This window comes from Callithrix jacchus, chromosome 12 (assembly GCF_049354715.1).
Source record: "Callithrix jacchus isolate 240 chromosome 12, calJac240_pri, whole genome shotgun sequence".
NCBI lineage: Eukaryota > Metazoa > Chordata > Mammalia > Primates > Cebidae > Callithrix > Callithrix jacchus.
Genome location: NC_133513.1, coordinates 123,323,442 through 123,445,337, shown reverse-complemented (window position 1 = coordinate 123,445,337; position 121,896 = coordinate 123,323,442). Strand labels below are relative to the sequence as shown.

Here is a 121,896-nt window from a genome sequence, read left to right as displayed (position 1 = left end):
TCGCAGTTCCACGTGGCTGGGGAGGCCTCACAATCATGGCGGAAGTCAAAGGAGGAGCAGTCACATTTTCCATGGTGGCAGGCAAGAGAGCTTATGCAGGGAACGTCCCTTTTTAAAACCATCAGATCTTGTGAGACTTCTCACTATCAGGAGAATAGCACAAGAAAAACCCACCCCCAGGCTGGGCGCATTGGCTCACACCTGTAATCCCAGCACTTTGGGAGGCTGAGGCAGGTGGATCACGAGGTCAACAGATCTAGACCATCCTGGTCAACATGGTGAAACCCTGTCTCTACTAAAAATACAAAAATTTAGCTGGGCATGATGGTGTGTGCCTGTAATCCCAGCTACTCAGGAGGCTGAGGCAGAAGAATTGCTTGAACCCAGGAGGCGGAGGTTGCGGTGAGCTGAGATCGCACCATTGCACTCCAGTCTGGGTAACAAAAGCAAAACTCCATCTCAAAAAAAGAAAAATCCACCCCCATGATTCCCACATGTGGGAATTATAGGAGCTATAATTCAAGAAGAGATTTGGGTGAGGACACAGTGAAATCATGTAGGAGTGAATCACAAATGCATTTTTGACCACCCAGTTTTCTCCCTACTTGAATCAGGTAAGTATATAATTCCTTGCCCAGGACCGATACTGGTCATAACTGTATTTGCCTTAAAGAAAAGAAATATGCCCTTTTGCTGGGCTCAGTAGCTCACAACTGTAATCCCAGCACTTTGGGAGGCCGAGGAGGCAGATCACCTGTGGTCAGGAGTTTGAGACCAGCCTGGCTAACATGGTGAAACTCTGTCTCTACTAAAAACACAAAAATTTGCCAGGCATGGTGGCAGGCACCAAGATCCTGTCACTGCACTCCAGCCTGGGGGACACGAGCGAGACTTTGTCACACACACACACACACACACACACACACACAAGAATATGTCCTTTTATGATGGTATATATTTATTAAATAACAGTATTCTGTGATTTAATGACTACTTGGCCATTAACACAGCTGGATGAAGTTGAATTCCAAATGAATCCCAAGGCCTAATCCTATCCTTAAATAAAATACTATTTTCTTTCTTTGAGGAAGGTCTTGCTCTTTCACCCAGGCTAGAGTGTAGTGGTGTGATCATGGCTCACTGCGGCCTAGACCACCCAGGTTCAAGGGATCCTCTGCCTCAGCCTCCCGAGTGGCTGAGACCACAGGCCCATGCCACCATGCTTGGATCATTTTTAAATTTTTATTTGTCATAGAGATGGGGGTCTCCCTATGTTTCCCAGGCTAGTCTCCAACTCCTGGGCTCCAAAGATCCTCTGCCTCAGTCTCCCAAAGGGGATTATAGGTGAGAACCCCATACCTGGCCTAAAATGTTCTTTTTTAAGGGACGGCTGTAAGAATCTTTAAGTACTTAGCAGTCCTTTTTGGTGGGGAGGTTTGTCTCTTGTTTATCAGCAAATGTTGTATGTGAGTTTATGTGTCTTTGCTTTCATTTTATAATTTCAAATAGTCAGAAAATATTGCATTCACTGGCAATCAATTTATTTTGATTGATAAAAGGGGTTAATAAAAACCCCCTTAGAAATAAAAAGAAGGTGAATAGTAATATATCAGTCATGGTGCCTTCTTTCTGCTATGCATAAAGAAAACAAGCTTTTTTACTTCTCCCCAATAAGTCTTTTCCCCTTATTTTCTACACCTATGGAGTCATTTATAATCTTTATTATTTCCAACCACACACTAACACGGCATCAGTCATATTTCCACATGCTGGTTTTTTTTTCCTTACTATGTTGTGAGAACTGAGAGGCAAAAATGTCCTATAATTTATATGAAAATACATGTCCAAAATGGATTATCAGACATAACCAATGTGACTTCATACACTCGCAAATAAAAAAATTTAGGATGAAATATAAAACATCATGCTAAAATTTCAGTCTATTGTTGAAACAAAGCGTAACACAGAAAGGATGCTGGTGTGTGGCATTCCACAGACATTGCCAAGCTCTTAGAAGCAGGGGCAGGTTAAGATGGGAGACAGTGCTTTCCAAACATAAAGCTATTGACTTTGGAAGGCACATTTGTGGTTCATTAATATGTTTATTTATCCACAGTACCTATGAAGAAAATGCAAAATGACAGACTACGAAATTCTTACCTTCTGTATACAGTGAGAGCTTATGGTTCCATTGTGAGATGGGCTAGGGCATATATGTTATACAGTGTCATATGGATCTCGCCATTGCACTCGTCATAAAGCCTCTTTATTTTATTTCATTTCATTTGAGACAGGGTCTTGCTCTTTCGACCAGGCTGGAGTGTAGTGGTACGATCTTGGCTCACTGCAACCTCTGCCTCCCAGGTTCAAGTGATTCTCATGCCTCAGTCTCCTGAGCAGCTGGGATTACAGGTGCCCAGCATGACACCTGGCTAGAGAGAGGATTTTGCCATGTTGGTCAGGCTGGTCTCGAACTCCTGACCTCAAGTGATCCACCCACCTCAGCCTCCCAAAGTACTGGGATTACAGGTGTGAGCCACTGCATCTGGCCTAAAGTCTTTTGATAGTAAATAATTATCTGTTTCTTTATCATCCTTAAAAAGCACATTTACAATGTCAGAAAATAATTTAGGGAACTGGCTTAGATTACAAAAGTCTACATGTAGAGATATTATTTTGAAAGTTGAAAAATAGTGGATTGTTACTTTCTTTTTTGTTTTAATGAAGTATTCCTGGATTGTTATAAGGATTGCTTTTAGAAATCCTTTCCCTTTTTTTAATCTCATTTTTATGAGCAGGTAGAAAAATCTTAAACAGAGTCTTGTAAAAGAAAATGCAGCCTAAGCTAAAATGATTTTGGAACGAAACCATGACCCTCAAAATACAAACATGTGGCTCCCCCTGTACGGAAACGGGCAACCTTCATGTTCGAATCCTCTTGGGCTAGAAACCTGCCCTGTCCACAGGGAGAGGAGAGGGCTGAAGACCAAGGCTAGACGGGAGAGACCAGAGACAGCAAAGCATGAGACCCTCTGTAGACAGTCCCATCCAGCTCCTCTTTAGTGACGTGATTTGAACACACGAACGTCAGATGTCATTAGAAAGTCAAGAAGTGGCGCCTGGGTGGCTTGTGCATTCTCACCGTCTTGTTTCACAACATGGAGCTGTGTCTGCTTCTCTGGAGTCTCTCCTGCAGAGAGGGCAGGAGGGCAGGGGTACCCCTCCTAGAGGCCCTCCCAGGGCTGAGCCTGAGTGGACACCCCATAGCTAACTGCTAAACTCACCCAGCCCTCGGCCTCGAGCAGGCACCCACTCTGTACCCTGCCTGTGCTGGGCACCAGGACACACCAGGGCGTTTGCACACCTGGACTTGCTCAGGGAGCTCAGTGCTCTGTGTGTGCTTATCTTGTACATGTCAGTAACACGAGCAGACATGGTGCTCTTTAGAAGACGTCATGGGAGTTTGAAAGGCGGAAGATTAGGTGAATGGAAGGAGAGAAGTAATGGCTTTGCAACAGTTGAGTCAGAGCTGCTCCTCGGCCCTGCCTCCCCCCTCCCCAACAGATCCCCCTTGGCATGGCCAAGCTGAGTGTGTTCACTGGCAAATCAGCAGCCACTCTTGGAAGCTCTCACCTCTCTGGAAGGCAGGCGACAGGAGCAGTCTATTTTATTCCGATTTTATAGATGAGGGAACTGAGACTCAGAAACAAACACTCATCAGTTGAGTACAGGAGCCATTACCAAATCAAACCTCTCGGGAAACTTCCTGGATTCTAAGTAGTCCAGGAACGGGAAAGACCGTGTGCTCAGCTGGAGAAATGCCAGTTAGTAACATCAGCTACCTTAGTTGAGAGCTTACCAGACACAGGACTCACCACTCCACAGCCACAGACGGCACCTCACTTAAAACTCAAAAGTATTCCACTGAGGTAGATACCATTAGCATCCCAGTTCTTAATTTTATTTCTTTAGTTTTTAGACAAGGTCCCACTATGTCCTTCAAGCTAGAAAGCAGTGGCCATTCACAAGTCACACCATAGCACACTACAGCCTCAAACCCCTGGGCTCAAGCAACCCTCCTGCCTCAGCCTCTCAAGTAGCTAGGGCTACAGGCATGTGCCACCGTGCCAGGTTTTATTACTCCGATTTTATACACCAAAAAGGGAAGGGGACTTAGAGGTTCAAGCAGCTTTGCCCAGGTGCTGGAAACTGGCAGGGTGGGATTGAACTCAACTTCCACCTGAGAGACACTTCCCTTGAAGGAGGTGTGCAAGATGATAATTAGTGGTACAGAAACAGGTTTTTTTTTTTTGATGCAGGGTCTTGCTATATTGCCCCAGCTGGAGAAGTGACATGATCATGACTCACCGAAGCCTTGACCTCCTGGGCTCAAGCGATCCTCCCGCCTCAGGCTCCTGAGTAGCTGGGACTACAGGTGCATGCCACCATGCCAGGCTAATTTTTATATATTTTTTTGTAGAAACCAGGGTCTCCCTGTGTTGCCCAGACTGGTCTCGAACTCCAGAGCTCAAGTGATCTGCCCACCTATGCCTCTCGAACTGCTGGGATTACAGGTGTGTGTCACCATGCCCAGCCATGAGAAACAATTTTTATTTTTAGAGATGGGGTTTTGCCTTGTTGCCCATGCTGATCTTGAACTCCTGGGCTAGAGCGATCTGTCCTCCTCAGCCTTCCAAAGTGCTGGGATTACAGGCATGAGCCACTGCCCCTGGCTGACAAACAACTTTCATTTTAATAGTTAATGTATTTTGTATTGTGGTAAAATACACATAAGATGAAGTCTGCCACTTTAACTATATTTAGGTGTATGATTTAGTAGTGTTAATTCACAACGTTGTGCAAACATCGCCATCATTTATCTTCAGAACTTTTTCATCTTCCCAAGTGAAAACTCGACCCACTTCACAGCACCTTCCCATTCCTCCTCCCAGGCCCCGACAATCACCAATCGGCTTTCTGTCTCCACACCTTTCTCTACTCTGGGCAGCTCAAATGAGTGGAATCATAGTTTGGACTGTCTGTTATTGGCTTATCTCACTTAGCACTATGTCTTCAAGGTTCATCCATGTTGTAAAATGGGCCACAATTCCCTTCCTTTTTAAGGTTGCATATTGTTCTACCATATTTTTATATGGTAGGATATTATATATATACACATACAAACTACTTTTTTCAATTAATTAATTAATTTATTGAGACAGTCTTCTCTATCCCCTAGGCTGAAGTTCAGTGGTGTGATCTCGGCTCACTGCAACCTCCACCTCCCAGGTTCAAGCGATTCTCCTGCCTCAGCCTCCTGAGTAGCTGGGACTACAGTTGCATGCTGCCATACTGGGCTAATTTTTGTATTTTTAGTAGAGATGGGGTGTCACCATGTTGATCCAGCCACCTCGGCTTCTCAAAGTGCTGGAATTACAGGCGTGAGCCAGCACACACGGTGACCACATTTTGTCTACCCACTGATGAACATTTGGGTTGCTTCCGACTTTTGTCTACTGGAAATAAGGCTGCTATGAACACAGGTGTGCAAATATCTGCTTGAGTCCCTGCCTTCAGTTATTCTGTGTATATTCCCAGAAGTGGAATTGCTGGATTATATGGTAATTTTATTTTTAATTTTTTGAAGAAACACCACACTGTTTTCAACAATGGCTAGAGTATTTTACATTCCCAGCAGCCATGCACAAGAATTCCAGTCATTCTATTTTTTTTTTTTTCATCTGTTGCCCAGGCTGGAGGAATGCAGTGGCACAATTTCAGCTCACTGCAGCCTCAACCTTTCCAGGCTCAAGCAATCCGCCCACCTCTAAGCCTCCTGAGTAGGTGGGTCTACAGGCAGGAACCACGATACCTGGTTAATTTTTGTATTTTAATGAGGTCTTGTCATGTTGCCCAGGCTCATCTCAAACTCCTAGGCTCAAGTGATGTACTCAACTTGGCCCCATGAAGCACTGAGATTTCAGGCATGAGCCACCCACCATGCCCAGCCACCTTTTTTTTGAGACAGAGTCTCACTCTGTCGCCCAGGCTGGAATGGAGTGGCGTGATCTCAGCTTACCGCAACCTCCGCCTCCTTTGAGTTCAAGCAATTCTCCTGCCTCAGTCTCCTAAGTAGCTGGGATTAGAGGTCTTCACCACCACACCTGGCTGATTTTTGTATTTTTAGTAGAAATGGGATTTCACCATGTTGGCCAGGTCTTGAATTCCTGGCCTCAAGTGATCTGCCTGCCTTAGCCTCCCAAAGTGCTGGGATTACAGGCATGAGTCACAGCACCCGACCACCGATTTTTTCCTTTTTGATAATTGCCATCCTAATGAGTGTGAAGTGGTATCTCAGTATGGTTTTGACCAGCATTCCCTAATAACTGATGACATCATCTTCATGTGCTTGTTGGCCATTTGCATATCTTCTTTTGAGAAACGTCTGTTTGTCTATTTTTCTGTTTTGTTTCTTTTTTGAGACATAGTCTTACTCTGTCACTTAGGATAGAGTATAGTGGCGAGATCATGGTTCACTGTAGCCTCAAACTCCTGGTCTCAAGTGGTCCTCCCACCTCAGCCTCTCTAGCACAAGGCTAACTCTTTGCTTTTTGGAGAGACAGGATCCTGCTGTCTTGCTCATGCTGGTATTTGTCTACTTTTCAATCAGGTTTTTTGTTGTTGTTGAGTTGTAGGCATTCTTTATACAATCTGGATATTAACTCCTTATCAGATATGTGATTTGAAAATATTTTCTCTATTTTTTTTTTTTTAAGTCGGGGTTTCGGGCTGGGTGCAGTGGCTCACACCTATACTCCCAGCACTTTGGGAGACCGAGGCGGGTGGATCACGAGGTCAAGAGATGGAGGCCATCCTGGTCAACATGGTGAAACCCTGCCTCTACTAAAAATACAAAAATTAGCTGGGCATGGTGGTGTGCGCCTGTAGTCCCAGCTACTCGGGAGGCTGAGGCAGGAGAATTGCTTGGACCCAGGAGGCAGAGGGTGCAGTGAGCTGAGATCGCGCCATTGCACTCCAGCCTGGGTAACAAGAGTGAAACTCTGTCTCAAAAAAAAAAAAAAAAAAAGTTCGGGTTTCACCATGTTGGTCAGGCTGGTTTTGAACTCCTGACCTCAGGTGATCCACCTGTCTTGACTTCCAACTTTCTCTATTTCATGGCTTGCTTTTTCACTGGATTACTAGTGTCTTTTGATGTATAAAATTTTAAATTTTGATATAGTCCAAATTATTTTTTCCTTTTGTTGACTGTGCTTTTGATGTGATATGCAAGAATCCAATATCATGAAGTTTTCCCATATTTTATTTTTTTAATTTTGAGACAGAGTTTTGTTTTGTCGCCCAGGCTGGAGTGCAGTGGCATGATCTTGACTCACTGCAACCTATGCCTCTGCGGTTCAAGCAATTCTCATGCTTCAGTCTCCCAAAAAGCTAGGATTATAGGCACGTGCCACCATGCCTGGCTAATTTTTGCATTTTTAGTAGAGACAGGGTTTTGCCTTGTTGGCCAACTGGTCTCGAATTACTGGCTTTAGACAATCCACCCATCTTGGCCTTCCAAAGTGCTGGGATTACAGGCATGAGTCACTGTGCCTGGCCTCCCATATTTCCTTCTAATAATTAACCTATTTAACATATTAAAATAATGAGCATTCAAACCATCATTTTATAGATGTTACATATCATTTTTAAAGGTTTTCAACCTTAAGCTATTGAGAACTTAAATACATATGCTATGTAAATAATAGGAGAGATTTGGTGTACATTTTGCAGTTAGTAGTACCCATGTGACTGATGCTGGGTAATCTGTGCTAAGCTAAACCGCATCCTCCTAAATATACCTACTGCTGTATCCCGTTCCCGGGCTAAGTAGCCTCTCTGCATTACCAAATGCTTGTCTCATGCATCCATTTAAGAAACACAGCAGGCCAAAACCGAAACTGGAGTCACGAATGCTAAGGATCCATGCCACCAAAGTGAAACCTGGGTTGCTGACTTGTAAGATCTGATCTTCTGAGAAATCGGGAGGGAAAAGAAAACTAAGTAAGCCACGCTTTCCTTTACACCCCTATAAGGAAAGTAATCTGAAATGACTGATGTGCTATTTGTACATCCTTCCTGCTTTCCTCCCCGTTTCTCTGCTGGTCAAACTCAGCCACTCTGCCCTCACTGGAGCACTTTTCTGTCTTGTCTGCTGCCTGGTGCATGCAATCAGATCCTTGAAACGAAATGTGTTGAAATTTTGTTTTTTGACACATTTGAAAAGCAGCCACAAGTATAAAGGCCAGTGATTTAAAAAATGGGTGACAAGCCAGAAGTGGCCTGTAATCCCAGCACTTTGGGAGGCCGAGGCGGGTGGATCACGAGGTCAAGAGATTGAGACCATCCTGGTCAACATGGTGAAACCCCGTCTCTACTAAAAATACAAAAAAAAATTAGCTGGGCATGGTGGCGCGTGCCTGTAATCCCAGCTACTCGAGAGGCTGAGGCAGGAGAATTGCCTGGACCCGGGAGGCGGAGGTTGCTGTGAGCCGAGATCGCGCCATTGCACTCCAGCCTCGTTAACAAGAGCAAAAACTCCGTCTCAAAAAAAAAAAAAAAAAAATGGGTGACCAAAAAAGTCAACTAAACCGCAAGAAAAACGTTTTTAGACCCACAACAGTACCTTATTTTCAATTCGGAAATGCAGAGTCCTCCAAATCATTATTTTTTCCCCACCTTTGGAGTCAACTCATTTGAACTGATATGAGACTATTTACAACCTTTATGATTTATTTTATTTCAGACAGGGTCTCGCTCTACTGCCCAGGCTGGAGTGCAGTGGTGTGATACAGCTTGATGCAGCCTCAACCTTCCAGGCCCAGGCAATCTTCCCCACCTCAGCCTTCTGAGTAGCTGGGACTACAGGTGGGCGCCACAGTGCCGGCTAATTTTTTGTATTTTTACTCTGTAGAGACGGGGGTCTCACAGTGTGTCCTGGGCTGGTCTCAAAGTCCTAGGTTCAAGCAATCCTCCCGCTCTGGACTCTCAAAGTACTGGTATTACAGGCACTGTGCCTGGCCCTATTTACAACCTTTATATATCCCACTTAGGGTGAATATTTGTGAATACTCACAAATTTCTGCTACAGAAATATTGTTTGACGACCGGAGTACACAATATAGCTCACCTTTTTTTTAGCATTCAAAACGTTCTTAATTCCACAAACACATTTGGCCTGAAAGGTTTTTGATAAGGGACTGTGACTCAGTGGTGGCAATAATTAGTCCTAGCAGTACTAGTAGGAGGAATACAACATTTGTTGAGCACTTCGTTTGTGTTCAGCATTGTTGTAAGCATGTTGCAGGTAAATGCCTCATGTAATCCTCACCATCCCTACACTTTACAATCCTGTCCTTTATAAACGAGGAAACGGAGTGAGATTAACTACGTCACTGGCTGAAGACCCTGTGGCAAGTGGCCCGAGGGGGGAGTCATGCATTTCACCGTAGAGGGCTTTGTGCGAAGGATGCTTCAACTGCGGAATGACGGTAAACTCACAGCGACTCCATCACAGAGCCACGACACGTGACCTGGAGGCCGGCAGTCACGTGTGGGCTGGTTCGGAGGCTCCGGCTGTTCCGGCTCTAGGTGCTTTCCTAGGGTTCCCACCAGCTGCCCTCACGGTGACAAAAGGGCTGCCGCAGCTCCGGGAAACTTACAGTGGGCAACGACAACGGAGGAAGACAGCCCTCACCCGTTCGCCTCCCTTTTTAACTAGAAGAAAAATCGTTCCCAGAACTCCGCGTCACCGGATCTCGCTTACTTCTCCCTGGCCCGTACTGGGTCATATGCCCACTGCCAGCCAATCGCTGGCAACGGACTGGCCCCGTTTTCATTCATCCAAAAAAGGCGCCGGCCTGGGCTGTCTGGAGCAGTCAGGGGAGCTCCATGCTACGGCAGGAGGACAATGCACAAGCGGCTGCAGGAGTCCAGGCCTCCGTGCCCTAAGATGTGGGCTCAGCGCCGCGCCGGGCCGGAGACAGAGCGGCCGCTGGCGCTGGAGGGCTGGCTGGATCCCCGGCAGTGGCCGGGCGGAGCGACCGTGGCTGCGCTTTCCTCCTTCGGTCCTGCCCAAAGGCCCCGGCAGCTCAGCGCCTGCGACCTCACAGTGCCCTCCAGGCAGCCGAGAAGCAAAGTGCTTCCGGGGCCTCCCACCGAGCAGCCACCAGACACAACAGCTGCGCGCCGCGGGGGCTGGCCGGAACGCTCGGCGCCTTCCCACCGCGGCGCCCGCCTCTCTCACCGGAAGCGAGGCGGCCCTGAGGCCCACAACTCCCAGAAACACCCGCTGTCTCGCTCAAGCGTTATTGTCAAAGCTTGGCGGGTTCCTGAAAGAATGATTTCTTCGGAGCCCCACGGCTGGTCCTGTGAACGGAGACGCGACAAGCCGGCCTCTCTGTGAAGCAATGACTTGGGGCAGGCGGACAACGCCCACACCATCCCAATAGCCCCAGAAGACTCTGGTCTCTGCTACTCCTGCCTGAGGTCCTCGCCTAGGCGCTCTCGCGCTTCCAGTGGCGCCCCGCCCCTCCGTCTCCCCATTGGCTCCCTAGGGCCTCGTGCGGAAGGGGGCGTGGCGTGCGGGCCACTGGCGGGCTTGAGAGGCCGGGCGGGCTTGAGCCTGGGGCTGCATGGAGAGCCTGGTGCTCGGCCGCTGGCGACGGCGGAGGGCGGAGGAGCTGCAGGTTCTGGGGGACGTGGTGAGCCCCCGGGGCCTGGGCGTGAGGGACGGAAGGACGGATGGCCCCTGGGCGGGCTCCCACCGCGCCTCCTGTTTCCCGGCGTGACCCTCCCTGTGAGAAGGCCCGGCCGAAGCCCCTCGCGCGCGCGCACCTGCCTGGGAGGGCGTGCGCGAGTGGGCGTGGCCCCTTCGGGAGTGGTTTGACACCGCCCTCCCGGTTTCGCGCCTGCGCGGACTCGCGGAACCGGGCATATTCCTGACCCGCGCGCCCACTGGGGCTCCCGACCCAGGCTCCGCAAAACGTGGGCCGGGACACTTTGCATGAACTCACGTGCCTGGTGTCCGGGTCATGTCTTCTTCTGCCGTCTACACTTTATACTGTTCCTGAGTCTCGTTCACTGAGCGCCTACCACGTGCCAGGCCCGGGGCTGGGTGTTGGGGGACGGGGACGGGGGCAGCGAACAGCGCAGAAAATTACCGGGCATTGAGCGTATTAGTGCTGCTTGCGTTGAGTCCATTAATTGATGAGAAGAGGGTAAGATAAGATGGTAATGGGGGGACCGGCACAGGATCCAGGGTGGGAGGGTAAGTCAGGTGTGTGTGAGCCTTGAAGGATGACCAGGGGTAGGCAGGGTGGGAGCTGGCAAAAAAACCAGTGTTGGAGAAAGGAGCTTAGTGTCTCAGGGGAACTGGAAGAAGTCCTGCAGGATTGGAGCAGGAAGACAGCCGCTTGGCATTACTGTATCTTATCTTTCACTCTGCTTGCAAATTGCTAGTTCTTAACCTCATTTATTTCAAAGTTCCTTTCTAAGGGTAGCAGTGAGCAGCCAGCATACCGAATATTTGCTTTTTTTTTTTTTTCGAGAGTTACACAGGCTTCGTAAGTGCAGGATCCGTCTTCCCAGTTAATGCGGGTAGCATTGTTTTTAGATGGATAGGGAGAGCTTTTACCCTGCACCGTCTGTTTCCCCACCACTCACTGCCTGCCTGTGAAGCCATGCCACTTAGGTTTCTGTCACAGTTGCATCCCCCCTCCAGATACCAATTGTTATCTTACTAGGATGCAGGTTACCCCAGGAATATAGTAATAGTGGTACAGTAATGTATAGTAATAGTATAATACAGTAATATAGCAGGTTAGGGTGCTGTTGTAACCAAGAGCCTTCAAACCACGCTGGCCCTAATCAGATGGAATTTTGATTCTCCTGCACAGAACAGCACAAAGGTGAGCAGTCCAATGGGGTGGAACCCAGGGTCACTAAATCTAGGCGTAGGGCTGGTGGCACCGAGATCAAGGGATATGCAGGGATGTGAATTCCTTCCCCTCATCCCCTGGGTGTTACCCTCCTCTGCGTAGCCAGGCCAGCTCCCCACTACCATGCTACTGGATGGCAGGAAAGCAAATAGGAAGGTGAGGTGATTATGCTGCTGTGTTAAGACCTTACTCCACTGCTCTGGAAAGTGAAAGCGGTGGTGGTCAGAGTGCAGGCAGGGAGGCAAGGCTTGTGGCTACAATAGCATATCTGTCAGAGGAGAAGTGACAGGCTTGCTCAAGAGAGGGCAGTGGGGTGATGACACTAGACAGACGTGACTGTATATCCAGAGGGAGAACATGCAGGTCCAGTGATGGAGTGGCCGTGGCAGGGTAATGTGAAGGGAGGAGTCCAGGGTGATGCCGGGGTTGACTTGAGCCCTGGGAGGGCAGTGCTGCTGTTCCTTGAGAGAAGAGTGGTGTGGCGCTGTGGGAAGCAGTGAAGAGCTCCTGTTAGATTGTGCTGTGTTTTCTAGGACGTTGAGAAATTTAGTGGAGACATGGCAAATACTGCTAGTGATTGAATGGTTATCTGATTTTTTTTTTTTGAGACAGAGTCTCACTCTTTTGCCCAGGCTGGAGTACAGTGGCGTGATCTCGGCTCACTGTAACCTCCTTCTCCTGGGTTCAAGTGATTCTCCTGCCTCACCCTCCTGAGTATCTAGGATTACAGGTGCCTGCCACCACACCCTGCTAATTTTTGTATTTTTAGTAGAAACGGGGTTTCACCGTGTTGGCCAGATTGGTCTCGAACTCCTGACCTCAGATGATCCCCCTGCCTCAGCCTCTTAAAGTGCTGGGATTACAGGCATGAGACACTGTGCCCAGCCTGGATTATCTGAATTTATAGCACAACGCTGCTAAATTATTCCCATGATACAAGTGAGGCAACTGAGACACAGAGGGGGTAATTAACTGTCCTGAGGATACACAGCTAGTAAATGATGGAAGTAGGTTTTAAATCCGAGTCATCTGGCTCCAAAGCCTGCCCTGTTAACCACAAGGCTACACAGCTTCCCATGTGTCATTTGTGGAACTAACATACAAAGCCGGCCCGGTGCAGTGGCTCATGCCTGTAATCCCAGAACTTTGGGAGGCTGAGGCAGGCAGGTCACTTGAGGTCAGGAGCTCCAGACCAGCCTTGTCAACATGTGAAACCCTACCTGTACTAAAAATTGGAACCTTAGCTGGGCTTGGTGGCGGCCTATAATCCCAGCTACTCAGGAGGCTGAGCAGGAGAATTGCTTGAACCCGGGAGGCAGAGGTTGCCGTGAGCTGAGATCACACCACTGCACTCCAGCCTGGATGACAGAGTGACTCTGTATCATATAAATAAAAAATACCCACAAAGCTTCCTAACGAAGTCCTAAATCGGCCATCATAAGTTGATGAAGAGCATGACGCTGTGGGCTGTCAGGGAAGGGGAGCCAGAGGTCGTTATTGATCAGAGAGAACAGGGAAGACTTAATGGAAGATGCCCTGAATGATCTATCAGATTGGAATTGCTGAAATTGAGTGCCAGGCTTGAGGTTGCAATACTTCCTGTTACTGAAGAATAATGAGTATCTTATTGCTGTGGTGTATATTGCCTCTTAATTTGATAAAGTTTTGTTTATATTGTATTGTGTCCTAGTTTTTGATTTAATAATCCAGATTGAGTTCAATAAAGTATCCAAGTTCTTCTACCAGGTTTTCTGTCCTCTCTCTGCCTCTCTCTGTGTTTCTCTCTCACAGATGTTTCCAGAATTTGGTTACTGAAAAACAGTAACTAGTTTCTTACTTCACAGCCTAGGGGCTCTATACTCTGCATATACCACCAGCAAAGTTTGGGAAACACAGCGGCCAGGACCCATCTCTGTAGTGACTTGGCAGGTGATTCTTGGGCAGAGCCGGAGTGAAGCACCTCTCCTGTAATGTGAGTGTCTCATCACTGTGAGTTTCCTTGCAGTCCGGTTAGCTAGTGTGGACACGTGTCAGTTCACTGACGGTAGTGTTTATCGTTTCCATTGGGCAGACACGTTTTGAGCACCTGCTTTGTCTCCAGCCCTGTCCTAGGCACTGGAGAAAAGATGAAGGAAGGCCTTGCTTACATTTACCCTGCATCTCAGGACTAGGCTTACTGTGCAACTCCAGTGCTTGGCTTTTTTTCACAGGAAGTCCCCGTGCTTACCACACACTGACCATACTTGTATGTTTCAGATTGAAAGTTGTCCGCCTAGAACGCCTAAAGCTTCATGTCCACTCAGTCTTTCATATTTGCTGAGACTCTCCTCCCTAAAGAACTCTCTGAAGACCAGATTGCTTGGGTAGAGCCACATCTTAGATGCTTGGGCTGGAAAATCAAGTTGATATTTATTTTCTGCTGTCATAGGAATTGATTCAAGATCCTTCTAACTTTTTTTTTTTTTCCTTTTTGAGACAGGGTCTTGCTCTGTTGCCCAGGTTGCTGTTCAGTCGAGGGATGATGGCTTACTGTAGCCTTGATCTGGGTTCAAGTGATCCTCCTGCCTCAGCCTCCTGAGTGTCTGGGACTACAGGCATGCACCACCATGCCCAGCTAATTTTTGAAAACTATGCTGTAGAGATGGGATCTTGCCATGTTAACCAAGCTGGTCTCAAACTCCTGGGCTCAAGTGATCCACCTGCCTTGGGCTCCCAATGTTCTGGGATTATAGGCATTAGCCACCACATCTGGCCTAATTTACAGGTGATTGATTGAATGATTGATACAGTTTCAGTGTGTCACCCAGGCTGGAGTACAGCAGCACCATCTAGGCTCACTGCAACCTCTGCTTCCTGAGTTCAGGCATTTCTCCTGCCTCAGCCTCCCGAGTAGCTGGGACAACAGGTGTGTGCCAGCTAATTTACGTATTTTTAGTAGAGCTGGGATTTCACCATCTTGGCCAGGCTGGTCTTGAACTCTTGACCTCAAGTGATCTGCCCACCTCAGTTTCCCAAAGTGCTAGGATTAAAGGCATGAGCCACAATGCCGGGCCAAGTACAAGTTTTTATATGGGCATATGTTTTCATTTCTCTTGGGTATATACTTAGCTTTGGAGTTTCTAGATATCATATGGTAACTATGTTTAAGCATTTAAGGAACTGCCAGACTGTGGCACAAAGTGGCTGTGTCATTTTACATTCCCATTAGCCATGGATGAGGGTTCCAGTTTCTCCACATCCTCACCAAAACTTACTTGTCTTTTTAATTATAGCCATTCTAAGTGGATATGAAGCGTTTCCTCCTTGTGGTTTTGATTTACATTTCCTGGATAACTAATGATGTCAAGCATTTTCTCACGTGCATTTTGGCCATTTGCATGTCTTCTTAGGGGAAATGTCTCTCAGATCCTTGCCCATTTTTTAATTGGGTTATTTCTCCTTATTGTTGAGTTGTAATAATTCTTTATATTAGATGCAAGTTCCTTATTGGATCTATTATTTGTGAAAACTTCTCTCATTCTGTACCTCAATGATTTCTTCTAAGAATCTTGTAATTTTACATGTAGATCTATGTTCCATTTTAGTTGATTTTGAATATAGTGTGGCATGGGGTTCCAAGTGCATTTTTTTTAAAACAGTCTAGGTCCGTTGCTCAGGCTGCAGTGCAGTGGTGCGATCATGGCTCACTCCAGCCTCAACAGTGGGGAGACTCAAGGAGTCCTCCCACCTCAGCCTGGCAAGTAGCTGGGACTAGAAATGTGTGCCACTATGCCTGGCTAGTTTTAAATACTTTTCTGTACAGACTAGGTCTCACTGTGTTCTCCAGGCTGGTCTCAAACTCCTGGGCTCAAGTGATCAATCCACCTCAGCTTCCCAAAGTGCTGGGATTATAGGCACAAGCTGCCACGCCCAGCCAGCTGCCTTCTTTTACATGTGAACAGCAAGTTTTGCCAGTACCATTTGTTAAAAGACTATTCTTTCTCTTTGTTAACTGCTTTGGGACCCTTGTTGGAAACTCCAATGTGAATGTAAAGTTTTTTCCCTGGACTGTCGATTCTAGTCTGTTGATCAATATGTTTGTCTTTGTGTTAGTACCCTACTGTCTTGAGTATTGTAGTTTTGTAGTATGTGTTGAAATTTGGAAATGTGAGTCCCTCAACTTTGTTTTTCTTCCAGATTGTTTTAGCTGTTCTGGGTCCTTTGAATTTCTATTTGAATTTTAAGATTGGCTTGGTAATTTCTGCAAAGAAGTCAGCTGGGATTTTTGATAGGGATTACATTGAATCTATAGATTAATTTGGTGACTAGGACTACTTTAACGAAATTAAGTCTTCTAATCCATGAACATGGGATGTCTTTCCATGTTTCATTGGTTCTCTTCTATTGCTTTCCTATGTACTGTCTTATTAATTTTTACTCAGATTTCTTCTATTTACTATGGGTTCAATTGCTTGTTTAAATTTTTAAGATGGAAACTAAGCTTATTGGTTTGAGATCGTTCATATTTTCTAGGGTAGATATTTAGTGCTATAAATTTCCTCCTAAGTACTGATTCAGTAAAAATTTTGATATGATTTGTTTTCTTTTTTTTCAGTTTAGAGTACTTCATAATTTTTCATTTGATTTCTTTTTTGTTGCACTGGTTATTTAAGTCTTTTTTTTTTTTTTTTGAGATGGAGTTTCACTCTTGTTACCCAGGCTGGAGTGCAATGGCGCGATCTCGGCTCACCACAACCTCCGCCTCCTGGGTTCAGGCAATTCTCCTGCCTCAGCCTCCTGAGTAGCTGGGATTACAGGCACGCGCCACCATGCCCAGCTAATTTTTTGTATTTTTAGTAGAGACGGGGTTTCACCATGTTGACCAGGATGGTCTCGATCTCTTGACCTTGTGATCCACCCACCTGGGCCTCCCAAAGTGCTGGGATTACAGGCGTGAGCCAACGCGCCTGGCCTCACTGGTTATTTAAAAGTGTGTTATTTAGTTTCTAAATATTTGAGGATTTTTAGAAATATTTGTTACTGCTTTCTGATCTAATTTCTCTGTGGTCAAAGAACATACTTTGACTTATGTTTATTGCAGCTTCCTTTATGGCTCAAAATATAATCAGTCTTGGGAAATTTTTATTCTATTGTTTCTGAGTGAAGACTTTTTTTTTTGTTTTGAGACAGAGTTTCACTCTTGTTACCCAGACTGGAGTGCAATGGCATGATCTCGGCTCACTGCAACCTCCGCCTCCTGGGTTCAAGTGATTCTCCTGCCTCAGCCTTCCTGAGTAGCTGGGATTACAGGCACGTGCCACCATGCCCAGCTAATTTTTTGTATTTTTAGTAGAGGCGGGGTTTCACCATGTTGACCAGGATGGTCTCGATCTCTTGACCTCGTGATCCACCCGCCTCGGCCTCCCAAAGTGCTGGGATTACAGGCTTGAGCCACTGCACCCGGCCAAGTGAAGACTTTTAATAAGTCAAGTAAGTCAGGTTATTTGATAGTTTATTTAATTTAAATTTTTTTTTTTTTTTGAGACAGTTTCACGCTGCCACCCAGGCTGAAGTGCAATGGTACGATCTCAGGTCACTGCAGCTTCTGCCTCCAGCAATTCTCCCGCCTCAGCCTCCTGAGTAGCTGGGATTACAGGCGCCTGCCACCATACCCAGCTGATTTTTTGTATTTTTAGTAGAGATGGGATTTCACCATGTTGGCCAGGCTGGTCTCAAACTCCTCACTTCACGTGATCTGCTCGCCTTGGCCTCCCAAAGTGCTGGGATTACAGGCGTGAGCCAGTGCACCCAGCCAGTGATTTAGTTTAAATTTTCTATATGCTCAATGATTTTATTCATATAGCTATCAATATCTGTGAGAAAATACTACAGCGAATATAATTGTGGATTTGTCTATTTTTCCTTGCAGTTCTATCATTTTTTGCTTCACATATTTTGAAACTCTGTTATTAGATGTGTAAACGTTGATGAGTTTTATGTCCTCTTGACGAATTGACTTTTTTCATCACTGCGAAATCACCTTTTATATCCCGGGTAATAGTCTTTACTCTGGAATTGACTTGTCTTTTATTAATATGGCAACCCCACCTTTCTGTTGTTCCGTGTTAGCATTGTATGTATTTTTTCATCCTTTCATCTTTGATCTATTGTATCTTTATACTTAAAGTGAGTTTCTTATAGGTGGACTGTAATTGAGTCTCGATATCTTGTATTCAATCTGACAATCTCTGCCTTTTCCTTTAGGTATTTAGTTTTTGACTATGACTATTGATATAGTTAGAATAAAATGTAAGTATTGATGTAGTTAGGATAAAATCTATCATTTTCTTTTTGGTTTTTATTTATTTGTTGTTTGTTTACTTTTTCCCCCTTTGGAGAGAATATTTCATTTTTATTTAGTGGGATTCCATGTTATTTTTTGTTTATTTATTTTTTTGAAAAAAGGTCTAACTCTGTTCCTCAGGCTGGAGTGCTGTGGTGTGATTATGACTCACTACAGCCCTGACCTCCCAGGCTCAGGTGATTCTCCTACATCAACTCCCATGAGTAGCTGGGACTACAAGCATGTACCACCCTGCACGACTAATGTTTTGTATTTTTCGTAGAGTCTGGGGTTTGCTCTGTTGCTCAGGCTGATGTTAAACTCCTAGGCTTGAGTGATTCGCCTGCCTCAGCCTCCCAAAGGTGCTGGGATTACAGGCGTGAACCATCATGCCTGGCTTCCATGTTATTTTCCTTGTTGGCTTGCTGGGTGTAGTTTTATTTGCTTTATGATTTAGAATGCCGTCTTCAGTTGATATTATGCCACTTGACAGGTAAGAGCCTTGGGCTTGTCTCCTCTTAACCTTCCTGCTTTTGTAGTCCTGCACTTATGTTGACATTGGCTTTGCGCGCTCTACTTTATTGTTACTATTTCTGTTGAAACAGTCAGACAGTCGGTTGTGGTTTTTTTTTGAGATGGAGTCTCCCTCTGTGGCCCAGGCTGGAGTACAGTGGTGTGATTTCAGCTCACTGCAACCTGCCTCCTGGCTTAAAGCGATTCTCCTGCGTCAGCCTCCCAAGTAGCTGGGATTACAGGTGCACAGCACCACGCCTGGCTAATTTTTATATTTTTAATAGATATAGGGTTTCACCACATTAGTCAGGCTGGTTTCAAACTCTGGACCTCATGATCTGCCTGCCTCAGTCTCCCAAAGTGCTGGGATTACAGGGGTGAGCCACCACACCCGGCCTGACAGTTAGTCATATTTTAATGAAGTTTCAGTAAGAAGAAAAAAGCCATACCTTTATCTACTGGTAATATATTTAGCATTCCTGGTATGACTCATTCTTCTGTGTAGCTTCATCTTTCCATCTGGTATCATTTTTTTTTTTGAGACAGGGTCTCACTCTGTTGCCCTGGCTGGAGGTCAGTGGCAAGGTCTCGGCTCACTACAGTCTCAAGTGATCCTACCTCAGCTTTCTGAGTACCTGGGAATACAGCCATGCACCACCACATCCCAGCTAATTTTTGTATGTTACTGTAGAGACAGATTTTCACCGTGTCGCCCAGGCTGGTCTCAAACTCCTGGGCTCAAGCAATCTACCTGCCTTCAACCTCCCAAAATGCTGGGATTACAGGCATGAGCCACTGTGCCTGGCCTCAATTGTTTTTCTGCCTGAAAGAAGTCTTCTAACATTTCTTATAGGACAGGTTTGCTGGTGATACATTTTTTTAACTTCCATATTCTGAAAAAGTCTTAATTTTATCCTTATTTTGAAAGATACTTCCACTGTGTATGGAATTCTAAATTGATAGGTTTTATCTTTCAATAGTATGAAAAGGTTGCTCCACTGTCTTGCTACAGTTGCTTCCATTGAGAGACCTGCAGCCCTCCTCTCACTGTTCCTCGGTGTTAAATGCGTCCCTCCTCTCACTGTTCCTCGGTGTTAAATGCGTCCCTCCTCTCACTGTTCCTCGGTGTTAAATGTGTCCCTCTCTCACTGTTCCTCGGTGTTAAATGCATCCCTCCTCTCACTGTTCCTTGGTGTTAAATGCGTCCCTCTCTCACTGTTCCTCGGTGTTAAATGCATCCCTCCTCTCACTGTTCCTCGGTGTTAAATGCATCCCTCCTCTCACTGTTCCTCGGTGTTAAATGCATCCCTCCTCTCACTGTTCCTCGGTGTTAAATGTATCTCTCGTCTCTGGCTGCCTTTAAGGTTTCCCTTTATCAGTGGCTTTAAGCTGCTTGTTCCTCATGTGCTCTTGTATAGTTTTCTTCATGATTTTGTGCTTGGGGTTATTGAGATTCTCGATTCTCTGGATTTATCGTTTGCATCAAATTTAGAATATTTTCAGCCTAGATAGATTTTTTTTCCAGACACAGTCTCACTCCATCACCCAGGCTGGAGTGCAGTGGCGTGATCTCAGCTCTGCCTCTTGAGTTCCGGCAATTCTTCTGCCACAGCCTCCCAAGTAGCTGGGATTACAGGCACGCTCCACCACACCCAGCTACTTTTTTCTATTTTTTTTTTTTTAAAGTCTGCGGCACCTGGTATTCCCAGGCGGTCTCCCATCCAAATACTAACCAGGCCCGACCCTGCTTTGCTTCCGAGATCTGACAAGATCAGGTGTGTTCAGGACTTTTTTGTATTTTTAGTGGGCATGGGATTTCACCGTGTTGGCCAGGCTGGTCTGGAACTCCTAACCTCAGGTGATCCACTTGACTTGGCCTCCCAAAGTGCCGGGATTATAGGCATGAGCCACCACGCCCAGCCTCAGCTATTATATCTTTCATTATTTTTTCTGTCCCTTTTCTCTCCTCCCCTTCTAGATCTCCCATTACACATCTATTAAGCTTGTTGATGGTCATCCCACGGTTCCCTGATGCCATGCCTACTTTTAAAACTCTCTCTTCTGTTTTTGATTTCTGATAGTTTCTACTGCTGTGCCTTCCAATTCATGAATCTTTTTTTCTGCAATGTCTAACTGTACACTAATTACATCCAGTGCATTTTTAATCCCAGACATTATAGCATTTGATTTGGATCCTATAACATTTGATTTTGATCATTTAAAATATGTCTTCCATGTTTCTGTTTGGTATTTTGAAGACTTAGTATATTAAGTCTTTTAATGTTCTTCTCTGCTAAATCTAACATCTGTGTCAGTTCTTCGTTAGTTTTGTTTTGTTTTATTGAGACAGAGTCTCCCTCTGTTGCCCAGGCTAGAGTGCAGTAGCTCACTGAAGTCTCCGCCTCCCAGGTTCAAGCTATTCTCATGCCTCAGCCTCCCAAGTAGCTGGGACTACAGGCGAAGTCCAATAATTTTTGTATTTTTACAGAAATTAGAGATGGGGTTTCATCATGTTGGCCAGGCTGGACTTGAACTTCTGAACTTAGGTGATCCACCTGCCTCAGCCTCCTAAAGTGCTGGGATTACAGGTGTGAGCCACCATACCTGGCCCTGTTTTGTTCATACAGAAGAGTAAATCTTGTTGGTCCAATTTGGCCCAAAGAGGAAGCTGGTTAATACATTTTCGGTCAGAGTTTAAAAGAAAATGAAGGCCGGGTGCTGTGGCTCACACCTGTAATCCCAGTACTTTGGGAGGCTGAGACGGCTGGATCACTTGAGGTCAGGCGTTTGAGACCAGCCTGACTAATTTGGTGAAACCCCGTCTCTATCAAAAATACAAAAATTAGCTGGGCATGGTGGCATGCACCCGTAATCCCAGCTACTCAGGTGGCTGAGGCAGGAGAATCTCTTGGACCCTGGGGGGGAGGTTGCAGTGAGCCAAGATCGCACCACTGCACTCTAGCCTGGGTGACAGAGCAATGCTCCGTCTGAAAAAAAGAGAAAATGAAACACATACATGCATGTGTACATACAATAATGTTAAGTTTGCGAGAAAATGAAACACATACATGCATGTGTACATACAATAATGTTAAGTTTGAGAGAAAATGAAACAGATACATGCATGTGTACATACAGTAATGTTAAGTTTGAGAGAAAATGAAACACATACATGCATGTGTACATACAGTAATGTTAAGTTTGAGAGAAAATGAAACACATACATGCATGTGTACATACAGTAATGTTAAGTTTGAGAGAAAATGAAACACATACATGCATGTGTACATACAGTAATGTTAAGTTTGAGAGAAAATGAAACACATACATGCATGTGTACATACAGTAATGTTAAGTTTGAGAGAAAATGAAACACATACATGCATGTGTACATACAATAATGTTAAGTTTGAGAGAAAATGAAACACATACATGCATGTGTACATACAGTAATGTTAAGTTTGCGAGACTCCTTTAAGAGTTCGAGAATGTTAATGCTAAACGCTTTCTGCCCTGTTTTGGTTTAGAATAATTTTAAGATTGCCTTGGAAAGTGTAGCTTGTGCAGCAGCAGTTTCACTGCTAAGCGAAACCACTAGCAGTGCGAGTTTTCTGCGCCGAGTGCAGCTTGTCGGCTGTGAGTGTGACTTTGTGTAGCTGTGCTGTTGTTCCCTCTGTGGATTCTTTGCAGGTCCGACAGCAGTCTGGTGCTCATTGTTTGGCAATTGTGGTCTTCCTGTCATGTACACCCGCACACAGGCCATGCCTTTAGTCCGGAAACGGGCAAGCTTGAGCCTTTATTTTAATTTCCAGCCTGGAATGTTTTTGACACAACTGTGGAAACTTAGATGTGAGTAAACTGTAAAGTTCCAATCCCACCAATTCCTGGTGTTATGAATAGCCACTTCTGTTCATAAAAAGGCTGAGGATATTTTGTGTTTACTCTGCTCTGTGGTTGTCTTTTAGATCTGACATTGCCAGCAGTTGAGAAATTACCCAGTCAGTTTGACGAGGACAACTCTAAGTCCTTGTCAGCAAAAGCACTTAAGCATATTAATGGCTTTAACTCCATTCAAGTAGCCCTAAGGGGTCTAACTTACAAACTAAGAAGATTCAGGCAGGGCACAGTGATTGAAGCCTGTAATCCCAGGACTTTGGGAGGCCGAGGTGTCGGACCCCTTGAGGTCAGGAGTTTGAGACCAGCCTGGGCAACATGGTGAAACCCCGTCTTCACCAAAAAAATACAAAAACTAGCTGGGCATGGTGTCACACAGCTGTAGTCCCCAGCTACTCGAGAGGCTGAGGCGGGAGAATCGCTTGAACCCACGAGGTGGAGGTTGCAGTGAGCCAAGATCATACCACTGTACTCTAACCTGGGTGACAGAGTGAGACTATCTGAAAAAAAAAAAAAGATTCAGATTTAAATTTGCTTGTTTTACCCCATCAGATGCAGGTTTTATAGCTCCTCTGATCTGCTGAGTGAGATCCCCGCCATGAGAACCTAGAAAATCCCAGCTGTTGATGCGGCCCCTGACAGAAGCCCTTATTTTGCCTTTCTGTGGTCCCTCTTCTCACTCTAAATCATTATAACCCATTCCTTAAGAAACAAGGTGTTGCATTCTGTCACCCATTTTTCATTTTGAAAACAATCTGTTGGGCTATGCTGTACTGTTATATTCAGTATAATGAGATTCCACCGTCATCCCGTCCAGATACAGGAAGTTGATGAATGATGATTCATCTTTACAGCCTGAGTTATGCCTAATCTCAATCATTTCTTCCTTTCTTTAGAGATAGAGTCTCACTCTTTCACCCAGGCTGGAGTGAAGTGGTGCGATCTTGGCTCACTGCAACCTCCACCCTCCGGGTTCAAGCAATTCTCCTGCCTCAACCTCCGAAGTAGCCGGGATTATGGTCGTACAGTACCATGTCCGGCTAATTTTTATATTTTCAGTAGAGATGAGGTTTTGCCACATTGGCCAGGCTGGTCTCGAACTCCTGACCTCAGGTGATCCACCTACCTTGGCCTCCCAAAGTGCTAGAATTATAGACATGAGCCAGCGCACCTGGCCAATCATTTCTGATTTTTGGCAGGTTTCTTTATATATGACATAGAAAAGTCACAGTGTGGTTGGCATCAGCAAGGAGGTCATTTTCTGATGATGGTTCGCCATCTCTTTCAGGTGTCTGTTGTATCCAGCACTGACCCTGGAAGGACTCTGCCTTGGCTTCTATATCTTTGATTACCAAGTGCCCAGAACTGAGTGAGGCACATAGTAGGTATTCAGGAAAGGCTTTTTGGTTGACTGACATGTGAGTGTGTGTGTGTGTTTAACTGAGAATTAATGAAAGGATTAAGCAAATGCATAAAATTGTTGGTATTTTCAAAACATCATTTGTTTAGGGAAAAACATAATTCATTTGGGGAAAATGCCATCAGTGTGCCACATGGTCACCTTTCATTATCATCACCTAGCTATTATCTTTTTAGATTTATCTCTTGCAGTTATCAAGACCATGTTATTTAGGTGTAGAGTTTTTTGGTTTTTGTTTTTTTGAGGTAGAGCCTGCCTCTGTCACCCACGTCGGAGTGCAGTGGTGCAATGTCAGCTCACTGCTACCTCCGCCTCCCAGGCTCAAGTGATTCTCATGTCTCAGCCTCCAGAGTAGCTGGGATTACAGGCATGTACTACCAAGCCCAGTTTAGTTTTGCATTTTTAGTAGATAAAGGGTTTCCCTATGTTAGCCAGGCTTTTCTCGAACTCCTGACGTCAAGTGACACTCCCGCCTCGGCCTCCCGGAGTGTTGGGATTACGGGTGGGAGCCACCTTGCTTGGCCAGGTTTGGAGTTTTAAATTTTTGAAAGTGTGTCATTAAGTGTTTTTTAGTAAATTTACAGCCGTGCAACTATCACTCCTAACCTCAGGTGATCCACCTGCCTTGGCCTCCCAAAGTGCTGGGATTACAGGTGTGAGCCACCGCACCTGGCTGTTGATTCCTACCTTTTTAATGATTGCCATTCTAGCTGGCATGAGATGATATCTCATTATGGTTTGATTTGTATTTCTCTAATGACCAGTGATGATGAGCTTTTTTTTCTTATGTTTGTTGGCTATATAAATGTCTTCTTTGGAGAAGTGTCTGTTCATATCCTTTGCCCACTTTTTGATGGGGTTGTTGGTTTTTTTCTTGTAAATTTGTTTAAGTTCCTTATAGATCCTGGATATTAGCTCTTTGTCAGGTGGATAGATTGCAAAAGTTTTCTCCCATTCTGTAGGCTGCCTCTTCACTCTCATGATAGTTTCTTTTGCTGTGCAGAAGCTCTACAGTTTAATTAGATCCCATTTGTCAATTTTGGCTTTTGTTGCCATTGCTTTTGGTGTTTTTAGTCATGAAGTCTTTGCCCATGCCTGTGTCCTGAATGGTATTGCCTAGGTTTTCTTCTGGGGTTTTTATGGTTAGGTCCTATGTTTAAGTCTTTAATCCATCTTGAGTTAATTTTTTATATAAGGTATAAGGAAGGGGTCCAGTTTCAGTTTTTTGCATATGGCTAGCCACTTTTCTCAACACCATTTATTAAATAGGGAATCCTTTCCCCATTGCTTGTTTGTGTCAGGTTTGTCAAAAATCAGATGGTTGTAGATGTGTGGCGTTATTTCTGAGGCCTCTGTTCTGTTCCATTGGTCTATGTATCTGTTTTGATACCAGTACCATGCTGTTTTGATTACTGTAGCCTTATAGTTTACTTTGAAGTCAGGTAGCATGATGCCTCCAGCTTTGTGCTTTTTGCTTAGGATTGTCTTGGCTATTTGGGCTCTTTTTGGTTCCATATGAAATTTAAAGTACTTTTTTCTAATTCTGTGAAGGAAGTCAGTGGTAGCTTGATGGGGACAGCATGGAATGTGTAAATTGCTTTGGGCAGTATGATATTGATTCTTCCTGTCCATCAGCATGGAATGTTTCTCCATTTGTTTGTATCCTGTCTTACTTCCTTGAGCAGTGGTTTGTAGTTCTCCTTGAAGAGGTCTTTCACATCCCTTGTAAGTTCTATTCCTAGTATTTTATTCTCTTTGTAGCAATTGTGAATGGGAGTTCACTCATGATTTGACTCTCTGTTTGTCTACTATTGGTGTATAGGAATGCTTGTGATTTTTGCACATGGATTTTTTATGCTGAGACTTGGCTGAAGTTGCTTATGAGCTTAAGAGATTTTGGGCCGAGATGATGGAGTTTTCTATGTATACAATCATGTCATCTGCAAATAGAGACAATTTGACTTCCTTTCTTCCCATTTTAATACCCTTTATTTCTTTCTCTTGCCTGATTGTCTTGGCCAGAACTTCCAATACTGTGTTGAATAGGAGTGGTGGGAGAGGGCATCCTTGTCCTGTGCTGGTTTTCAAAGAGAATGCTTCCAGCTTTTGCACATTCAGTATGATATTGGCTGTGGGTTTATCATAAATAGCTCTTATTATTTTGAGATATGTTTCATGAATACCTAGTTTATTGAGATTTTTAGTATGAAGGGGTATTGAATTTTATTGAAGGCCCTTTCTGCATCTATTGAGGTAATCATGCGGTTTTTGTCATTGGTTCTGTTTATGTTTATTCACTTGCATATGTTGAGCCAGCCTTGCCTCCCAGGGAGGAAGCCACCTTGGACATTGTTTCAAGGTAACTGGCTCCCCTAGAATCAAGTTGCCTCTTACTTTGAGTGTTGGTTTGCTCATCTCATAACTTGCCTTCTCTTTGCCAAGCTAAACTTGGTCAAGAGTATGTACTGAAAGCTTGAGCGCAGTAGGCTGAGGAGTCTTTTGAAAAAAGGACACAGTATCAAGATGTCAAATCCAGTTGCTTAAAGCCCCAGCGTGCCCTGGTCAGGCAGGAGTTCAGTGTGAGAACCCTAACTTCTGCCCCTCTTTAGTTGATGCAGTACCAAACATCATAGAAAGAACCCTAAGAGTACAAGGTCGTTCTCCAAATGAAAATGTCACAGAAAAGGAACGTTTACTTGGTGGAAAGCATGCTTTCTTTCCAAGTGGCAGTCTCTGGGGCCTTCTTCTTGCTCCATTCAGCATTACCTGTCTGTGTTCAGACCAGTGGGCATCCATATCCACTGCTCCATCCAGCAGAAGCAGCTTTATCGTGGTAGGACTTGAACGAAACTGAACTGAAGAAACCTCCCTCAGTCCACCGTTCCTGATAGCTGAGGACTCAATTACCGAGCATTACACACATACACTGTAAGTGATCTTCAGCATAAAGTCATTAGTAAAAATTCTCAAAATACCTTCAGAATGAAAGATTAGATTATTTTATTTTATATATAATATATTTTCTATGGACTTACTGTTAATTGTATTCCTGAATTCTAATGATTTCCTTTGGTATTTTAATTAATTAATTAATTACTTTTTTTTGAAATGGAATTTTGCTCTTGTTACCCAGGCTGGAGTGCAATGGCACAATCCTGGTTCACCGCAACCTCCGCCTCCCAGGTTGAAGCGATTCTCCTTCCGTAGCCTCCCCAGCAGCTGGAATTATAGGCACGTGCCATCATGCTCGGCTAATTTTTTATATGTTTAGTAGAGACGGGGTTTCACCCTGTTGGCCAGGCTGATCTTGAACTCCTGCTCTCAAGTGATCCACTCGCCTTGGCCTCCCAGAGTGCTGGGATTACAGGCATGAGCCACTGTGCCTGGCCAGCTCCTTTGGTATTTTAACCTGCTATATATTCCTATGCTAGTTCACGTGTTGACACGTGTAATATGTGTGCTTCATCCAGTGCTTTTGATGTTGAACGCTGCCATTTTCTTTCCTGCAGACTGAAGAAGGTGCATGGTGGTTTTCTGTTGAAGAGGCCGGAGAACCATGCATCTTCTCTGTTCTCCACTCTCCTCTTGAGCCCAGAGTGGAGGCTGCCAGCAAGGCCGAGGCCCTCCCCGCCACCCTGCCCCAGAGGCAGAGCTGGTGCTGGGCTCTGTTCACCGTTCTTGCTGTTCTCTGGCTTTGCTCTGTGTTTCCAGGGACATCAGAGAAACGTCCCCTGTCTGGTTTCTATAAGGGCTGGCTCTTCTCAGCATGGAAACCAAGGCTTTGAATGTCAACTCTGGCAAATTGTTAAGTCTTCCACCCCCTATTCCATACAGACACTTCACTCATTAAGCTCACTTGGGACCATCACCTCCCATAAAGGAAGAAGTCCCCCTCAACTAATGGTTGCCCTCGCTTCCTCAGGACAGGCAGCGAGGTTCCTGAGACCCGTGGCAGCGCCGCACGTTTCCGTCTTTGGGGCAGCGCCATCCCTATCTGCTGTTTTAATTTAGCATCTTTTGAAGCAGCATGTATTTCTCGGCCGTACTCCTGCTTCACCTTTGATGAGGATGCCGGTCACTTGATCTACTCTAGTGATTGTTATGTAGGGTCTCTGGGTACACATAGGACTTCCCTTTTGTTTGTATAGTGCAAGTGTCTTTTTAGTTTGGCATAAGTCTTCATTTGCCTTTGCGAAGGCTGACAGATCTCTCGTTCAACAGCAGCAGCCCCAGATGTCAGTGCCTCTGTGGCAGTCATTTTTCTTTGGTCCAGGCCAATCCATGACAACTGAACTATTTGCCAAGTAAGTGTATAGATCGATATCATATGTGGTCCGCTCTCAATAATCCAAGGGAAGAAAGAGAAAATATGAATAAATTAATTCATTCTGCTGGCTGAGTGCCACTGTGATGTCATCCTCACATTCCCTAGCGGAACCCACCCTCTGCCCACCTTGGTGGCATAGTGTGGCTCCCCTTTCTCCTGCCACAGGCTGTGGGGACCCCGGCCCTTCAGCTCCCTGTGCCCCTCGGAGAATGTGAGCTCATCATTGCAGATAATCACAAGTCTGCTGACCTTAATGTGCCAGTGGTCATTCAACCACACAGAAATGGTGTAGAATATAGTCTGATAAGTGTTGTAAATTTCATCCCGAAAGCACAGGTTCTCATTCATATTCATGCATGCCTGTTTGGTTTCCTTTTGAATAAGTCCCATGTTACTGGGAAAAGAGGAAGGGAAGTAATATTACTGCTGTTAGGCTACTATGATGTTACTGATGGGGGAAAACTGAAACTTGTAAAGTTATGTGGGGAATACTGAATATCTCCACTTTTTCCCTTTAATCCAGATGAGTGAAAGTTGACAGCAAACCAGTTTATCATAACATGCTTCCTTTGCACCATAAGGATTGAGCAGATCCTGAATAACCAGAGATCCAGAGCTTTGACCTTAGTTCTTCAAACTCTCATCCAACTTAGGTGAACACACAGAAGGCTGCATTATTTGCAGAAGTCCTAAGGATGATTAATACAGTTACTGTAATATATGGCATGACAAGGATTGAGTATTTTTTGATATGCCACAAATCAAATACATATTCCGTGGAAATCAGAGTTAACTAGTATACATAGGAGAGCCTGCAGTTACATTAAAAAAAGGAAAAGCGGAAGACAACGACGACTGAGTGAGCCCCAGGAGTTGGAGAGCACGTTTGCGTGGAGAAGCCGAGGGGGCTGCGGGGGAGGTGAGCTTGCGTGGACCTGTGTGTGCTGTGGCTGCTGGGGTTTCTCCTGTGTAACACAGTGGCCAGGTCTTGGCAAGTGGTTCTTCTCTTCTGCTGTTACATGGCATTGAAAGTATTTTGCGTGGTTTATTTTAAGTGGGATATTGGCAATTTCGAAACGCTGGAGGAGGTGTCTAGGCTATGAAGTCTGAGCATCTCTGAAATGGAATGGTGAGAGAGACCAGGGATGTCTGGTTGGAGAGACAAACCTCCAGAGTGTCTGAGAATGATCATCAAATATCTGAAAGGATGTTTCTCTCATACACAGGGGGCTTCTTTGTTTTTGTAATGGAGTCTTACTCTGTCACGCAGGAGTGCAGTGGCGTGATCTCAGCTCACTGCAGCCTCTGCCTCCTGAGTTCAAGTAATTCTCCTGCCTCAACCTCCTGAGTAGCTGAGATTAAGGCATGTACCACACCCAGCTAATTTTTGTATTTTTAGTAGAGACGGGGTTTTGCCATGTTGGTCATCCCGGTGTCAAACTCCTGATCTGCCCACCTCGGCCTCCCAACGTGCTGGGATTACAGGCCTGAGCCATGACACCTGGCCGCTTTGTTGGAGTTACTCAAAGGGGAATAATTAGAATCAGTGGGTCGAGGTTCCGAAAAGGCACTCTGCTTTAGATCAGTATTTCTGTCACATTAGGGATGCAAGGGATTTTTTTCCTTTTCAAAAACTTGTTATTTTGAAATAGTTTTAGACATACAGAAAGGTTGCAAAAACAGTACAGAGAGTTCAAATACATCTTTCACTTAAGCTTGTTAATAATCTTAGTATACTTAGCAAGCTATGAAATTAACGTTGGTGCATTACTGTTAACTATAAACCTTATTCTAATTTTACCAGTTTTTCCACTAGTATCCTTTTTCTGTCACAAGATCTAACCCAGGATTCCACATTGCATTTACTTGTTGAGTTTCCTTACTCTCTTCCCGTCTGTGACACTTTGGCAGTCTTTTTCTTTTTCTTTTTTTTTGAGACGGAGTTTCGCTCTTGTCACCCAGGCTGGAGTGCAATGCGCGATTTCGCCTCACCACAACCTCCGCCTCCTGGGTTCAGGCAGTTCTCCTGCCTCAGCCTCCTGAGTAGCTGGGATTACAGGCACATGCCACCATGCCCAGCTAATTTTTTTTGTATTTTTTATTAGAGATGGGGTTTCACCGTGTTGACCAGGATGGTCTTGATCTCTTGATCTCGTGATCCACCCACCTTGGCCTCCCAAAGTGCTGGGATTACAGGCGTGAGCCACCGCGCCCGGCCTTTACTCTGGCAGTCTTTTAGGACCTCAACATTTAATGATTATTGGTGAGTTACTTAGTTGCCCAGCGTTTTCTTATGGTTAGAGTCAGGGTGTGCATTTTTGGCATGAGTACTGGAGAGGTGGTGTTGTGCCATCTTGGTACATCGTATGGAGGAGGGGTCATGATATCTGTGTCGTATTGCTGCTGTTGTTAACCTTGTCACTTGCTTAAGATGGTTTCATCCACTGAAAAGTTACTATTTTTCTCTTTATAATTAATACAAATCTTGGGGAAGATATTTTGAAACTGCGCAAGTGTCCATTTTCTCCTTAAACTTTTGCCTCCTGCTTTTAGCATCTATTGTTAGATCTTGCCTGCAGTATTTTTTACTGTGGTATTTAATGCATAAGTCCCTCTTTGCTTTTGCATTTATTAATGAAAATTCAACTGTAAGGAAGCCCTGTCCCTTCTCACCCATTTATTTACTCAATCATTTTTGATATGGGTAGACTAGTGGGCATTTACTTTATTCTGTGGATTATAATCCACTGCTATTTTTATTTATTTTATTGCTTAAATCATTCCAGCTTTGGCTAATAGGAAGTCAGTCCTTCAGGTTGGTGCCTCTGTCTTTCTGACATGCCCTCGTTTTGTAAGAACTTTCTAAGTGTTTGGCCCATAAAGTGTTTCAGGCTCATTTTGTATTTTCTCTGCTCCTTCCCTGAATCAGCTGCCTCCCATGGAGTCCAGATTCCTTTTATGGGAAAAAGGTGTTTAGAAACCAGTTTCTAGGTGCTGGGTGTAATCTTGCTGCTAGGATGCCATTGTCCTTAGTGGACACAGCTAGGATGTGTGTGTGTGTGTGTGTGTGTGTGTGTATGTACGGGTGGATTACACCCATACATGCACACACAGTAACCCACACATACATATTTATATATATTTCTATGTCTCTGGATATGGATTAAAAATTCCAATTCAGCACCGCAAGGTTCATTGTAGCCTCTCCCTTTTCTGTGTTTGTAACTTATTTCTCCAACAGTGAAAAACATAGCTCTCATTATTTACAGTTAATTTAATTATTTATCCAATGCCAATAAAGTAGTTTCAAAATTCCTAACCCTGTAATAAGCACATTTACTAGCTAGAGTACAGCATTTCTATACAGTGCTTTTTGTTTTTAGCCTTTGAATTTCTAGTCAAAATAGTGGAGTTTTTTTTTTTGTTGTTTTTTTTTGAGACAGAGTCTTGCTTTGTTGCCCAGGCTGGAGTGCAGTGGCACAATCTTGGCTCACTGCAACCTCCGTCTCCCGGGTTCAAGCGATTCTCCTGCCTCCGCCTCCCGGGTTCAGGCAATTCTCCTGCCTCAACCTCCTGAGTAGCTGGGATTACAGGCATGCGCCACCATGCCCAGCTAATTTTTTGTATCTTTAGTAGAGACGGGGTTTCACCATGTTGACCAGGATGGTCTCGATCTCTTGACCTCGTGATCCACCCGCCTCGGCCTCCCAAAGTGCTGGGATTACAGGCTTGAGCCACCGCGCCCGGCCTATATGCTCCTTTTTCATTTCTGTTCCTATGCCACACTTTCCCCAACCCTTTCCTACCCACTCTCTGTAGGAAAGCAGTCTCTTTCATTTCTCAATATCCTCCCTGTATTTCGTTTGCAGAAATGAACAGATAGTGTCTGTTTTCTTATAACCTCTTCTTTGTTACACAGCAGGTAGCATATTACAGATACTCTTTTACACTTTGGCTTTTGCACTTGACAGTGTATTCTGGAGATCACTCTACACCAGTAGGTGTGGAAATCGGCCTTTTCCTTTTCTCAGTTGCATAGTACTTCATTGCTTGGATGTACCGTAGTTTATCCAACCACTCTCCTGTGTAGGGGTATTTAGGTTGTTTCCACCATATTGCACTATTGAATAGCTGTGCAAATGTGTTTCTTTTCCACATTGTTGGAGGTGTATGTTTAAAGTAGGTTCTAGAGGTCTAATTGCTTGGTTAAAAAATTTGCATGTAACTGTTAGGTATTGCGAAATTTCCCTGCAGGAATTTGTATTCTCACCAGCACAGTGGGAGGTGCCTGTTTTCCTACAGCCTCACCTACAGGGGCTGCATCACACTGGGCATTTTTGCCATTCTGATGGTAAATGCTATCTTGATGTTGTCTTAATTTGTATTTCTCTAAATAGGAGTGTGTTTGAACTTTTTTTTTCATGTTTGTGGACCATTTTAATAGCTTTTGCAAATTCTTGGTGTCTTTTCTCCATTTATATTTCAGAGTTTTGGTCCTTTGTACCTCAGTTTTTGTAATCGTTTCTTTTTTTTTTCTTTTTTTGAGATGGAGTCTTGCTCAGTCACCCAGGCTGGAGTGCAGTGACGCGATCTCGGCTCACTGCAACCTCTGCCTCCTAGCTTCGAGCAGTTCTGCCTCAGCCTCCCAAGGAGCTGGGACTACAGGCATGCACCACCACGCCTGGCTAATTTTTGTATTTTTTTTTAGTAGAGACCATATTGGCCAGCTGGTCTCGAACTCCTGACCTTGTGATCTGCCCACTTCGGCCTCCCAAAGTGCTGGGATTACAGGTGTGAGCCACTGCGCCCAGCCTGTAATAGTTTCTTATATTCAAGTTACTCACCCTTTTTCTGTGGTGTATGTTGCAATCATTTTTCTTTCAATATATCAGTTTTCCTTGGATGTTTGGGATTTATTTGGCCCTACAGAAGTTTTTATTTTCATGTAGTCAAACTTATCAATCTTGACTTTATTGCCTCTGTATTTTGAATCATTGTCAGAAAATCTTTCCCTACACCAGCATTAGAGAATTCACTCGTATTTTCTCCTAGGAATTGCAAAGTTCTTTGTAATTAGATCTTTTACATTCAGTCCCTGATGCATCTGGTTTGGTTTTGTATGTGGTTGTATTAGTCTGTTTTCACACTGCTGATAAAGACATACCAGAGACTGGGTAATTTATAAAGAAAAAGAAATTTAATGGCCTCACAGTTCCATGTGGCTGGAGAGGCCTCACAATCATTGCAGAAGGTAAAAGGTACGTCTTACTTGGCAGTGTGCATGAAAGAGAATGAGAGCCAAGCCAAAGGGGAGCCCCTTATAAAAACATCAGCTCTTGTGAGACTTACTACCACGAGAGCACTGTGGGGGAACCGCCTCCATGATTCAGTTGCCCCCGGTGGGTCCCTCCCACAGCGTGTGGGAATTAAAGAAGCTATAATTCAAGATGAGATTTGGGTGGGGACACAGTCAAACCATGTCATGGTATGAGGTGCAGATCTAAATTTCTTTTCTCCAAATAGCTCTAAGTTGTCCCAACCTCATGTATTAAAAAGTCCATCCTGCTGGGCACAGTGGCTCATGCTTATAATCTTAGCACTTTGGGAAGCCTAGGTGGGAGGATTGCTTGAGTCCAGGAGTTTGAGACCAGCCTGGTCAATATAGTGATTCCTCATCTCTAAAAAAAAAAGAAAATTATATATGTATATATAAAAGTCCATCCTTATCCCGGTGATTTGAAGACAAACTTTCATGTGTATTTCAATTTGTGTCTGGACTTTTAATGCTACCACATTGGTCCGTTTGTCTCCTGTGTACCAGGACCGCCGTGTTTCATTACGGAGTCTCTGTGGTTTATTTTAATGACCAGGAGTTGTTTTATTTTTTTTCTTCAGAGTTTTCCTGGCCCTTGTTGCACATTTTTTTTTTCATTGTGACTGTTAGTATCAACTAGTGTAACTCTATAAAAATAGTTTACTGGGATTATGTTGAATTTACACATTTATTTAGGGAGAACTGTCATCTTTATAATACTGGGTTATCCAGCCAAGAGCTGGGGATGTCTTTTCTCTTCTTGTTCATATCTCCTTTAGAGTCTTTCAAGAAGGTCTTACATTCTCCTTGCATAGACTTTGTGCAATTCTCGTTAAATTTGTTCGTAGGTATTTAACGTTTGTTGCAGTTATTTTAAATGGAGTTTTCTCTGATTATTATTTTGTATTTAAAAGCTATTGATTTTTATATATTAATTCTGTGTTAGTGAATTCCTTTTATCATTGACTCTCTGGGGGTTTCCGGGTATTTGTGGTTATCAAGTGCAAGTTGAAGTGGCTTTACTGCTTTACTCCTTCTTACGCTGCTGATGGATTTCTTTCGTCTCAATATATGGTCAATACCTGTCATACGGTGTTGGACAGAAACGGAGAAAGTAGGCATCTTTGCCCTGTTCTTGATAGTGGAGAAATGCTATTAGTTTTTCCCTATGCGGTAATGAGTTAAGGAATGTGTATTTTATCATGTTTAACAGTATATCCCCTCAACTCCTGTTTTCTTTAAATTTTATCATAAATGGATTTTAAACTTTCTTAAGGGATATTTCAGAATCTATGGAGGTAATCACACTATTTCCTTATGTTTATTAATATAGTACATGATACTAAGAGTTTCCTAATATTTCTGATATCTTAGGCCTCATTTCATATTTTTATATCGATATTGAAGAGCAATTGATTGGTGTGTAGTTTTATTTTCTTGTTCCTTCTGTCTGGTTTATCAGTGTTACATTTGCTTCATAAAAGGAGACAGTGTGCTGGAATCTTTTTCATAGAGCATTGGCATTACCTGGCCTTTGAAGGTTTGGGAGAATTCCCCTGGGAAACTGTCTGGTCCTGGGGCTTCTTGTGGGCTGGTTACTTATAACTCTTTTTGTTTCTTCTGGGAAATCATCCGTTTAAGCTTTGTATTCTAATGGGATCAGTTTTGGTAATCAGACTATCCTTAGGAAGTTATCAGTTTCATCTACATTTTAATATTCCCTTAAGATTTAAAAGTTTCCTGTTTCGTTGTATTTCCCTGTGTCCTTTCTTATTTTCTGTTTTTGTATTCACTCCACCTTCTTCTTGACCAACTTAACTAGTGATTTGTTAGGAAACAGTACTTTTTTCCCTCCAAAAACCAGGATTTATATTTTTACATTAACTCTGTTTTTCTGTTCCCTACCTCATTAATTTTATCTTACGTACTTTTTTTTCTTATTAATTTTAGCTTTTTCCTTTATTTTTTCTTGGTGTATTCCTTTGGTTTGCTTTTTTTCCTTAGTTTTCATGAGCTGGGAATTATTATTGTTATTGTTATTTATTTTTTGAAAGAGGCTCACTCTGTTACCCAGGCTGGAGTGCAGTGGCATGATCTTGGCTCACTGCAGCCTCAGCCTTCTGGGTTCAGTCTTCACACCTCAGCCTCCTGAGTAGCTGGGACTATAGGCACACCACCATGCCTGGCTAATTTTTATATTTTCTGGTAGAGACAGGGTTTCACCATGTTGCCCAGGTTGGTCTCAAACTCTTGGCCTCAAGTGATCTGCCTGCACCAGCCTCCCAAAGTGATGGGATTACAGGCGTGAGCCACTGTGCCTGGCTGGGAATTATTAATTTTCATTTCTCATTTTTATTGATAAAAATGTCAGTGCAATGAATTTTTCTCTGATTACTGCTTTAAATGTATTTCATGGATTCTGATATGTAGTATTTTCATTGTAGTTATTATTTTTCTTAATTTTGTCCTTTCAGTTTGGTGACCGAATAAATAGTAAGACTTAATATTTCCAGGTGGAGCGCCCTTCTGCTTTTTTTGTTTTTGTTAATAATTGGTAGTTTATGCATTGTGATTAGAAGTATTGGTATGTTTCTACCGAGTAGAAATCATTGGCTTTTTTCCCCTTTAATGCAATCAGTTGTGACTGTGCTGTGGGTTCTTGGGAGGAACGTGTATTCTCTATGATCAGGGTGCAGAGTTCAATATCCACGGCCGTAAGGTCAACCTTGGCTGATGATGTTGTTTAGATCTCTCTCCTTGCCCGTCTTCTATGATGTTACTCACTCTGCTTTGTACTGAGAATGGTGTATGAAACCTTCTGTTATTAGTATGTTTCTAATTGTGTTTGCCCACATCTCCCGGAGTCTTTGATAAAGACTATAGTTATATTATTTGGCCCGTAGATGTTTATGAGTATTATGTCTTCACTGTGGACTGTGGCTTTCAGCATTAAAGAAAAGTCCTCGGTTGTATGGAACACTTTGGGGCTTGTGTTCTATGTGCTCTGCTCGTGCTCTGTTTTGGTTTTTATTTCCTTAGTGTACCTTTGTCCGTCCTTCTTATTTTTAGCCCTTCAGAATCACTTGATTTTAAGTGCATCCCTTGTATACAGTGTATAGTTGGGTCTTGTTCTTTTAAAACTTTGGATGTAGAAGGATTTGTATTTTCTAGTGATTATTTGTATTTAATTCTATTTAATATCCTTAGGTATGCCGTTTTATTATTTAACCCTTTATTGTCTGATTATCAGTTTTTTTCAGTATCAGTTAATACTCACCTACTGCTTATATAATAATGAACTATACAATAATGAGAATTCTCCTCTCTTCATTCTTTTTCCTTTATCTCCCATTTTTAATGTATCATTCCTAGTCTGTCATAAGATTTCTATATTGTGTAAATGCATTAAGTGAAAGAGTTCATTAAGAATATATTAAATAATAATAGTACAGATAATAAACACATTTTGCAAAACTCATAAAGGTGCTTTGCCAGTGACTGAAGAAGTCAGGGAGATGCCAGTGTACCATGAAGTGTGTTCTGACATCGGGGTGTCCAGCAGTGGGTCTTCTTAGGCTGGCTGCCAGGGCTCCTGGGGTGGATTGCTGGCCCTGGGCCAAAGTGGCCTCTCACTGTTTACAGAGGTCCTCCTGTCTCTGAAACTCCGAGTCAGTTACAACATGGCTGCCCTAAAAATACACAAACTCTTGGGACGTTGAAACTGAGCACTTTTTTTCTGTAGCATTGGAGCATTTTGATTGTAATTATTTTCTTTAGTTCACATAGTAGTAAAAATCAAATGCTAACTTTCCCAAAGGTTATCAGTTATAGACTGTGTGTGTAACCTTTGAAATAAATAAAACTAATTTGTTCTTCAGTGCCAGTGAGACAGAGAAGTATTCACATGTGAATTATTCAGTATTAAGAAAGTATGTAATTTGATACCCAGCAAAAGCATATAACTAGTTTCTTAAACAAAATTTATAGGTTTTGTACATTTTCAATATCAATAAACCAGTCACCATAGTTTATTACAAGAGTTTCAGCCAAAATTGTTTGAAATTACTATTTTAAATGTACAAAGCTAAGTAAATATCAGACAATACAAGGAATAATGAGGTTAAATGTAATTGATGATTGTTATTCTGAAAAGACGAAGTTTAAAGTCATCTCCTCAAATGCCCTATAAAGTTTTCCAGCTCCACAGGGGTCTGTATTTGCAGCCGAAGTTTTCTGAAAGCAAATTCAATTAGAGCGTTGTGTGCTTTATGAGACCATCTAAAGTGAAATTCTGTTTGTTTCAGAAACGGGCATGCAGGAGATTAGAAGCCAGTGGGCATGAGCATGGCTGCCACCAACTGAACACCTGTGTCCTGGCATCCTGGGGCCCAGAGGACCAGGAGCCTCCATCAAGAGCCCCAGCACCGAGGCTAGAGAGCGGCCAGGGGAGGCCAAGTACCGGGGTATGTTCCTGTGCCCACCAATCCAGTTGTGAGCATGTTTAAATATTTTAACAGAACATGTAAATAATAATTGTTCTGATGTATCTGCAACTGTGATTTGTTAAATAGATTTCTCAGAACGGTGGAAGGAGCTGGGCCCAGCCTTGCGTAAGATGTATTGCCGGGGAGTCTGTAAGTGCATTAACCTTCTTGCTGTGGCATAAGAGATAGACGACTTCTTAAATATTAGATCCATAAAACAAAGTTAATAAAAACTGCAATTACGTTTCTGAAGAATGAGGAACATAAATAAAAAGGTGAAGATTGATTTAAGCTTTTCTTAGCATTCTATTGGTGTACAAACTAATTTGTGTCCAGCTTCAGATTGGAAATAGAAATTGCAAATACATTTAAAATTCCTTCTAAAAACAGGGTTTAAGGAAGGGACCAGGCCACTGGATTTGGTTAAAATAGAGAATCATTTAAGGACATCTTGGAGAAAAGATCTTTCTCATTTAATTTTCCAAATAGGAATCAACATTGCTTTGTTCTTTTCCCTGTTTAAGCTTTTCTTGCATGTTTCCATCATAAACTTCACATAAATCACAGATTTCAGAAGGAAACACAATGTTCACACCATTAATTCAAAGTAAAGGGAGGTCAGAAACTGCCAGAGTCAGATTCTCAGTCTCTTTCATTGGACAGAATATCATAAAGTATATATTAGCATAATAATACCTTTCTTATTAATTTTGAACGTACTCCAAGAACAAGTTAATATGTCTTTGATAACCTCTATAATTCTTGGGTTTCTTTAATTTTAAATTTGAAATCTTAATATTGCAATAAAATAGAATTATATTTAAATTCCACACAGAAACCAGGAATTTGTGTGTGTCTATATGGGTATTTCTGAGATTGCCCCCTAAAGATCTTTAGAGCAATGTATTGCTCTGTTTTTGATAAGCAAAAGATTGAGTCAATAAATGATGGAGATCCTCAGTTGACACACGATAAGCTACTGTGTTTTACAGTGATAAGCACTAATTTTGTTTCAAACAAAGACCTAAAACCATGACCGCCATCATCATGTCTGATGACAGGGTGAACCCTGGATTATCTGAAGACCTTGGACGAATCTGAAAACAAAGTTGAGTATTAACCTCACTCCAGGAAGGTACTTTGCTACTTGTTGTACTCTCTCTTCAGAAAAATTTTCATAGGTTATGTTGCATTCTATGGTATAATTCTGAACAACAGTGAAATTAAAGATCCAGCAACTTGAATTTAGTGTGTTTAGGTTGATTCATGTAGTTGTTAGACATAGCCTAGAATGTGAATGAATAATGCTTACTTTGAGAACAGTGTCCCCATTGGGGTTGAATTCTGTGTTTGCTGAGACCAACTGATGCCTTCTTTGTCCCCACCCTGTTTCCATGGAATGTATCTTTCACGTCCCCCCATCTGTTGGAGGAAAACATGCTTTGAGAGCTTGTGTTCTGGCATGAATGGCTTAAAGAAAAAAAATTTAGTTCAAGCAATTGATTGGATCGTTTTGACTATTACTCTGTTTGAACAACAGTGCCTGTTTGATTAGGGTTTTCCTTTCTTTGTAATTCCCTAAGCTTGCCTGCGTTATGTTTCATAGGAAATGAATCTATGAGCAGAAAACCTTCATTGATATGTAAATATCATTTTTTTTTTTGCTTAATACTCAATATTCTTTTCATCTAAATTTCAGAAACTGACTTTAAAAAATCAGTTTTCTTTTATTTGTAGTTATTCTCAATAAAATTTTACCCAGGCTTGGGCGTTTTAATATTTACACCCACCATTTCTGAAAGTCTAATGTAAATAAAGATTGAAATGTGAATTTGAAAGTCACACCTCTTGATATTTGAACAGACTATAGCTGCATATATCTTCTTTTTCTAATAATATGGCTAGTTTCTTTCCTAAGCTTTTAAAATAATAAGACACTATTTTTGTATTATAAAACATCAAAAGGTTCAGTGTTAAATAAAAAGCAAATAGTATTTTTAGAAATGCGAGATCCCTGGGAGTTGTATTTAACAATAAATCACCAATGGGGAACAATTCCAAATTTCAGAAGACTTTATTAAACTTGCAGTTCCATTCACAAATGCCTGCTGACACGTGGGCCTACCCACTCTCCCGTGATGCCGTAGGCGGCTCAGAATGGTTCTCTGGGTCAGAGAGAAGCCACGGTGCTATCAGGGGTGCTTTGTGTGGAATTCCTAATGGGAAACTTGTATGTGATTCTCAGTTTATTCGGTGGCTTTTCTCCAGTAAGCTCCTTTGCATCCTGAACTCTCTAGTGTATTTTTGACCTTAGTAGGATGTCAGCTGATCTGATCTGTTCTGCTCTGAATTCTGAGTATAGCCATCTGAGCTTGGTGGTCCTTCTGTTCCTAAGCTTTTCCTTACGTTTATGATTGAGTTGTTTCTCACACATACAGGGTCTTGATGTTTCTCATATGCAAGGACTTCCTCTGTAGACCTCTTCAAACTCGTTTTCCAAGTTTGCATTTCAGTCTATTTCTGTTGACCCATTCAGGCTCATTGTAACCACTGTTACAATGGTTATTATTTCAGGAGTGGCTGAGGTGGTTTCTTTTTTTTTTATTGCATTTTAGGTTTTGGGGTACATGTGCAGAGCATGCAATATAGTTGCATAGGTACACACATGGCAGTGTGTTCTGTTTGCTTTCACCCCTTCACCCACATTTGGCATTTCTCCCCAGGCTATCCCTCCCCACCTCCCCCTCCCACTGGCCCTCCCCTTTTCCCCCCAATAGACCCCAGTGTTTAGTACTCCCCTCTCTGTGTCCATGTGTTCTCATTTTCATCACCCGCCTATGAGTGAGAATATGCGGTGTTTCATTTTCTGTTCTTGTGTCAGTTTGCTGAGAATGATGTTCTCCAGATTCATCCATGTCCCTACAAACGACACGAACTCATCATTTCTGATTGCTGCATAATATTCCATGGTGTATATGTGCCACATTTTCCCAATCCAGTCTATCATCAATGGGCATTTGGGTTGAATCCAGGTCTTTGCTATTGTAAACAGTGCTGCAATGAACATTCGTGTGCATGTGTCCTTATAGTAGAATGATTTATAGTCCTTTGGGTATATACCCAGTAATGGGATTGCTGGGTCAAATGGAATTTCTATTTCTAAGGCCTTGAGGAATCGCCACACCGTCTTCCACAATGGTTGGATTAATTTACACTCCCACCAACAGTGTAAAAGTGTTCCTTTTTCTCCACATCCTCTCCAGCATCTGTTGTCTCCAGATTTTTTAATGATCGCCATTCTAACTGGCTTGAGGTGGTATCTCAATGTGGTTTTGATTTGCATCTCTCTGATGACCAGTGACGATGAGCATTTTTTCATATGACTGTTGGCCTTATATATGTCTTCTTTCGTAAAGTGTCGGTTCATATCCTTTGCCCACTTTTGAATGGGCTTGTTTGTTTTTTTCTTGTAAATCTGTTTGAGTTCTTTGTAAATTCTGGATATCAGCCCTTTGTCAGATGGGTAAGCTGCAAAAATTTTTTCCCATTCTGTTGGTTGCCGATTCACTCTAGTGACTGTTTCTTTTGCCGTGCAGAAGCTATGGAGTTTGATTAGGTCCCATTTGTCTATTTTGGCTTTTGTTGCCAATGCTTTTAGTGTTTTGTTCATGAAGTCCTTGCCTACTCCTATGTCCTGGATAGTTTTGCCTAGATTTCCTTCTAGGGTTTTTATCGTGCCAGGTCTTACGTTTAGGTGGTTTCTTAGAGTAATTACCATTCGGGTTCACCTCCTGCTATACATTATTATTTAGGATCGTCTTCTTGTAGCCCTGAATCACCCTGCTTACGTTATTGACGGTGGAAATGAATGTGGTGGGATCCCGTCTTGCAACATCCAGGGTATTCGCTCCCGCCCGGGGTTGGGCTGCTCCCTCTCCCTGTTGTGCGCTGTCTGGGGCTGCAGGTGGCAGAGAGGATGATTGCCATCGCTAGGAGGCTTCCTTTCCTGCCACCAGCGGCTCCTGCGCTGGGCAGGCAGTCGCCTGGGCTACAGGCTTCCTTTTCTGGATCCACACAGCTTGCTTTGCATGGGCCACATGGTAACCACATGTAAGATGGAAAGGAAGCTGCTCCTTGCTAATTCAAACCAATTAAATGAAACCTTAGAAGGCTGCCGGGGGTCTCCAAAATAATCAAAAGATGGTACATAAAAGGGGAGGAAAGCTTAGAAGTTAGAAAACTATAGAAAGGATTTAGGTTATTGGTTGAGGAGAGAGGTGGTGATATTTTCTCAGCACCATGTTTTCCTGGAGGTCTCCCATCTCTGATATTTTGTAGCCTCTCAGTGCTGCAATCCTCTGGGATCTGGAAGGGGCCACCCTCAGATCTTACTGGGTCATGGTCGGCCCATTGCCTGGGTTTTTCTCAGCTCCGACTCCCTTTGTCTGCTCCTCCTCAGTGTTGTGGAGACAGTGTTTCCCAGACTCCTTTGCTTCTGAGTTCTGGGAGAATCCAGCCAACAGGAGGCATTGGCGGGACACAGGAATGTGGGGAGGAGGCCAGACCATTTCTCTCTCTCCCTGTCTCTCTCTGTCTCTCTCTCTTTCTCTCTCTCTCTCTCAGCCCTCCCCTCGGATACAGCTCCTGCAGAGCATTCCCTCTGGTCCCAGCTCCTGCCAGGTCCACCAGCTCCTGGGACTGAGGTCACACTTCCTCCTCCCTTTGCCCTCCCAGCCCTTGGAGGGGGCTTCTTACGGTGATGAGTGTTTGGCTCCTGTGTTAGTCCATTTTCACACTGCTATAAAGAACTACTTGATGCCTGTAATCCCAGCTGCTTGGGAGGCTGAGGCAGGAGAATTGCTTGAACCTGGGAGGTGGAGGTTGCAGTGAGCAGAGATCACACCATGGCACTCCAGCCTGGGTGAGACTGCCATCTCAAAAAAAAAAAAAGGTCTACCTGAGACTGGATAATTTATAAAGAAAAGAGGTCTAGTTAACTCACAGTTCCACAGGCTGTACAGGAAGGATGGCTGGGAGGCCTCAGGAAACTTCAGTGGTGGTGGAAGGCGAAGGGGAAGCCAGCATTCCTTACCACGACAGCAGCAGGGAGAGAGGGGGGAAGTGCCACACACTTTCAAACAGCCAGATCTCATGAGAACAGCAACGGGAATTGCACTCTCATGATCCAGTCATGTCCCACCCCCGACATACGTGGGAGTACAATTCGAGATGAGATTTGGGTGGGGACACGGCGCCAAACTGCATCAGCTCCCCTGTTGGCTTCTCATCTCGTCTGTCATTTGTGGAGCCAAATCTGTGATACATTCCCTCTGAAATATACCTACATTGGTTTCTGTTTGCTTACCTATGCTAAGCAGCTAATGAATGGACAGATTGTCCTGGGGAGAAAAGTTGCTGTTTCTAACAGAGGTCTCTGGGCGTTTGTTGTCTCCTGCAAGGGCCCAGTCAGTAGTTCGCAAGCTTGGCACTTCAGAGTGCTGGCAGGGCCAATCTGGTCATGAGCCACATGAGTCTCCAGAGCCTGGACATGAAATTTAAAAATACCGTCAGGCCCTTCAGTGTTGCCCATCCCTAATGCTCCTTCAGTCCCTTTTATCTGTGGTTTTGTTTTTTTGAGACGGAGTCTTGCTCTGCTGCCCAGGCTGGAATGCAGTGGCATGATCTCTGCTCACTGCAACCTCCGCCTCCTGGGTTCAAGCGATTCTCCTGTCTCAGCCTCCTGAGTAGCTGGGACTACAGGTGCACTCCACCACGCCCGGCTACTTTTTGTATTTTTAGTAGAGACGGGGTTGGTTTCACCAAGTTGGCCAGGCTGGTCTCAAACTGCTGACCTCGCGATCCGCCCACCTTGGCCTCCCAAAGTGCTGGGATTACAGGTGTCAGCCTCTGCACCCTGCCGGTTATTGGTTTTTATTGCTGAAACTGGTAGGGAGTTACTACTGAAAAGCCAGCATGCAAAACCTGTTTGCTGGTGTTGTGGAGCCTTCGCTCCCCACGTTGGTTCTGGATACCAGCATTGTCATTAGCCTCAGCAAGCTTTTTCTTTTTTTTCATTGAGGGCAAATAGTAAGGGGACAGTCTTAATAAGCCTCTGCAGTATTCATTTTGTGACATTGAAATCTATTGTCAGACAGCAGTTATGTGTGTGTGGGGTGTGTGTTGTGTTTGGTGTGTGTGCACGTGTGTGTGTACATATGTGGTGTGTGTGTGTGTGTGTGTGTCTGTGTGTGTGGAGGCAGGCAATGTAGGAGTAGAAATTAGGGGCAGGGGAAGGGAGGTGTTTGGTCCAAACCAATTGTTTTGGTTCAGTTTTTCCTTCTAGGGACAGCAGGAGGAGCCAGAGTATGATTATTCTGATTCTAAATGGATGCATTTTTTAATTTCTTTTTATCTCCAAATGGGTGACCTTTAAAATGCTTATTTTGTTTACATGTCTGTAAAGTATTGGTCATTGTGTGCTACCTCTGCATCACCTATAAATACTGCACTAGAACAGGAAACCTCAGAACCCGGTGATCTCTGCCCTCCTCCGGTGCCTGCGGTGACCGCTGAGAACCCTGCCTGTGCTTGCTGGGGCGGGTCCAAGTGTCAAGCTGGGGACGGGGCTGAGGATGAAAATGTAATGTTCTGACATCAGTGAACAGAGATCGATGTGCAGTGCCCTGCTCTTTGTGTCCTGTCTCGGCCACAGCTGATAGCATGCATTCTTGTCAGTTCATTCTTCCTCTGTCCTGAGAGAAGAAAACACAATCAACGGAGGACCAGTGGGAACTTCATTGTTTATTCCAGTAGAATCAAGTTGTGCTCCGTGCACTTCTCCCCCCAGGTTTGTCAAGGATCCTGGAGTTCATTGGTCTAACCCCGTCAATTTATGATAAGGAATGTGAGGTCCCCAGGGGCTCAGCGACTGGCCTGCCACGCACCGTAGTTGATTGGGAGGCAGGGGCCTGGACACTTGGCTTGGAGCCCCCTCTGCTTTCTGCTCTCTTTGGCTGATCTGTGTGTTTGCAGGCAGCATGCTGGCATCTCCCCGACGCTGGTGGTCCAGCGTCAATCTCGAACAGCCTCTGAGGAGTGTGGCAGCGGTAGTGTGGGCTTCTGTGGACTTCATTCCTAGACACAGTGAGAAGTTCTTGGCTAAGACACAGGCTGATCCACTCGAACTGTGAGGGAATAAGCTCCGCCGTGGAAGAGTCTGGCTGTGTCAGTAGAGCCAAATATGAATTCCAGAGCAGGTGAGTCGGAATAGACCACTGACAAAATCTTCAGGTTTAGCTTCTGGCAGTAGCTGACAGTGAGTAGTTTCTCTGGAGTATGGATATTGAAAAACTACTTTACAAAAATTTAACTGTTACTTAGATCATTTTCTGGTGCTGAAGGAGCTAAAGGGCTTCAGATGACTAGAAGAAAGAAACAAAAAAGTTCACTTTAGTCTTCCTACAAACATGTTAGATAAAACCAACACAGATGTGTCCCCCTCCTGCTGCAGAGACTGAGGGTAGTCTGATAAAAACACACAGTTGTTCATGTAACAGGCAAAGAGAGAAAGCAAAAGCAGAGCTGTTGGGACCCACAGTCTTTAGTGGCCATTACTGGGTCTGGCCCCTTGCTGGGTTTGGTCCTAGAATGCACCCAGGGCTGGGAACTAGAATGCTCATGTCCAGAGATAGATGTGATGTTGGCCTTACAGACGTGTAGGAGCTAGAAATCGGATCCTTGCATAAAGTTTAGAGCCTTGAAGATCTGATTATATACCTTAAAAGGGGACTGGAAATTGTAATATCAGGCCCTGTATGGGTGTGGGTTCCAAGTTTATTTTATTTATTTATTTATTTTTAATTGCATTTTAGGTTTTGGGGTACATGTGAAGAACATGCAAGATTGTTGCATAGGTACACACATGGCAGTGTGATTTGCTGCCTTCCTCCCCATCACCTATATCTGGCATTTCTCCCCATGCTATCTCTCCCCAACTCCCCAGCCCCTGCTGTCCCTCCCCTATTTCCCCCTGACAGACCCCAGTGTGTGATGCTTCCCCTCCCTGTGTCCATGTGTTCTCATTGTTCAATACCCACCTGTGAGTGAGAACATGGGGTATTTGATTTTCTGTTCTTGTGTCAGTTTGCTGAGAATGATGGTTTCCAGGTTCATCCACATCCCTACAAAGGACACGAACTCATTGTTTTTGATGGCTGCATAGTATTCCATGGCGTATATGTGCCACATTTTCCCTGTCCAGTCTATCGTTGATGGGCATTTGGGTTGTTTGCTATTGTAAACTGTGCTGCAGTGAACATTCGTGTGCACATGTCCTTATAGTAGAATGATTTATAATCCTTTGGATATATACCAGTAATGGGATTGCTGGGTCAAATGGAATTTCTATTTCTAGGTCCTTGAGGAATCGCCACACTGTCTTCCACAATGGTTGAACTAATTTACACTCCCACCAACAGTGTAAGAGTGTTCCTATTTCTCCACATCCTCTCCAGCATCTTTTGTCTCCAGATTTTTTAATGATCGCCATTCTAACTGGCGTGAGATGGTATCTCAATGTAGTTTTAATTTGCATTTCTCTAATGACCAGTGATGATGAGCATTTTTTCATGTTTGTTGGCCTCATGTATGTCTTCTTTTGTAAAGTGTCTGTTCATATCCTTCACCCACTTTTGAATGGGCTTTTTTTTTTCTTGTAAATCTGTTTTAGTTCTTTGTAAATTCTGGATATCAGCCCTATGTCAGATGGGTAGATTGCAAAATTTTTTTCCCATTTTGGTGATTGCCAATTCACTCTAATGACTGTTTCTTTTGACATGCAGAAGCTGTGGAGTTTGATTAGGTCCCAATTGTCTATTTTGGCTTTTGTTGCCAATGCTTTTGGTGTTTTGGTCATGAAATCTTTGCCTACGTTGGTCATGAAATCTTTGCCTACGCCTATGTCCTGAATGGTTTTGCCTAGATTTTCTTCTAGGGTTTTTATGGTGTTAGGTCTTATGTTTAAGTCTTTAATCCATCTGGAGTTAATTTTAGTGTAAGGTGTTAGGAAGGGGTTCAGTTTCTGCTTTCTGCACATGACTAGCCAGTTTTCCCAACACCATTTATTAAACAGGGAATCCTTTTCCCATTGCTTGTTTTTGTCAGGTTTCTCAAAGACCGGATGGTTGTAGATGTGTTGTGTTGCCTCTGAGGCCTCTGTTCTGTTCCATTGGTATATATCTCTATTTTGGTACCAGTATCATGCTGTTTTGATTACTGTAGCCTTGTAGTATAGTTTGAAGTCCTGTAGTGTGATGCCTCCAGCTTTGTCCTTTTTGCTTAGAATTGACTTGGCTACGTGGGCTCTCTTTTGGTTCCATATGAAGTTTAAGGTGGGTTTTTTGTGGTTCTGTGAAGAAGGTCATTGGTAGTTTGATGGGGATAGCACTGAATCTGTAAATTACTTTGGGCAGTATGGCCATTTTCACGATATTGATTCTTCCTAACCGTGAACATGGAATGTTTCTCCCTCCGTTTGTGTCCTCTCTTATTTCGTTGAGCAGTGGTTTGTAGTTCTCCTTGAAGAGGTCCCTTACGTTCCTTGTGAGTTGTATTCCAAGGTATTTTATTCTTTTTGTAGCAATTGTGAATGGCAGTGTTTCTTGATTTGACTCTCTTTAAGTCTCTTATTGGTGTAGAGGAATGCTTGTGATTTTTGCACATTGATTTTGTATCCTGAGACTTTGCTGAAGTTGCTTATCAGTTTCAGGAGATTTTGGGCTGAGACGATGGGGTCTTCTAGATATACAATCATGTTGTCTGCAAATAGAGACAATTTGACTTTCTCCTTTCCAATTTGAATACCCTTTATTTCTTTTTCTTGCCTGATTGCTCTGGCTAGAACTTCCAGTACTATATTGAATAGGAGTGGTGAGAGAGGGCATCCTTGTCTAGTGCCTTATTTCAAAGGGAATGCTTCCAGTTTTTGCCCATTCAGTATGATATTGGCTGTTGGTTTGTCATAAATAGCTTTTATTATTTTGAGATACGTTCCATCAATACCTAGTTTATTGAGGGTTTTTAGCATAAAGGGCTGTTGAATTTTGTCAAAGGCCTTCTCTGCATCAATTGAGATTATCATGTGGTTTTCGTTTTTTGGTTCTGTTTATGTGGTGAATTATGTTTATAGACTTGCATATGTTGAACCAGCCTTGCATTCCTGGGATGAATCCTACTTGATCATGGTGGATAAGCTTTTTGATGTGCTGTTGCAGTCGGTTTGCCAGTATTTTATTGAAGATTTTTGCATCTATGTTCATCATGGATATAGGCCTGAAGTTTTCTTTTCTTGCTGAGTCTCTGCCGGGTTTTGGTATCAGGATGATGTTGGTCTCATAAAATGATTTGGTAAGGATTCCCTCTTTTTGGATTATTTGGAATAGTTTCAGAAGGAATTGTACCAGCTCCTCTTTGTATGTCTGGTAGAATTTGGCTGTGAACCATCTGGACCTTGGTTTTTTTTGGGTGGTAGTCTCTTAATTGCTGCCTCAACTTCAGACCTTGTTATTGGTCTATTCAGGGTTTCGACTTCTTCCTACTTTAGGCTTGGGAGGATGCAAATGTCCAGGAATTTATCCACTTCTGCCAGGTTTACTAATTTATGTGCATAGAGTTGTTTGTAATAATCTCTGATGATGGTTTGAATTTCTGTGGAATCTGTGGTGATATCCCCTTAATCGTTTTTTATTGCATCTATTTGATTATTCTCTTTTCTTTTTTATTAATCTGGCTAGTGGTCTGTCTATTTTGTTGATCTTTTCGAAAAACCAGCTCCTGGATTTATTGACTTTTTGAAGGGTTTTTTATGTCTCTATCTCCTTCAGTTCTGCTCTGATCTTAGTTATTTCTTATCTTCTGCTAGGTTTTGAGTTTTTTTTTATCTTGATCCTCTAGCTCTTTGAATTTTGACGATAGGGTGTCAATTTTGGATCTCTCCAGTCTTCTCATGTAGGCACTTATTGCTATATATTTTCCTCTAGAGACTGCTTTAAATATGTCCCAGAGATTCTGGTATGTTGTGTCTTCATTCTCGTTGGTTTCAAAGAACATCTTTATTTCTGCCTTCATTTCATTGTTTATCCAGTTGACATTCAGGAGCCATTGTTCAGTTTCCATGAAGCTGTGCGGTTCTGAGTTAGTTTCTGAATTCTGAGTTCTAACTTGATTGCACTGTGGTCTGAGAGACTGTTTGTTACGATTTCCATTCTTTTGCATTTGCTGAGGAGTGATTTACTTCCAATTATGTGGTCAATTTTAGAGGAGGTATGATATGGTGCTAAGAATGTATATTCTATGGATTTGCAGTGGAGAGTTCTGTAAATGTTTATTAGGTTTGCTTGGTCCAGGTCTGAATTCAAGTCCTGGATATCCTTCTTAATTTTCTGTCTCTAATTGATCTAATATTGACAATGTGGTGTTAAAGTCTCCCACTATGATTGTGTGGGAGTCTGAGTCTCTTTGTAAGTCATTAAGAACTTGCCTTATGTATCTGGGTGCTCCTGTATTGGGTGTGTATATATTTATGATTGTTAGCTTTTCTTGTTACATCGATCCTTTTACCATTATGTAATGTCCTTCTTTGTCTCTTTTGTTCTTTGTTGGTCTATTTTATTAGAGACGAGAATTGCAAGTCCTGCTTTTTTTTGCTCTCCATTAGCTTGGTAAATCTTCCTCCATCCCTTTATTTTGAGCCTTTGTGTATCCTTGCATGTGAGATGGGTTTCCTGGATACAGCACACTGATGGGTTTTGGCTTTTTATCCAATTTGCCAGTCTGTGTCTTTTGTTTGGGGCATTTAGTCCATTTACATTTAGGGTTAATATTGTTATGTGTGATTTTGATCCTGCCATTTTGATGCTAGCTGGCTGTTTTGCCCGTTGATGCAGTTTCTTCATTGTGTTTATGCTCTTTACCATTTGGTATGTTTTTGGAGTGGCTGGTACTGGTTGTTCCTTTCTATGTTTAGTGCTTCTTTCAGGAGCTCTCGTAAAACAGTCCTGGTGGTGATGAAATCTCTGAGTACTTGCTTTTTCGCAAAGGATTTTATTTTTCCTTCAGTTACGAAGCTTAGTTTGGTTGGATAGGAAATTCTGGGTTGAAAGTTCTTTTCTTTAAGGATGTTGAATATTGGCCCCCACTCTCTTCTGGCTTTTAGGGTTTCTGCTGAGAGATCTGCTGTGAGTCTGATGGGCTTCTCTTTGTGGGTAACCCGATCTTTCTCTCTGGCTGCCCGTAGCATTTTCTCCTTCATTTCAACCCTGGTGAATCTCACGATTATGTGCCTTGGGGTTGCTCTTCTTGAGGAATATCTTTGTGATGTTCTCTGTTTTTCCTGGACTTGAATATTGACCTGCCTTGCTAGGCTGGGGAAGTTTTCCTGGATAATATCCTGAAGAGTATTTTCCAGCTTGGATTGATTCTGTCACATCCAGGTACACCTATCAAATGTAGATTAGGTCTTTTCAGATAGTCCCATATTTCTTGGAGACTTTGTTCATTCTTTTTTACCCTTTCTTCTCTAATCTTGCCTTCTCATTTTATATCATTGAATTGATCTTTGACCTCTGATATCCTTTCTTCTGCTTGGTCAATTCGGCTGTTGAAACTTGTGCATGCTTTGTGAAGTTCTCGTGTTGTTTTTTTCAGCTCCATCAATTCACTTATATTCCTCTCTAAGTTGTTTATTCTCGTTAGCATTTTGTCAATCTTTTTTAAGGTTCTTAGTTTCTTTGCATTGGGTTAGAACATGTTCTTTTAGCTCACAGAAGTTTCTTATTACCCATCTTCTGAAGCCTAATTCTGTCAATTCGTCACACTCATTCTCCATCCAGCCTTGTTCTCTTGCTGGTGAGGAGTTGTGATCCCTTATAGGAGGTGAGACATTCTCGTTTCGGGTGTTTTCCTCCTTTTTGTGCTGGTTTCTTCCCATCTTTGTGAATTTATCCACCTGTCATCTGTGTAGCTGTTGAGTTTCAGATTGGGTCTCTGAGTGGATGTCCAGTTTGTTGATGATGAAGTTACTTCTTTCTGTTTCTTAGTTTTTCTTCTAACAGTCAGGCCCCTCTGTTGTAGGATTGCTGGGATCCACTCCAGGCCCTGTTTGCCTGTGGATCACCTGCAGTGGCTGCAGAACAGTAAAGGTTGCTGCCAGTTTCTTCTTCTGCTATCTTTGTCCCAGAAGGATACCCACCAGATGTCAGTCTGAGCTCTCCTTTATGAGGTGACTCTTTGGATATACGGGGGTCAGGGAGCTGCTTGAGGAGACAGTCTGTCCGTTATAGGAGCTCAAGTGCTGAGCTGTGAGCTCCATTGTTCATTCAGAGCTGCTGGGCAGGTACATTTAAGTCTGCTGCAGCAGAACTCATAAACACCCCTTTTTTATCCCAGGTGCTCTGTCCCAGGGAGTTAGGGCTTGATTTATGAGTTTCTGTTGTGCTGCTGGCTTTTTTCAGGGCTGCCCTGCCCAGCAAGGAGGCAGCCTAGTCACTGTCTGCCTGCAGAGGCTTTGCTGAGCTGCTGTGGGCTCTACCCAGCTGCTGTGTGAACTTCCCTGCAGTCCTGTTTATACGGATGTAGTTAGAACTGCCTCGGCAAAGCTGGCCCACCTCTATAATGGCAGACTCTCTCTGTAATGGTGGACTGCCTCAGCAAAGGCAGACTTCTTCAGCAATGGCGGACTACCTCCGTAGTGGTGGAGTGCCTCAGTAATGGCGTATGCCCATCCCCCACAGAGCTGGACCGTCCCAGGTTCAGCTGTGCTTGCTGTGAAACTCAATCCAGAGCATTTCCGATTGCTGTTTTTTTGTGGGGGTGGGACCAGCCGAGCCTGATCACCTGGCTCCCTGCCTCAGAGCCCCCTTTTTTTCTTTTTTTTGTTGAATGGTCGATTCCGTCTCCCAGTTGTTCCAGTTGCCTGTTGAAAAGGCGCTGGGATCTGTGTGATTTCCTGTGCGGCAACCCACTGCACCAGCTGAAACAGCTGCGCTGAGATTCATGGCACTTTTTTTGCCTGGGAATCTCCTGGCCTGGCTCCCTGTTTTAGTCCCCTTTTTAATAAGATGAATGGGTGACTCTGTCTCCCAGGAGCTCTAATCGCCAGCTAAAACGGTGCCCAGACCTGTGTATCTTGTATGGAGAATTGCCGTGCGGGGTGCCGGCCAAAACAGCCATGGGGGCCAAACCAGCCACGCTGGCGACCCATGGGGCTCCTCCGCCTGGGAATCTCCTGGTCTGTGGGCAATAAAAATACGTCTGGAAATGTGACATCCACTCACCCTCTGCGCTTTCACTGGAAGCTGCAATCCTGAGCTGCTTCTAATCGGCCATCTTGTGAGCAGTCCCAGTGAGTTCTTCTGGGTTCCAAGTTTATCTGTTATATCGGAACCAAAAGTAGAAGCACTGACATAGAAACAGTTGCAGACCATTGAAGTTCTTAAGGCCTTGGGTGGTGGCAGATGCAGAATTGTCCTGTAGGCATGCTTCCACCACCCACCCTGTGCGTAGGAGATTCAGAGATAAAACAGCTCCCACTGAGGATAAGAAATCTAAAAATAATAAGCACGTAAACAAATCTACTACGTGGTGAGAAGAGGGGTCAGGAAATACAGCAGGCAGTAGAATCTAAATTTCCAGGAATCTGAAATAATAGAAGAACCTAAAGTTCGATATAAAGTACAGGCACAGCTCATTTTATTACATTTCACTTTATCATACTTTGAAGATATTGTGGTTTTTATACATTGAAGATTTGTGGCAGCCTTGCATTGAACAAGTCTATTTGGTACCATTTTCCCAACAGGATACTGTCACCTCATGCTTTTGTGTCTGCATTTTTTAACAATAAAGTATTTTAAAATTATGGTATGTGCTTTTTTTTTTAGGTAGAATGCTGTTGCATAATTAATAGACTACAGCATATTATAAAAAGAAACTTATATTTGCTCTGGGAAACCAAAAAATTTGGGTGACTCACTTTATCGCAGCATTCTGCAACCAAGCCTGCAATGCCTCTGAGGTACACTGTAGTTATTTTACATTTTGAAAAATGATTAAAAAGAAATAGGACCATAATAAAAAAGGAAGACAGTTTGAAAAAAATACTGGAAGTCTTTTTTAAAAAGAACTAAAACTTCATGATATGTTCATTGAAGTTTTTTTTAAAAAAGTCATCAGATTAGACACAGTTAAAGACAGAATTAGTGAATTAGAAGAAAATAGAGCTGGATAAATCCCCCCAAGTGTAGCAAGAGAGATAAAAAGATGGAAAGTATGAAAGTGTAATTGGTAGTCATAGAGGAAAGAATGAGAAGGCCCATTAGGAAATCCAGAAGGAAGGACTTTAGAGAATGTTTGAGTAGAACAGTTCAAAAGATAAATGGCTGAGAATTTTTCAGAATTGAAAAGGCGTATATGGGCAAACAATTTTGAGGTAGAATAAAAAGTGAGGGAAAATAGCCATCAAATATCAAGATATATTACAAAGCTGTGACCACTAAGACAGTGTGTTACTGGCCCAAGCATAGACTAACCAATGAAATAAAAGTGAGATCTTTAAACATGCATATATGGCAGTTTGAAGCCATTATGAATCAGATTTATATAAGCCTATAAATTGTGCCAGGGCAATTAGTCGTCCATATGTGAGGAAAGATAAAACCAGATCCCTGCCTCACACAAAATCAATTCTAGGAGGTGGGGGTGGGGGTTCGAGTTAATAAGAGCCTAAATATGGGGGAAAAAACCCCTTTTAACATTTTCAGTAAAAAATCTAAAATATGACATTGGTGGTGGCTCATGCCTGTAATCCCTGCACTTTGGGAGGCCGAGGTGGGCGGATCACCTGAGGTTGGGAGTTCAAGACCAGCCTGACCAACATGGAGAAATCCTGTCTCTACTAAAAATACAAAATTAGCTGGGCGTAGTGGCACGTGCCTATAGTCCCAGCTATTTGGGAGGCTGAGGCAGGAGAGTTGCTTGAACCCAGCAGGCGGAGGTTGTGTAGATCGTGCCATTGCACTCCAACCTGGGCAGTGAGAGCGAAACTTCGTCTCAGAAAAAGAAAAAAAGAAAAGAAAAGAAAAGAAAATATAGAATCTGACTACATATATTAAGACATGCTACATATCAGAATTCCTTCATCATTGTGTAAGAAAAGGTCTTTGCAGGAAACATTTACAAAGACCAAAATAGAAAGATGGGGTTCTTGAATAAATATGCAAAGTGGCATCCAGTAAATAAATGGGCAAATTGTTTGGCCTGGCATTTCAGAGAAGAGGAAACTAAAAGTAGCTAATAAATATAATAAGTGTTCAACCCTTCTAGTAATTTAAGGGCTTGCAAATTAAACCATAAAATTAGCAAAAATAAACACGTCTGGTGTTATACATGTGGGTGAGGTTGTAGAGTGAAAGATGCTTCCTTGGACACCATATAAATGGGTAGTTGATGGTGGGCATTTCTGGTGACCTAGAAGCTACAGTACTAGTAGTATATACCCTAATAGATGCCCAAGAAAGATTGTACAAAATATTGTATTTAGAAGGCTGAGGCGGGCAGATCACACTTGAGGTCAGGAGTTTGAGACCAGCCTGGCCAATGTGGTGAAACGTCATCTCTACTAAAAACGCAAAAACATTAGCTGGGTGTGGTGGCGCATGCCTGTTGTCCCAGCTATGTGGGAGGCTGAGGCGGGAGAATTACTTGAGCCCATAAGGCAGAGGTTGCAGTAAGCCAAGATTCCGCCACTGAATTCCAGCCTGGGTAATGGAGCAAGACTCTGTCTCGAAACAAAACCAAACAAAATGTGTGTTGTAGCACTGTTAGCATAAGAAAAGCCGGAAGCAACCTAAATGTTCATTAATAGAATGGATAAATGGGTTGTGCTACATTTCCTCAATATATACACAGCAGTGAAAATGGATCAAATGGGTAAAAAAGGAAATTACAGAATAATCTATATAGAATGATACTATCTAGATATAATTTTAAGCATGGAAAACATTGATACATACATTGATATGCTAAAGACATAAAAACTTTGGTGAGTGTGGTAAACAGCTTGGAAATAGGGGGGTTATTTCTGCTGCGTGTAAGGGCCCAGGGTGCAGTGCTGTGATGATATCTGCCGTTTGATCTCCTAAGTTATGTGATGCTTCATGAGTGATTGTTACATTGTTGTCTATAGCATTTTTTGTACATCTGAAGAATCGTGGTGAGCTTGGGCGTGATGTATCCACACATAGATACATCATCGCGACACTGGAGGACATCAGAGGCAGAGAAACACCTGTAGAGCTGCTGAGAGGAATGACTTGGCTAAGCACGAAGGGATGATAATTTGACAACAGATCTCTCATTGGTAGCAGTAGATGCCAGAAGACCATGGAATAGCATCTTTGGAGCGCTAAGGGCGCGCACCTTGGTGTGCGTGTGGGCAGGTACTAGATCTAGGGCTGGGCTGGCCGCTGCACTGGGTTCCTCCCCGACCCCAGAAAATTCAGTTACCAAAACTGACTCAAGGACAGAGAACATCGTCAGATCAGTAACAATGGAAGAATCTGGGAAGGCTATCAAAAAGCTACCGTCACAGGTATTTTACAGATGTGACAAGCCTGTATAAAAGAACACATGGATGATTTAACGTTAGAAAAATGACTGCATTGTCTGATCAAAGGGAAAAAAGAGATCACCTATTAGATGCAGAAACAGCATGCAGTCAGATGCTAATCCCATTCATGATACATATTCAAAAGCTCCACAAACCAGAAAGAGAAGGTTTTCTCCTGGTAAAAATTAAGGACGTGATACTTAGTGGAAACATCCATGTTGAAGAGAAAAGCACGGGTGTACTGCGGCTGTTAGCCCTTCTGCTTGGTGTGCGTGGGCTCGTGGCTGGCATGATGTGATAAGGAAAAAAGAAACAAGGGCAGAGGAACTGGAAAGAGAAAAGTCAAAATGTTTTTTTATTTTTTGAGATGGAGTTTACCTCTTGTCACCCAGGCTAGAATGCTGTGGTGCGATCTCAGCTCACTGCAACCTCCGCCTCCCGGGTTCAAGTGATTCTTCTGCCTCAGCCTCCCAAATAGCTGGGATTACAGGCATGTGCTACCACGCCTAGCTAATTTTTTTTTTTGAGACGGAGTTTCGCTCTTGTTGCCCAGATTGGGGTGCAATGGTGCCATCTTGGCCCACTGCAACCCCCGCCTCCCAGATTCAAGTGATTTTCCTGCCTCAGCCACCCAAGTAGCTGGGATTACAGGCGTGCACCACTACGCCCAGCTAATTTTGTATTTTTTTCTTTTTTTTTATTTTTTTGAGATGGAGTTTCACTGTTGTTACCCAGACTGGAGTGCAATGGCACGATCTTGGCTCACCACAACCTCCGCCTCCTGGGTTCAAGCAATTCTCCTGCCTCAGCCTCCTGAGTAGCTGGGACTACAGGCACGCACCACCATGCCCAGCTAATTTTTAGTAGAGACGGGGTTTCACCTTGTTGACCAGGATGGTCTCGATCTCTTGACCTCGTGATCCACCCGCCTTGGCCTCCCAAAGTGCTGGGATTATAGGTGTGAGCCACCGCGCCCAGCCTAATTTTGTATTAGAGACAGGGTTTCTCCATGTGATCAGGCTGGTCTCAAACTCCTGACCACAATTGATCCACCTGCCTTGGCCTCCCAAAGAGCTGGGATTACAGTCATGGCCATGATCTACTTTAGTTCTTTGACCATATTTGAAATGACTGAGGCGCAGTCTCGGTCTGTTAAGTTTGTCTGGCTTTGTGTTGTTTGCCCCTCTGGGTCAGATCCACTGCCCACCTTTCCTGGCATTCTGTGTGGGAGGCCAGCCTGCATGGCTAACATCCGTGGATACCCACTTCTTTATGGGCTTAGCCCCTAGGGGTTTGGGGCAGGCAGCAGGAGATTGGAGAGGGAGGGTAGGTTGCATGGCCATGTCCCCTGGTTGTGCCACCACTTCTCTGAAGGAGCCAGCAGCATGTGGCACATCCTCCTTCTGGGTTCTGGTAGCTGCTGCTGTCCTTTATGCCTTGGGTCTGGCTCCTGCACTGTCCCTCGTGGCTCCCAGGACAACTCTGTGAGAACCCTTTTGTAGTAACCCCTTGTGAGGTCTCCTGTTAGTCATGTATCTATTTCCTGTTGGGGTTGTGAGTGGTACAGAAGGGTGCATGCCCACTTTCGAGTGTTGACACCTCCAAGAAGGAAGAGAGGATGAGGCAAGAGCATGACAGATGCCCATCGGCATGGGGTGTAAGGAAGGGAGGAAGATGATGGGGTGTAAGGAAGGGAGGAAGACGATGGGTGTAAGGAAGGGAGGAAGATGATGGGTGTAAGGAAGGGAGGAAGATGATGGGGTGTAAGGAAGGGAGGAAGACGATGGGGTGTAAGGAAGGGAGGAAGATGATGGGTGTAAGGAAGGGAGGAAGATGATGGGGTGTAAGGAAGGGAGGAAGATGATGGGTGTAAGGAAGGGAGGAAGATGATGGGGTGTAAGGAAGGGAGGAAGATGATGGGTGTAAGGAAGGGAGGAAGATGATGGGTGTAAGGAAGGGAGGAAGACGATGGGGTGTAAGGAAGGGAGGAAGATGATGGGTGTAAGGAAGGGAGGAAGATGATGGGTGTAGGGAAGGGAGGAAGATGATGGGGTATAAGGAAGGGAGAAGATGGGGTGTAAGGAAGGGAGGAAGATGGGGTGTAAGGAAGGGAGGAAGATGATGGGGTGCATGGAAGGGAGGAAGATGATGAGGCGTAAGGAAGGGAGGAAGATGAGGCAAGAGGATGACAGATGCCCATCAGCATGGGGTGTGGCAGGTGGTATAAAGACGTTTCATCGTGCAAAGATGAATGATGGGTGATTGTCTTAGAGGTCCAAGCTTTGGTTCTAGGGCTTTGAAGAATTCTCTTGAGAAGGGACAATGTTTTGTGGCAGTAAAGATGAATATGCTGTTGAAGGAAGAAAAAATGACTCCTCTGGCAGTTGGTAATGGCAGGAACCATCCACGTCTTTAATCCACAGAGGGCTGTTGTCATTCTGTCACACAGGTGCTACGGAGAATCCGAGAGCTACCACAGCCAGGGCTCTGCCTGTTAGGGGAAAATGGCGTCAGCAAAAGGGAAGGGGATGCATGGCGCAGTTCTCTCCTCCCCGAGGCTACAGGGATGCCTTGCAGCTAGATGTACCGGAGGTGACGCATCAGTCTGGGTGTTTAACATGGTGGTCCCAGGTGGAGTGAGGTGTGTCCCTGTTGGCCCCGCTGTCCTTGCCAGCCCCACAGACAGGTCATGGAGAGCCCACTGAGGAAGGCTTCCAAAAAGGAAAGGGGGACGTTTTGAGGGAGTTCATGAGTGGTGGCAGGGCCTGCAAAGAAGTCGTTGCTATGAGAGGTGAATGAAGGTCTGGGCTGCATACTTGTGCCCCGAGGGTGCGGAGGAGAAGGCGCTGGGCAGCAGGGCAGCCGGGAACAGCTGACCCCGGGCCCTTTTCATCCCAGGGTTAGAAGCAAATAAAAACTTCCTCTTCACAAATTTCGTGCTCTTGCTCCGTGGAATTGTGTTTCACCAAAGGTGGAAAAGGGTTTTCTCATTATTGCTTATCAAATCACTTTTCAAGCCTGACCGAACAGGGGGCAAGCGTTTTAGTTGTCCACAGTAAGACCCACAGTTGGGATGCAGTGACCCGGACGCTGCTCATTAGACCTGCTTCTGGTGGTTGGTGAGGGCAATGAGTCCCAGGGTCTGAGGACCTGAGGTCCCACTGGCCCATCTGAGTCCCAGGGTCTGAGGACCTGAGGTCCCACTGACCCATCTGAGTCCCAGGGTCGGACTGAGGACCTGAGGCCCCACCGGCCCATCTGAATCCCAGGGTCTGAGGACCTGAGGTCCCACTGGCCCATCCAAGTCCCAGGGTCTGAGGACCTGAGGCCCCACTGGCCCAGCCCTTGTCTAGATTGGGGGCAGCAGCAGGCTTCTCTCTGGGTGTCATCAGGGGCCGCGTGCTTTGAGAGACACAGAGACAAACTGGGTTGTGTGGAGAAGAGAGAGGAGGGCAATGTGGGGTCTTGAGATCACACCAGGGGCAAAAGGTATAAACGAGCAATTTCTAAAGGCTCCTTTGTGTCTAAGATTCTGGGTCTTGGCCAACTGTGCTGGCTTGCTCCTATAATCCCAACGCTTTGGAAGGCTGAGGCCAGTGGATCCCAAGGCCAGGAGTTCTAGACCAGCCTGGACAACATGATGAAACTTTATCTCTACAAAAACAAACAAACGAGCAAAATACAAAAATTAGCCAGATGTGATGGCAGGCGCCTGTAGTCCCAGCTTCTCAGGAGGCTGAGGTGAAAGGATCTCTTGAGCCCAGGAGGCTGAGGCTGCAGTGAGCCATGATTGTGACACTGAAATCCAGCCTGGGTGACAGAGCCAGACCCTGTCCAAAAAAAAAAAAAAAATTCTGGGTCTCATTCTTCAAATCGATGTGGCTCTGTCTTTGTCCCTAAGTTTTATCCATTTCGTCTCAAACATGTCTTCCAGATATACCTCTCCTCGAACAGGGCAGGGAAGGATGCGTCAGGAGTGAGACACCTTTAAAAAAAAACGGTGTTTTTCGAGCTATGTGGTTGGTGATGATGAAGTGAATTAAATAGCATTTCCCTGCAATCCCCCGTCTGTCCTCTAAGAGAAGCCCCCTGTGTTTTGGGCCCCACGCACCCTACGACACCTCCAAGTGAGCCTCCCAGGCTTCTGCTGACCGCGCCTTCAGTGCACGTCCCAGAGCCACGATTCGCCAGCTGGGTTCCTGCACTCAGCCTCCCAACAGGACAGGTTCCTGTCCAAAGAAGTTCAGGAAATGCTACGTACTTTCCCCTACCTTTCAGAGATTTGATGTCCATTAGACTATGAAGGACCTTGAAAGTTGCATGAAGAAACTTGTTTCCAATATGCCCTTTTGTTAAGGGATACCTGCTGCACGTGTGATACCCGGAATATTCTGGGAAGCGCGGGCCTGTTGAATAAATGCCGCACCTGTATTCACCATGGCATCCAGGGCCCCTCACACCTCAGTGCTGCCTGACCCCCCAGACAGCTGCTCCCATCCCTGCCATGTGTGCCACAAGCCCCGCTCCAGTCGCCACAGACAGCCTCTCTGGTCCTGGCACAATCTAACCTCGTTCTTACTGCTTGGGAGACACCCTCCCACCTCCAGAGATTCTCTTGCTCCTCTGTGGCCCACCCGAGATACTTCTCCTTGTGTGAAGCCTTCAGCCCCCTCACGAGGCAGGGCCATGTGCTATCTTCCCTGGCTCCTGTAGCATTTCATTATGATTGCTGAAGGAGCCATCAGTGTCACTTCAGTACTCTGCTGCCTGATGGTACCTCCAGGCAGGGCTGGAGTCTCTCCTGTCTGGTCCCCATGACTCAGGGAAGCCCCTGTCTTCCAGGAAGCAGGGATGTCATCGAGGACCAGACTGCTTTGTTCCCCCAGCACCCAGCCTACCCCACCCTTCCTGGGCTACAGCCAGCCTAGGAGCCCATTACCCCGAGGGTGGAGTCCTTGCAGGACAGGGAGGCCGTGCCTGTCTCTGCCTGTGGGCCAGGGAGCCACGCTGCTGTGTGCCAGGAGATGTGGCCAAGTGTGACAGAGATTCCTAGACGCCGACGAGCCTCTCATTGCACAGTGGTGCAGTGTCTGGCCAACTGTCTGTCCCAGCCATCTGGTTCTCCCAGTTTCTTATGCAGGTGAAGGTAAGGGGATGAGAGGCCTGCTCCAGGAGATGGGTGGGTTGGAGGGGCCTGGCGGTGATTGCCATGAGCCTCTGTCACTCCCAGATGTCCCTGGTAAGAGAAGCCACTTTTGTGTTGCTTTTGTGCTGAATCTTGATTCAATATTTAGACATTTTAAAAAAATTGTTTCATGAATTATGTGAATATGATTTTTATTCTCGTTATTCCTCATAGTGCTATAGGAAAGAAGGGAAGTAACATTTATTAAAAACGTTCTAGGTAGCAGGCACTACTGGAAATGCTTTAAATGCCTTAGTTATGATCTAATATATGTTAAAGGATCTACAGACGTCACAGCAGCCATTTTAAACGTGGTGCTTTGTGTTGGCAAGTGTATGGCCAAGGCGCGCTCACGTGGCCAAGGTAAATTACTTCCCGCCATGTGCTGTTTTGTCTTTATAGGGACATTTTAACCATACCAAGAATCATTAGGAGATGCAAGCTGGAAAAAAGAAGACTCCAGCTTCGGTTCAGAACCCTCCACGTTGCAGCGAATGGGAACCTCCTCCAGATGGGTGTGCACACTGGCCCGTTCAGATGGCAGCTGGTGCGCTCTGCAGGCGGGGGAGGCTTGTGTGTCCTCTCATTCTGGTGAACCCACCGTCCTCTGCAGGAGAACCAGAAATCCACGTCCCTTCAGAAGAGCACCCAACTCACTACTGCGGACTGCAGCCTCCTCTCGAATGTTCTTGCTTGAGAGGGGGATCAGCTGCCTTATTTACATGTCAAAGAGTCTTGTATCAAACTTCCTGTGAGCGTGGGCACTCATGGCCTGTGGAGGCACACCCAGACGCAGCCCTGCCGTTGTGATTTGTCATTGCTTTGCCAATGTACCCAGCACTGCTTACATACTCTTTCGTTGAAAGACTTATTTTTATATTTAAAATGTTCTAATCTGGAAGTGAATTTTACTAAATGCTAATGACCAGTTTGCTCCCCAACCGAAGTTACCAGCAACAGGATGCCTTTTATATTAAAGTGGAAATGACTCATTTTCTCTTGGGTTTTCAATGTCTGACAGTGAGGCTGGCATTCTTTTCTCTGGGTTTGAAGTTTCCTGAGATGTCCTGTTTGTGAGCTCCTGTCCGCATCATGTTATCTGCAGGGATGGTGTTCCCTCCAGGGACCATCCTTGGCACTGATTTGGGAAGAGCCCACTCTATAAATAACCGTGGCATTGGGTCATGGGGAGAGTTCCGCATGGAAATATGGAGCAGAGGAAGACGAGGTGTTGAAAGGAGGCCGGTAAGAGCCACCTGGGTTACAGATTATCCAGCATTACAGGACATGTCTCTATTAACCTGGGTGAGATCCCAGAGCAGTCACTAGGTTGGAAAATGTCTGCTTTGTCCGTGCCAGACAGCCACAGCCGGGAGGGAGGGAGGAGGTGTTGGCATTTGTGACCTTAAAAAAGATGTTTGTGGCGGGGCGCGGTGGCTCATGCCTGTAATCCTAGCACTTTGGGAGGCTGAGGAAGGTGGATCATGAGGTCAGGAGTTCGAGACCAGCCTGGCCATCATGGTGAAACCCTGTCTCTACTAAAATATAAAAATTAGCCCAGTATGGTAGCATGCACCTGTAGTCCCAGCTACCCAGGAGGCTGAGGCAGGAGAATCGCTTGAACCTGGGAAGTGTAGGTTGCAGTGAGCCAAGACCACACCACTGCACTCCAGCCTGGGTGAAAGAGTGAGACTGTCTCAAAAAAAAAAAAAAAAAAGGCTTCTCTGAAGAGCTTTAGTTTGTTCTTCTCTTTTCAAAATGAGATACACATCTTAATTTTTGTGGGAAAAAAATCTTAGTTTCACAGCATGTTCATTTTATGTGTAAACTCTTCCTTCTCACCCTCGTTTATGGAAAGAACAGGTGTCCATGCCATGTCTGTTGGTGTTTTGTAGCAGAAATGGTATGTGTCCCTCGTGCTGTTTATACGAAGCTGGCTTTTGGTACAGAACAGTCCCTGGGCATCCTCCTGCCCCCCGGAAAATGTCCCCATTTGAGAGTCGGACAGACACGAGTTTCCATCTCATCACCACCGACCATCTCCACGTGTCCTTGATGAGTCCTTGGGTTGATTGGAGCCTCCGGTTCCCATCTGTGTGGTGGGAGGTTGCCCAGTCCAGTCTTTCCATGTTCTTCTGCCTGCTTTATTCTGGCTGAGCTGCAGCTGATTAGATGTTATTCACCCAGACTGAGGGTGGGTCCGCCTCCCCCAGCCCACTGACTCAAATGTTCATCTCCTCTGGCAACACCCTCACAGACACACCAGGAACAGGACTTGGCATCCTTCAATCAAGTTGACACTCGATATTAACCATCACAGTGGAGAAGCAGCAGCTGTATCCAGGCGCTGGAGTTCCTGAACTGTGAAGGGAATGGAGGAGCTTGTCACTGGGTACCTGAAATGGGGGATGGCAACAGTTTCTTCGTGTTTTCAACGATTTTAGTGCAGGCCATGAAATAGAAGGCTCAGAAATTCCAGACCTTCCTCGCCGTGGTCCACACCTCACCTAGTCCCAGCCTAGTCTGGCCTTTGTGGACACAGATCCTGTCTACAGGCTGGTTGTCCTCTGGCAGCCGCCCCTCATTCACCTCCTGACTTGCTGTCACAGCTGCCCTGGCATCCTGGCTGGCCTTCAACCCCACCGCCCTGGCTCCAGAGTCATCCCTGGCCACAGGACGGCCTCTGCTGTCCAGCCCAACCCGCCTCATGCTGGGATTACCTGGAAGAGCTTGCCCCGTGCAGAACGGTTTCCCCTGCCAAATTCATTTGTCAGCACCGCAGGTACTAAAACAGATTAGCTAATGGGCAAAACCTGCATAGATTTCCCTACACTGGGTCTTGATGTACCCGTGATGAGCGCGAAATGGGATTATCCCTTTAAAGTGCTTCGTCTTTGTATTCTTGTCAAAGGAGGAGAAAAAAGACATTTTCTTACACCCGGAGGAAACAGACTGGGCATTGATGTGTGTGTATTTCCATTAGATACACTTTCAATTTGTTCTTTAATTATAGTCTGCTATTGCTTTTGGGAGGATATGAGGGCTAAAAATGTCAAAACAGACCTTTAATAATTTCACAGAGTAAGTTTATAATTACGGTTTCTAAGCCAGCAACTTACGAAATTCATTTCAGATCATTCGAAAGCATAGTTAAGTGGCTAACAAAGATATATTAACGTCATTTGGAATGTTTTTTTCTTTTAAAATATAGTTTATTTCCAAATTTGTTTTTAAAACAATAAAAAAGTATACTTGAAATCCATACTTATTAAAAGAAAAAACTATAAATTTTAGATAAAAATGAAAATAAGTCATCCCCAATCTCATTACTCAAAAGTAACTCATGTTAGCATTTTGCTGTGTGTCTTTTCAAAATTTTTTCTATATGAATACATGTTCATGAGCTTATAGTTTTAAAATTTATATTTTATTTTGCTGTTTCCCAGGCTGGAGTGTAGTGGTACAGTCATGGCTCACTGCAGCCTTGACCTCCCAGGCCCAGATGGGTACCTCCTCAGCCTCCTGAGTAGCTGGGACCACAGGTGTGCACCACCACACTCGGCTAAGTTTTGTATTTTTTGTAGAGGTGGGGCTTCACCATGTTGCCCTGGCTGATCTTGAACTTCTGGACTAAAGCCATCTGCCCACCTTGGCCTCTCACAGTGCTGGGATTACAGGTGTGAGCCACTGCGTGCAGCGTAGCATATACTTCTAATGTTAACACCATGTACGTCTTTTCATGTCAATATGTATTAGATTACCATTATATGGAAAGGTCACATTTACCCAGTTCCTTCATAATGAGTGCATAGGTTCTATCTATCTGCTTCTATTATAAAAGTTGCTGTCTAAACATCCTTATATTTTGTAAAGCTGTGCTTAGATTCGTTAGAACATTCTAGAAGTTGCACTGCTGGATCAGAGGGCACCTTCTGGTTTTCCGCCCTCTGGAAAGGTACCCAGAGCCCATGTCCCATCCCTCTGCGCCAACACTGGCAGAGCCTTTCTTTTTTTTTTTTAAACATGGAGCATTTTGCATGTACAAAAGTAAGCAGGTTAAACAAACAGGACATGGAGCCCCGTCAGCCGCCATCCAGCTCCAGTGATGCTCGGCCACTGCCAGCCCGACCTGCCTGTTCCCACTTGGTCCCTCTGTGAGATGCAAATACCAGACAGAATATGGCTGCAGCTGTGCTGTTTTTTCAGTGTCTCTCCCAAAGAGACTTTTGAAAACCAAAAACTGCAATACGATTGTCACTCCTAACACAACATTTACAGTAATTCCTTGTTTCATGAAATACCTACCTTTTGGTCAAATTTCTACATGCTTCGTCAATTTCATAATGATCGTTTTTGTTTTGTTTTGTTTTGCAACTTGCTTGAATTGGGATCCGCCTCAGGGCCACACACTGTGACAAGCTGATGGGTTCCTGAGTCTCTCTCTATGCAAGGATCTTCCCTCCCTCTCTTCCCCTCCAGAAACTGGATAGTAGAGTTCGTGCTGATTTTGCTAATTTTATCTCCCTGAGGTTTTACCTGCTTCTCTGACCTGTGTTTTCTATAAATTGGTAGATGATACATTGGTAAAAGCGTAGGCAGATTCCATTTTGGATTTCTGGCGGGGCTCCTCTTTTGATGGATGCCAGTGTGGTCTTCACTAGTTGCAGTGTTCATTTGCATGCCCCACACTGCTTTTCGGAGGTGCTCACTGGCCATGTGTGTCTTTTTAAAACTTCCCCCCTTTGCCCAGTTTTCTATTGGAGCATGTGTCTTCATTACTTATTTTTAAGAGTTCTTTACGTATTAAGGCCATTGAGTCTGTTTTTCTCTCACGTTGGAAATATTTTTCCCAGTTTATTATTTTTCACTTCCTTTTCAATAATGTTTATATACCGTTTGCCACACAATTTTTCTCTGTCATATCTGTCAGCCTCTTTTTTGCTGGCTTCTAGCCTTATAATCATTCAAGAAAGGCCTTCCTTTCCCCAAGGTCATGTACATTACATGAATTGATTGTAACTTACACATCTACATTTTTGCAGAGTTCTGACATTTAAAACTTTAGCTACGACTTTCTGAAGGGTAAAGGGTGATACATCTATTTTTCCCCCCAAATATTAACCAGCTATTCTAACCACGTATTTTCCATTGACTGTCTGTTCCATTTTAATCATACACAGGACATTTTCTGTACTTGCTTCCCTGTGATTTGATCTTACTGTGCATGTGTGGGGTTTGGCTTTTTATTAAAATGTAACACACATGCCGAAGAGTGAATGCCTGTGTGCCCAGGTCTAGTGCACCTGCATGGGGATGGTCAGCTGTAGGATCGTCTTGTCAAATCTCAAGCAAATACCCCACATAAAGTATTGATGGGTTTGTGCTGATTATTGATTAGTTGTAGGATAAGGGGTAGCTCCACAGTATTGAGACTTCATTCAGACACAGGGCACGTTTTGCTCTGATAAACACTTCCCATTTCGTTAGTTTAGGTCCTGCACTTTCAGCTCATCCCAGGTAATCTTTGTTCAATTACAGTTTCTGTTTGCATGCGGTAACAGTGGCTACTTCCATCCTGCTCCATTCCAAGAGCCTCAGATACAGAACTGTGTCACTGACTTCTCAATGAGTAAAGACACGGGCCAGATCATTCCTGAAAAAATTGCTGTTTAAAACCTAGTAGCGCATTTTCCCCAAATGCAAAGGGAAGGAAGCCCATCTTTCCCGAGCACACTGTGTGTCAGACACCGTGCTGAGTACTTGACTTACATGATCGTGTTTGACCCCCAAAACTCCTCGAGAGAAGAAGTACCTTCGTTGTACTAATAAGAAGAGAGACTGGAGGAGGCTGCGTCACTTGTCCATGGTCAGATGCTGGAGTCAGGCCTGGCCTCCTGCACTCCAGCATCTGCCTCCTCCAGACCCTCACCCCTAGAACTGCACATGGGTCGTGGGGTGGCAGAGTGGGGGTGGGTGTCTGGTTAAAATGCAGATTCTAAGTCTGGGGCAAGGCCTGGGATTCTGCATTTTGAATAAGCTCCCAGGAGATGCCACAGACCACGCTGTGAACATCAGAACTGTTACAGCCCATTGTCTGCCCACGTCATTCAGGACACAGTAACGTGGTCTTTTGTGGCAGCGCAGGAGTCCCTGGCTGTAGAGTGGAAAGCATTCTGGAGAATAATTAGAAGAGTTTACCTTTCCAGTCTAGGAAGACCCTCACCTTCACCTTGGTACTACTGCCTAAGTCACGACATCTGGAGACCTGGGCAGGCTGCCTGCCTGGGGCTTCTCTGCCATTTACTAACTCAGTTTCCTCATCTGTAAAATGAAAATAACAACATGCCCGTGTCTTCACTCATTGAGAAGTCAGTGACACAGTTCTGTATCTGAGGCTCTTGGAATGGAGCAGGATGGAAGTAGCCACTGTTACCGCATGCACTTGCATGGGCCTCAGAACCTGCTAGTCCAGCGCCCAGGGCCACAGGGGCGAAGGAATTCAAGCCAGCCCTCGGCCATGTACAGGCTGACCCTGCTGTGAGGCCCCCTGCCCCCCAGAACCGCAGGCCTTGCGGAGAGGCTGCCTCAGACCTTGTTTCCTCCACCCACTGCCTCTTAGCTAGGATTCATGATTTTTATGCGCTTTTTTGAGGACCTTTAGAAACCTCTGGCCTCCAGTTACTTACCAATATGTAAGAGTGTTTGGTGAGGATTTCCTGGGCTTGGTTTCCATGGTCACGGTGAAGTATTCAGCAGCTTGGTAGGAAGACAGGGTGGTCCTGGTGTAAATTTGGAAGGGCCCAGAGGGGGCAGCGGGGAGTTAGTGTTTAATGGCACCGAGTTGCAGATGGCGAAGGTGACGATGTTGTACAACAGAGTGAAAGCACTTAATGCTGCTGAACCAGAGACTTCAAAATGGTTTAAATCATGCATTTCATGCCATCTATATCTTAACACCATGAAAATTTAAAACTCAGCTGGATGTGGTGGCTAACGCCTATAATCCCAGCACTTTGGGAGGCTGAGGAGGGAGGATCACTTCAGCACAGGGGTTGAAGACCAGCCTGGGCAACACGGTGAAACCCCATCTCTACAAAATATACCAAAAAAAAAAAAAAAAAAAATAGCTGGGCATGGTGATGCATGCCTCTAGTTTCAGCTAGTAGTGAGACCGAAGTAGGAGAGTCACTTGAGCCCAGGAGACTGAGGCTGCAGTGAGCCATGATCGCGCCACTGCACTTCAGCCTGGGTGACACAGTGAGACTCTGTGTAAAAAATAAGGGAATAAAAATAAAAACTCGATGGCTCAGCTCTTCCTTTTCTCTGTAAAATGACATTGTTTCTTTTCCTCATTTCTGACTACAGACAAGCCAAGTATGAGTTTTCAGGCACCCATGTGAAGGTCCTGGGGTGTTCACTCAATGCCTGGCTCAGGGTGGCCCTTGCTGTTGAGCCCTGGGCATGCAGTGGCTCTTGGGGGTGCTGCCCTCATCCTGCTCATGACGCACTCCCACCCCTAGTCTTCCAGTACAGCAGAGGCCACTGGAGCTCGGAGCCATGAGGGGCTGCACTTCCCTCTGGGGATGAGCCCAAAGACCACCAGTGGCTCGCTAGGGTCAGTAAGGGTTAATTGCACATTTGCTAAATACATGGTGATGTTGTTAGTCCTAAATCAGGACAAACAAGATTTCTGACATCTAAATCTGCTTACGTGAAAATCATTACACAGAAACTTAAATTGCATTCACTCATTTATTCAGTGATCATTATTAAAAAGAGTAAAGTCATTTAAAAAGTGAACAACCATCAGCCACCCATGCATTTTTCAGTTAAAATACCTGTTTCATCACTCCTCTGGGGAGGCCCATCTTATTTTTCCTTCTGAGACAGTCTTGCTCTGACACCCAGGCTGTAATGCAGTGGCGCGATCTTGGCTCCCTGCAACCTCCGCCTTCCAGGTTCAAGCAACTCTCCTGCCTCAGCCTCCTGAGTAGCTGGGACTACAGGCAGGCACCACCATGCCTGGCTAATTATTTTGTATTTTTAATAGAGACAGGGTTTCACCATATTGGCCAGGCTGGTCTCAAATTCCTGACCTAGTGATCTGCCCACCTCGGCCTCCCAAAGTGCTGGAATTACACATGTGAGCCACTGTGCCCAGCCAGGTGAGGCCCATTTATTCACATTTCAGGAAGCCAATTCAGTGATGATCCACAATTCTTAATTCTTTCAAACATTCTTCACAAGCCTTTTAATAATTAATTTGAATCAGCAGAAGAAATTAAATCTCAGGAGTCTATAAACACGTTGGCCAATCACTGCAAGTTGTTGATGGTCAAAAATGACCCATGGCCATTCCTACATCATTGGAGAAATGTCCAAAGCCCCTTTTTAAATTGGACTGTTACTGCTTTTGCTTTTGAGTTGTGTGAATTCCTTACACATTTTGGAAATTAACCCTTTATCAGATGTGTGGTGTGCAAATATGTTCTCCCATTCTGCAGGTTGGCTCTTTACTCGTTTCCTTTGCTGTAAAGAAGCTTTTCAGTTCGATGAAATCCCACTTGTCTATTTTTGCTTTTGTTCCCTGTGCATTTGGGGTAATATCCATGAAGCTAATTCCAATGCCATGAAGATTTCTCTCTCTTTTTTTTCTAGGAGTTCTTTGTTTGTTTGTTAAACATTAGCCCGCTTGGTGAAATCTGGGAGTTTGATTGTTTTAGGACTTGCATGGGTGTCTTTAATGCATTTTGAGTCGATTTTTTTTGTATGGCATAAGATGAGGGTTCCATTTCATTCTTTTGCATGTGCATATCCAGCTTTCCCGATACCATCTGTTGAAGAGACTGTTTTCACCCATTTTGTATTCTTGGCACCTTATTGAAGAGCAGTTGACCATATATGGATGGATTTATTTCTTGATTCTATTCCATTCGTCTATAGATCAGTCTTTACGTTAGTACTGTACTGTTTCTATTACTGTAGCTTTGTAATATATTTTGAAATCCGAAATTGGGGTGCCTTTAACAGATAGACGAAAATATCTGTTAGACAAAATTGGGGTGCCTTTAACAGACGAAAATATCTGTTTAACAGATAGACAAAAATAGATGCAAAATGTCGCTACTCATCAGGGCACTGCAATCAGAATCACAGTGAGATATCACCTCATACTTATTTTAAAAAACAGAAGACATGTGTTGGCGAGAATGTGAAGAAATTGGAAGCTGCACACACTGTTGGTAGGAACGCAACACGGTGTCGCCACTACCGCAAACAGTGTGGAAGTTCCTCGGAAAACTGAAATAGCACTACCCTACGATCCAGCAATCCCACTTCCGACTACGTATCCAAGAGAATTGTAATGAGCTCTCAAGAGATGTTAGAACTCCTGTGTTCATTGTGGTACTTTTCACGATAGCCTGGATGTGAAAACGACCTGCATGCCCACTCAAAGGCAGTGGATGAGGAGAATGCGACGTATGCATATGAGGGAATATTATTCAGTCTTTAAAAAGGAGGAAACCCTGTCCTATGTGACAACGTGGACAAAGCCAGAGCACATGATGCGAAGTGAAACAAGCCAGACACAGGAAAACGCATGCTGCATGATTCGCTTCTCTGTGGAACCCGGAAACTCTGAGCTCAGAGAAGCACAGAATAGAATGATACTTGCCAGCGGCTGGAGGGAGGGGAAAACGGGCAGTTACAAATCAGTGGGTATAAAATTTCAGTTATGGCAGATGCATAGGTTCTCAAGATCTGCGAACAGCACTTTGCCTGTAGGTAACAAGGCTGTACTATATACTTAAAACTCTGCTAAGAGGGCACATCTCATGGCAAGTGTTCCTGCCACAATAAAATTAAAAAAAAAAGCACGCTGGCCTGTGACCCACGGTAGCATTTGGAGGGAGGGCTCACGCTGCTCTTGTGCTTTCCATTGGGTGCAGATACTCACGCTCCCATGTAAGAATTCCCCCATCCCATGGTGGTCCCTAGGGGGCCTTCCCCCACTCTCCCGGGACCTGCAGTTTCTCCTTGAGTTGGTGCTGGGCCAGCCTCCTGGCAATGGAGTGGGAGGAGACTCTGACAAAGCTTCCTTGTCCTTCCAGATGGTTCCACTTAAGATGTGGTTTCGCTGGCATCTGTAGTAATTGACACATGCACTCTGGGCCCCTTGTCCCGAAGTCCTGGCTTTTGAGGAGCCCTTGCGCCTGCTGTGCTACTCGCAAACTGTGCCGAGTCCCAGCCATTCCTCCCCTCGAGTCTCACACCCAACAGCAAGCTCCTGACACAGGTGGAAATACTCCTGTGAGGGCCTCGCATGCCAGGGCCCTTGTTCTGGCAAACACCATCACAGAGGCAGAGGCAAGAACTGGGGGTCTGACTCTGTGGTCCCAAAAACCTTAATGAATAACAGTTTTGTTTTAGCAGCTTAAAAAATGCTGCAGCAGCTGAAGTCTTTATATTTTTTAAGCTTTCCATCAGTCTAGAAACTTCCAGCGTTACAAAACCCAACGTTTTGTCACTGCCTGCCCGTATTTCCTCTGTATACACAATTCACAGAAATGTGCAAGACTGCACCCCAGACTTGGTTTTCCTATTGGCTGCAAAGGTTTACCGTATGAATGATCTCCACCAACATTCAACTAGAGTTAGCAGCGTTTGGAAAACATTCTAAGACCATGCATATTGTTTTTCTCTTGAGTGAATGCAAGAATTTTCAAATATTCTATGAATAGTGTTATTTATCTTCAAGGGTACTGAGGCCCACAAAAGAGCAACACGGATGAGTTGGCCGCAGCCTTATCCACTGACGTCCTGCTCTAAGCTGTTACTTTAATCCTGCATTTTTATTAAAATACCTCCTGATATTAGAATAGGCAGCTTATGTTTGCGACTAGACAGGTACAGTGAAAGTCTGCGATGACAAAACCAGAGGTTCAGCCGCGTGACCTCGAGTACCGTGGGGCCGACGCGGGCTGGGGCAGCTTACTGAAGCCGGTCTGGGTGCGAGCTGGGGCAGCCTTACTGAAGCCTTGCACCTCACTTGTCCTGGCTGTGTCATTTGGGGCAGTAAATGTCACGGGGATGCTTCTGAGTGTGGAGGACTGAGGTCGGTGTTCCCAGCTCCCATGGCTACCTTCTCCAGAGATCGCCCTGGTGGTTCAAGCTGCCACACCTGAGGATGTCTGGAGTCACCCTCTGTGATTGGGTGGCCCAGGGCTGACCACTGTCCTGTGTGGGGTACATGGACCCCACACTTCTTTGCCTCAAGGAGCTCCATAGAGCGGCATGTGATCCCCGTCGGGCTTCTAACTCAGGACACCAATGCGCTGTAGAGAAGCTATTTTATACAGGCCGGAAGGACGGATGGTGCTGGCCTCCTGGGCTGGGTGCGGGAGAGGGAGACGAGACTCCAGCGAAGCGGGGTCAGGAGAGGGAGACGAGACTCCAGCGAAGCGGGGGCAGGAGAGGGAGATGAGACTTTGCGCCACAGAAGGAACGTCAACACAGCAGTCATTGTCTACTAAGTTTAACAAAGGCAAAAGCAAGCACGGCCACGTGTTCACAGTTAATTCTGGTGAGAACATGGATGTTTGCTATGTATTGTATTTTTCCATTTTTTGTTTCAAAAATTAACCTTGACTAAATGGCAAGCTGGCTGAGCAGTGGAATCTCAGCACTGTGATCGCAGCCAGCGTTGCATCTGTCCATGCACAGGCTGGCGTGTTTTGCACGTAACAGTTCAGTGGTCCCTCTGCAGCCTGAGATAGGACCTTCGTCCATGATGGAGGCAAGGAAGCCGGGCCACTGGCCAAGGCCACACACCTGACTATGGCTGAGGTCAGCGCTCGAGCAGGGAGGGACTGAGCCCAGACGGAGAGGCGCCAGAGTTTACGTCCTGTGTTAAGAGCTGATTCAGTTGCCACATGCTCTCTATATTCAAAACAATCTCTTAGAATAATTTCTTAAATAGCATCTGAGAGATAATGCATGCTTCTTTATGTGAAATGAACTCAGATGCTCCCTGTTGTAATTGAGGTAGAAAATGTCATGTATAGATGTTCAAATTTTCTTTAAAAAAGCACATTCTTTTAAGGCCTTATTACCTGTTAGTTTCCATTTTGCCTTTATTTTGTGACTAAGGTGATTCTGATTATGTATGTATGAGTGAATGGACAGGCTGGGGTGCGGTGGAGCCACCAGGCCTGCCTGCAGTTTTCACCCCCATGTAGCTGGGACCACAGGCACACGCCGCCACATCTGGCTCATTTGTGTTGTTGAGGTGGGGTCTCGCTATGTTGCTCAGACTAGCCTTGAACGCCTGGGCTCTAGAGATCCTCCTGCTTTGGCCTCCCAAAGTGCTGGGATTACAGCTGTGAGCCACCGTGCCTGGCCAAACCTATTCTTAATGAGGTTCTGAGGAACTTCAGGAGCCACAGCCACAGTTCAGCACTTGCCGGGACCAGCAACAGTGCAAGTTTGGGTGTGAGGCTGGCCCATTCCTGCCTCCGGGTCAGGCGCCTGCAGCCTGCTGGGAATGCCTCGTCCCGGCAGATCCCACCACCTGTTTTCTGTTTCTGAATCCTGCCCCCAGCCTCTCGTTTCTCCATTTTGGCTGATGATTTTCTCCTGTGTATAAAAGCTACACATGCACACTGTTGAGGCCCTGAAAACACAGGACTTGGAGATGAGATTTTAAACCACTGAGTTTCACCACCGATGCTTTTCAGCCACGTTTTAAATGTTGCTGTATTTCCCTCTTTCTCTCCTTTGATTCTGTAGCAATACCATCTACAAGGAAAGAAATTCAAATTAACATCTTAAATTTTTCATTTAATATTTAAAGCACTTCCTATGACTTTTGAACCCCCCTAATCGTTATTTCAAAGAGGTCTTCAACTTCTAAAATCCCTGACTCGGCCCTGCCAGTGGAATGGTCTCCCTCCTCAGGACTCAAAGCGGCTCTTTCTGAGACCAGGAGTTGGAAACCAGCCTGGGTGATATAGCGAGACCCTGTGTCTAAGAATAGATGAATAAAATTTAATGGGCGATGTGGCGCAGGCCTGCTCTCCTAGCTGCTTGGGAGGCTGAAGCAGGAAGACTGAGCCCAGGAGTTCAAGATCACAGTCAGCCATGGTTATACCGATGCACTCCAGCCTGCGTGACTGAGCGAGATTCTGACTTTTTTTCTTTTGAGACGGAGTTTCACTGTTGTTACCCAGGCTGGAGTGCAATGGCGCGATCTCAGCTCACCGCAACCTCTGCCTCCTGGGTTCAGGCAATTCTCCTGCCTCAACCTCCTGAGTAGCTGGGATTACAGGCGGGCGCCACCATGCCCAGCTAATTTTTTGTATTTTTAGTAGAGACAGAGTTTCACCATGTTGACCAGGATGGTCTCGATCTCTTGACCTCGTGATCCACCTGCCTCGGCCTCCCCAAGTGCTGGGATTACAGGCGTGAGCCACCACATCTGGCCGATCCTGACTCTTAAAAAGATGTCTCTCGAGCTCATGGCTTCGTCTGCATTGTGTGGTTGACAGGAAGACTTGGTACTCCAGAGAATCTGGAGCTTCCCTACCATGGGGCTAGTGAAGACCCTTGGAGTCTGAAAGTGACTGAGGTCCCTGCACATCTCCATTCCCTGGGCCCCCCATGGATCTGGAACAGCCAAATCCACTTGCCCTGTGACGTGAGTTGGGACTTGCAGAGACCCTGGTGTCCCAACAGAGGGTACTGGGGACTTAGGCAAGTGTGTATCCAGCCAGTCCCAGGCCAGGTAATGATGGGGCTAAGGAGGTGGGTGCCAGAGGGTGGAAGCCCCAAGAGAGAGGGCACCTATTCTCAGCCAACCTGCCCCCAACCTGGCCAGTAGGAGGGCACCTGCAGACTGGGGCTCTACCCTCTGTCAAGGCAGGTAGGTCCAGGGAGGGGCCACAGCCAGGTCGGCTTTCCCCTGGGCCTGCTGCCCTGCAGCTGTTGGGGTGAGCAGGACAGCTGGCCCCCAAACAGCCCTCATATATCCACAAAGGGCTGTCGGGCCTGCCGTCCTCCCCTTCCTGCTCCTCCTTCTCCGTGACCTTTTCCATCTCTCTGCTTACTGGCTCCAGGGCCCAAGGTGATGGGGGCCCTGTGACGCCCCATGACTGGGATAAAGTCCTGTGATGAGCCATGGCGGCAGGGACAGGAGACAAACTGCAAACAGTATTGAGGGGGAGACACCTGGACCGAAAGCCAGGCTGCCAGGCTGCAGCACTTGATTTTTGTCTGGCCTTCAAAGGCATAAACAGCTGGCCTCCAGAAAGGAGGCACGTGTGTGCTGTAGGGAAAGCCACATGGCTTTCCTGGGCTAAATCAGGAAAAAAAAATGTTTCCAGTGGATTTTTATGGAAATGACATTGATGGGAAGGGGGAAGCCTGGGTTTGGGCGTCTCTTATGGGACCTAGAGGCCAAGGCCACCATAATAAAAGAAAAGGATGTGAAAGCATGCCTCAGGGAGCAGGGTCATGTGGCCTGGGTGTCACCTGTCCATGGATTTAGGGACAGGAGTGAAAGAGAAGGTGGATCCCTCATCATTCAGCTCTGCTGGCTTCATTCGGGTCTGACTAGCTCTGGACGAAGGAAGCCTGGAGTGTGGGGGCCTTAGTGGGTTACTTAGTGCTGGAATCCAGGAACCTGAGAAGGCAGCTGCAGGTTGAGTGCTGTGGACACCGTCAGGGTATTAAGGCAGCCTCAGGGAAGGGGGCTCCTCCCTACCAAGTGTGCAGGCCCCTTGATGCCTTGCTCAGACCCCCACGCCTGTGCAGATGCTGGGGTTGAAAGCGAGTGGGGGAGCAGACTGCCTTTATTTCCCTTGCAATGATAACAGGAACAAACATAGTTTCACTTCCTACGCGCAGCCAGTACTGTGGCACTTTACTCCACGGACTCTTCATCCCCATGGCCACCCCGTGGGGTCCATACTAGGCTCCCCTGTGCGTTACACCAGATCGAGGAGCTGCAGAATGCACTCAGTGCATCCGCCAGGCTCACACAGGGGATGGGGTGGCTGCTCCCGGAGCCCACCTGGTTATTGGCAGGAGCCTAGACCAACCTCAGTGCCACAATGTGACAAGCCCTGTGGATGCAAGACACGTCTTCCAGCAGAACACCTGGATTATAGTGTTCACGCCTTTCCTCGTAGCTGAACAGCTGTACTGTTGACTACAGAACATTAAAAAGCAAGTGTGCACGCTTACACACACCTCAAGGGTGGGCTCACACCGCCCACCTCCCAACGCTGGCACCCCCAGAAAGGTCAGGGAGCTCCTCCCGGGGGATGTGACTGGTGCCTCCTGGGAGATTTAGGCCCAGGAGCTGCATAGACGCACGGATTAAATGAACCTCAGCGTCCACGTGAGCGGGAGGCGCAGGTGAGCAGGTGGCCGCAGGTGCATGGCCCAAGGTGCCTCCCAGAAAGGACACGCCCAGCCCACGATGCATGAGACAGCAGTTCCCGTATTTAAAGGAGCATGGCCGGCTTCCTAACTGAAGTGTGCTTCCCGGGAGAGACCACCACCATTTGATCTATTTTTGATTAAAATCTAAAAATTAAAAATTAAATCAAATGGTAGCATAACTCCTCGGGGAAAACACACTTCGGTTATGAAGAATTCCCTACAGTAACCTTGAGACTCTTACCACAGCACTGCCTCGTCTGTAGGTGGTCTTTTTATGTCACACATAATTAAGAGGAATTGCGGTGAGAACTACTGACGACTGCCTTCCGCGTGGGGTCCCGCAGCCGGCGCTTCTGGAGCAGGTCCCCGGGGGAGGCGCCGCGCGGGGCAGCGGCATGCACAGGTAGAGCTGCGCACCTGCAGGGAGCCGAGGGTGCCCCCCACGCCACCCGTCATTGCTGTGCCCCTGGTCCCGTCCCTCGTGTCCCACGCTGAGCCTCGCCCCGCCCGCTCCACCCCACTCCGCGCCACGCCCTGCGCCCCATCCCAAGCCCCACCTAGCACCTCACGCCCCACCCCTCGGGCCCTGCCCCTTCCAGTGCCCCACGCCAGCACCGCCCCATGCCCTGGGCCACTCTGCCCATCCCACGTTCTGTCTGCCCAGAGCCCTGACATGCACGTCCCCCTGTGCCGTGCCCCCACGCCCCACCCTGTTCCCAGTCCCGCACCCCACGCCCAGTGGGTGAGGTCGCATCCTCGGAGGAAGGTGGCTCCTTTCGTCCCTGCACGTGGCAGGCACGTTCCCCGCATGATGGATTCCGGCAGAAGCCACAACCGGCGCCACCGGCCTTCCTGAGAGTGGAAGCCACAGGTGAGGCTGACCTGACTGCTCCTTAGCTGGGCCTTGGGTTGGGGCGATTGCCTTTGCGTCCCGTTCGCACCTGTGACTTTCCAAGTCGTGATTTCATGTCCAATTGTGTGGGGTGTGGCTGGACATAACATGGCAGCCTAATGACACCTTGGCTGTGTTTATTTTTTGACACCTCTGCTTCAAGTGAAAATGCCAGAGAACAGAAACGTTCCCGGAGTCAAGGTCTGGAGGCGGCTCCCCGGGGCGCAGGCCACGGTTTCCTGGCGTGGGGCTTTCGGGAGGCGTCCTGGGGGTGCAGCCGCAGTGCTGGGGGTCAGGCGTCGTTATCCCTGCCTGTGGCACGGTGGGCAGGGCAGCCAGAGTTGGGGCTGCTACCTGCTAGTTTCAGTCTGAAGACATTTGACGCCTGTGCGAGTTTCCTTTTCTGTTACCAAAAGTTCTGGAAGCAGGGCCTCGGTGTATGAAGGAAATCATTTCAGCAGCGGGGGAGAGCAGGCCTTGCCGAGCCTGCAGGCAGAGGGCCCAATGCCTGGCCAGGTGCCTGCCCTGGAGGCTATCTGCCCAGCAAGGAAAAGCCATTCCAAGGCCCCAAGAGCCCAGAACTGGGACAAAGTTGTTCCCTGCCCTTAGGAAAGCCAGACCCACTCTGGGTCAGGTCCTAAACTTTCTCCATGGGGTGGGTTTTGTCCTCTGCAGACAGTGCTGGGACTTTTGGAGGACATGACGTCTAGATGGCCCCTGGATGCCAGAGAACAGAGGGCACAGGAGGGACAGGGTAGGAAGAGCTGGTAGGGAGGCACTGGGGTGTGGCAGGCCTTGGGGCATCAGCCACGTGCCAGTGATGGGCTGGTAGGCCTGAGCTCAAGCCTAGGTCTTCACTTTCCTGAGTAAGGACCCTCCTGCGATCCGCACACTGACGCACACGGCTGGGCATTGCTGTTGGTAGTAATGGCCTCTCTGTTTGCAGCTCTTGTTCCACAAGCCATAGGAAGCCCTTTCTGGGTACAGAGGGGGTGAGGGTACCTCCCCAGAGGAAGTCTGTGATTTCCCAAGGCCAAGAAGTGGTCCGCTGACAGGTGCATCTACCGGGTCATCTGGTTGGTGATTCCCTTCCCTCCCGCTAGCACCTTGCACGCGCCTCTTCCATCAGCAGCCAAATGGAATCTAAGAGCCAGCGTCCGTTTCCCGGAATTTGCTAATCTTCAGCGAGGTGCACTTTGTAGCCCAGAGTGAGGCCTTTCCGAGCCCTTAGCAGAGCGAGCAGCTCACCTCAGCGAGGGCGCATTCCTCAGCGGCCACCCTGGGTTCCCAGCCCCTGGCTCCCTGGCAGCCCTGGCTGGAGCAGAAGTGGAAGGAAGGAAGAAAAGCAAGCCCAGGAGTGAAGGGGAGCTGGGCTGGGCTGGAGGAGGCATGGTGGGCTGCAGCCAAGACCTCTCCACTTTCCTCCTCCAGCCCAGCCCCATACCCTATTTCTTAAGTCACAGGGACTCTCACCTCCAGTTCCCAGCTCAGCCCCCACCCAGGCTCAGACTGTCCTCAAATGTCTTGGCCACTTTTCCCACCAAGGCTTCTCCTGACACAGTGCAATGCTGGGCGGCTCCTCAGGTCCCCACACTGCAACCCCACAGCCTGGAAAGCTTTCCTGACCAGGTTCACAGGTCAAACTGGAGGAAAGCGCTGTCCCAAGCCGAAGTCCTCTTCCTCTCCCTCTCCCTTCTCCCTCTCCCTTCCCCTCCCCCTCTCTCTTTCTCTCTCTCTCTCCCCCCCATCTTCCCCCTCTCCCCCCCTCCCCTCCTCTCCCCTCCTCTCTGCCCTCCCTCCCCTCCTCTCTCCCCCCTCCCCCTCCCTCTCTCTCTGCCACAGCCTGCAAAGGCCCCTGGGCACTGTGAGTTCCACCTTTATAATGTACATAAACTAAAAAGCCTCTCATCATGAGCTACAAGTAGGTTCCACCTGCAAGAGGTGATGCTCCGCACTGCTGGGCACCTGCTTCTTCATTTTGGTTTAGTTGCTAGGATGGGCGGTGCCCTCATTATGCCAAGGCAGGGCATGGGCACCTCTGGAACAGTGGGATGGAGATGCTTTCACTTCCAGAAGACCACACCCCTCGGGGAGAATGTCCAGGTGTCAGGCATAGGAGAGAAGGTACCTCTGACTCAGCGGGAGACCAGGGCGCCTGGGGGTGCTGCTGGAATTTCTTCCCCCAACCTGCCCCTTGGTCTGGGTGTGAGTGCCATGGCTGAGGTAAGAAGACCAGGGCTGACAGACAGGCTGGAACGGGCAGAGTTGCAAAGTGCAACACAGAGGGGTGGGGCATTTTCCCACCTGCCTGTCTTGGTAATGGGCATCTTGTAAAAATTATGCTTTCCGGGCCCAATTCAGTGGTTCATGCCTGTAATCCCAGCACTGTGGGAGGCTGAGGTGGGCGGATCACGAGGTCAGGAGTTCGAGACTAGCCTGGCCAACATGGTGAAACTGAATCTCTGCTAAAAATACAAAAATTAGCTGGGTGCAGTGGCACAAGGCTGTAATCCCAGCTACTTGGGAGGCTGAGGCAGGAGAATCACTTGAACCTGGGAGGGGGAGGTTGCAGTGAGCAGAGATTGTACCACTACACTTCTTCAGCCTGGTGACGGAGCAAGACTCAATCTTTTTCTCTCTCTCTCTCTCTCTCTCTCTCTCTCTCCTCTCTCTCTCTCCCCCCCCCACACTTTCCAGTGGGTTATGGCTTTAGGGGGAGTGTTAGAGTTGGTGTGTTTTGTGTCTAATCAGCTGGTAACTTTTCCCATTTGTTTTAATATTTTAACAAACCTCTTCGATTTTCTAAGAATATCGGCATGTTTATAAATAATGATGATCAACTTTTGCGGTATAACTCCTCAGGAAAAACACTCTTAGGTTATGAAGAATTCCCTGCAGTAACCTTGAGACTTAATGGCAGCATGGTCCCATCGGTAGGTGTTTTGATTATATTGACCTCTTAACTTCCTTATTTTAAAAAGTGTATTGTTTTGGAAAATTCAAACATACTCAAGCATGCGAGGCCAGTGAGCCTCCACGCCCCTCACCCAGCTGCAGTGAGCATCAGGCTTCTGTAGGCTGGCTTCCGCACTGCCTCCGAGGAGTTTTTCCTGGAGTGTATTAAGGCAATCCATAATTCAGCCTTAAATGTCTCGGTATGTGTCTTTAACAGCTAAGGATATTTTCACACAACTTATTTATACATCTAACAAAATGATCCATAATTCCTTAATATAATCTGATCTTCAGCTCACATTCGAGTCTCCTCCAAGCCATGATGTCAGCCCATCTTTCCCTACTTTTCTTCTCAGTTTCCACCTTCTCATGCTGGCTGCACTCATGTGGGCTCTCCAGAACACTGGCTGCGGTGATGAAAACAGTATGTGGCTTTCAGCAGCTCTGGATCCAAGGCCAGAGAGGTAGATCCAAACCTGACAGCAAAGCATTTCAGATTCCCACGGTGCCACAGCAGAGTGATGGCCCAGGGGAGGGGTGGGGGCCAGAGTGGAAGGATGTCTCCCATCAGAGGGGCTGAGCGCACAGAGAGGCCTTCCGGGCTCCAACCCACAAACACACCAGCTAATTGTCCAGGACTAAGACCACTTGAGGAAACATGGTGAAATCGATCACAGCGTTTCTGCCAAGGAAGTGAGCCAAAGGAGCTTCCTCATTTTATCCATTCACAAACCCTTCTAAGAATGTAAGCTTAATCAAATTAGCAGATGTGTCATTCTTCTCATATGTTTCCTTTGTCAGTTAATTTAGCTAACAAACTGTCTGAAAGTGGCTAACATTTACAGAATGATTGTTGCATTTATGTGATAATTCTACCACATTTTCTGATTTAGCCTGACCAGCCTCGCCGTGAATCAGAAAGTAACAATCATCCTCAGAGAGGGTCTCACATTCTCTTCTTCCCACTCAATGCCCACAGAGCTCTGCCTGGGTGTGTATGTGTGTATACAGGTGCACATGTGAATGTGTATATGTGTATATATATATGAGTGTGCAAGTGTGTGTACACATGTACACGCAAGTGCATATTTGGGTATGTATGAACTTGTGTGCATGAGTAATGTATATGAGTATGCACGTGAATATATGCTTAGGGTATGCATGAGCGTGTACATATGAGTGTGGTTATGTGTACATATAGGGCATATGTGTGTGTGCGCCTGTGTTACACATGTTTATGTGTGAGTGTGCACATGGCATTTGTGTGTATGCATATATGTGTGTGTGTGCAGAACCTATTAAAATTATACATAAAAGTCTTGCAAATTTTTTTCACTTAATTTGTCCGGAAAAGCTGGGCGTGGTGGCTCATGCCTGTAATACCAGCACTTTGGGAGGCTGAGGTGGGCAGATCACCTGAGGTTGGGAGTTCGAGACCAGCCTGACCAACATAGTGAAAGAAATCCTGTCTCTACTAAAAATACAAATTAGCTGGGTATGGTGGCATGTGCCTGTAAAATTCCAGCTACTCAGGAGGCTGAGGCAGGAGAATTCTTGAACCCGGGAGGCAGAGGTTACAGTTAGCTGAGATTGCGCCATTGCACTCCAGCCTGGGCAACAAGAGTGAAACTGTCTCAAAAAAAAAAGTCCTGAAAGTGTCTCCTATGGGCACGTCTCATCAGCACTGACGGAACTCATCCTTCCGAAAGCTGTGGCTCCCACACTGAAGAGACGAACAGTAATTCACAGAGCTGCTATCCTACTGCTAGACACATGAGTAGCTCTTAAATTCTGGCTGCAGCAAAAGATGTGAAAACTCTTAAGTTAAAAATGCAAATCAGGCCGGGCGTGGTGGCTCAAGCCTGTAATCCCAGCACTTTGGGAGGCCGAGGTGGGTGGATCACGAGGTCAACAGATCGAGACCATCCTGGTCAACATGGTGAAACCCCGTCTCTACTAAAAATTACAAAAAATTAGCTGGGCATGGTGGCACGTGCCTGTAATCCCAGCTACTCAGGAGGCTGAGGCAGGAGAATTGCCTGAACCCAGGAGGCGGAGGTTGCGGTGAGCCGAGATCGCGCCATTGCACTCCAGCCTGGGTAACAAGAGCGAAACTCTGTCTCAAAAAAAAAAAAAAAAAAAAAATGCAAATCAAATTTACAATATATCATTTTACTATCAAGTTGGTACCATGTTTTAAAAATGACAATAGTACTGGTGAGGATGGTGGAAAATGGGCACTCGGTCAGCGCTAGTAGCAATGAGAAAAGCATTTCCATCATGTGAAAGACAATTTGGCAAAACTTACTCCTATTTCAAACGCCCCTGCTTTTTGGTCCGTCGTGGGCTTCTCGGCACTGATTCTGTGCTTAGATTCACTTAGGGGTCAGGCTGCTCTGTCCATATGTGCTGGCTTCCCAGCTTTGTCACCTGACCTTCAGAGGGGACTCAGTAGGGGTCAAACTGGTGATACCTGTCAGCACACCTAAAGGTTGAGGTTTGTGGAAACCATCTGGACTCAGGAAGCAGAGCCTCATATTCAACCTCAAACACAGCTTCTCCCGGGCAAGATGGCGGTTCAGGAGCCTGGCCTCCCGGGAAGTGGAACAGATTTCAACCCTCCTGCCCTTCAGTGGAGGGAAGAGGTGATTCCATTAGGCTGGTGCAGCCCCTTCCACCTGCCTGCCAAGGCTTCCTGGGGGTCTGGGAGTGCTGGTGGTGGGGGTCCTCACTAAGACCCAGTGTCCCTTCCCATGCTGGCTCATGCCCAGCAGTGCTCCCCCAGAAGGAGGCCAGTCCAGCTTCCTGAATCCCCATGGCCCTTGGTGCCCCCTCACTGAGCCGTAGGCCCCACCACGGTGGTCCCTTCATTCTACTCATTTCTTTTGAGATGGAGTTTCACTCTTTCACCCAGGCTGGAGTGCAGTGGCATGATCTCAACTGCTGCCTCCAAGTTTCAAGCAATTCTTCTGCCCCAGCCTCTTGAGCAGTGGGGACTACAGGCACCTGCCACCATGCCCAGCCAATTTTTGTATTTTTAGTAGAGACACAGTTTTACCATGTTGGCCAGGCTGGTCTCGAACTCCTGACCTTAGGTGATCCACCCACCTTGGCCTCCCAAAGTGCTGGTATTACAGGCATGAGCCACCATGCTGGCCCATTCTACCATCTTGAATAAGGCCCTTCACTGTCTGGAGGCTGCAGGTTGGGTGGGGAATCTCAGGAGACTTGCTGCTGTCTGATTCTGATGTGCAGGGAGAATGTGGCTCCGGTACTTGGTGTCTGTGAACAAAATGATCTACCTCCTAAGCTGTTTTGCAAAAGAAGCCTTCGAGGGGTCTTCACCCTGGAGAGACCCAGAGCTCATATCACTGTTGCATGGCAGGCTAGGGGTCAGGCTGCTCTGTCCATAACAGGGACAGGCAGGTGCTAGAACATGGTCCTGGGTGCTCTTTCTGGTCTGCTCAGCAACAGGCTAGCTGGAATTGGGGTGCCTTCAGCCCAGTAGGGACTGGGGGCTGGGGGCATGGATTCCAGGCCTCCCAATGCTGCTGCTGAATTCCCCAGAACTCTCTTAGGGAGGGGCATCCAGGCTCAGCCAACTCCCACCCCAGCTGCTCGTGTTTCCTGCTAACGAATACATTCAGCCCGTGGAAAGGGAGAGTGGCAGGGGACAGGTCCCCTCCCGGAGTATCCTCACTAAGATGCCAAGAGATTGAGCTTGCAGACCTTCGTCTGCTGACTTCAGAGTTAGCTTCCCCAGGGAGGCCAGTCTCTTACCCCAAACGCTGCACCATACTGCGTGATTTGCCACGTCCGTAAATGGTTCATGATCAGTGGCTCACTGGGGACAGCAAATTGATAGTCACCCACTGTGCTTTCCTCGGAGTCATCCATGGTACCCTTGGGCAGGGCCATCGACCCAAGGAGAAGAGCACATGAGACACTGGGAGCTTCCGCAGCAGCAGAGGCCAGCCTCCCTGCCCGCAGCACAGGGGTGAGAAACAGGCCCAGGGAGTCCATGAGTGTGAATATTACTGGGCCACATGGCTGGGCCACAGGACACCCGGGTAGCTGGTGAAACATTATTTCTGGGTGTATCTGTGAGAACCCTTCTGGAAAAGGCCTTGCAGTCGGTGGACTGCATAGAAACACTGGTGAGATCAGTGTGGACCAGCAGCCTCCCTTTCATCAAAGGCCTGAGTAACAGGAAGATGCACGTTTGCTCTCTCTGCTTCATCTGGGCCGCCCATCTTCTTCTAGCCTCAGACACTGGTGCTGCTGGTTTTCCAGCCTTCAGACTCACTGTGGGACTCACGGGGCAGGCTCCCCTGCTTCTCAGGCCTTTGGGTTCCAACTGGAACTGCACCACCAGTGGTCCGGGCCTCTGGCCTGCAGACAGCAGAGTGTGCGACTTCTCAGCCCGCAAAATCACATGAGCCAAGCCCATAAGAAATCTTTTCCCATGTATCTGTACATATCCTAGTGGTTCTCTTTCCCTGGAGACACTGGCCAATGCACAGATGGAGTGACACCAGCTGGGTGCTACATTATTCCTGGCTGCTGGGGGGACAGAGCAGCACTGGCAGGGCTAGTGTCTGTCCCCACTGCTGGGGTGACCAACTGTCCTGGTTTGTCTGAGACCGAGCCTTTCTTGGGATGCAGGCCTTTAGCACTAATATCAGAACATCCTGGGCAAACGGGGAAGAGTGGTGGCTCCACACAGGCTCTGCCAAGTCCCTCCCTGCATCCTCCCTGCCCAGGGCAGCCCTCTCCTGCCTTGTGGTCAGAGCCTGCTGGCCCACCACTCCCTCCCACGTTGCTACCATCTCCGCCTCCACCAGCTTAGCAGGAAGAAGCATACACAGTTGGTGCTTAATGGTTGTGCTCTGTGCTACACGGAGGCGGGCTGTAGGCAGCGCCAGCAGGTAATAATTGGGAGGGCCTGGCCGGGCGTGGTGGCTAACGCCTATAATCCCAGCACTTTGGAAGGCCGAGGTGGGTGGATCACGAGGTCAAGAGATCGAGACCATCCTGGTCAACAAGATGAAACCCTGTCTCTACTAAAAATGCAAAAATTAGCTGGGCATGGTGGCGTGCACCTGTAGTCCCAGCTACTCGGGAGGCTGAGGCAGGAGAATTGCTTGAACCCAGGAGGCGGAGGTTGCGGTGAGCTGAGATCGTGCCATTGCACTCCAGTCTGGGTAACAACAGTGAAACTCCGTCTCAAAAAAAAAAAAAAATTGTGAAGGCCACCCAGTCCCAAGTTCATTAGCTGGGCAGGCATGGCTCAGCAAGGTGGGGGTGGGGAAGGGCCTGAGCGGTGGTCGGCGCCCACACCTTCGTCTGTCCTGGCAGGCCCTTTGCTTCCCATCGTTTAAAATGAGCAAGTTCTAATTAATAAAGTGATCCCCCAAAACCATCTTCCTCCCAGATTATGAGCCTGCATCAGAGGTAAGGCTGCAGGGAAGTGTTACACAGGCTCATCAAGACCTTAAGTGAGGCCATGGGGACTACCTCATCCCGGGGGCTCCCAAGACAGATGCTCCTGGATGAAATAAGTGCAAGGCAGGGCTGTGGGGAACCACAGGCCGGGGCGGCCTTGCCTGGACAACTGCCTCTTATTCTCCAGTTACCAAATTTCTCCCGGTAAACTGTGTGCAACCGAAGGCCCATTTCTCATGCACAGAAGCAGTTCTGAACCCAAAACTTCAGTCGGCGGCTGGCCCCCTCTCTCTGGCCCCCTGTCACCTGCCGGCCCAGTGGCTGCAGGGTCCGCCCCTCCCTCCGTGCCTGTACCTGCTGGAAGCGGCCGCGTGTTACTCCCTGTCAGGAAAGAATTAAAGAAGCATCTTGGGTAGGAAGCAATTGTGGAGCGTAGAAGTTTCTGGCCAGGCAAATAAATTGGATTTAAGTATATTACAGTGATAATCTTTTTCTGCCCCTCTCCAGACGGTCTCTGCACATGGAAAAATGAGAATGTATTCGCAGACAAAGCTTGACCTGAGGGAGATGCCTGCCGGAATCTGGATTTTCAATAACATAAGACAATAAAGCTTAGACTTCTAACCTGCCGCAATATGGGAAAAGTATAAAGAGCTTAGCTGCTAATAAAAGGGAAGGGTCTTCCCCTCATATTTGAAGATCCAGACCCCCCAGAAGGACACTTCGTGGAGATCACGGTGGGTTAGCCGGGATCATGCAGACACGAGGCCCCTTGTTGACCGATTGTCTGACAGTTGTCACGCATGGGTCTGATATTAATAAGGCCCGTGTTGATTTCCTTGGGGTATTTTTGTCCCTGCGAGTGCACAGCCTCCTGTTGTGGCTCTAGCCTCGGCTGAGCCGAGCTACAGTTGCTCTTGTGAGAGGCACAGGTGGGGCTGCTCTCCCCGGGGTGTGCACGCCTTGCCAGTGGCACCTCCCTCGGTGGGCGGCTGGAGGGGAAGGGGGACATGCTAAGGACAGAGGACACAGTCAGGGCCACTCCCTTGGAGACTGGGCACACTGGTCCTCCCACAGCAGGCAGGGTGGTGGACTGTGGGTGTGGGGGTGACGCTTCTGTCTTACTTGCTCATCCAGTACTTCCTCTAGGATGCACGTGGTTTGCTGGCAGTGTGACTGGGGTAAGTAACTGGGTGAAGCCAGCGGGAGGAGAGCGGCAGTGCTTAGTTAAAAGTGTTCTTTGACAGGTAACATACAGCGGAAGCAGCGGCCCGGTCCTGGTGAATTTCAGTGCTAAGAAGCCTTGTTGCTCACCTGTGTCCTCCCACAGGGCAGAGGGCATCGCCCTGTCCCATGGTCCCCACCCAGACTTTCTCCAAGGGCACTCTTCAGTGTTCTCTGCACTTTAAAATGCCATTGAGGCCAAACTTTCCAAAACAGTCCAATTCTGCTCGTACCAGGTGCCTCCCTGCATCCGCACCTCACAGGATCCAGCCCCACCCAGAGCGCACACATTCCCTAGAGGTTTCATCTCCAGGGCGGTCCCTGGTGGGAAGGGGGAGCAAAAAGTGTGGGATGCTGTGTGCTCCAGGACAGGCCCATGTTCTGCGAACCGCTGGGCACCACTGTCCTCTGGGACTCTGCACGCAGCACCTAGGGTCCACTGGAGAGAAAGCAGCACAGGACAGTGCACACTTAGGTGGGCTGCATGCCTGCCTCACTGCCGTGTCATATTTTGGGGACCTAGGATGCTTTCTGCAGTGAATCAGGGCAATCTCCAAGCCATGTGGGCATCCCACTTTGTTTGCCAAATACTATTGAAATGCAGGCTGCTCACAGGAACCATGCAACCAGGTGGAAGCTGGCGAGATGGGGGCCACTCCTCTCAGGGCAGAGGCTCCAGGCAGGGCTTGGAGAAATGGCCTAGCCCAGGGTATTCTGGGGACCTCCAGAGGGAGCTGCCTGCTTCTGGGTTAAGTGATCAGGGCTGCCAGGAGCTGGGGCTGAGCCTTGAGATAGGGGCTGAAGAACCATCTCGTTCCCTCTGGCCATCGTGGCAGCCAGCTGGACAGGTGTTTACTTTCGTTCTGTGACAGGAGGGCCTGAGGTCTGTGGATGGTGTCCATGACCTATCGGGCTTGGAAGACCAGAGTTCAAGATCCCAGATGGGCTTCTGGTCAGACAGGCCTGGCATGGGAAGTGGGCACCCAGCTGTGTCACTCCCTCGTTCTGTGACTACATCTTCCTGAGCCTCAGTTTCCCCATCAGAGTACAGGAGAAACATGGAACTGCTATGAACTGAATTGGGTCCCCCCAAAATTTATATGTTGAGGGCCCTCACCCCCACTGTGACCCTATTTTGGGACAGAGCATACAAGGAGGTAGTTAGTGTTAGATGGGTTCCTAAGGACGGGGCCCTGAGATGACAGAATTTGTGTCCTTGTAAGAAGAGACACCAGAGAGCTCACTGTCCTCTCTCTCCAGCAAGTGAAGATACAGCAAGAAGACAGGCGTCCGCAAGCCGGGAGAGGAGTGTTCCCCAGACCCCAGCCATGCTGCCGCGTGATCTCAGACCTCCAGCCTCCAGAATGGAGAGAAAACCAGTTTCTGCTGTTGAAGCCACACCATCAGTGGCATTTTGTTCTGGTAGCCAGAACAGACTAAGACCACTGGGCAGGTAACTGAATTAACCATGTAAAGCACCATGTAAATTAACCATGTAAAGCAGGGAGGCCCAGGATGCAGTGAGCACATGAAATGTGGGGGTCTACTCACTTCCCAGCTGTGTGGTTTGGCATCATCCCCACACCTGCAAAATGGGAATCATGGCAGCTACCACCCTAAAGATGGGGAGGATAAAGAGAGACAGGACATATGGGGGCACTGTGTAAGTGGTGAGGGGGCAACTGAGGCCTGGGGACTTGCTGCCTGAATGCCCCAAAACATAGGGGCCATGAGGCAGCTGCAGCCCTTTGCAGCCTTTTAGGAGAGGGTAGTCCTAAGCCTCTGAAGGACAGTGTTATGGCTGAATTGAGTCCCACCACATTCATGTATTGATATCCTAAACCCCAGTAAATTAGAATGTGTCTACTTTGAGACAGGGTCTTTAAAAGTAATAAAGGTTAAGTGAGGTCATTGGAGTAGGTCCGGATCCAATATGGCTGGTGCCTTTAGAAGAAGAGGAGGTGAAGACACAGAAAATACAGACCAAAGGATGACCATGGGTGACACAGGGAGAAGGTGAGCATCAGCAAGCCAAGGAGAGGGGCCTCACTGGAAACTGTACCTGCTGACAACTTGATCTTGGCTTTCCAGCTCCTGAATGGTGAGAAAATAAATTTCTGCTGGTTAGGCCACATACCCCGAGCTGCCTAATACAGGTTGCTTTGCTCACAGCTGCCTCTGCCCTCAGCCGAGAGAGAGTTAGTCTTCTATTCTTCAACCTCCTCTGAAGGCTTTTCTGTCTGTCACTAAGTCACCTGCTCACAGGCCTCCCAGCTTTGTGACAGGTGAACAAAACACATGTTAGAAAAAATATGAGCATGACCTTAACTCCTACTGGACCTAAACCTCTTGCAAATAAAAACTACAAACTCTAGACAAAAAAAACAAGCTCTACTCAATTATCTGGTTGACCTTTGAACTACACATGCTTTTAGGCAGCCTCAATGCAGTTTAGCTAAGGATAAAAGATCTAAACTGTGATTTGAGCTGATTCTAAAAAGACAAATTTACCATTTAAGTTCAATATATGGATGGCCTGAGAAAACAAAAAAATTAACGTTCTCTGGAAGATTAGAACAGAGTCCAGAACCTCCCCAACACAATGTTCCTAATATTCAGGATACAATCTAAAATTGCTTGACGTATGAAGAACCATGAAAATGTGACCCAGTTTCAACCAGAGTCAATCAACTGAGAACAATCCTGAGATAATAAAAATGTTGAATTAGAAGATAAGAATTTTAAAAAAGATATCTCAATGACTAATGAAGTAAAGGGAAATATACGGTCAGGAAAGAAAAGATAAGGAATCTCAGCTAAGAAATAGGAACTGAAAATAAGGACCAATTGGAAATTCTGGAACTGAAAAAATGACAATATCTGAAATTAAAGATTCACTGGATTGTCTTAATAGCAGAACAGAGATAAGAAATGGAGATCAGTGAACTTGAATATAGATAAAATCTATTCTGAAGAGGAGAGAGAAAAATGATTTAAAAATAATGAACAGAGCTGTGGGACCCTAGGGGACAATATCAAAATGTATCACATAGATATAATTTGAGTCCTAGGAATAAAGGAAATGGAGGATGGAGCAGAGAAAACATTCAAAAATGTTGTGGCCAAAACATTTCCTTCATTTGTTGTTGAGACACACAAATGTGAGATTCCAAAAGCTCTTTGAACGCAAAATTGGATGATTTAGTTCTTTTCTTGTTTAGAAAAAAAATGTGCAGCTTGCTGCCAGCACTCACTTAATTTTATATAAACATATTCTTTGAGGCTGAAAGAAATCTGACTTTCAATGTGAAAATAAAATATAAAGCTATTCTTGGAGTTATTTCTAAACAGAGCTTGCATCAGAATTGTCTGAATCATCAGAATTGTCTATTCCAGAAAAATATGATTCAGCAAATGAATCTTTGGCCAACAATTGTTCAAGAATGATGGTAACATCATGTATAGGAAAGCTACATTTTCTAGGGTTTGACATTTTCAGCAATCAAGAATTACTATATTTTGTAAATGAAAATACCATTACTGAAAACAGAATGCTATAAATAAAATGATGTATTTTGTTTCCAAAGTTGATATACCAGAGTGATGCAAAAATAATAATAAAAGTGAGCTATTCTGTGGCAAAATTGTCTCAGGGAAAACACTGCAGTGCCACCCCAAGTATTCTCAGGGCAAACAGGAAAAGGGTTAAAGAAATCTATGCCTATGCTTTTGTTAAATTGCTGAAAACCAAAAGAAAGATGAAATCCTTAAAGCACCCAGAGAAATACTAGAGAGATTACACACCGAGGAATATTATTTGATTGACTGCAGATTTCTCATCAAAACTATGAGGCCACAAAGCGGTGGAACAATACCTTTAAAGTTACGGAAAATGCAATTATCAACCTGGACTTCTGTAATCATAATGAAGGCAAAGAAAACTCAGAAGTTCTTTGAAGGGAGAGGATACCAATTGTAATTTCAGATTTAAAGAAGTAACAAAGACTGCCCAAACTGGGAAAGGTGTCACTTTTCCAGAAATGAGAAACACAAAACGGAGGGAAGAAACAGAAAACAAATAATTAGCACACCAAATCTAATCAAAAATCATGTTAACTGTCAGTGGACTGAGCATTAAAAGGCAGAGATTGTCAGAGTAGATTTTAAGAAGCAAGACCCACATTTTACAACCATTAGGAAAGCTACCATCAATAAATGAAAAAAGAACAGATGTTGAAAAGGTTGTGGAGAAATCAGAGCCCTTGTACCATGTTGGTGGAAATGTAAAATGGTGCAGCTGGTATGGAAAAACAGTATGGCAGTTCCAAAAAACTAAACATAGAATTTCCATATGATTCAGCAATTCCACTTCGGGTATATATCCAAAATAATTCAAAGCAGAGTTTCAAAGAAACGTTTATACACCCATGACACCTACATTCATAGCTGTATTATTCACAATAGCCAAAAGTAGAACCAAAGTTTATGGATAGATGAGTGAACAAACACATGTGGTATATCCAAACAAAGGAACAGTATTCAACCTTAATAAAGAAGTAAATTCTGATACATGCTACAACATGGCTAAACCTGGAGGACTAAGTGAAATAAGCCAGTCATAAAAAGACAAATATGACATGATTCCACTTACCTAATGATACGTGGAGTAGACAAACTTATAGAAATAGAAAGTAGAATGATTGTTGCCAGGGGCTAAAAGAAAGAAATGGGGTTATTGTTAATGAGTGATATGGTTTGGGTCTGTGTCCCCACCCATATCTCATGTAGAATTATAATCCCCAGTGTTGGAAGAGGAGCCTGGTGGGAGGTGATTGGATCATCAGTGGATTTCCACTTGCTGTTCTCATAATAGTGAGTGAGTTCTCATGAGATCTGGTTGTTTATTTGTGTAGCCCCTTCCCCTTCTCTCTCTTCCTCCTGCTCCAGCCATGTGCCTTCTTCCTCTTCACCTGCCAGGACTGTAAGTTTCCTGAGGCTTCTCCAGCCATGCTTCCTATACATCCTGCAGAACTGTGAGCCATTAAACCTCTTTTCTTTGTAAACTACTCAGTCTCAGGTAGTTCTTTATAGCAGTGCAAGAATGGACTAATACAATGGGCGTAGAGTTTGTTTTGTAAGGTGACAAAGTTAAAGAGATTGGTTGCACAACAATGTAAACATACTTGACACTACGGAACTGTGCATTTTAAAACGGCTGAGGTTGTAAATTACATGTTGTCTGTATTTTAACACAATGGAAAGTGAAATGTTTTTAAATGCAAGACCTAGCTGTAACAATTATTTTAAGAATTCACTTCAAATATGAAAACTTGGGCAGATTGAACATAACTAGTCGGCGAAAGATATACCATGCAGCCAGTAAGCATAAGAAAACCGGAGCGGCTGCATTAATATCCAGTGAAATCATCTGTAATATTAAAAGAGAGAAAGAGGGACACTTCATGATGATGAAAGAGTCCATTTATCAGGAAACATCACTAATCATAAATACGTATGTATCTAATAGAAGAAGAAATAAGCTGGGTGCAGTGGCTCATGCCTGTGATCGCAGCACTTTGGGAGGATGAGGTGGGTGGATCACCTGAGGTCAGGAGTTCAAGACCAGCCTGGCCAATATGGTGAAACCCCGTCTCTACTAAAAATACAAAAATTAGCCAGGCATGGTGGCAGGTGCCTGTAATCCCAGCTACTCAGAAGGCTGAGGCAGGAGAATTCCTTGAACCCGGGAGGTGAAGGTTGCAGTGAGCCAAGATCATGCCATTGCACTCCAGCCTGGGGGACAAGAGCGAGACTTCCTCTAAAAATAAAAATAAAAATAAAAGAAGAAATAGACAGTCATACAGTCTTAGAGATTTTAGCAGCCCTCTCCCAGCAACTGATAGAACAAAAAGAGAAAAATTCAGTTAAAATATAGGTGATATGAAAGATGATTGATGACCTCATTGATATTTATACAACACCCTGCAACTTCAGAACACTCATTCTTTTCAAGTGTGTGGTGTGATCTGCAAGATTGGCCACCACATGCTGGGGCACATAGCAAGTCTCAGTACATCTAAACAGCTGAGTAATGCAGAAGATGTATGCCAAGCAAAATGGAATCAGTTACACATCAATAACAGTAAGATGTCCCGGAAAATTCTTGTGTTAGACAGAATAAGGTCACCCCCCATCCCCAAGACATCCATAGCCTAATCCCTGGAACCTGGGAATATGTTACCTTTCATGGCAAAGGAGAATTAAGGTTGCAGATGGAATTATGGCTACTGGGCAGCTGACTCAGAGAACAGGAATATTATCTTGGGTTGTCTGGCTGGGTGCAGTGTAATTACAGAGGCCGATTAAAGTGGAAGAGGGAAGAGCAGAAGCCATCAGAAGGGTGTAATGTGAAAAAGTCTCTGCCGGCCATTGCTGGCTTTGAGGATGATGGAGGTGCCCGTGAGCCAGGGAGCACAGGTGGCCTCCAGAATCCAGGAAAGGCAAGGAAATAGATTCTCTCCCAGAATCTCTGGCCTTCGTTTAGCCCAGTGAAACCCATGGTGGACTTCCGATTCAAAGAATTGTAAAATAATACATTTTGTGTTAAGCCACTAAGTTTGTGGTAATTTATTATGGCAGCAACAGAAAATGAATACGGCCCCCAATTTCAATTCACTAGGGTTGTTACAATGATTAGGCTTAATTAGAATTAAGGAGGATAGAAATTAAAGAGGAGCCTGTCTTGGAGGAAAGCTGCATCTGGCTGCTCCTGCGCCTCCCTTCCCTGCCACCGCAGTGGGGTTTGGACGGCAACGCTCGCTGTTTTCACTGTTGGTTGGATGAGGACTTCCCATGACCAGCATAGTGGTTGGGTAGCATCCATCCAAAAATTCATGTCCACTCAGAACCTCAGAATACGACCTTATTTGGTAGTGGGGTCTCTGCAGATGCAATTAAGGCTCGAGAAGAGAGCCTGCTGCATGAGGGTGCAGGAAAGGACTCAGACATGGTGGAGAAGGCACTGTGACTGTGAATGCAGGTGCTGGAGTGTGAAGGATGCTGGCAGCCCCCAGCAGCTGGGACAGAGGCATGGGATGGGTTTTCCCTTGGAGCTTCCCAAGGAACCAGCCCTGCCCACACCTTGATTTCAGACTTTAGCCTCTAAAACTGCCAGAGAATACATTTCTGTTAACTTAAGTCACCCAATTCATGGTCCATTATGGCAGCCATAGAAAGCCAATCTGCCCAGAATGCTGATCTCCTGAACTGTCACCACCAGAAGCAGATGCCCAAGGGCCCTAGGAGGATCCGGGCAGCAATGTTGGCTGGCAGGAGCAGACACAGGGAATGACACTCACTCCTTCTTGTGCTATTCTGCACCCATTCTGCCTGCAGTGAAGCTCCTGAGACAGTGGCCTCCACTCCATCTTCACAGCAGCCCTGACCCAGGAGCTGGCCTGGCCTCCTGCCCCGGCCCGTTCCCTGGGTGCTGACACAGGCCTGAGACTCACTCTGCCCAGGGCGGTGGTGCCAGCAGGAGTCCCTACAGCCATGGCTGGGGCCTCGCTGGAGGCCACATCACCTCTTACACACTGAAGCCACCCGGCATCTGGGACTCGTGGATGTGGAGTCCGGGCCCATGGATGTGGAGTCCAGGCCCGTGGATGTGGAGTCTGGGCCTGTGGATGTGGAGTTTGGGACTTGTGGATGTGGAGTCTGGGCCCGTGGATGTGGAGTCCAGGCCTGTGGATGTGGAGTCTGGGCCCATGGATGTGGAGTCCAGGCCCGTGGATGTGGAGTCTGGGCCCGTGGATGTGGAGTTTGGGACTTGTGGATGTGGAGTCTGGGCCCGTGGATGTGGAGTCTGGGCTGACACTCTGGTTGCCCTGTCTTTGCCTTTCCTTCTCAAGCCTCCTTTCAGGTCAGGCAGAGCTGCGGGGTCAGAGGGCCCCGCCATGCCAGTCCCCCACAATTGCCAGGTACTGAGGGCTTGTCCAGAGCCCACCTCTCACTCCGGCCAGGAGAGGCATCAGGGGTGTTGTTAGAGAGGCCTGTGCAGCTGGCTGGCTGGGCTCACCCAAGGAAAGAAGACCCTGGCGCTGTTGGCTGGGTGCCCAAGCAATGCCCAGGACAAAACGGAGAACCCCTGGCTACCGCCCAGGGCTGCTGTTTCTATACAGAGGCGTGTTTGGAATGGTGGCGCCTGAAGTGTCTGGCCTATGCAAGATTCTCAAATGTAGGCGCTTAGCACTAAAGCATTGTCCATTCAGGATTCAGATGTCCCAGGGGGTCAGCCCCTTCAACAGGACAGGCAGCTGAGCAGAGGGCCTGGGACCCTACGTTCAGGGACGGCCCTTGCCAGGCTCTCCTACTGAGACAAGTTGGGGAAGAAGCAGGTGGAGCTCTGCATGTGACACTCTCAGGACATGCACCGAGGAAGGGGTCTCGGCCCCTGGCCAGTGCAGAGCAGCTCCTGGGCCTTCCGGGGAGTGTCCTGATTATTCCACGTGGCTGCAAGCAAAAGTTTCAAGGCTGAGGGGCTGGCAGTTGTCAGGATTGGGTGGTGGCCGTTCAGGGTCTTAGGATCCGCCATGAAGAGGAGGAGTTCGGGTATCTGCAATCAAACCTGCTGGAGTCCCAGCTCCGACAATGATGCTGACTTGAGCCCCGCCCGCAGCTTTGGCTCTTGCTAAATGCTCACTCAGTCTACCCTCGCTTCACCCCGTGGTGGGGTAGTGAGTCTCCAGGTGGGACTGTAGTTCACCCTTCCCCGTCTCCCTGAACGCTGACTCACAGTCTACCTTTAACTTTGTCTCGCGGGTGGGATAGCGGTCCCTCTTCTCCCAGCTTGCAGACAGCAAAGGCGCTGTGTCCTCGTCTGCCTTACCCTCTGTGCACACATCCCTGGTGTCACTCCTCTTATTATAAGGACACCTTTCCCATTGCATTAGGGCCGCACCCTTAGGACCTCATTTAATCTCCCTTACCTTCTTAAAGGCCCCAATTCCAAATACAGTCACAGTGGGGGTGAGGCTTTGGAGCTATGAACCAGGATGGGCACAGGTCAGCCCCTGACACGCACCAGCACGCGCTCCCTCCTGGCTTGAGTGTCAGTTGAAGCTTCTGATTGGCTTTGGCCCATAGAGTCTGGCAGAGGTCAGAAAAGAAGCCCGCCCATCACTGCTCTGAAGCAGGAAGCCTGGGAGCGATGGCCCGGGGTGAGGGCCTGGCCTGCACTTGCCACCCTGCTGGGGATTTCTGTACCTCGTCTTTGACCCTTCCACACCTGAAAGACCAGGGGTAACAGTTCCATTTGCAGAGGGTGGAACCAAGTTTCTAGGGGGTGAAGCCGTTTTCCCAAGGCCACTGGGCTCGTGCGTCCAGGTCCCGGAGACAGAGCTGGGCCAGAGACCTTCCCGGCCTTGTCCAGGGTGAGAGGCCAGTGTATGATGTGCTCATGCACCCTGTGGATACCACTAACTGGCCTCACTAATGGGCATGGGGTGCATCTCAGAAAATTTTTGTGAACCATCCTGTCTCCAATTTGCACTTTTCTTGTATTTTTAGAGGCAACTTGTCACCTGCTTCCAGTGAACATAAAAGAAAATGAACCTCCAGCCACCTCTTACATCTGTGTTCCATGAATGTCCACTGACCTCGGCAGGAGTGAGTGTTTCTCAGGTGGGAATGAGTTGGTCTTAGGGGATGGGTGTGCACAGCAGGCTCTTGTGTGGTTGTTTCCATCATCTGCAGGAGACGGGCACAGGCTGATGGTGGCCAGAGATGTGCCAGGGGACAGGCTTGAAGCCGGGCGGGATGTGGGCTAACAGGGCGGGCCCTGAGGAGCAGCCACCCCAGGTCTCTGCTCCCGGCACGTCTCATGGGGCTGGGGAAGCTCTTCATGGCATCACAGAGACAGGATAGTGGGCCACTAGGGCCAGGCTGCTGGGCACACACTGCCACCGCATCCACTGGAGAGCTGAGGCTGTGCTGATGTTCTAACCCATCAACAATTGCAGGATGGCTTCCTGAGCAAGGATGTGAAGTGGGAGGGAAGCCTGTCAGGAAGGGGCCACGCACAGATTCTCATGAAGCATAGTCTGAATGAAGGAGACCAGGCCAAGCACCCTGTGGGTGCAGAATCATCCTGGCCACTTTGACTTACACAGAGAAGGTGACTGCGGTTCCTGGGGAGGGCTGTCCTGTCAAGCCAGTGGGGTTCCGAGCTCAGGATGAGCAGTCCAGTTGACACATGGTTCTGTGGTCCGGCCCTCGTGGACTCATACCTTGTGCACCCAGGTGTCCTGGCTGGGCCTGGGCCAGGTTTGGAGGAGGCTGATGGTGAGCCACACCAGGGTTGGGAGGGAGGTGGGGAACGCAACCCATCCTGGGCCACTATGTCTGCAGGAACCCCCAAGCTCTTTGACCTCAAGGCGGCTCTGCTGGTTCCACCCAGCTCTGTGCCCTGTGCCCTGTGCCCATGAAGGCTTACTCCTAGGACAGCCAACCCCGGCACTCCCCACCCAGGAGTCTGGATGGTCAAAAGAGGGAGCAGGCACCCTCTCCCACCTTGTGAAGCAGGGCTCAGAAGTGGGTGTGGCCACTGCTGACTATAAACAGAATCGTCTAAATTAAGGGAATTTGAGTTTAATGTCAAATGTCAGCCCTTGTCACTGCAAATGCGAGCTGGGTGGCTGTCCTGTTAGCAAATCGAGGGGGGAGCTGAGGCAGTTCCCTGGTCCTTCTGAGAGGAAAACTCCTCTTGGCCTCATTCCTCCTCTTGTGCAGGGCTGAGACCACCTGAGACAGCAGGGCTGCGCAGGAGAGTGGGTGGCACCCTGTGGCTGCCAGAGCCATCACGGCAGGGCCCCCCACAGATACATCACGGGGACTCAGTCACCTCATCTGTCAGATGGGCATAGCAGCATCTTCCCCACTGCATGTGGGGAAGACCGAACCCATCCAGGCAACGCGAGCTCGGCGCCCATTCTGACAGATGTCAAGCCCTTGCTTCTCGAATCCCTGCTTTGCCAATGAGGCCCCAACTGTTTCTTCTTTAAGTGCATGTAGGGTTCAGTTCAGCCAAAGGATCCTATCTGGTGACTGATTCCTGAGTGCCTCTGTGGGCGGGGCCAGCCTCCAGGACCTGGGCGTAGGAGGCGGAGGCAGATGCAGATGTAGGTGATAGTAACTCCCCCTGAGGTCATCGGAAAAGTGGGATGTCCCGCAGTGGAGGGAACCCACAGGACGGGGCAGGGCCCAGGAAGGCACGGAGCCCACAGAGCACTGAGAGGGAGCGAGGGCTTTGTGCTGTGGGTGCCCCACCCTGCCTGGCAGGGCAACACAAGGGTGCAGGGTGGGTGGGCTGCAGCACGGGCTTTGGGGAGCTGATTTTTTCCAGTGTCTCCCTGAATCTCTGAATAAATTTCCTGGGACTGCCATTGCAATAAACGGCTGCAAGCTTGGATGGCTGAAATCAACGGGCAATTATTCTTCCACAGTTCTGGACGCCGGAAGTCCAAAATCAAGGTGTCTGCAGGGCGGGGCTGTCTCCCAGGGCTCCGGGGGCGGGGCCGTCTGGTCTCCGGGGAGGGGCCTTTCTGGTCTCTGGGGCGGGGCCATCTGGTTTCTGGGATCACAGTGCTCGCTGGGTCCCACGGCTTGCCATCTCTGCATCCCGTCTCCCCCTGCAGCAGCAAACGGCCATCTTCCTCTGTCTCTGTGTCCTTTCTTCTCCTAGTAAGGACCGCAGTCACTGGTTAGTGCCCACTCTAATCCAGCCTGACCTCCTCTCCACTAATGGCATCTGCAGACACCCTATTTCCAACAAGTCCCATTCTGAGGTGCCAAGTGGATATGGATTTGGGGGATGCTGTGAGACCCACTCCAGTGTTTTTGGGAAGACTAAAGAACAGCTCTGTGGCCCCGGCTTGGAATGACTTTGATTTTTATATTCCAAGTGATGCCTGTAATGCCCCCAAAGCCTCATGTGATATTGATGAATACTGCAAGTGGTTTGCATTCTCCATGTTGAAAACAGCATGGGTAGGGAGTTCTGTCCAGGTGAGCCAACTGGACCTGTGCTTTCTCCTCTGGGGAGGGGAGGTGCTGCCCCCACACCCTAAGCTAAACCTTACAGCAACGACAACAGGGCAATGGGTGGGGAAGGAGCTGCTGGCCTCGGGCTCCAGAACTAAAGGGCTGAGCTCCTCCTGGCGCCCCTGCAAACTCCATTCTTGCCCCTCTCTGCTGGCTGTACTCACTGCAGCCCCCACCGCTTTAGTTTGGACTCATTTAATGGGACTTATTAGGTAGACACAAAACAGGAACTGGGTCAAGCAGAAAGAATGACTCAGTGAAAAAACTTGGAGACACCTAAAGAGCCACTAAGCTACTAGAAAAGCAAGAATGAGCCAGACTCTGGACATGAGCTCCAGCCACAGATGCCCCTGGGGCCCTCCTGCTCCCTCCCCACTCACCTACTTTGGGCAACAGGCACTGGCTTCTTTTATTTGCACTGAAAATTGGCTTTCTCTGTGACAGCCAACAGCTTCCAATGGGATCTCAGCTGCCAGCGAGAGCCTCACTCTCACTCCACATCCAGAAACCTCAGAGCAGCACTCATTGCCTCCCAGTCAGCAGAGGCCAGCTGGGTACAAGGAGACCCCAGGGGAAGGTGGACCGGGCAGGCAAACTGGGGACGTCCATACCAAGCCACCATCACGCAGTGATCTTTGCTTCCGGAATAGCATTTGGAAGCCACTAGGCAAATGTTTGTCATTTGAAACTCGTTCCCTGTGCAGGGCTGGGCAAGTGCCGGGTCTGGAGCTCAGAGCAGCTACTGGAGCCATTTGGCTGGCACCTGCGTGTGCTTACAAGTGAGCGATCTCCAGCACCAGTGCCACCAGCTTCTTCCAGGGCCTTGAGGTGCAGTGACCAGGGAGGGTGTGGAAGCTTCTCTAGGCAGGAACACCATGCTCTCAGAGGGCCTCTTCCATCAGCTTGCCTGTAGCCAGCCTGACAGTCATCCCCACTCCCTGGATAAGGGATTCCAAGTCCCTGGGCAGGCAGTGCTGGTTCTCACTGATGTAACCTCGTGTTCCTGCATGCTTTTCAAGTGCAGGCGAGCCCATCAGCAGCTCAGAGAAGATGGCAGGAAGCAAGGGGCGGAAGGGAGAGGAGGAGAGGTCGACACACAGTGCTTGGGCCACACGGGCAGGTGAGTGTTCTCCTGGGAGTGAGCCAGAGAGCTGGGGGTAATCTCTGGCCCAGAAGACCTCCCTCCGAGGGCTGCCCAGTGTCCCTCAGTGGCAGCCAGAGATCAAAAGGGTGACTATCTGAATTGGGAATTTTTGATAACAGCTTGAGCAAATTTAGAGCATTTACTGGCTTGGAGAGTCTAGAAACATCGATGGCTCCAGGCGTGGAGTGACCCATATCAGGATTGGCAGCCTGTGGCCTGCAGGCTGGATCTGTCCTGCGGCCTACACGTGGCCAGGGACTTTCGTTCAAGTGCCGTCTTTGTCTGCCTCTACTCTACCGCGGCAAAGTTGAGTAGGTATGGCAGAGACCTTTGCCTGCAAAGCCTATGATATTTATTGTCTGCTCCTTTACAGCAGAGATTGGCCGGTCTCTGCCCTGCAGCCATGCTGTCCAATATGGCAGCCACCGGCCACATGGGGCTCTTGTTTTCTGCACTCTTGAAACGTGTCTAGTCTGAATTGAGATGAGCTGTCAGTGCCAACGACACTGCACACCAGGTTTTAGACTTAGTGTGAAGAGAAGAATGTAAAGTAGCTCATTAGTAATGTTTGTGTATGGATTACATAGTAAGATGCTTTCAACTTGCTGGGTAAAATAAAACAGAGAGTTAACGTCACCTGCTTACTTTTACACTTTTTTTCAAAGATGGGGTCTTGCTATGTTGCCCTGGCTGGTCTTGAACTCCTGGACCGATAATCTTCCTGCCTCAGCCTCCCTAGTAGCTGCATGACAGGTGCAAGTCATTGCACCCAGCCTATTTTGACTTTTAACATGGCTGCTACAAGTTTTAAATTGTATTCATGACCCCCTTCGTATTTCTGTCAGAGCGTGCTGATTAAGGGGCTCGACCACGTGGACTGTTTCTTCCACATCCCAGGCAGCTTTTCCACACAGGGTGGACGAGCTGGCTCCCAGCACTGTCTTACTCAGATTGCAGCCTATTAGTGGACCAGAATTTCTGGAAGATGAGATAGAATAAAATAAAACATGTTTGGAGCAAATTACACATTACAGATGACTGCTGGTTTGCAAAACCTATTTTAGTTATGCATTATTTATTTCATCCACCTAAGTGGATGTGCCACGATTTTATAACCAACCAAGAAAGAGAACACAGCCAATTAAACCCTGGTGCAAGGCACTGGCGACAGACACCCGGAGCAGAAGCAGCACAGCAGCCCCTTGGTGCTGTTGAGCTTCCTCTCTGTTCTGAGGGATTTACCCATTTCTCCTGCCTTCAGTTGCATCTCCCTACACATGTCCTGGTCACCAAACACAAGGGCCAAGGGGTGTCTGATGCCTCTCTGCGCCCAGCTCCCCCGAGGTTTCCCTTGTGTTTTAGCAGAGAGTCCACGGAAATGGTTTTGAGTATGTGCACCAAGAAGGAGAGGCGCTGAGACTCTGGCCAGCCCTGTGACCTGTCTGCCCTGCAGTTCTCAGACAAGCGTGCTGAGCTCACCTCCCTGCCACCCAGGTGGGAGGGGTCCCGCTACCTGCAGGTCCTCCCTGCAAATGGCTTCTTGGCCTTGTCAGTGCTGACTCCACGGCAGCCCATGGGTCTCGATAAGTGGGGTCCACCCTGTCGTGCTCCTCACTGCAGAAGCCACCAAGGTCCCAGGCCTGGACGAACGCATTTGAGTTTACATGGGTGATGAAGACAGAGAGTTCTTTGAACTGGGCATCCAGTTTCTCTTGTGGATGCCCAAAATGAGCAGAGACTGACTTCCTGCCTCTCCTGGGTAATGCTGGCAACCTCGCCCCATCCCCCTGGCATCACTTTTGTGTGGCCCACAGCCTGAATGCTGAGCCTTCTCAAACAGGCTGCAGGGCCGTGGCACGGCTCTGGTAAGTGAGTGTGGAGAACACGGCTTTGTTAGGAGGCTGGAAAGTTTCGGGCTATGTATTTAATGAATTTTGTGTTAAGATTTAACACAGATGCTGTCACTGGCATTTCACAATGCTGTTTGGAACAGAGGTTTACTGCTAAATGAAGTGAATATTTGGATATGGCTGTGCGTCGGACACCTGCCCTTAAAGAAAAGGGCTTCGAATGCAGTGAGGTCCTCCTCCAGCAGTGGTTTTCAGCAGGAAGCAATGAAACGTCCCGCTGGGCTGGAGAGGGAAGGATGATCTTGAGGGAGCTGGGACTGCAAACCTGGGCTCCCTAGTTGGACAGGCTTGAGAGTGGGCTCGCTCTCTGAGCCTGCACAGTAGCCCCCCGCTGCTGTTGGGAGGGGCTCCCCGAGAGCCAGAAACTGCTGCATCCCAGCTGACCAAGGCTGGTCCAGCCCAACACGCTAGCTCGTTTGGAAGAAGCCTTGGTGGGTTTTCCTCTCGAACACAGATTGTTCTAGAAAGGCACATAAGTGTGAAGCTGTGACTTACCCCAGATCACCTGGTCTCCTGCCTTCAGTGGCAGAAGCATCAGCTAACCTCTCCGCCCTCTCCCTGGGTTCACACGCACCCAATCTCCTGGCAGCCTGATTTGGGAAGCTGAAGCGAAGTTATGGACATGCGACAGCCCCTGTATATGATGATGCACACTGCGTTCCATGAACACTACAGTGTGCTTATTATGGTTTATTTCATAAGGAGATGCACCTTAAGAACAATTTATTCAAATATTAATATCTCTTAAGGGAGACCTCATCAGCCTGACTAGAAACATTATTATGGTAAAGTCCAGGGGAAAATCTTGCGGAGCGAGGCAACAAAATCAATGAAAAGACTCCAGCACCACGTGGCCTGCGTGATGAAGGATATGAAGACCCTCACTACACTGAGTTGCTCTGGCCGTCTCAGAAGGGTTGCTTGCGGGCAGGGCTGGCCCCCTGCCCAGGGGACCACCGGCCACCCTGACTACAGCCCAGGAAGGCCAAGCTGGCGGAGAGCAGTGATTCTCCCCCAGGGTGGGGCCGGAGATGGGTGCGTGTGAACCCAGGGAGAGGGCGGAGAGGTTAGCTGATGCTTCTGCCACTGAAGGCAGGAGCCCAGGTGATCTGGGGTAAGTCACAGCTTCACACTTATCAACCAAAAGGCCTCTGGTGAGTTTCTCAAAACTTTGTGTCTCTGCAGCTCAGTTTCCTCCTCCGCAAAATGTGAATGAGGCCGGGGCTTGTGAGGGCGAAGTGGGTTAATGAGGGTGCAGTGCTCAGACCAGCGCCTGGCACAGAATTGGCACCATGGCCGCGTTTGTTATGGAAGCCGCTGTCATTATGAAAAGCAGCTGCAGGACTGCGGGAGAGTCATTCCCTCTCCCTGGGCTTCAGGTTCTTCCCCTGCAAAACAGAGAGAATAACACTAGGCAGCATCATAAAACAATCAGATTTACTGCTGGCCCCAGTTGGCATTGGCCCGCCCTGCCTGGCTCTCTGTGGACACAGCCACCTCCCACCCCCGGGATCCCCGCTCCCGGCTGCCACCCAAGCCTCCAGACTCGGCCCGGAGGGAGGCAGCCCGGCTGCAGCCCCAGCTGCAAGGCTCATTTGGAAAATGGAAACGTGCATCATAACCCCATTTGTCATGCGATCCTCCTGACAACCACGCACTGCCGTCCAAAGGAGAGATTTAGACCTAACAGGGGAAAATCTGTTAAAATTGACATATCCATTAGAAGATTTTAGAACTGAAAATGTATTCTTTGTGGAGAGTTAGTATGACTTCTTAGGTGATGCTAAATCAATATCTCATACTTTGGGTGAATTCATTATTTTGTTTTAAGAGAACTGTCTGGTTCCTAAATTCTTCCTGTGTTGCCTCTTCAGAGCTACCCCAGGAAAGCCACTGATGAATCTTTTAGATGCCAGCCATGGTTCTGACCCAAAGTCCCCCTGAAACAATGAAAGACCAGGGAGATGGGCAGTTGGTTTCAAGTGATCCAATGTCACCAAAGGGAGCTGTGCTCTCCTGTCCACCATGTAGGCTCCAGGCTCTAGTGCAGGGTCCCGTCCTTGGGAGCAGACCCTGGGACCCCATGCTGGCACCCTTGCCCTCATAAGCCCATTCAGGCCCAGGTCCCCTATGGCTGCCTTCCGCTTTCTTCTTCTCTTTTACAATTTCAACTTTTATTATAGATGAAGGGGTACAAGTGCAGGCTTGTTACATTGGGATATTCCATAACGCTGAGGTTTGGGGTGCAAATGATCCTGTCACTGAGGTGGTGAGCATAGGACCCAGTGGGCAGTTTTTCAGTCCATTCCTCCCCACCTGGTCCTTCTCAGTGTCTGTGGTTCCCATCTGTATGTCTGTGTGCATTTAATGTTTAGCTCCCACTGTAAGTGAGAACATGTGGTATTTGCTCTTTTGTTCTTGTTTTTTACTTAGGATAATGGCCTCCAGCTTCATCCCTATTGCTGCAAAGGACACGATCTTGTCCTTTTTCAGGGCTGTGTAGTAGTCCGTGGTGTATGTGTCCAATCCACTGCTGGAGGGCACCTGGGTTGATTCCACATCCTTGCTATTGTGAATAGTGCTGTAGTGAACAGACAAGTGCCTGTGTGTCTTGTTCATAGAAAGGATTAGTTTCCTTTGTGCATATCCCTTGCCCTTCTCTCAGAGTGGACACCAGAGGAAGGACCATCTCTCCCATGAAGAGGGAGGGGACACTTCCGGCTGCTGTTCTGCTGACCAGTCAAATTTCCGTGTCCTCTGAAATGCATGGGAGTCTTGACAGTGGCCGGCAGAGGGATGGTGAGGACTTGGGGGGACAGTGGCTGGGGCAGAATCTGGAGGGGAAGAAGCAGCACAAGAGCGGCCCCACTCCCACCCATGCTCCCCAATTCCCAGCCTGCCTGCCTGGCCCCAGGCCCACTGGGATAGGGCCCCGAGCTTGGCTGCTGTGCACGACCAAAGCCCTGGAGGGGAAAGTGGACAAGCTTTCCAGATGATTTTTGTCTCTGAATCAGCGCTTTCATTCACATCCAAGAGCGCACCATATAATAGGAAAACCATGAAATTCATGTAAAATGTAAGCCTGCCAATGAACCACTTGTTTTGGTAAGTATGAAGCAGCTCTCCTGAGGAAGTGGCCCAGGCCCCGGGTGACAGGAGTGTCTGGAACCAAGTCCCTGCGCTCAGTGTGACCTGGGTGTGTTCCAGTGGCGGCTGGGGCGGCCACTCTGTTTCTGCATCTTTGAAATGGGGACTGGATCCTTCCCGCCTTGCAAGGTTCCACCTGAGCTTCCCAGTGCTGGCTGGTGTCAACCGTTATTATTCCTGCTGTTGTTTTTAACCCACATGGCCAGGGATGGAGTCTTCCTGGCTGGGCAGTGGCCCAATGTTTGTGGCAGCTGGTTGACCAGACAGAGACACACCCATGTCCTGGCCCAGTGCCCCACGCCCAGCACCGCGACTCCGCTATGCCAGCACCCACCTGGGCTGCTCGCTCCGGCCTCTAGGCCCCGTTCACCCTCCCCAGTGCTCTATGAAGCTGGTTGATGGACTTTTCAGCTTTCCTGTTTGGATAATGAACTTGACTTAGGCTGCACATCACATGAAGGGGCCCTTGAAGCCCTGAGTCTCTGGGATCCTGTGAAGCCATCCCATTCATGCCCAAGTGAAGTGTCCTTGAGAAGAGACTGGAAACATTAGTGAACACGAAAAGCCTAACACAACTCTGCTGTTCGCTCCGGCAAGCATCTTCAGTATTCCCTCACCCCGCCACGGCCTGCCTTCTCTTCTGCTAGCCTTTTAATATCAGGCGAGGATTCAGGAATGACAAGGAGGGAGGGTGGGAGCAGAAGACATGCTCACTCACGTGGATAGGCAGGAGCAACTGCGCCCAGAAAGACCCACCTGTGAACCCCGGGTCCCCCAGCTCCCAGCTTCATGGCCTCAGGGAGCCACCCTGAGATTTTAAGCCTGGAAAGCCTCACTGCTGGCATGGGAGCGTGAAGCTGCCTGGACAGATGTCACAAACTGAATGTATTTAAATTTATTTTTAAACAACAGACATGTATTCTCTCAGAGCTCCGGAAGCAGAAGTTCAAAACCGAGGCGCTAGCAGGGCCGAGCCCCTCTGGAGGCTCTAGGGGAGGCTCCTTCCTCACCTCTCCCAGGTCCAGGGGGTCCAGACACTCCTGGGCTTCAGCCGCACCTGCCAGGCTCTGCCTTCTCCCCCTCTATGAGGACACGAGGTGGCGTTTAGGACGCCCGCCAGGGTGATTGCAGTGCGCTCCCCACTCAAGATCCTTGGCTTCATTGCATCTTTTACCATTAAGTTCATGATAACTTGCTTGCCATATAAAGTCACATTTGCAGGTTTTAGGGATTGGGTCATAGACACATCTTTGGGGCCACCATTCTGCCCACTCCACCACCTTTCAGGCACGGTGGATATCAGAGATGTCACCGGGTTTTCGGTCGATGGCCCTGGTTGCTCTTGTTCGGCCTGCATGAGGCTGAACACTGCGGCCAGGAGTGGAGTCACGGGACATTGGCCATCACTCTGCCCTGGCTCTGAGCCCCTGTGTGTTTCATGCAGAATGAGAGGCTCCCGTGTCACTGAGACTCTCGGGGCTGCTTAGTCACTAATACCACTGTGTACCCAGGGCTGCTGTGTGCCTGGTCTCAGTGGAGTTGCTGTGCTGGGGAGGGCCCTGTTCATATCCCTGGGCCCTGGTGCCCTGTGCTGGTCCTACCAGAGAGCCGCCAGCACCGGCCTTGCATCTCTCAATGCCACCGGCCTGGGGTCCAGCCCCCACCATGGCCCAGATCTCCCAGGCCTGCTCCTCTGCTCCAAAGCTCCCCTCACCAACCTCCCGCACCATCCTGCATCCTCTGGATGGGCTTGGAGGGACCTGGAAAAGGGGAATTTGTGGATCTTCTGAACACAGTCTGCCCTGCCTTGGGCTAGATTTCAGGACTAAGTTCACCAGGCAGGTGTTTTCTCCCCAAACCTCAGAAGCACGAATAAAGCAGAATGTGGAAATCCAGGTCTCGGCTGAGAAGAAGCAACAGAGTGGTATTGGCAAGGCCCCATTTTGATTCCAAATCCAGACTTTTCCTTCCGGGCGCGAGGCCCCGCTGTGACTGCGCTCTGCCCACGGGATGTCATGCTTTCCTGGCAGCCCACGTCAGGGGTGAGCGCGAGGAAATAAGTTTCTGAAAGCTCTAACACACAGTCCACACCTAGGCTGCCTTTGGAACTGAAAGTCCACTTTGCTAAAAGTGAAAAAATCAGAATACTTGTGACACGCTATGAATTTCTGCTCCAATAATGTTCATCTCCCCTAAAACACCAGCCAAGACCCGCAAGTCATGGTGATTCCAACCAGGCGACGGTCGGCGAGCCCACAGCGGCTGCAGAGCCCTGCGCCAGACACTGCTCTGAGAAAAAGAAACGGCGCTCTGTGTCTAATCCATCTTCTAATTATCCGTTCCGGGGACAAGGTTTATTACCAGACCCTTTCAATAACGACGTGATTGACACGGAACCCGATTCAGGTTTGCCCCAAATGGCTGTGATGCCATCCAGAAAGGATGAGCCTGCTGTGTTTACCTACATGCACATGTGTGTTTCCTGGATGTTCACCTATGTTCTTGCTGCCATGGGGAGGCGATGCATCTCAGCCAGGATGCAGACACTGAGATTATTCACCTGGGCTGGCCCGTGGGCACGTCCCCTTTTTTCAAAACCAGGAAGACAGTCCCGGCAAAGCCAGAGAAGTTCACGTTCGTAGAAACCGTTTGGATCTTCGTTTTTGTTTTGTCCTCCTTTTGTCGTCCTTATTGAGTTCCTACAAAACAAAAGGAGCTGCTTACTGCAAAAATTCATCTAACACAGAAATAAAGCAGACAGAGCATGGAGTTCAAAGTGAAAGTCCCTGTCATCCTTCTCCTCCTCCCATACCGTCTCCCTGGAGCAAAGGCCAGCACCAGTATTGTCTCCGTACAAATATACACATTCTCTTTTAAACAGCTTTGTTGAGATACGATTCAAATATAATTCAATTTGCTCATTCACAGCGTACAATGCAGACGTTTCTAGTATATTCACAGATAGTTACGCCCATCATCACGGCAGCGTTATGACATTTTCAGCACTCAAAAAGAAATCCCTCCCCCTTTAACTGTCTCCCTCCCCACCTCCCCCACCTCATGCCTTTGATCCCTGCACTACACCAACCTCCTTCTGTCTCCATAGAGTCCCCTGCTCCAGGCAGTTCAGATAAATGGAGTCGTACAGTATGCACTGTCTCATCCTCTGGCTTCCTGCTCAGTGTCGGAAAACACGAATAATCTGCATGTCCAGCTTTTCTGCAAATTGGGAGGAGAGAGCCACCTGCACCCATCTCATGTGGCACTGGCTCTACAGGAGCACCTGCCCATCACCCCAGCAGCTCCGTCCTAGCCACTCTTCCTGGCTGGCACTCCTGCTCCTGCCTGGGACCTGCGATTCTGAGCTGCAGATGCTCCACAGATAGATGTTTAGGCTGCTTCCTTTGTGTGACTGAATGAGCTAGCAGCAGATCACAGATCATACTGTCTTAAATGGCCCGGTCACTTCCAGCTTGCCCTGCTGCTCCAGCATGGGGACCCTGGCTTGCTCCAGGGGCCCAGGCTGATGGAGACACCTCCCTCCTGCACAGGCTCTGTGACCACCCAGAGTGGAAGCAAAGGGGGCTTGAAGATAGAACTAAGGCTCTTAAATTGCTTATCAGGAAGTGACAAGTCGCCCTCACGTGGACATGTCAAAGGTCAAGGGATGTGTCCATTTGAGTTGGGAAGATTTGCCAAATGGCACTGGGACTCCCACTTGGGTACCAGCTGGGCTGCAGGACATCCTGGTGCCTGCATGCTTGGTGGCTTTCGGTCAGACATGGCCACATCGTCTGATTTTGCCTTTCTTGTCATAGCCTACAAGTAATGCCTCCCCTTCTAAATATGGTATAAAGTTCCTATGTGGCCTATTTTTAAAATAATGGGAGGAAATAGGCACCGTGGTTTGGGGAATACTCCGTGAACACTCGGAGGCGTGGCTCCGTCTGCTGCGTTTACCCTGCTCTCACCTGTGCAGCTGACCTGGGAAGCCCTGCCCCCTTCAAGGACCCGCCCTCATTATCCAGGTAGTCCTCAGAGCCCCGTTTCTTTCCCTTGACCCACCTCCCGGGCCACAGTCATTGCATGGGAGAGAGGAGCAGCCGAGCTGCCCTGAACCACCCTCAGGACCTTCTCCCAGCTTCCTTTATGGAAAGGACCCCTGTGAGTACCAGCTGAAACCATGGACCCCCAAGAGACTACCTTTTCCAGCCCTGAGTGTCTGGGCCAGCTGGGACTTGTGCTACCCCCGAGCAGGCTCCTTAGAAACAAGGCTGCTCACCCCACATCTTCCTCTCCTCCTGGCCAAGAAGCAGGGGCCTCAAAACAGGGGTGGAGCCCCAGGCTGGAGCAGCCCCCAGGCCTAGGGGCTGGAGGGCCCTGTGGAGCCAACTGTGTGCCCCTCTCAGCATTATCAGAGGATGCATGGGCTTCCCAGGGCTGCATGACAAAGTGCCACCAACTGGTGGTTCATAGTAATGGAAATTTATTATTTCACAGATCTGGAGTCCTCTTTCATGTCCAAAATCAAGCAGGGCTCTGCTCCTGCCGAGGACTCCAGGGCAAGGCTCCTTCCTGTCTCTCACACTTCAGGGGGTTGTTGGGGTCCCTCTGCGTTCCTTGGCTTGGAGCTGGAGCACAGCGATAGCTGCGTCTGTCATCACATGACATTCTCCCTGCCCGTGTCCCTGTGTGACCTCTGCTCTCCTCATAAGGACAGCGGTCAGTAGGTTAGGGTGTGTCTCAGTCCATTTTGCATTGCTATAAAGGAATACTGAGGCTGGGTAATTTACAAAGCAAAGAGGTTTATTTGGCTCACGTTTCTGCAGGCTATACAGGAAGCCTGGTGCTGGCATCTGCTTCTGGTTAGGACTCAGGAAGCTTCCACTTGTAAACCAAAAATAAAATTCTAAGTCCTACAACCACTGAATGAATGCTTCCATTCAGCCAAGGGCATTCCAAAGTCAGCCTAAAAACTCATTCAGGCCACGGTGGGAAGGGGAAGCTGGATGTGCCTCATTATCCTTCCCCACTTTTGGAATCACTAATTAACAGACTCTTTAAGCCTGATAAGAAACATTTACAATCTATTCTTTCTGAAGTCTGCTACCCAGAAGCTTCATCTGCATGATAAAACTCTGGTCTCCACAACCCCCTATTGTCACCCAGACATTCCTTTCTGTTGATAATAACTCTTTCAACTAATTGCCAATCAGAAAATCCTTAACTCTGCTATAATTTGGAAACCCCCGCTTCAAGTTGTCCCGCCTGTCTGACCAAGCCAACACACACGGTACACGTGTTGACTGATGGGTCACTTCGCAGCAGGAGCGGCGGTGAGAAGCAGATCTCTCCAACACCCAACTGGGAAGGAAGGGGTGATTTATTCAGCCAGGAGCAAGGTGGCACAGTTGCCAACGGCCAAGCTCAAGCTCACAGAGAAAGTCCCTGCCCTTTTAAAGGCTTACAACTCTAGAAATTACATGTGAAAGGGGTCTTGGGCCATGGAGTAGGTGTAGGGTACGTGACTTAGGTGGGGGTTTGATCCTGTTTAAGTAAAACAATGCCTTCTGGAAAGGTTCCTCCACACCATGCCCGCAATCTACAGGAGGGTGATTAAGGTGGCAGCCGGTCTGCCAGCCTTTACTTCTGCTATTGAAATGCAGTGTGGAAGTCAAGGGGAGGCTGGTCTTACACGCTTAAGGGTGATTCAGGGTCTCCTCCCTCAACATCTCTGCAGAATGTGTAAACCAAGCCGTGCTCTGACCACCTCAGGCAGGTATTGTTAGGACCTCTGAGGCTGTGTCATGGAGACATCCTTAACCTTGGCAAAATACACTTTCTAAGTTGACTGATACCTGTCTCACATACTTCGAGTTCACTTACTTAATCCTGCAAGAACCACTCCAAGCCATTTACAAGGGATCCGTCCCCCAACCCAAACACCTTCCACCAGGTCCCACCTCCAGCACTGGGGATCAAGTTTCAGTGTGAGGTTTGGAGGGGACACACATTCAAACAGTCTCAGGGTGCAACCTCAGCTTAATCAATCACATCTACAAACACCCTGTTTCCAAAAAAGGTCCCATTCTGAGGTTCTGGGTGGATGTGAATTTGGGAGGACATTATCCAGCCCAGTAAAAGGAGAGAAATAACGTCTTATTTAAATTGCAGTACAGTGTCAGACACTTGGTTACAACAGCTTAGCCTGTACCCTAACACACTAACCAGTGAGGTTACTTCCCTGGGAAGCCAGGTGCCAAAGCAGCCAAGAAGAGCTGACATCTTGAACAGAGGACATGCTAACTTCAGAAATAGAACATCTCTATAAAAAGAAAGATGGCGCATCTCACAGCCCCTAGGTGAGACCCTCCAGCCACTGCCATGTGCCTCTGTCTCCAGCTTAGAAAGTTCCCCTGTGAAGCCACTGCTGTGGGAGACCTAGCCCACATTTTGGCAGGGCCTGTGCCAGCCCCTCCCTGTGGCGTCTGTTGGCGGCTGGAAGGGCCGCCTGACTGTGCTGCTCTACCCTGAGTCCTGTGTCAAGGGTCTGTCTTTCCGCACTGGAGTTCCCAGAGCCCCAGGACAGGATCAGGGTAAAGGCCTTTCTGCCCTCTGCATGCCCTTCAACTCTCTGACCCACACCTGAAGTTTTGAGCAGGGAGCCCCAAGTTGGACAGCCCCTCTCCCAGGTGCCTGGCTCTGTCCCGCCCCTTCCCATGACCTACGGGGCAGTTGGACAGGCTTTCCTTTCCTTCCCTGTCCTCAAAGGGCCTTTTTTAAGGTAAAATCCCAGGATCTGATCCACCAACCCTAACTGACAACATGCTGGATATTAAATGATTTTAGAAAGTTCTTTGTTTTCAGAAACGCCTGTACGCTAAGCCTTGCCATAAATTCAGCTTGGATTGGAATGCCAGAACCTGAACATTATTTATTTATTTATTTTTTGAGATGGAGTCTCGCTCTCGTTGCCCAGGATGGAGTGCAGTGGCATAATCTTGGCTCACTGCAACCTCTGCCTCCCAGGTTCAACCGATTCTCTTGCCTCAGCCTCCCCAGTAGCTGGGATTACAGGTGCCCACCACCACACCCAGCACATTTTTGTATTTGTAGTAGAGATGGGGTTTTTGCCATGTTGGTCAGGCTGATCTCAAACTCCCGACCTCAGGTGGTCCACCCACGTTGGCCTCTCAAAGTGCTGGGATTGTAGGTGAGCCACCGTGCCCAGCTAAAACCTGAACATTAACTTCTTCTTTTGGCAGAGATGCTCACCCACCCTCTGCCCACAGAGGTGGGTGGATGCCCCGGCTACCTGAGAGAAGGCTGCCTGTGTGCAGAACAAGAAAAAGAACACAAGTGTCCAAATATTAACCCATTACATGGAGTTATCCTTCTCTCAGGGAAATGGCGCAGAATTCATCTGAGCCACAACTGAAAACCATGTAAGCCTTTTATGATTATTATAAAAAGGGTAATATGTGTCCATTTGTAGAAAAATTAGAAAATCCTGACAAAAAAAGTAAAGACAAAAATTAAAGCGTCCACAAGTCCTTTCTCCATCCATTTATTAAAAACAGTCACGCATCACTTAGTGACAGTGACATATTCTGAGGACTGAATTGTTATGCGATCTTGCCGCTGAGCTACACACCTGTACAGCATGTCACTGTACCAATCCTGTAGGTGGCTGTACGAAGGTTTTTGTGTAACTATAGCTAAACATAGAAAGGTACAGCAAAAATGCAGTATTAGAATCTTATGAGACCACAATTGCATATGCGGTTCATTGTTGACCTAAATGTTGCACTCCAGTGCCTGACTTTACTCATTTTCGGTCTCCTGCGCTGAGCTGCGTGTGTACAGTTGTGAGCAAAATTGGTGCTCATGGCTCCCCTGGTCTAGTAAAGAAGCACTGAGAAATGGAAGGACACACAAGTGAATATATTGTGAATTCTGATAAATACCAGCAAGTAAGGAGAAAAACCCACTCCGCTTGTAACCACGAGACCCCAGGGAGGTCCCTCATCTATCTTGATACCAAATAAGTATTCTATAAATACATGTTAAATGTTTAACTGAAAGTAACTGTGTGCATTCTAGAATGTATTTTTCTAATACATATGGAAAAGATGGATTTTTCTAGCTGTGTGTGCACATGTACATGCCTGTGACTACAGTCCAATCATGCTATTATACTGATTCATAATCTTTTTAAAACGTAACGTATATTAAGGACATATATTTGTGTAACTAACTATATATGTCCAGTACTAGTGTAATGACTGGGTAACATTGATCATATGGGTTACCTTCATTTACTTCACCCTTTCCCTGTTTGGAATTGTTAAGAGTTGAATCGTGTTCCCCGGAAAGATGTGGAAGCCCCTCTACCCGGTGTCTGTGAACATGATGTGATTTGGTAATGAGGTCTTTGCAGGATCAAGTTGAGATAAAATTATCAGGGTGGGCCCTAATCGAAAATGACTGGAGTCCTTACAGAGCGGGAAAAGGTGAGCACAGAAACACACACGCACGCAGGGAGAAAAGCATGTAAAGATGAAGACACAGATGTGCAAACCAAGGGTATTATTCCATTCTCAGATTGTCATAAAGAACTGTCAGAGCCTGGATAATTTGTAAAGAAAAGAAGTTTCATTGGCTCCAAGTTCTACAGGCTGTACGGGAAGCATGGCTGAGGAAGGCCTCAGGAAACTTACAGGCAGGTGGAAGGCAAAGGGGAAGCCGGGAAGCATGGCTGAGGGAGGCCTCAGGAAACTTACAGGCAGGTGGAAGGCACAGGGGAAGCCGGGAAGCATGGCTGAGGGAGGACTCAGGAAACTTACAGGCAGGTGGAAGGCACAGGGGAAGCCGGGAAGCATGGCTGAGGGAGGACTCAGGAAACTTACAGGCAGGTAGAAGGCAAAGGGAAAACCAGGAAGCATGGCTGAGGGAGGCCTCAGGAAACTTACAATCACGGTGGAAGGCACAGGGGAAGCCGGGAAGCATGGCTGAGGGAGGCCTCAGGAAACTTACAATCACGGTGGAAGGCGCAGGGGAAGCCAGCGTGTTCTACATGGCTGGATCAGGAGGAAGAGAGCAAAGGGGGAGGTGCTGTACATTTAACCAGATCTCATGACAACTCAATTATGTAAAGAAACTTCTTTTCTTTACAACTTATCCAGGCTCTGACAGTTCTTTATATAACAATTTTTGAATGGAATAATACAGCACTAGGGGCATGGTGATAAACCATTAGAAACCCCACCAGGTCCCACCTTCAACACTGGGAATTAACATTCAACATGAGGTTTGGGTGGGAACGCAGAGCCAAACCACATCACTATGTAACACCTAAGATTGCCAGCAAACCACCAGAGGCTACAGGGGCAGCCTCCCATAGTCAGAAGGAAGCAACTCTGTTGACACCTTGATCTCAGATTTCCAGTCCCCCAAATTGGGAGAAGACAAATGTCTGTTATTTATATCATCTATTTTGGGTAGTTTTTTACATCCGCCCTGGCAAGCTAATACAGAGATAGAAAGTTGGTTTCCAATATTTTGGATTATTATTGTTTTTTTAGAGGGAAAAAGATAAAAAGAAGGGGAAAAAAAGAAAAAGAGGGAAAAATGAATATTACTTCATTCCTAAAATGGGTTTCAATAATGGCCGATCAATATTTTGAGTGTTCAAAGTGGTTAATGCATATTTTATGTGTTTAAAATGGAGACCTCTATTGTGTTTATTTGTTCTGGCTCCGAGTTCAAGTCCTGGATATCGTTATCAATTTGTTGTCTCGTTGAATCTAAATCTCATTATGTGTCTTATGTATCTGGGTGTTAAGATCTCTTATTGTTACATTAATCCTTTTACCCTTGCATCCTTGTAGCTTTGAAGTCTATTTTATTAAGTGTGAGAATTGCAACTCCTGCTTTTTATTTATTTATTTTTGCTCTCCATTTGGTTGGTGAGTTTTTTTCCATCCCCTCGTTTTGAGTCTTTGTATATCTTTAGATATATCATTAGATTTTGTGATAATGTATATTTTGTGTGTTTAAAATGGAGAGCTCTATTGAGTTTATTTGTTCTGGATCTTAGTTCCAGTCCCGGATATCATTATCAATTTTCTGTCTCGTTGAATCTAAATCTCATTATGGGTCTTATGTATCTGGGTGTTAAGATCTCTTATTATTACATTAATCCTTTTACCCTTGTATCCTTGTAGCTTTGAAATCTATTTTGTCAAATGTGAAAATTGCAACTCCTGCTTTTTAGTTATTTATTTTTGCTCTCCATTTGGTTGGTACTTTTTTTTTCCCAACCCTTTATTTTGAGTCTATGTGTATCTCTGGATATAACGTTAGATTTTGTCTGTATCTTTTGATTGGGAGATTTGGTCGATTTAAATTTAGGGTTGCTGCCATTTGATATTAACTGGCTATTTTGTCCTTTCATTGATAAAAATTCTTCTTTATGTTAATGTTCTTTACTTTTTGGTGTATTTTTAGAAAGGGTCATACTGGTTGTTTCTTTCTGTGTATAATGCTTCTTTTAGAAGTTCTTGTAAAGCAGGCCTGGTGGTAATAAAATCTCTGAGTACTTGCTTGTTCCTAAAAGATTTTATTTTTCCTTCAAATGTAAAGCTTAAATTGGCAGGATATGAAATTCTGGGATGAAAGTTCTGTTGATTAAGTATATTGAATATTGGCCCCCACTCTCTTCTAGCTTGTAGGGTTTCCGTTGAGACATCTGCTGTAAGCCTAATAGGCTTACCATCATGGGTAACTTGATCTTTCTCTCTGGCTGCCCTTAATATTTTCTCCTTCGTTTCGATCTTGGTGAATCTAACGATTATGTGCCTTGGGGTTGGTCTTCTTGAGGAATATCTTTGTGGTGTTCTCTGTATTGCCTGGGGTTGAATAGTGTCCTGCTTTGCTAAATTAGGAAAATTTTCCTGGATAATGTCCTGGAGAGTATTTTCCAGCTTGAATTCATTCTCTCCGTCACATTCAGGTACACCAATCAAGCGTATATTAGGTCTTTTCACATAGTCCCATATTGCTTGGAGACTTTGCTCATTCCTTTTTATCCTTTTTTCTCTATTCTTGTCTTGTCGTTTTGTTTCATTAAGTTGGTCTTCGACCTCTGATACCCTTTCTTCTGCTTGATCCATTTGGCTGTTTAAGCTTGTACATATTTCACTAAGTTCTCGTGTTGTATTTTTCAACTCCATAAGTTCATTTGTATTCCTCTCTATATTATCTATTCTTTTCAACATTTCATCGAACCTTTTTTCCAAGTTCTTAGTTTCTTTACATTGGGTTAGAACAAGTTCCTTTAACTCCCAGAAGTTTCTTATCATCCACCTTTTAAAGCCTACTTCAGATAATGGAACACAGTCCTTTTCCATCAGGGCTTGTTCGGTTGCCGATGAGTCCTTTTCCATCAGGGCTTGTTCCGTTGCTGATGAGTCCTTTTCCATCAGGGCTTGTTTGGTTGCTGATGAGTCCTTTTCCATCAGGGCTTGTTCTGTTGCTGATGGGTTCTGATTTTGGGCATACTCGGCCTTCTTAGGCTGTTTTTTTCCCTTCATTGTAGATGAACCGCCTTTCTAATTAGTTTTCTGAGTCGACGTCCGACTTATTGATTCCCAGTGCTGGGATCCGAGCAACCCACTGTGGCAGCCTAAATAGCAGCGATAAGACTGATGGTGCTCTTCTGCCCGGGAATCTCTGGTCTGGCTTCCCTCTTGAGTCCGCAACAAGCGGCTCTGACTTCCCGGAGCTCCAAACTCCGGTCAGTAGGGGAAGCAGTCCCGTTGGCTCTGCATGAAGAGCTGCTGCGCCGAGATGCCGGCAAAACCACTGTGGCGGCCACAAGAGTCGCGCTGGTGACCCGTGGGGCTCCTCCACTGGGAATCGGCTGATCGGTGAGTGACGAAAATTCATCTAAAGATGTGGCGTCGTCTCGTTCTCTGAGCTTTCACTGGAAGCTACAATCCTGAGCTGTTAGTGGTCGGCCATCTTGGATCCTCTTGGATTATTATTATTTTTTAATTCCTGCAATGAACATCCTTGTAAGTGCCAGGCACAGAATACGCCTCAACAACTGCCATTTCTCATCCAATTGTTCCTTTGTGTCAAGTAAAGGGATGAAGCCTCCGATTGAAATATATTTTTATACACTTAGCCAAGTATATTCTTAGCCCAAATTCTTAGAAGTGAACTGCTAGACTCACAATCTTTTTTCTAAGTTTTGATCATGTTATCCAGTTGGCCTGAAGAGCCCCGAGGACCAGGCTCCCTGTATGCCTGTCATTATGAGCTCTTCTCCTCTCCTTCCTCCCTTTCCTCCTCCTCCTGCCATTTCTCCCCAACCTCTTTTCTTTCAATTTGCTACAGGTAAGATGTTAATTGACTGTCTTATTTGGCAATTTTTAATTTCTTCTTTGGTGAGTTTCTATCCTTTCTCTTTTGTTTCCTTATGGATGTATTTAAGGATTTTTCTTAGCAATTTGAGAAAGTTTTTTATATTAAGAATGTCAACCTCTTTGTCCTCCATATCTGTGGAAGATATTTTTCCCTAGTTGAGGCAAACTTTTTTCAGGCGTGAAATTCTAGGAGTTTACAGCATGAATCCTCATGTAAGGGACATTCAGTGACATAATGGACATGAGTGTCTTTTATTAAAGTTTTCAAACAACACAGGTAACACTCTTCAGATGGCCATTTTTTCTATTGCCCCTCTATAAAGTCCAATGGCATAATACTAAACCATAAACAAGTGAAGACAGTTTTACAGGAAACAAGGATATTGAGGTCTGTGTGCATAGGTTTTACTCCACATTTTTAAAAATTATAAAAGTAATACACACACAAAGTAAAAATATTAAAGCAGTATAGACTGATCTTAAATGAAAAAGGAAAGTTTCCTGCCCTTAGTCCCCCTCTCGGGAGAGAATTATTTCAACGGTTTATGTTTTCAGGTCTTGTTGTTACCACCATAATTTTAAATAAAATGCTTTTACTTTGTTTCTGGATTTTTCAATTCTGGACAATTTCTATTTGATGTCCCAGTATGAAAGAGAAGTTCAAATCATTCCCACTTATTTGTTTTTAGTTACATTATTTTTAGCTCTTCCATGTTTTGGAAATAGCCTGGAATCCTGTGCATAGACCTCCATTTCTGTTTGACCAGCCTGGGCACTGTCTCATGACTTCCTTCTGTGTCAAGTGAAGAGCTGAGGGCTCCTATGCTCTATACCTAATGTGCCAGCTGGTGTCACAAAGCCCTTATGTTTATGTTGCTCAGCTGTCATTTGCTCAACAAAATGTAGTGAGCACCTGCTATATGCCAGGCACTGTTGTGGGTAGCAAACAGAACAGAAAAAAGCCCCTAGTCTTACAGAGCTCACTTTCCAGCTTGAAGGAGACAAAAAATAAACAAAATCAATAGGTAAATTAGACAATGTATCCAGTGGTGATAAGAACTATGGAGAAAACTAAAGCAAGGAATAGAGGAAGAGAGAGTCATAATTTAATAAGTAGCGAGAGAAGATGTATAACATTAACTCTCTGTTCTGAATCTGTAACTATGTCTCCCCTGTAATTGCCAATATTTTGAGCCTATAATCCCAAAGCTAGGAAACATGTATTATGATTTTATAAGTATTATTCCTGTCTATACCCAGGAAGGAAATGAAATCTCTTTTCATTTCCTAAGCCTGGCTGCTGGCAGGGGATAGTCTGGGAGCCAACATTGAAATGGAATTTTTTTTACACTCTATCACTTGCCCAAGGCACTCTTCTATAACTCTTTGTTTATCCTGGCCTTGCTAACTGTGTTTGTTTTTCCATGTTGATGGAAGAAATACATGAGAAAGATCATCCAGCATCTTCATTGTACTATTCTGAATGGCTCATTGTATCACCTGCTTTTTAGACTTTCAGACAAGAACTTTTTTTCTATTGCACATGGGATAATATAGCCGTTTTCTGATTCCATTTCTCTTTTTCTTGAATTCCTTTGGTTGCAATTGGTTTTATTGGAGTACATCCTGAAACAACTTCTCAGAAAAGGCACAAAAGAAGGAGCAGGAGATAAACATCCCCCAAACCTGCATATCTGGAAATTCATCTCCAGACATAATTGACAGGTTAGCTGTGTATGGATTCTGAGTTCAAAATGCTCTTCTTTCTTACAACTCTAGAGGCCATCTCAGTTGTGTTTTCCAGCACTCGCTGAGCCTGATGAAAAGCATGTTGCCAATCAGATTCCCATTTCTCTGTGGTTTGCCTGTTTTTTCCTGTGTGATTGCTCCAGATCTTTCCTTAATTCTTGACATCCTGAAATTCCCAAGTCTGGTACCAGGTTTGAATCTCTTTTCAGGCACAAGAAACAGAATCTCACAGGACCAGCAGGGTTGGGTAGCTTGAAACATGAATGCAGGTTGTGGCCAACCACTATGTTGTAAGGGGGCCTGTGCAGGGCAGACAAATTCATACTAATGGGTTAATGGGCCAGCTACTTCCAGAAAAGGTAAACAGAGCTGTAAGGTCCAAGGAAACTAGTTCTTGGCTTCTGCATGGAGACATTCTGTGGCACAGAGGCCCTCCTATCACCACAGTGCCCACACATGCCACTTCCTTACCCACACCAAGCACACTCACACCCTCACTCACAGATAAGGCTCACCTGTCTGGCACTCTAGTTCTGGAAGTGTGCCAGCCTTGCAACGGCTGGTTAACAAAGCCTGTTATGCAGGAAGAGTTCAGAACCGTGACGTCAAGCCCTTGACACATCACAGGTCCAGCTGAGAAGTCACGAGCATCTTTGCAGGCTAACATCGCACTGCCTGGGTCCAGTGGGAACCCAGTCTCAGCATCCTCTGATAAGTGCTCACATCAGCCATGCCTTTGTTCTCAGCCAGCTCCAGGGAGCTTAGGTCTGGAAACTTGTCATCGTCTGGGCTTGGGGTGGAGTCACCGCCTGTGGCTGTCTGCTCATATCCAGTTTCTAGGAGGTCATACATGAGAACAAGACTCAGATCTCACATCCGTCTCCCAGCCTTCATGATGCCCTGCTCCCCAACCTCCCACTTGAGGTGATTTGGAGACAAACAGCTGAGAGAAAGTTCTTCTGGAAATTGTTTGAGTGAATACCTGACGTCAGCGTCCTCACCCTTGTCAATGGTGTTTGTACGTGGCCCAGGCACAGCTGGACATTGGCTCTGGCTATGCGCGTCACTGTTCTGGGCCGCCAGGTCCTGCTAGACTCTGATGGGGCCTTCAAGGGACCCTTGCAGCTGGGCTGCTAAGACCTTGATATTGCTTTCCCTTTGCCCCGTCTCTGGGCATTGTGCCTTCCATCCGGGAAGTCTGTGCAGGGTCTGCTGGGTCCAGATGCAGGTTGCACACCTTGCTTTGCTGTGGAAGCCCAAGTTCCTGGTCTGGCAGAAAGGCAGATGGGAGGAAATTCCTGCACATTTGAGAGGAGGCCATCCCTACCTCTGTCGTTGCAGGCAGGCAGCCGAGCTGGCTGGTTGGGGTTGCCCATTGCAGGTGTCTGGAGGCCAGTCCCAACCTGAGAATCCAGCCTGGGCATGACAGCCAGAGCCAGCAGCTGGCAGCACCCAGCATGACAGGCAGGACCATCTGGGTAGCTGGCCTCCCTCCTACCTCTGCATCTCCTTCACAGAGGCTTCTGGGCATGGGGCTGCTGGGACAGGCCTGGCACCCTCAGAGTCCCAGCACAGGCCCATGGCCACCACCCTGTCTGGAAAGCTTGCAGTTCACAACACCTCTGGACCCAGAGGAAGGGTACATCTCAGCTCAAGGTTATGGGCAAAGGCTGTGCCAGAAGCGGGATGGGAGCCAGACCCAGGCCCCAGAGAAACCCGTGGGCTTACAGTTTCTGAGGCAGTAAGAAATAACCATTGCTCATCTACAGAACGGGCAAGTGTTCTGTGTGGCCATGTGCTCCTGCTGGGTGATGTTACAGCTGCTGGCTCTGAATGAGATGACTCCTCCTTCATCTTCCCAAGGGTAAAGGCCCCTCTAGCCATGCTGGTGGCAGCATGAGCCTTGGGAGGACCCGTGGAATGGAAGAGGGAGAGGTGGGAATGAGGATGATGACCTGATTTCTGGCGTCCGCAACAGATGGGTGCTGCAGCCTTGGTTAAAGACGTCCAGAGGGCTAAGTGTGGCAGCTTACACCTATAAACCCAGCACTTTGGGATGCCAAGGTGGGCAGATCATTTCAGGCCAGGAGTTCAGGACCAGCCCGGGCAACATGGCAAAACTCCATCTCTACAAAACTACAAAAATTAGTGGGATGTGGTGATGCACACCTGTACTCCCAGCTTGGGAGGCTGAGGTGGGAGGATCATTTGAGCCCAGGAGGTGGAGGTTGCAGTGAGCCCAGATAGTGCCACTGCACTCCAGCCTGGGGGACAGAGGGAGACTCTGTCGAAAAAAAAAAAAAAGATGTCCAGGGCAGCCCAGGTGTCGGGTAAGAAGG

General features: G+C 46.8%; 1 protein-coding gene across 5 annotated transcripts; it reads left to right on the top strand.

The window, feature by feature from the left end:
* Window positions 1-9,938: 9,938 nt before the first annotated feature.
* Window positions 9,939-62,113, top strand: C12H10orf143 (chromosome 12 C10orf143 homolog). Of its 5 annotated transcripts, XM_078344107.1 has the most exons (6): window positions 10,639-10,760; window positions 38,091-38,249; window positions 38,358-38,420; window positions 39,332-39,405; window positions 45,303-45,526; window positions 61,520-62,113. In XM_078344107.1, the coding sequence occupies exons 1-4, from the start codon at window positions 10,692-10,694 to the stop codon at window positions 39,350-39,352; spliced, it is 312 nt and encodes a 103-aa protein (XP_078200233.1). In that variant the 5' UTR covers window positions 10,639-10,691; the 3' UTR covers window positions 39,353-39,405; window positions 45,303-45,526; window positions 61,520-62,113. The 5 variants fall into 5 exon arrangements, with proteins under 5 accessions (XP_078200230.1, XP_078200231.1, XP_078200233.1 ...); XM_078344106.1 differs by lacking the exon at window positions 39,332-39,405; XM_035269514.3 differs by lacking the exons at window positions 39,332-39,405; window positions 45,303-45,526.
* Window positions 62,114-121,896: the final 59,783 nt, after the last annotated feature.

Coding starts and splice junctions, on each gene's coding strand:
- C12H10orf143 (XM_078344104.1), top strand. CDS start 9,968: ATGCACAAGCGGCTGCAGGAGTCCAGGCCTCCGTGCCCTAAGATGTGG.